The sequence below is a fragment of the Nelumbo nucifera genome, chromosome 5 (genome assembly GCF_055504915.1).
Source record: "Nelumbo nucifera cultivar China Antique chromosome 5, China Antique-T2T, whole genome shotgun sequence".
Lineage (NCBI taxonomy): Eukaryota > Viridiplantae > Streptophyta > Magnoliopsida > Proteales > Nelumbonaceae > Nelumbo > Nelumbo nucifera.
Window position 1 is genome coordinate 33,196,109 of NC_142653.1, and position 140,800 is coordinate 33,336,908.

At 37.2% G+C, this 140,800-nt stretch overlaps 6 protein-coding genes, 5 non-coding genes and 1 pseudogene across 22 annotated transcripts; 1 reads left to right on the plus strand and 11 right to left on the minus strand.

The window, feature by feature from the left end:
* Positions 1-9,335: 9,335 nt before the first annotated feature.
* TRNAY-GUA (transfer RNA tyrosine (anticodon GUA)) lies at positions 9,336-9,428 on the minus strand. The gene is made up of 2 exons: positions 9,392-9,428; positions 9,336-9,371 (listed from the first exon to the last, which is right to left on the minus strand). It is a non-coding gene; the product is annotated as a tRNA-Tyr (tRNA).
* A 2-nt stretch (positions 9,429-9,430) lies between these two features.
* TRNAH-GUG (transfer RNA histidin (anticodon GUG)) lies at positions 9,431-9,502 on the minus strand. The gene has a single exon. It is a non-coding gene; the product is annotated as a tRNA-His (tRNA).
* A 1,956-nt stretch (positions 9,503-11,458) lies between these two features.
* On the minus strand, positions 11,459-11,557 carry TRNAY-GUA (transfer RNA tyrosine (anticodon GUA)). The gene is made up of 2 exons: positions 11,521-11,557; positions 11,459-11,494 (listed from the first exon to the last, which is right to left on the minus strand). It is a non-coding gene; the product is annotated as a tRNA-Tyr (tRNA).
* Positions 11,558-17,028: 5,471 nt separating this feature from the next.
* Positions 17,029-17,120, minus strand: TRNAY-GUA (transfer RNA tyrosine (anticodon GUA)). The gene is given in 2 exon segments: positions 17,029-17,064; positions 17,084-17,120. It is a non-coding gene; the product is annotated as a tRNA-Tyr (tRNA).
* Positions 17,121-17,122: 2 nt separating this feature from the next.
* On the minus strand, positions 17,123-17,194 carry TRNAH-GUG (transfer RNA histidin (anticodon GUG)). Its single transcript has one exon. It is a non-coding gene; the product is annotated as a tRNA-His (tRNA).
* Positions 17,195-20,068: 2,874 nt separating this feature from the next.
* On the minus strand, positions 20,069-37,109 carry LOC104599926 (Transducin/WD40 repeat-like superfamily protein). Of its 2 annotated transcripts, XM_088887678.1 has the most exons (11): positions 36,966-37,109; positions 30,803-30,975; positions 30,206-30,512; positions 26,277-26,379; positions 24,017-24,124; positions 23,811-23,920; positions 23,520-23,627; positions 23,392-23,437; positions 23,107-23,238; positions 22,009-22,065; positions 20,069-20,615 (listed from the first exon to the last, which is right to left on the minus strand). In XM_088887678.1, exons 3-10 carry the CDS (start codon positions 30,412-30,414, stop codon positions 22,054-22,056), a joined length of 828 nt encoding a protein of 275 aa, XP_088743804.1. In that variant the 5' UTR covers positions 30,415-30,512; positions 30,803-30,975; positions 36,966-37,109; the 3' UTR covers positions 20,069-20,615; positions 22,009-22,053. The 2 variants fall into 2 exon arrangements, with proteins under 2 accessions (XP_088743804.1, XP_010260983.1); XM_010262681.3 differs by lacking the exon at positions 22,009-22,065.
* Positions 37,110-37,224: 115 nt separating this feature from the next.
* Positions 37,225-39,833, minus strand: LOC104599925 (uncharacterized). Its single transcript, XM_010262680.3, has one exon. The coding sequence runs from the start codon at positions 39,518-39,520 to the stop codon at positions 38,675-38,677; it is 846 nt and encodes a 281-aa protein (XP_010260982.1). The 5' UTR covers positions 39,521-39,833; the 3' UTR covers positions 37,225-38,674.
* An 843-nt stretch (positions 39,834-40,676) lies between these two features.
* Positions 40,677-51,015, plus strand: LOC104600154 (large ribosomal subunit protein eL18y-like; annotated as a pseudogene). Its single transcript, XR_016076227.1, has 3 exons — positions 40,677-41,666; positions 46,578-49,415; positions 50,737-51,015. The product of XR_016076227.1 is annotated as a large ribosomal subunit protein eL18y-like (transcript).
* Positions 51,016-54,075: 3,060 nt separating this feature from the next.
* On the minus strand, positions 54,076-55,083 carry LOC104599924 (abscisic stress-ripening protein 5-like). Its single transcript, XM_010262679.3, has 2 exons — positions 54,748-55,083; positions 54,076-54,471 (listed from the first exon to the last, which is right to left on the minus strand). The coding sequence occupies exons 1-2, from the start codon at positions 54,979-54,981 to the stop codon at positions 54,289-54,291; spliced, it is 417 nt and encodes a 138-aa protein (XP_010260981.1). The 5' UTR covers positions 54,982-55,083; the 3' UTR covers positions 54,076-54,288.
* A 7,665-nt stretch (positions 55,084-62,748) lies between these two features.
* Positions 62,749-82,612, minus strand: LOC104599923 (SET domain-containing protein). 3 transcript variants are annotated; one of them, XM_088888801.1, is made up of 6 exons: positions 80,659-82,612; positions 80,525-80,558; positions 80,320-80,420; positions 79,477-79,575; positions 73,361-73,453; positions 62,749-64,012 (listed from the first exon to the last, which is right to left on the minus strand). In XM_088888801.1, exons 1-6 carry the CDS (start codon positions 81,466-81,468, stop codon positions 62,972-62,974), a joined length of 2,178 nt encoding a protein of 725 aa, XP_088744927.1. In that variant the 5' UTR covers positions 81,469-82,612; the 3' UTR covers positions 62,749-62,971. The 3 variants fall into 3 exon arrangements, with proteins under 3 accessions (XP_088744927.1, XP_010260978.1, XP_010260979.1); XM_010262676.3 differs by lacking the exon at positions 73,361-73,453 and having other exon boundaries at positions 80,659-82,606; XM_010262677.3 differs by lacking the exons at positions 73,361-73,453; positions 79,477-79,575 and having other exon boundaries at positions 80,659-82,608.
* Positions 82,613-88,977: 6,365 nt separating this feature from the next.
* Positions 88,978-96,097, minus strand: LOC104599922 (thioredoxin Y1, chloroplastic). 7 transcript variants are annotated; one of them, XR_016076136.1, is made up of 5 exons: positions 95,565-96,097; positions 90,313-90,401; positions 89,848-90,029; positions 89,320-89,431; positions 88,978-89,229 (listed from the first exon to the last, which is right to left on the minus strand). XR_016076136.1 is itself a non-coding variant. In XM_019198233.2 (5 exons), exons 1-4 carry the CDS (start codon positions 95,886-95,888, stop codon positions 89,366-89,368), a joined length of 657 nt encoding a protein of 218 aa, XP_019053778.1. In that variant the 5' UTR covers positions 95,889-96,097; the 3' UTR covers positions 88,978-89,229; positions 89,358-89,365. The 7 variants fall into 7 exon arrangements, 6 of the variants coding, with proteins under 6 accessions (XP_019053778.1, XP_010260975.1, XP_010260976.1 ...); XM_019198233.2 differs by having other exon boundaries at positions 89,358-89,431; positions 89,852-90,029; XM_010262673.3 differs by having other exon boundaries at positions 88,978-89,234; positions 89,358-89,431; positions 89,852-90,029.
* A 147-nt stretch (positions 96,098-96,244) lies between these two features.
* On the minus strand, positions 96,245-121,291 carry LOC104599921 (Sphingomyelin synthetase family protein). Of its 2 annotated transcripts, XM_088887402.1 has the most exons (5): positions 120,817-121,291; positions 98,312-98,503; positions 98,109-98,236; positions 96,931-97,121; positions 96,245-96,819 (listed from the first exon to the last, which is right to left on the minus strand). In XM_088887402.1, the coding sequence occupies exons 1-5, from the start codon at positions 121,119-121,121 to the stop codon at positions 96,424-96,426; spliced, it is 1,212 nt and encodes a 403-aa protein (XP_088743528.1). In that variant the 5' UTR covers positions 121,122-121,291; the 3' UTR covers positions 96,245-96,423. The 2 variants fall into 2 exon arrangements, with proteins under 2 accessions (XP_088743528.1, XP_010260974.1); XM_010262672.3 differs by having other exon boundaries at positions 98,109-98,503.
* Positions 121,292-140,800: the final 19,509 nt, after the last annotated feature.

Here is a 140,800-nt window from a genome sequence, read left to right on the forward strand (position 1 = left end):
AACTGGATTTGGGACCTACCGTTCAGTGGACCCCATTTTAATATAATCTTGACGCCGTTGATTTCAAATCAAACGATAACAGACGAAGTCCTTGAGTTAGTGGAATGTGGGTAATTTCCAGATGTTTCCTTGTAGTAGATTAAGTTACCGCCTTTTTTTTTTCTAATTGAAATTTGGTAAGCCAGGGACATAGGATTTGTGTCCCGGTTTTAAAGTTATTTATTATTATTATTATTTTTTTTTTTGGTCGGTTTTAAAGTTGAGGGACAGTGACAGGCATTAATTGATTTGAGTTAGTGTTGATGTGCTGGGTATATGCTTTTTCATGGAGATGAGACGCAAAGACAGAGACCCAATTCGTTGAATTTTTTTATTTGATTACAGGGATTGGATGTTGACCGTCTCCTATTAAAGAAAAGTTAAAGCTTCAATTATTGCGCTACTCTATTCGTAGTCTCTTACCATGCACAAGCACAAACAACCATCCATCTACCCTTAAGATGGGTTGGACTGGTTGTTTTGGTGGATGGATCAACAGGAATCACGATGGTATTTTTCAATTTTTGTTAATTTTGGACAAAGTAAGTTTTTATTTCTATTAATATTTATTATTATTTTAATATTATATTCAATTTTTTTGAGAAAGCAATGGACTCAACTCAAATGAATATGTACATGAGTGCCTATATTTTGTGTTGTAAAAGTATTAAGAGTGGAAATGTTAGAATATCTTAAGTTGGAATTCTAATTTTGGGAATTTAAGTTCACCTAGTTCAATTCATGTGTCATGTGGGAAGTTGATCATAAATCCCTTTAAGTTTTTTTTTTTCTGCAAGTTCTATGTTTGTATGAATTGGGTATTAATGGACCAACCCAATGATGACAGAAGCCATACTCTCTCAAAAGTTTGATTAGTGTCATTATATAGTAATTAAAAATAAATAAAATAGATAACATAATATTAAATTATTTAAAATAAGCTTAATTTGCATTATTATCAAAAATAATTGGATATTTTTAGTTATATCATGATCAGCATCATATAACTCAACAAAAATATGAAAGAAAGATATATACAAAGAAAGAATGAATAATGGCTAAGGATGTAACTTGGTCATCCCACCCCGTAACTTTGCATGGATTGTGCTTGAATTTTCAGTCCTTTTATTGAGCTTGGGTCCAATACTTTGAGCTTTTTTTTTTTATTTTTAGGGTAGACCTGGGTGTAGCCCTTAGGTTGCTTGAACCTAATCCGAGCCCAGCTCGAGTTTATTCCAATCCAAATCCAGCCCGGTTGTATACATTCATAAATAATATATACACACATATTATATAAGTCTATTTGCATAAATGCATGCATACATGTGTATATGTATGCCAAATTTTAGAGTGCACTCATTGACCAACCTGAGATTGGCTTGGGCCCAAGCCCAACCTGAATGCATGAAATTTTAATGCAAGCTAAGCCCGGGTTGAGAAGATCCGGCACACACTTATGAATGACAATGAGGGCAAGGAAATATTGGAAAAGAAATGATTATATAATATATAAAGCCAATATTTAATACACAAGCAAATTTATCTATATTTATGAAAAATGTATAATAAAAATATGAAAATTTTCTGAACCAGATTTTAGTAATAACAGTAGAGTTTAAAGGTTGACTCAGATATCTTTACAAAACATTTATAAAAAAATTCAAATCAATTATTACCAAATACAGTACCTAACAAACATGTTAACCTAACTTGATCAAGTGAATCAATTCTCATGTGTCGTCCAAACAACAAACTTTTAATTCAAATGGATTTCAATGCATAAACATTCCAAATGATGTGAATTTAAAATTCACGGGAATTCTAACTTACACAAAATCTAAAAGCACCATAAGAGGAATTTAATTAGTGGGTTATTAATCTAGAACTCTATATGGAAAAGTTTTTAAAGTATGATATTAGTATGGAATTGAGGCCTACTTCCGACAAAATGAACTTGGTGACCCACAAACTAAATGAATTTGATGCATTTTGTTGGTAGTATTTCATGGTGTCTACAACTTGATATTGGTATGTCTCTCTTATTCTAATCACAGGTCACAAACCAAGGTGGCAAGGTAGTTGTAGAATAATTAGCACCATACAGTCTTTGTCGGTGAAGTGTTTGTGTATAGTCCCATTAGTTTAACAGTTGATTTCAATCACATCTGAGATGATGCGCATGAGATAGAGGGAGATGATGATTAATGTAATAGTACTAGTTACAATTACAGGGTCATTTCATGACCAATCTGTGATGAAATCTAACTGGGTGATTGGTTTTTCTTGGCCAACAGAACCAAACTAAATATCAAAAGAAAATGGGGTGACTTATTCTTTATTTTAAATTAGTGCAAACCTTGTATTGATGAACATCATCTCTGTCTCTCTCTTTTTCATACAGACAGTATTTACTTTCACTTTTTACAAGTACCCAGCAATTAAGCATTATAATTTGGATGCTCATTTGCCATAGAATAGGTCAAAGTAGAACTTGTGGCATATTTCAATATAATTACATGAGTAGATCGATACAGTCTGGCTAGTAGTTCTTTGTGATGTATTATTTTCTTCTTTTGTGGTCTTGGTTTTTCTAGACTTGTCCCCCTGAATAGAGGCCTTCCTTCGTAATTATCAGTCTTAGTGATGGATGCATTGATTGCCACAAAGAATTATATCGTTTCCATATTTCATTGATGATTTATATATCTTTTGCAATTTAAGACTTTTTATCTAATTACTGGAGGAAAAAAGCAAAAGAAATTGGTAGCTTCTGAATATGACTGGTGGGTTAAAAAGTTGCAACATGGAGTAGTTTTTGAGATCTCTTGAGCTCAACTCAACCCAATTTTCCAGAATTAATGGAGCCTGGCTTAATATTTGTTTCTAACCTCCTAAAGATAGAGGGCATTAATTTTGAGTGCACAAAGAGGCGTTATGCCCCTATAAATTATCATTTTTATTAGTGATCCCTTCTTTGACCAGACCGATTACTAAACCAGCTCTTTAACTAAGATGCCATGATTATAAACAGTCAATTCTGGTTCATAGTTAGTTCTATATATTTAGATCTATATTTCTTACCCAACCAAGGGACTTAAGAAATAATTGATGATTAAAGGGATAAACAAATCATAGTCAAACCTATCATTAGCTTTGGTCTAACCCTTCATACTATCGGTTCTATTCAATCACATAATAATTTTTTATTTTATTTATTTTTTAAATTACAAAAAAAAAAACACCCATTTGAATCAGATGGTTGACCATTAACCCAGAAACCGGTAACTTAAAGCAGTTCCAGTTCTAAATCTGTTTTTAAAACATTGGGTCTAACAACATTGAGGCAAACTAACTGAAACTTGAATCAGTCTGACCTCAATTCTAGGGGACGCTTTGTTGGAGGGAATTGATTTTCCAGTTCCAAGCTCAAAACGAACGGGAAAAACTTTGGTCGGGAGAATTTTGTTCCCGTCTGAGCCGCCTTGCTTACTGGCTGTTGACAGCTGACACCTTGACATATTAATTGATCTCAATTGTTGGTAATAATAAGTAATTAATTTGCTCGAGCAAATCATTGATACAAGGGAATTAGGGTTGTGCTTTGGCCCCTGGCCTTTGGGTACCAAAAAAAGGTTCACTAGGTTGTCATCATCATTGATTTTGAACCACAATAGTCCATGATGGATTTTCCCAGATGTTAGCCACGTGGCACGTATGAGTACGTGCTTTTACAACTACAACTGTCCACGTAATTTAACGGTTGAGTGCGATTGCGAACAACCTAATAACCTAATTAGTTATCAATTTTAGTTTTATTTTATAAATTCCCAAAACTCCATTTTTCTCAAAAGCGCCTCTAGCTTAACCACCTAGCAAAAAGGTCAAAAAGTGCAACCACGTGGCGTGATAAAGCGAGCCTTTGGACACGTGGATAGAAAATATCATTGATTGGACCACATTGATCCGTCTCATTGTGAGCCACGTGGCAAGTATAAATACATTCATTTACTCAACTGCCGACGTAAGGTGAAGATTCTCGAGTACGCACGACCCTATTTAAGTCTTATTTTATTCCCAAAACCTCATTTTCCTCAAAAAGCGCCGCTGGCTTTACCAACAAGCATCTGGCTCTATAATACGAAAAAAGTTAAGAAAAGTAAAACCACGTGGCGTGAGAGATCGACCATTCTGACACGTGGAAGTAAATCTCATTTCAACCTAACATGTTACAGTTCAGCCGTCGTAAAAAAGGCGTAGTTGTTCATGATTTCCTACAAATAGCGTATACTGTGCGTTCTATGCTTCACTCGTCGATGTGTGCCACGTACGTGGCATAATTTCCACAGTTGACAATCTGATCAATTTGGTGACACGTAGAGAGCAGTAGCGATCGTAGTGAGGTGGATAAATGAAAACTTTCATAGCCACGTGACGTGGCGGTGATACCCACTGTGGGTCCCATAATTTAGTGAACAGTAACTTTCACGCAGCAAGGAGACAGCTGCCTTTCTTCACTCTTTCTTGTGAGGGAAGCTAGGCGATTAGCTCGCTAAGCAACAAAAAGTGAGGAATATCCGGGCAGAGCGATGGGTGTGCCCGGATCTAGAATATACGCTTAGCGTACAGGGTACTGCAATAGGCCTTAAATAGGGGGGGTAAAAGTTTCGTACATGATCTCATCGCACGGACTAGATGAAGCCACGTTTCGTCATAGAAATCATGGGGACAACTTAGCAAGGACGATTCGGGAGGTTCCTTTGTCCAAGCTGTCGACCACTAAAATGTGGTCCGGAGGAGAGATGGAGTGAGAGAAATGACGTAATTATTAAATATTTTACTTTTGGATATTTTAGGTTTTGTCGGTGGCTTTTATTGTCCTTAACAGTTAACAGTTAACACTTGGTTCCATTATCGGAGTCGAAGGCGAAGGAGACAAGACGGTCTCACGGGCAGTGAGTGAGGTCGGAGGAAGTGGCGGGTAGGGCTGGGGGAAATTGAATTCAGCGAAAAAAGTTTTTTTTTTTTTTTTTTTTGAAGATGGCGCCAAAAACTGTAAACAGTCAAAAGTTTTCAGCACTGTAGTAAGCTGAAAACGGTAATAACTGCCATTTTAACGGCTGTGTCATGTCTTAAATCTTGACCGCTCTTATGCTCATGGGTCTGGGACAGCTTGGCTATGATCTGTCCATTCATTTTTTTTTTTTAATGATCCTATCAGAGGCTGGTTATTAGGGGTGCAACTTGAGCGAGCCCAGCCCGAGCCCAACCGGTCTAACTTGGAATTTTACACGAGCTCGGTTTAGATTTTTGATTATCGGGCTGGGCTTGGATTCAAAAAGTCAGGTTTTTCATTTTTTGGGCCAAGCTTGAGCTTAGCCTTTAGGTAATCTGAATCCAACCCAAACCCGACCCAATTATATACATTTATATATTTATATAGATATTTTGTTGTCTTTTACGATTAACATTTAACATTTGGTTTCATTATCAGTAGTAGACCTGTTCATGGGTTGGGTAGCCCGATGGCCCGACCCAGACCGGCCCGCGGGCCTGACCTTGGGCTTAACATAGTAAGCCCGACTGTGTTTTGGGCCGGGCTCGGGATTTGTCAAAAAAGCCCAGCCCGAGCCTGATTCAGCATTATATATTTTCATAAAATATATAATATGTATTTTATATATTATATAAAATATATAAATAATATAATATTTATTAAAATATATATTTATAATTTAATATATACGGTTTTTATTCTTTTCTTTATAATCTCTCTCTCTCTATATATATATTCAGCCGCTAACAATATGGGCTAAATTTCAGGCTCGTCTCAAGCCTGGACTTTAGGCTTTTTATGAGAGCCAGGCTCAGGCCTAAATTGTAGACCCGATGGTCGGATCAGACTCGAATTCAGGCCTCAGAAAATTCTGTTAATACGGAATGAAAGCCCGGCCCGAGCCCGCCCCGACCCCAACCGATGAACAAGTCTAATTATCAGAGTCGAAGGCGAAGGAGACAAGACGAGCTCACGGGCAGTGAGTGAGGTCAGAGGAAGTGGCGGGTAGGGTTGGGGCAAATTGAATTCAGCGACTTTTTTGTTTTTTTTTTTGAAGATAGCGCCAAAAACGGTAAACAGTCAAAAGTTTCCAGCACTGTAGTAAGCTGAAAACGGTAATAACTGCCATTTTAACGGCTGTGTCATGTCTTAAATCTTGACCGCTCTTATGCTCATGTGTCTGGGACCTTTATCAGCTTGGCTATGATCTGTCCATTCATTTTTTTTTTAAGGATCCTATCATAGGCTGGTTAAATGTTAGGGTGCAACTTGGGCGAGCCCAGCCCGAGCCCAACTCGCTCAATCCGGAATTTTATATTAGCTGGATTTTCGGTCATCGGGTTGGGCTTGGGTTCAAAAGTCAGGTTTTTTATTTTTTGGGCCAGGCTTGAGCTTTGTCCTTAGGTAGTCCAAAACCGATCTGAGCCTGGCCCAATTATATATATTTATACATATATGTGTATATATGTAAACATTGCATATATATATATATATATATATATATATATATATATATATATATATTTGTATAAATATATTTATATATGTATAATTTTAGAGTGGGTTTATTGACCAACTCGAGCCTGGCCTAGGCCCAACCCAACCCGAGTGCATCAAACTACAGGGTGGATTGGGCTCGGGTTGGGAAAATCGGGGCGAGCAAATGGTATGTTTTACTTAAAACCAAATCGGACCAGCCTTGAATTGATACTACCCAATTTGTTACTAGGTTGGGTCTAGTTCTAAACTTTTGAAAAGGTACCTCACCTAAGTTGGTTTAGGGTCTAGGTGTTTACTCCACGAATGACCCATAAAACCAGCTTTGGTTGGCCTTAGAAAAAAACTTGTCTTGAAAAAAATCCCAAAATGCTTTAAGAATGTGAATATTTGATTCTAAGCACCAATGGTTACTAAGACTATGGTCTCACTTGATCATTGAGTCAATGAAGTAATTTAGTAATTTTTCTTCAATTTAATACTTGTGCCTGGAATTGACCCTAGAATCACCAAGGCCAAAATTGACCTTAAAACTAGACATGTTTATGGGCTGGGCTTCGAGCCTAACTTTACATTTACACTATGTTAGGCTCGGGTCTTGTGCTAGATCTATTCAAATTTTGACAAAAGCCAAAAATAAACCCTACCCATGAATAGGTCTACTTGGAACAAATCTTGATAGAGTTGGTTCTGATTCCAAAAGCCTAGAACCAACCTCTACAAGGTAGGCTTCAAATTTTGCCTTAAAACCTAACCAAATTAACTAAAAAATCCATATTCAAAAAATGAAATTTTGGTCAATGGGAACAAATCTACATATTCCCAAGGCACCTTGTTCCTCCAAAGATTTTTGGTCATCATTAGTTTGCATTAGCAATAATCACATATAAATTGACCGAAATGTTCCATGGGGTGCATGATTTTGAAATGATGTGGCATTAATTGATGAAGCTAGAGTTAGATATATGTAAAATTAGTTCTATGGAAAGATTGTTTATTTAGAAAAGGTTTTAGATTAAATAGGACTACAATAAAATATAAGGATGCTGGTTTTCCTGGCATCATAGTGGATGATTGCGTTTTCCCATGTATCGCATGGACCCTCATACAAGAGAGTCTCTCCCTTAAACAAGTGGCATTTTTTATTTTCAAACAAAAGCTTCCTTCCTCAGACGTGTGTCTACACACTTACAATAAGTTTAAACTTCAAACAATAATTATCTTCATTAAAAAATAAAAAAATAAATAAATGCTCATTTCAAATAATGTAGGATCCATAAAGTGGGTTATTATTTAGAAATATGATTTTATTTAATCTTTTAAATTAAATGACAAATCTATATATCTAAAATATCAATTAATATAATAACCTAAATTTACAACATAAAATCGAACAAAATTTATCAAAAAACATTAATAAAAAATACCCAAATAATGGCCCTGTAATTACTATGGGGGGTCATTCTCTAGCTAGTTTTATAACAAGGGAGAGATCAACGAAGATGTCAGAAATATGATCAAGGTGAGATGCACGAAGTGGAGGCCAGGTGTATCCAACATGTTATGTAATAAGAGAATATTAAATAGGCTAAAAGAAAGATTTATAGGTCGATAATATTATCTATGAGCAAAGTTCTGAAAAATTAGGATGCGATTTATACAAACAGATATGTATAATGCAGTCATAAATATTGAGATGGATGAATAGAAAAAAAAATAGAACAAAAATCATTAGAAAAGAGTAAATTCATAAAAATGTAGGAATATCCCAGATTGAGAGAATGTAGACTAATTAGGCCATGTTTGATGATTAAGTACTTGTTAAAATAAGTACTTGGTAAAAGAAGTACTTGTTCAAATCACTTATTATGTTTTTAAGTACTTATTGGGGTGGGAATGTTTGGTAAGCTATTTTCCCCATAAGTGTTTATATTTATACAAATGACAATTTTAATCGTCATTTATATATATATATATATGACCCCACTTCATGACAAGTAAGAGTCCACATGGACCCCACTTCATGGTCAGCACTATTTCTACCATCAATGGCCCGGTATTAAGCTCGGTACACCGGCAGCCGGCCGATACACCGGCCATCGACGTCGTGTTGGCAGAGAGATAGATACAAGGAGATAGAGGGAGAGAAAAATAAGAGAATGAGAGTGGGGGTATTTTAGATATTACAAGAAAATATTAGGGACTAGTTTGTTCGGTACACCGGCAGCCGGCCGATACATCGGCCGTCGACGTCGTGTTGGCGGAGAGATAGAGACAAGGAGATAGAGGGAGAGAAAAATAAGAGAATGAGAGTGAGGGTATTTTAGATATTACAAGAAAATATTAAGGACTAGTTCATCCCATTTTTTTAGAGAAGTACTTCTTTAAAAACAAGTAATTATTACCCTCTTTTTTACGAAACACCTATAAGTACTTGAAAATTACTTAATGTGTAATTCCATATCTTAAAATAAATACTTCTTTTAAATATTCTCAAATAGGGCCTAAAATGATTTGGTCATGCATATAGAAGATAATGCATGATATTGATAAATTGTCTATTGTGAATTTGTGAGCTGAAGCATTGCAGAGTATAAAATAGCTGAGAGCAGGCGATAATATAATAATGGACATGAAATTGAACATAGTAGTTAGAAAACCAATTTAGATTTCATTACTTAATTGATTCTACAGTTAAGGTTCTATATTTGATTCATTCGAAAAACTGGTGAGAAGGAAAAAAAAATCCGACCTGCCGGATTCGAACCAGCGACCTAAGGATGACCAAGGGGGTAGGTCCCACTACAGTCCTCCGCTCTACCAACTGAGCTAAGGTCGGGATGTGGCTGCTGGGATTCGAGCCCAGGTCTCCACGGCCACAACGTGGAATTCTCACTACTAAACTACAGCCACAAGTTGATACTTTGTTATTACTAATTATATTAGTCCTAAATATCATAAATTCCATCACCCTTTGATGAGCATTATTGTGTTGGTGAATCGGATGGGACTTTATATGAAGTTGGGACACTCGGCATTCCTGAATATGGAAACCCCAACTTTGAATGAAAAATAAAATTCTTTGGATCCGTTCAGATCGCATGAATAATCCAAATTTTGTGGTTAGGTCCAAATTTGAATAATCCATATTTAAACCCGAATTGAATATCTAGTGGATTTCAATTGATTTCGGAATATAATGGGTATTTTATATTTATGTATATATGAATATATATATATATATATATATATATATATATATATATATATATGATGCTGCCAAATTTGGAGTTGAGGACAATGGAGTAATTTTCGAGGTCCAAGGGCTACGGGTTTCACCTGCTAAGAATGAAAAGACATCAAAGGCCTTGAGAGTGTTCCTAGAGGTAATGACTACGATGATCAAATTAGTCGAGAGTTCAAAGGAAACAAAGATCACCACTAGAGTGTAAGTGATAGCTTAAGTATGCATGTGTTCCTCTAGCTGTAGTGTCATTTTTATAGTACAAGTAGCCGAGGTGGGGAGTAATGCACGATGTGTAACCGTTCTATATATCGTGGTCACGTAGGGGGAATTAGAGATGCATCCGCCGCCCACAACCCCATATTAGTGGTTAAGGAGTAAATGTGCTCAGGATGTGTGCCCACATTGAGTGCTCCACAATCACTAAGGGCAAAATTACCCGATTGCCCTTAGGAAACTATCCTTTGTCGAGAATGCCCTTGGTTGATGCCACATGTCAAGATCTGGTAGGCTAACCAAATATACCTACATCAATATCCATATTTGATCCAATTATAAATGGATCAAATTCAGATCGCTCTTAATGAGATTGAATTTTAATTGAATTTGAATTTGAATAATCGGATATTGTATGCATCCTAAGGAATAGGGTTGTAGAATCGGAATGGAATGGCGTTCTCCCATTTGAGGGAATCGCCACCCTCTCCGTTTCTTATAAATGAGAATCCATTCAGCTAATTTTTAATTCTTGTTTATACCAATTGTAATTGGGAGGAATAGATCACTCTGATTTTGATTGTGAACCAAACGAACTCTTTATTTATTCCATTGAACTGGGAAAGGTTACGTGGACGTTCCAGGAAAATAAATTCCCCTACATGAATCAATACCATATCACATTGGTCGGGTCTCCTCTCTCACACTCCGTATGTATGTCGGATCAGCTCCACAGTAAAGATCTAATACAGTAATACGAATATTGAGTTTTTGGGTGGGTTCTATTGAATCGGGAAAGGTTACATGATGGACGTTTTTTGGGTGGGTCAATTTTGAAATGGTGATGAAGTTCTTTGTTTTTTTTCCCCTTTTTGTTGCTCTGTTAAAATTGGTGACACAAGGAAAAATGGAAAAAAAATGGTGACACAAGGAAAAATGAAAAAAAAAATGGTGACACAAGGAAAAATGAAAAAAAATCGGTGGCACAAGGAAAAATGAAAAAACTGGTGACACAAGGAAAAATGAAAAAAAAAAATGGTGACACAAGGAAAATGAAAAAAAAATGGTGACACAAGGAAAATGAAAAAAAAATCGGTGGCACAAGGAAAAATGAAAAACAAATGGTGACACAAAGAAAATGAAAAAAAAAATGGTGACAAGGAAAATGAAAAAAAAATCGGTGGCACAAGGAAAAATGGTGACACAAGGAAAAATGAAAAACAAATGGTGACACAAAGAAAATGAAAAAAAAAATGGTGACACAAGGAAAATGAAAAAAAAAACGGTAACACAAGGAAAAAGGAAAAAAAAATTGGTGACACAAGGAAAAATGAAAAAAAAAATGGTGATACAAGGAAAATGAAAAAAAAAAAGAAAATTGGTGACACGAGGAAAAATGAAAATTAAAATCCGACCTGCCGGATTCGAACCAGCGACCTAAGGATGGCCAAGGCCCAACGGGTAGGTACCACTACAGTCCTCCGCTCTACCAACTGAGCTAAGGTCGGAATGTGGCTGCTGGGAAACTACAACCACAGGTAGAACTTCATTCTTCTTATAACAATATAATCACTAAATCCCATCCCAACCACCCTGCGCACTGTTCTGATAGATTCTACTTAGAATTCCTGAAGATTGAAGGCCCCACTTGGAATAAACAATTCTTTAAATAAAAGGTTACATGGATGTTCAGTTGGATATAGCAAGAATCTAAGGTGACGTTTGATAAATCTGAAACCTAAAGTTTGAAAAGTTAAAAAAGATATTAAAAGTGTCTGAAATCTGAAAAGAGGGATAGATATTTTTCTACGTTTTAGAGGTTTCTGAATCCATAAGTTTGTTTGTGTTTGATCAACCCTTCACCATTTGAAATTCATTGATTTTACTATTTTACCCCTAAAACATACTATTTGGAAATGTTGAATTCAATTTGTATTATCTCATAAAAAATAATTTTCAACCTCAAAATAATACAAATAAAAAATAAAAAATTAAAAATTAAAAATTACTAATTATTAAATGAAACGATTAAAATTAAAAATAATTAATGATTATAAAAATATTAAAATAATTAATAATTAATAATTTACACAAATAAAAATTAAAATAATTTTTAAAAATGAATGAAATAATTAAAAATTACTAGTTAATAAAAATAATTAATAATTAATTATTAGTAAAAATAATTAATAAATAATACTAATAATAATAATAGTAATAGTAATAATAATAATAATAGTAATAATAATAATAATAATAATTATTATTATTATTATTATTATTATTATTATTATTATTATTACTACTACTACTCACCGAACTGCCGCTACAAGTTGCAGCGGCGGTGGCGAGAAGATAGGAGAGAGAGAGAAGGAACTACCTTGCAGCGGTGGTGTTGGGAAGACAAGGGGGAGAGAGCGAGAGAGAGAAGGAATCATCGCCATTGCAAGTTGCAATGGCGATGACGAGAAGGCAGGGGAGAGAGAGAGAAAGAGAGAAAGGACAAAAACATGTAATATTAAATTTTTTAGGGCATATATGTCTTTTATATACCTCTGATTTACGTCTGAACCATTAAGCAGCTGGTCTATCTCTTAGAAATTAAGATCTGAAATCCAATTTCTGATCTCTAATAAGAGGGCATACCAAACACTTGGTGGCGTATGAAAAGCAACTTTTTTCAGATTTAGACATCTGAAAAGTGCAATCAAACGCCACCTACGGTGGTGTTTAATAAATATGAAATCTGAAATATGAAAAATTAAAAAGATATTAAAAGTGTCTGAAGTCTAAAAAGAGCTATGATACTTTTCTACTTTTTAGAGGTTTTGAATAGATAAGGTTGTTTGTGTTGGATCAACCCTTCAGCATATAAAGTTCCTTGATTTTACTATTTTACCCTCAAAATAGACTATTTGATAATTTTGAGTTCAATTTGCACTATTTCATATAAAATAATTTATGAAATTCAAAATAATATGAATAATAAATAATACAATTAAAATTATCAAAAATAATTGATGACTAATAAAAAATATTAAAGTAATTAATACTTAATAAAATTAAAATAGTTAATAATTAAAAAATAATACAAAATGTCTTAATTTGATCTTGCAAGAAGATACAACACAAATTATAGAAACCCAGATGCTGTTATACTAAGATTATGATTGATTAAAAGAAAAAATATTTTCTTTTCCTTAATTTTACAAGACTAATGATGTAATGGATTGAGTTGGTCCATAACCACACTATTGGATGGGGACATGGGAAAAGAAGAGGAGGAGTCAAGACTAAGATTCAATAAACAAAGCATGGATGTTTTCTCAACAGTTAAGAGATTCAATAAACAAACAAGGCATTGTACAAAACAAAGCAAGAAGGGGAAAAAACAAAGCATGGATGTTTTCTCATCAATTAAGAGATTCAATAAACAAATCAAATAATCTACAGTTCGTATATGATTATTAACAAACTTAAAAGATTCAATAGTTAAACATAAACAAACCAAACAAATCAAACAACTATAAATAGGAAAGATACCTTCGCTAGGCGTTTGGCATGACTATAATCCCTGAAAAAATGAAGATTTATGGTGAGAAATCCAACGTTTGACAAAAAAGAAGAAGCAAAAATGAGAGAAAAGAGAGTCTTGTGGCTATACCTGGAGCAATCTTCACGAGCGAAGATTTCTTTCGCGTCTGAAATAAAAATGGGCTAGGATTGGTTTGGGGGTAATCAAGAGCATCAACGTGTCATTTCGAAAATGCTGGGGGTAGTTTTGACTTTTTACTATCTCTAAAACGCATCTGAGCACGTTAAGAGCTCGGCCGCGCACTTTGCGTTTTAGATCTGAAAATGAAATTCATATCATTTTTCAGATGCATCATCAAACAGGTCTGGTGTTTGAAAAACAAGTTTATCAGACACCAGACGTCTGAAAAGTGTTATCAAATGCGCCCTTAATTACCATATCACATGGTTGAATTTCCTCTCTCACTCTCTCTAGCACCATAAACAAATTAATTTGTAACCGCAAGATTGAGTTTTAGGTGGGCCTATTTTAAAATGGTGTTGAAGTTCTTTGTTTTTTTCTTGTTTTGTTTTGCTTTGTCAAGAAGAAATTATGAAATTTATTCTTTAATTTATTATTTTTGTATTTTTTATACAAAATAATATGTAACAGTGAAAACTTACTTACCAATCTTAAATATGATTAATTAAGCAAATGGAAGTGGCCTTGAACCAACCCTATTCAATATGTTATTGGGTAGGGTCTGATCCCAAATTGTTAGAATCGGTTCCCAATGCTTTTATAAAAACCTTTAAATAAGCATATTATTGACTCACCAATATGATACATATCGATACATAGTGAAATTTTGATCTTAGTTTCTCAAAAACAACTTAGTCGATGCAATGCAACTCAATCAATCACCGCATAAGCACTCCCAAACGGGGTTTAATTTTGACTAAAGACGGCCTATAAGGGTCCAAGTTGGGCTTGGCTTGATTTGGGGCCTATAGCTTTTATGTGTACAGTATAATATTTTAATCTCATATAATACATATTTTATAATATAAAAATATTATCAATGTTCAAACTTCAAAATATGGATACACCTCGATACACTAAAGGGGTGTGTTGGTATTTTGAACATAGCTTTGGGGAATAAGGTTATTCAACAATTAAAACTAATGTTGAAAAATACTTAAAATAAGCATATCGGTGACCCGGCTGATATCTTCCGATACATAATCAAATATATATATATATATATATATGCAATGTGAATTTATAAGGAGATTGAGAAGAACGTTACTCATATAATTAGAGTCCGATGGGCAATTGGAGGATAGGTAAACATGTTGGGTGACAATTGACAAGAGAATATTATTTAGGCAAAAAGAAAAGTTTTATAAAACAGTTTTAAGGTGAATTATATTGTATTGAGCAGAGTGCTGAAAAATTAAGACCCAACTCATACAAAGCAAATATTAGATTTCACATAAATGATAAAATGAGGAAATCTAGGCGAAAATAGTTTGAGCAAATCTTATATCTCTTCGGTGATGGGATCTCGTGGCATTATTTTTCGAGTCTGAAATTCATTCCTCCAAAACTGTAGATTTTTATTTGGAGGATTATGCATGATGTTCTTCATGTTAAAAGAAGACTAAAAGTGGTGCTGAAACATATAACCATCTTACTCTTTTTGTGATAATGAAGAAGAATCTCCTGAACACTTATTTCTCAAATGCCCTTTTCCTAAGCTAGTTTGGTTCGGTGCAGACATTATTATCCGTTCTAGTTTAAGCTCAGAAAGGAGTTTGGCAGATTGGATCACAACCTGGATAAAGCTCTTTAAATCAAGGTGCATCGCTGATGTTGATTTATTAAAAATCGTTTCTCTTCTTTAGCATATTTGGCTTGCAAGGAATGCGCTGATTTTCAATGACAGGCCATGGGCTCCTCATTTCATTGCTCGTCGTGCCACTAGTTTCGCTCATCATAGATTTTTTATCTTTTCTAATTATCATGATAACTTGATGGATCATGCAAGCAAACAGATTGGTGCAGGTAGTGCAATGGACAAAGCCCCCCAATGGCATTTTAAAAATCAACTTTGATGGTGCTAATTCCTCTCAGAAGTCCAGGGTGGGTTTTGTTGTGAGAGACCACACTAGTTCATTTTTGCACGAGTTATTCCTATCAATCTGTCACCTCCAGTTGTTTCTGAAGCCATTGCTCTTTTGGAAAGTATCAAATTTGTCATTTTCATGGGTTTCTCTCATACCATCTTTTAAGGTGATAATGAGTCAATTATCAAGCTCTTGTTAGAGGAAAACTAACATCCTCCTTAGAGTATTCTTACTCTCTTATCTAGTTGTAGGAGTCTCCTCAATCACCTTGATGGTTCCTCAGTTACTTTTACTCCAAGATCTAGTAACCAGGTAGTTCACCACATGACTAAATTTGCTCTTCTTGTCACTTTATTCAAACCTGGTCCTCTACTCTTGAGTTTATTTCTTCTGTATTGATCAAGGGTGTAACTGAGATTTAAAGTTGAATGAAGTTGCCTAAGGGCTTTCAAAAAAAAAAATTGAAGGAGTGTAAAAGAGCTAAGGACAAGCTACAAAGGCTTGGCTTGAAGTAGTTATAAATGATAAGGGCCCATGACATAACAATGGATATGGCATTGATGAACAAAGTAGAACAACGGGATAGGGTTTAACTGGCTGAGCCCGTATAGTTGCAACAATGCTTTGTTGAGTTGAGTGAAGTTTTGAAGATGAATTTTTTTGTCTAACCCATCTGCAAATGGTGTAGATGGGAATTGAGTTGGCTATGTGGATTGAACTCATTCGAATTCACAATCAATCAATTTAAATTTTGTTACTTTATTGATTGATTTGGTTCTACCTTTAGGTTATGTTTGGTTTGAAGGAAAAAGGTAAGAAAAGGAAGGGAAGGGAAGGTATATAGGTTTTCCTACCTTCACTTCCTTTCCCTACTTTTTCCTACCTTCCCTTCCTTTCCCTTCCTTTCCCTACTATTTTTGAAGGAAAAATCTGTGTTACCTTTATCAATCAAAAGCTCCATACGTTTTTCAAAAAAAAAAAAAAACCATGAATCTTCATATATGCCTCCTGATTGGTTACCATTATTGAATCCTCTAGAATTACATCACTAAATTTCATTTGAATCAGATAAATCTGATTTTATTGTATAGAAAAATACTGCAAGGTGAGTATCTTAAATTGGTGAATGAAGTAGTACTTGGAGAGGGGTTTCTTGGTCATTTTATCATAATGTAAAGTGCCTTTTCAATATTCGATTATCTTTTTCTTTATTTTTTTGGACGCCATTCAATATTGGGTGTCACTTTAAAAACCTTCACTCTACCCATATATTGCTTTAAAAAATTGGGACAAGGAAAAATATATATTAGATAAAAAAAAAATGGAAAAATAAAGATCCGACCTGCCGGATTCGAACCAGCGACCTAAGGATGGCCAAGGGGTAGGTCCCACTACAGTCCTCCGCTCTACCAACTGAGCTAAGGTCGGAATGTGGCTGCTGGGATTCGAGCCCAGGTCTCCACGGCCACAACGTGGAATTCTCACCACTAAACTACAGCCACAAGTTATATAGCATTATAACTATATTAATACCAAAGAAGAACATAAATCCCTTCCCAACCATCTAAACTGATGCGCACTGTTTTGACCAGGAGATCGAATAAAACTTTATATAAGGTGGGATGGCAGAGCAGGTTCTAACTTCTAACTAAGTAGATTCCCCAGCATCAATCGGTACCATATCACATTGGTCGAGTCTCCACTCTCTCTCTCTCTCTCTCTCTATCTGTATATCGTACCAGACTTCAAATAAACTTCTAATACCAAGATCGAGTTTTGGATGGGCCAATTTTGAAAGGTGATCAATTACTACTATCTTTGATTTTTCTTTGGCTTTGTCAATAAGAAACTATGGAACTTATTCTTTAATCTATTATGTTTGTGTTTTTTACACGGAACAATCCATAACAATGAACTATACCATCTATCAAACCTATGTTTTATTAGCAGTATTTGATACCCAGTCTCCACCCAAGTTTGTATTCTGTCTTGCACGTGTATGGCATTATATTAACTGTTCATGAACGTTTTACAAGATTATAAAATTATACCTGATAATCTCTGTGGTGCTTTGGCCTTTTTGATAAGGAGAAGTCTGAAGACTCTGAATTAATTTGTCTGAAATCTGTGCCTCTCAGTCTCAGGACACAGTTGTTGTCCTTGTTCATGAACTTCTAAAACTATTATTAGGCATGATACAGAACAGAACTCTGTAAAACCGAGTCTATGTATTAAATATACTCAATCCCTTGGAAATAAGTGGGCAACTGGGCTACGGTCAATTATTCCATTTCAACTTTCCACAGTCTCATCTGCACGTGATTACTCTTTCCCCTTAATCTCTGAAAAATGGGTACAAAGGAAACGCCAAGGGTGGCGTTTTGCATCTGCAGAATTTTGATCCTTGATAATCTACATTGGAGTAAAAACTTTGCATAACAGATTGGGATTCGGGTACAGGCTCTCACTTTCTTTCCCCAAGCCATGAATAAGGTAGGCATAATTTCATGTTTCATCTGATGCTCAAAGCCTGCCCTAGTACCATGTGTGCTCCAGCTAGGGGGTGTCCATTGCAATCTGATCTGATCTAATATGAGTCCATTACAAATGGGTCAGGGCCAATCCTATCCGATAGATACTTTGGACCATTTTGGACAGGTCCAATTCAATGTCCGGACTGTCCAATCTGTTCAAATTGGTTTTAATTTAGATTTGTTCTAATCGAAATCTGGTCCATTGACACCAGATAGTGGTTCAACCTGACTCAAACCAATATAAATCCATTATGGATGGACCAGGTTCAATCTAATCTAATAAATACTTTAAGTAACCCACAAGAATACTTCTCAATTAGAGTTTATCCATTTTTCCGTTGCAAGTCAGTTAAGCAGATTCATTAGGATGTAAATCATTGGCAATCAGATTGCAGGGCCATTCAGAGCCCCAAAAAGAAAGAAAAAAAAAAAGGGTCTACCCATCTCCCAGACAGCATGGGCCTTCCATGTAATCGTAGCCCATAACATGGATAAGTGCGACCACACCTCCTAAATGCAAAACAATCCTGCTAAATTTGGTGGCACAACCCAAAATAAAGGTCACTAACGACCAGTATCCCTATATAGAGGTGTCAATGGAGCAGTTTTGGATTGGATTCATCCAAACCAAAATCAATTTGAATGGATTGGACAGACCAACAAGATATATTGAATTGGACCAGTCCAAACTTAATAGTCCAAAATATTTTATTGGATTGGATTGACCTGATCCATCCGAAATGAATTTATATTGAATTGGGTTGGATTGAGCCAATATCTGATCCATTGATAGAAGATAAGAATATAGGTGTCAATGGATCAGGTTTGGGTTATAATTAATCTAAATTAAAACAAATTTAAACAGATTGGATGGTCCAGACATTGAATTAGACCAGTCCAAATTGTTCATTGGATTGGATTGGACCTGGTAATGGATTCCTCATTAAGATAGATGAGTGAGCTGTAACTTGGACAATCTTGATTCAATAGGGTCACAAGTTGGATACATCCCCAACAATTTTTCCCACGCGTGGAGTTATACTCGTGGGGCTATTCAGGCTTATTTTCTCAGCTATGACATGGCATCTGATGTGTACATTTGCAACTTAAGGCTGTGTTTGGTTTGGAGGAAAAAGTAGGGAAACCTTTACAAACCTTGTATAGGTTTTCCTACTGTTCCCTTCCTTTCCCTACCTTTTCCTTCAAACCAAACATAGCCTAAAATTTGGCAAAACAATATGCAACACTTTATTGGCTTGCCCACATCTCGGATTTGTTTTGATCATGTAATTCTAACCAATTGTCTTCCATAAATAGCCTACCTGTACACCATACTTACAAACAGCACAGCAGTGAACCAATGATCCAGCAACCAACAAGTCTACAAGTTTGAACTAGAAGATCTACATTATTTTTGAAGCCGAAAGAATATCTACATGCTACATTGCCAAGAGTAAAATCATAAGTGGTTTAGGACCCCAGATATCAAACGACTGCCATAATCCATCAAAATTCAAGTTTTTCACCTAAGAGGGCACGAGTGGGAATGGATGTGGATCCAATGACCTGCACGTTAATTCAACAAGTTGTTATCCCATTGCCATTTATAAATAGATGTGTCAGGAGACCGCCCCTCCTTGTTCTCAGTTTGGCCAAATCTCTCATTTGGATCAAATGCAAGGACTGGCCAGCATGGACCACAGGCAGGGATGATCTCCATGGTAATTCAAAAATTACCAATGGACCAGGTCCAATGTGAACACATTAGCACCACGGAAAGAATAGCGCCAACCCGCAGGAAAAGGAGCAGATTTGAACTAAGAAAAAAAGCAAAACCATGTGTTGATGTGTGACTCCTCAAAGAAATACCATTTATCATCCAACATTGCCTTCTTACTAAGAAAGTGTAGAAACAAAAACAGGATGGTACAAATATCATTACTATCAGGGGCAGAAGAGCGGAGATCAAAGCAAATAGTATTTGTGGTTCAGAGATAAAGAGAAAAGAAATAATTCAAAACTGTCTTCTTTCTTTCTTTAAGAGTTGGAAGCCTTAAGGCTTTCATCCTTGTGTCACCTATGACGTTCAATGATAGACGGCCAAAATGGATGATCTTCCTTCACCAAGCATATAGATTTTGGCATGTGCTTAGTGCTAAGAAAAATACACTTTTCTGTCTCTTGCTTGCATCCACAAGTATCAGCCATGATATTGATAGTCAAAATGGATCAGCTTCCTACACCAAACACATTCACTTTTCTGTTTCCTGGGAGAAAGGGAGGCAGAGAAGTTATTTGCTTCAGCTCATGTTTTCCACACTCGAATTGTGCCATCAACAGAAGATGTTATCATGCAGTTGTCCTTTGGGTGATAGCTTACACTTGTTACCTGCCAAGAATGACATCAAATCCTTATTTTTCTCTATTTTTCATCAAAGGAAAATCATAGACAATACATTGAAGCATCACAAATTTAAATTTAATTTCATTCTGTTTAAAACAAATGTCAATAGGAATATAGGATAAATGGAGATGTCAAAGAAACCACTTTCGCAAAAGAAAAAGTTGAGGGACTCAAATAATAGGTGCAACTATTAGATCCCTGTTTGGAAAGTGGACAATGGACTTTGTGATCTTCCAATTATCAAATAATATCAGTGTTGTCTGACAAGAGAGTACAAAAGAATGTGCCTACGGGCTTCAACACAAATGTGATGCAAGGACACATTATTTATTCCAGGGTTCCCATTGGCCTAAGGGCCCAAAATTGATATTGGGAAATCTATTATTAAACTTTCCAATATTAGTTTGGGGAGTATTACTACTTCCTCCTAAAATTCTGTGTGATAGGTATACGAGTCCCACATCATACTGTCTCCTCGTAGTACCTTGTAGATTAGATTTTAGTTTTAGTTGATTTAAGAGCACGTCCACAGAGCTGCTAGTTTTTTTTATAGCAAGAGGAAAAGAAAAATTTTATCAACTAGAAGAACAATTACAAACTACCCTTAGCTGAGAACTAACTTCCAACCTTAACACAGCAATTACATACATCAACAAGGATAACAATGTTAACATGATACAATCCCCTTCATCTCAAGTGGTGGTCAAAGATCCAACATAAAAGAAGTCCTTCAAATATATCTGAATTTGAATATGAACAAGTAACCAGTCCATCATTATTGACCTATCAGTCACCGGTCTTCTGGTATCCCTGCTCTTACCTTTAGACTGTTTGGTTTGGAGGAAAAGGTAGGGAAAGGAATGAAAACCTGTACAAACCTTGTTTGGGTTTCCATACCTTTCCCTACCTTTTCCTTCAAACTAAACACAGCCTTAAATATTCCTTGTTTCCTTTCTTTTCAAATGCCCCGACAAATTTCAAAAAGGAATTGAGGAGCAGAAAATCTTTAATTTTTCAAAAGTAACAGCTCCCTGTTTTGAAGCACTTGAAATTTTAAGTTTCCTGTAGCCTGAATTTTAGAGGCCAAAAAGTTATCAATATAACCTACTATGGGTGTCACTAGATTAGCTTCTAATTACCTATCTAGCAAGCCCAAGATCTTGAAAATTCAATCTGAATAGGAAAGCTCTGGCAAATTTGTTGGTGAAGTTTTAAGTTTATGATGGATTTGATGTTCTACAAGGTCTACTCTAATTAGGAAGTTTTTAGGTAATTTCAATGGTAACACAGTTTTTTGCAAGTAAGAAAATCATGTTTAGAATCCATGTAGATGAAGAAGAAAACAAAAAACAAATGTAGAAGTAGAAGCTAATGAGACCTGGAAGTGGAAAGTGATCAGAAGCATGCCTATCCAGATCCCAAATTACTGTGGTAGCTGCACATTGAATAAGGATCTGGGTAACAGACTCCCTATTTTATACATGTACTAAAAGTATGAAAATAATATATGCATCATAAAAGTATAGAAAGACATACTGTTATTTTATCTTCTTTAAGGAGCATTGCATGTCTTGGTTATGCAATGACAAACATCTCAGAGGCTCTGACATGGTAGGTGCCAATGGGACAGATACCTTAATAAGCACCCAGGTTATAGGCAATTGCTTTGAGAAAAAGTTAAGAAAGAGTACCACTAGGGTTAAGAGTCCATGTATATGGAAATTTTCCATTAGCTTATCAAGATGAGAAGAGTCACCACTCATGAACTGGCCTTTCTACAAATATTGAAAATCCATAAAGATCCATCGAAAGACAGGGTGAGGATATTGGAAACCAAGGAATCTAGCCAACAAAGGTCAAAATGGGATTTGAAACATAAGCAAATGGAGAATCCAATCACAACAAGCCATTCCAAGTTCAAATTCAACAGTCCTAAAGCCTCAATGTTACAGAAGACATCCCATGTTTCATGGAAAATGGTACAAGTGTCAGAACGTGATAAAGGTACAAGGTCTTGGACTCAACAAGCCTGTAAAAATAGGATTTGGGGGTTTGGCTGCTATATTTTCAAGTTGTATTGTTCAATGACATATCTTTTACGTTATATAAATAATGGGATTATTGTTGAGACAGAGAAAAAGATTGTATGTAGTAATTTAGATGCAGAAATCAGTGCAAACAACACTAAATAAATAAAGATTTTCTTGAAGGTGACTAAGTAAATAAAGATTAATTATATTAAATTATCAAGTGCTTAAAATTTACCATTGCATGTCCAAATTTTATCCTAAGAATTTGAGATCATTTAATCACATATTACAGATGTGGCAAAGAGAAGAGTCCCCTCAAGTGTTGTGTTGGTGTCAGTGTCCAACATGGGTATAGTGCTCATTTAGAAGTTTTGATGTTCACTGAAAACTATAAAGTGACATCCTCTTTAATAAATGCTGTAAAGTGCTAAAGTAGAAAACTTCACCACTGAGGAATGAGCCCGAAAGCTTGACACTACAGATGCATCCACAAGATCCCAAAAGAAAATGAAGCCATCCTCAGATCCACCAGTTACATGGGCATCAGTGTTGGTAAGGCAACAATCCAACTTGTAAGACTGTCATTTTAAGAGAAACCAAATGTCATACATAAGGGAATCCAAAATTCCATTTACCCCACATAGACACACCACCCAGAAGGATGGGATAAGTGGTGGGAAATGGTTTACATAATAGATGAATCAATTAAAACTAAAACTGTGGCATCAAACCTTGCAAATATGACCCTTATATTCTTGCAGTAGTTCCCCAGTAGTCCTGCCATAATCAACATCCATTTAAATTGACAAATGGAATATAAATGGCATCTATTTTAAGTAAAAGAACTGCAACAAACTACCTGTCCAAAAGACGTAGAGTAGAGTCTAGACAACTAGCCAATATGCAGTTACCATCATTTGACATTGAAATGCAATTGACAGGTTGCCCCAAGTCATCAGATATTTCTCTAATAAAATAGTGAAAAGGATATATTAGAAGTGTCATCAAATTCATTTAAAAATCAGAGAAGTATCAATCTTTTAGAAGGAATATATAACAGTACAAAACAACAGATAACAAGCTTCTGGAGAAAATAAGTGTGGCATTTCAACTCAACAGGGAAACTGAATTCACTGTTGGTCTTACATACCTACCAATACGAATGTCAAATGTTCGAACAGTTCCATCAACACTCCCAGCAAGTATTTCACTTTTTGTCAAACAAATAGACATTACACTGTCCAAGAATGTATCAATGATCTGTAAATGAACCATGGCAAAAGTCAGTTAATAGGAAAAATATGAGTGCTACCATCTCAAGTTCTGACCATCAAATTGCCAAAACATTAAATTAACCTGAATTGGTTCAGTGCTATGAGATCTACAGTCCCAAGTGCGTACAGAACGGTCATACCCAGCTGATACTACCACAGAAGCATACTCATTGAATTTCACAGCATTTACCTAAAATAAGTGAAAGAAAAAAAAAAGAAAAAGTCAAATTACTATTTTTCACTGATAATGCATAACTATAGCTATATGTGTATTTATGTGAGTGTGCCTACTTTTTTGAGTAAATAATTGAATTTTTTTTATTCAGTGGGAAGACGCTGCAGATATGAGCACAATAGTCAATAGAGCTTACTTTCTCATAGGACTAGACTTTGCAGTATAAGCTAAGCTGTTTAGCCCACACAAAGACATGCTAGTATCAACTTAAGACACCCATAATTGGGTTTGATGAACCCTATGTTTCGGATTAGTCATTAAAGTGCTTCTACAGCTTCTCAGTTTGGAAACCTTCTTCATGTTTCAATGGCACCTAGTAATTAAAAGGAAGTGCTTCATAGAACCAAGAACATTTTTTGTCCAGAAGCAGAAGATTAAAGAAATCTCCTTCTGGCTTTTGGTTCCTGAGAAGCAGAAATTTACGTCATCTTCATAAATTTTAACTTTGAAATCCTTCATAAGCCTGCCATTATCTTCTAATCCTTCTAATAATTTCCTTCAGAGTTCAGAGATTGATACATCTCCAAACCCTTTTTATATTCAAGTCTACATTTTACATAAATAACTGATAACACCCTCATTATGGTGAAAGTGCTACCCTATGTCAGTGTTCCCATGAGGTTCTTCACCAGAAGCATTTCCATTCTCAAGATCAATCCCAAACACCAAAAAATTTATACTTGGAATGGCTCTCTTTGAGCACCTCGAGTTGATTCTTAGTTGATTCAAGTTAGAGGTTGGCTGTTCAGATTCTAAGCCTGGTATTGTCTTAATTTGCTATGTACTTTGAAAATTAAACAATGATATAAAAGGAAAAGGGTAAAATACAAAAAACTCCCGAGTTTTCTGACAATCTTATAAATCTCCCCTGTGCTTTGATATGAACAAAATCCTCCCTTATAGTTTTGAAAAATGGTGCATATACCTCCCTGTTATTAGTTTTTCTGGCTGAAAACCCCAACGTAATATATTAATTTTCTTAAAATACCATATTTACCCTTGAAGTGGTAACTGAAGCAAACCACTCTCTTACCCCTGTTTTTTCCACTTCTCTGTCTCAATTGAGCTAACCAATCATCACTCTTTTTTTCTCCTTTTGCTCTGTTTTATTTATTTTTCACATTTTCTTAATTTCCCGTCTCTTTTATTCTTCTTCTTTCTTTTTCTTTCTTATTTTTTCTTTTCATTTTCTGTTTTTTTTCAGGTGACAGTCAAATAGGAACCACAGTCTAGAGACTTAGTGGAGATGCCTGTTAAATGGTTCTAAGCGATTCCTTTTACTATTTAAGTAATTTAACAGCCATTTCTCATAACTATTTAATCTACCCAAAAAGCTTCAACTGTACTGAACTCATCTTTATAATGCGTTCATATGATGTGCATGACAGTACTCCAAGTGTTCAAAGAAATTCCTAATGCGATCTCAAATCATAAAACAGAAAAAAAAAATTCAAAGTTCTATTAAGCGTTAAGCGCCAACCTATTTCTCTCAATCTTACCTGGATTGTTTTATTAAATTTAACATGAACAAAGTCAAAGACATTGCCTTCCACACAGATTGATCCCCAAGAGCAAAAATCTTGACAAACTAGAGAAACCAAACATGGAATCTAAATTAAGATTATCAACTGCCTGTTAAAATCTTACTGAAACCTACGGGAATGTTGCCAGTGAATTTGTGGAGATGTTTTTGTTTCAACAAGAAGCTTGCTCTGTTCTTGTTGAACTTGACATAGAAGTATACGTCCCATAAAGAGGAGGATGATACTTGCTAGTATTTAAGGGTATTTTAGTAAATTCCTCTTCTAAGTTAATGGAACTTTAATGGAAGGGAGGTATTTATAGCTTTTTTCAAAACTATAGGGGATGATTCTGTTAAAATCAAAACATAGGGAAGGTTTATAAGATTGTCAGAAAACTCAGGAGAGGTTTTTATATTTTACCCAAAGGAAATTTACTGAAGCAATCAATTTCAACTTTCAAGCAATTCCATTTTCTTCTTTTTTCTCCTTTTGGTCCGGAAATTGCATTTGACAGCACAAAATCAAGTTGAACCATTTGATGAAATGAAGGAAATTTTGTAGACAAGAAATTCCTGATGACCAACCTCACTATCATGGCCTCGGAATTTTCGAATCACACGACCAGTTGATACATCCCAGTAAAAGACCTGTCTGTCACCACCACAAGAACATAGCTTGGAGTTGTCCCTATAAAAAGTGTACATGTTAGTCATTGCCCAATGATTGAATCCTAAATGCACAAAAAGCAAAATTTTGATAACAAATAAAGTTATTCAGGTTCTTGTTATAAATTCGGAAGCCTGAATTAGCAAATACTCTTTACCATGTTTTAGTAAATGAAAAAGGGAAAGGAGGAAGTTCCAACATAACTCAACTCAACAAAGGCTTATCCAACTAGGCCAGCAGTATGGGTAATAACAATTTTAGCAGAGGCAAATAAGAAATCATACACTCTTTATATATCAAAACAGGTCTATGCAGAGGCAAATAAGAAATCATCCCCCTCCTCTTTATCAACCTCTGTTAATCATCCAATCCCTCTATATTAGATTTTCTTTTTAAAAGATTCTGATCTCATGATCTCAACCAGACCTTGTTCTCTTTTCTTAATCAAGGCTGCTGTTCTTGTGGTTTAATTATTTAATGACTTAATTTGCAGTTTAACTGTTTATAATTAATTGATAACTTCATAATAATTTGGAAACAGCCCCTCTGTATGTGCATGGGTAAGGCTGCATACATCTGTCCCTCCCTAGACCCCACATTGGCGGGAGGCTTGTGCACTGGGCAGCCCTTTAGACATGGTTTAAAGTAAGGTTCAAAGTATCGGAAATGCTAAAGTGTATCGGAAAGATCCCACATAAGGTTATTGTCTAATAAGGCTATAACTACAAAATATAGGCTTAACAATTATTTAATGAAACATTTTCTATAATTGTTTAAAGAATTATTTATTTCTTATTCAAACAATTATTTTATTTTTAATTACAAAAAATTATAACAAAAATTAAAAAATAAAATGTAACAAAAAATAATTTTATGGATGTGGTAGATCATCCATATATTTACAACATGTAAATATTATGGTTAGATCACACCAAAAATTAGAAAAAAATAAATATTACAAAAAATAAAAATAAATATTTTACAATAAATTTCAATAGATCTATGAATTAAAAATTGGAAAAATTATTTTAAAATTACAAAAATTTTAAAAATAAATATTTTAATTTTACAAAAAATAAATATTTGTTCATACTAAAATTGAAAATATAAATATTTTTATTCAAAAAATTACAAAAAATAAAAAATGAATATTATGGTTAGATCACACCAAAAATTAGAAAAAAATAAATATTACAAAAAATAAAAATAAATATTTTACAATAAATTTCAATAGATCTATGAATTAAAAATTGGAAAAATTATTTTAAAAATAAATATTTTTAATTTTACAAAAAATAAATATTTGTTCATACTAAAATTGAAAATATAAATATTTTTATTCAAAAAATTACAAAAAATATTAAAAAATGAATATTTTAGAAGTTTTAATAGATCTATGGATATGGTACATCACTCATACATCTATGACACAATTATTCTTCATGGGCAAATTACACAAAAAATAATATATATATATATATTTTAATTTTACAAAAAAAAATATTTTTTCATACTAAAATTGAAAAAAAAATAAATATTTTTATTCAAAAAATTACAAAAAATAAAAAATGGATATTTTAGAAGTTTTAATAGATCTATGGATATGGTACATCACTCATAGATCTATGACACAATTATTCTTCATGGGCAAATTAAACAAAAAATAATATATATATATAAGCATTTCCAAGCATTATAAAAAACACAAATATTGTAACATACCATTGAATAAATTGAAAAAAGTATTTATTTTTGTAAAAAGTTGAAAAAAACCTCAAAAATCTTGAGTTTTGGAGGTTGTTTGGGTTTTTTTTTAAGATTTTACACTCCAAAAATGTGTTGGGAAGATTTGGTGAGTTTGGGAGAGAGAGAGAGAAAGGTTTTTGGAGAGAGTTAAAAGCCTTTTTTCTCTAAAATTTTTAATTCGATTTCTGCATATAGGAAATCGTACTGTATCAGCTGATACACCCCGATACGGTTACGATATGGTCCTGATATGCCCCGATACAGTCACAATACGAGGTCAGCATGATGAAAAAACATGATACAAATAATTTTGTAGCATTTCCCGTGCTGACCCCTTAAAGATACAATACATATTGGCTGATACGGGCCGATATGTTGTGGAATTTTGAACCTTGGTTTAAAGTATCAATACACCTGATACACATGAGCATGCATATCGGGTGTTTCACTACTTTATAACTTTGTTAATTTAAGTGTTCTTTTTTTTCAAAATTGCATCAGGGGGTCGGTTTTAAGCATGCCTACCCCCTAAAAATAGTCAAAGTCCAAAACACCCCTTATTTGGGGTTTTGAACAGCTCCCGGTATGATACGATACACCTGATACAGGGTGTATCGTATCGAAATTTTGAACCTTGCCTTTAGATAACTTCATAATAGTTAGTTATGTTTAAATAATAAAACATATCTATTTTAATCAACTTGTCTTGCTAGGCACCTAGACCAAAATGCATTGGAAAAAAGGCAAAACCTAAGAGCCTCCAGTCATCTCTGTTTGGCAAACCTCATTTGGAGGTGCAATATTGGTCAATGGGGCATGAAACTTGGTGGTTGCACTAGCAGTGACCAAAAAGAAAAAACATCTCAGTTCCATGAAAGATTTATTGATTGCATTAGTGCTTTTGGTAGAAAATGTATCTTACATAGATGCATCATGCATCACAAAACAACAACTAAATGGTTGATTGGATGCTGAACATGTCAAACCTGTCAATATGCAACACTACAACCCTAGTATTAACGCCTCCAAAAGCAGGCTAAAACTATTAGTTTGATTACAACACAGACATATTCACAGTAAGGAGATTAATAAAAGAAGTCATTGTTTAGACCTTATGACCTTTCTACATATGCATGTTCTTGGTTTTAGAGAGTTTGTTGCATCCAAAGAGTGCTTCACAGAAATCCTTGGAGATAGGTATAAATAAAAATAGTTTTTCTTATGAGAATTTATATTCATCTGTCTGAATATGAGAAAGCATGGAACAGAATTTCAACACACAGATTGATAAAGGATGAATCATAATAGTATGATTTACAAGACATTTGCAGTGGATAACATACTTTTTCTTCATTGATATAAAAAGAGAGATTCTATTAGAGTTAGATGATGAGAGTAAAGGATATATACAAGAAACTAGTGGAAGATGACAGCAAATGCAGCCACACCACAAGGAAACAAAAAATAAGAAATAAGCAGGGATAGAACCAAAGAGAGACTATGGTGCAACCACATGGTAATAGGAGACCCACAATACAACTCTGCTCCAGTTGTGCGTGCCACCCCTCAAATAGAATGAACAATGGAATTAGCCAATATTTCCTTCCATTGGATCAAACTATTAAACCTGTAAGCGAATAATTCAAGCTTCCAAATGTCATGAAAAAAATCTACCTAAGAGATCCTCTTGCATCATTGCATGACAGATTCAAAAAATGACTAAATAAGAGTTGCCTTCCACAACAAACCTTTTAAATTCAGAGGTTGTAACCTCTGATAACCATAAAGGCTTAAGCCCTGACAATTGTTGTATATATGATAGACTATATAGTTCAGCCGCTATTATTGCACGCTTTTGCACTTAGAGCCAAGGCCAAAAAAAAAAAAACTGATGTTTCAGTAATATGAAATAGATTGCACATCATGAAGAGCAACGTCCATGAAAATGCATAGCACATTAGATTCTGCTACCTTGCACATTTAATTCAATCATTTCACTAAGAAAAAATTTAACCAATCAAATAAGTAATGATCGATGCTAGTTAAGAGAGTGAATCAAAGAGATAGATTTCTACAGTGAAGGAAGGAAAAGAGACATTACGGGGTGACATGGACATCCCGGACTTCTCTGCCATGGGACTTGTAGGTTTTAATGTGAATACCCCGGTGAGGATTCCAAAGGCGGATAGTGCGATCTTTGCCGCAGCTCAGGCAGTAATTACCGTCTCCGTTAAACCGAGCGGCTAGGACGGCCCCCTCATGCCCTCGTAGCACATTGGCTTCCTTCCTCGGAAGGTCACTTGCGCTCATCTCTTTCCTTCCTCCGTCAGATCCTTGCAGAGCCCAGCTACTTAGGCGGGGAAACTAGCACTCGCCATGGCAACTTTTCATTTCACTGGCAAGTCAATCTATATTGGAAGAAAAGGGAAACGATTAGCATAATTACGTCTAGCGAGTCCGTCCTTCTGGTACTTTATCTTCCAGTTTGTTCTTGGAATGCGAGATGATAAATCAAAGTTCATGAGAAAAATGGATAAATAAAAGAATCCGGCAAACTAGCGAGTTGGAGAAGATTGAAATGTTTTATTGAAATAAGAAGAAAATATAACATAGAATAAAATGCAAGAAACTTGACATGTTTAGAGTTTGATTTTTTCTAGGGTTTAACTGCCTGATGAATAGAAAAATGATTGTGTACCTTGGGAATTCGGATGGCTTCTGGCATTTGTGATTTATATTTGCTAGCATTCCTCAATTTGCTTTGCAGTCATTGTGCCGTGCTCGACTGCTTGCGAGAAAGTCGAACGGAAAAAATGGCCAATTCCAGATATCAAAGTGAGAGCTCGACTTTCGCGGTTCTCCATTTACAGCCTACAAAACCCCGATAAAGAGAAGAAAGGACGAGACACGAGAGATCAAAAGCGGAAGGCATCAAATGATATTAACCGTTCGATCTATTTAAATTTTTTCTGTGATCGAAATCATCCAATCAAATAGGATCCTTGAACAATTGACAAAATGACAAATGGACCAAGATTTCATTGGACATTTCGCTGCGCTCGTTGAACATTTAAATAGTGGTAAATTTCTTAAACTATCCCTACTGTTTGCTTAGTCGACAAACAGTCTCCTGTTTAATTATCTAAGTTTTCTGACAATTTACTTGTTTTACCCCTTCTGCTAGCATTCGTTAATTTTCCGTTAAAATCCGTATACACGTGATACTATGTAACTTTTAAAATTTTTAAAACCCAATATTACTCTCATCTCTTTCCTCTGGACCGGCAGCCTCAACCTCCTCTAACCTCTCTCTCTTCCCTCCATCATTCTCTTTCTTCATGTTCTCCTTCTTTAAATTTGCCATGTTATTTTAGGTTTTACAAACCTGTTCTTCATAGTCTCTCTCCTCACAATAATGTTGAGGACGATGTCTCTTTCACTTGTAGGTCCCAAATCTTCTACTGGAACACAAAACATAGTTGCGAGTTACAAATCTAGGAGGGGGATGGAGGAAGACACAAAACATAGTCCCATATCTTCTCCTTTTTTAAAGTCGTCTGACCGTCGGGGGAGGAGAGGAAGAGAGGAGAAATCTTGTCGACGAAAAAATTAGGGACTTACAGATCTGGGAGGGGAGCGGAGGAAGAAGAAAATAGAGAGAACGAAGAGGAGAAAGGGGTGTCAGTGCCCTCTTCGAATGCGAGTCAAGAAGCAATGGTGAGAGTTGTAGATCTGGGAGGGGGCGGAGGAAGAAGAAGAAAATAGGGAGAACAAAGAGGAGAGAGATAGAGAGAGGCGTTGTTGGAGAGGTCCGCCGTTGTTGGAGAGGGCCCCATGATGAAACAAGGGCGAGAGGGAGAGAGAATGAACGGAGAGAGAGAGAGAGAATGAATGGGACAGGGAGAGAGAGAATGAATGGAACTTGTTACCGCACTTGTCGTAGTTGCTGGCATTGTAGGCTACATTGGTGTAGCTCCCGTCGCAGCAAAGCTCTACAAATCCACACTTGTGCCTGCACCACCGCCCACAATTGTTCTGGTCTCCAAGATCATTGCGGAAATGTGTCTTGCAGCACTGAAGAAGCTTGGTCCATTGCTAACCAATACCCCATTACAGATGTTGTTCATAGAGACGTACAGTGTGCACCCTTCCTGATTCTGGCGAGGAACCGTTTTTCCAGCGAGGGTGTTGGTGAAGGGGTTGTCCACCACATAGTCTTCACCATCTTCTATGTCCTGGGAGAAAACGATGTGGGTGTGTAGGATCAGAACCAAAAACAAGGATTACAGTTATAGAGAGGATGGTGGGAAGGTTGAAGAAAGTGGTGGCCATTCTCTCTCAAGGGAAGGCGTCCATGAGAGTGAGGAGGGCAAGAGACGAACTGGGTATTCGAGAATGCGGCTATCTGATAAAATTAATATTCCATGATCAGAGATTAAGAGAAGTTTCCATTGATCAGCCTCCTTATTGCTTGACCATGAAGTTGCTAGATGATTGTCGCGATCTCCTTTTTCGGCACGAAACGCATAATTAGAGACTCGACTCATAGACTATAGAATCGGTAAGGGAAGGTTGAGCCTTGTGGACAAGTAAAGTTAAAAATAGGGATACAAATGTAATTTCACATAGGGGTATAAAAGGCAATTTACCTTTTCCATCAATGTTTAACGATTAAGGGTACACTTAGTCAATTATCAGAAAAAGTAAAGGTACACTTAGTCAATTTTCAAACAGAGGGTAGAGTTAGTCAATTAGCTAAACCATAAGGGTAGTTTAAGAAATTTACCTTTAAATATTTAAGGTAAATTCGACGACCCCCCCCCCCCCTTTCTGTGGGGTCAGTGGCAGATGGCACCTGAACTTTAATTTGCGACAAAAACCCCTCTAACTTTACGTTGCAACAAGATGTTGACGGAAGCAAACAGCATGTCGCGGTCTTAATTCGGTAATGCCGCAACAGTAGCGAGTCCATGGTGAGCCCTAGTTGCTACAACAACAACCTAACCAGTGCAGATTGTTAGACAGTTTTGTATGCCCTTAACTCCAATCAGTTTTGATGTATTTTTGATATTTAATGTAAATAAATAAAGTACATGTTTGATTCATGTTGTCTGGTATGCTTCTGTGTAAGACCTTAAAATTGGACACTTAATGAGACTCGTGTTAGTTTTAAATGTTCACAGCCGTTGGATAAGTCTGGGGAGATTTATCCTGCCAAGGCTGACGCTGGTGTGCTGCCAAATGTTGGGGTGGCTTGTCTCAGCCGCGAGGGTGAGACCCAAGGCACACGCAGTGTAGGATTACTTGAACCCTTGAACTGGACCAGATTTTCAGTATTGCCCTGGACCTTGGAGATTGATAGGAAAAACTGGAAAGTTACACCTGACCCCTTGAGCCGATTATGGTACTACACTAGGTGTCAGATTGGGTTGTCTTTGATATGTCAATCGGTGAGATCCTTAGCGGGGGTCAAAACCTGGGTATGTTGGGACAGTCTGAGAATTCATCTGAGTGGGTGATCATAGTGACGGGATCAGCCCCTTTGTCGGACAAAGGTAATGATCGGGGATGCACTATCTCTGATGGAAACTAAACTGCCGGCAGTTGATTTCAATCGTTGGAATTTTGTTTTGCAAAATTTATATATTTGATATATATGGTTTCAAAATGTTTGCAAATGGTTTTAATTCCCGGGATCCATGTGAGTAGAGAGTGCAGCACTGTTCCTTGCAACCGAGGGAGAGGTCCTTTCTTGTCAGGCAGTGCTTGATCATTATGGGCTGAGAGGTTGAGTGTAAGGCCATTTAGGATAATACCTGATGGGCTAATCTTGCATCTGCCCACAGTCCCTGGGTTTTTATAAGATGGCTTGCCCAGGGACCACTTAGTGTAAGTGTTGGGCCCATAAGGTCCATGTGATGGGCTCAAGGGGTTCATTGGGCTTTCCAATGAATTCGGCTAGGCCTTGTAACAGAGGTTGGGCCGAATCCATGTGGCTAATGTGTAGATCAATGCTTGGGTCCCACACCATACAAAGAAACCCAACTGGGCAGCAATTTGGAAGACTATTGAGCACTTAATACATATTGGGCCTAAAGCCCATTTCGATCTGGGCTGATTTGATCAGTCACTTAAAGGGGCGGATCTGAGATTAGGTTAAGCCCAAAAGCTTATCTAATCTGCAGATAGGATTAAAAGGAGTCCTAATCCAAATACAGATATGGATAAGGGCAACTCCTAATATGATTAGGAGGTTTCTTAATCACCAAGAAAGAGGAGGAAACCCTAATTTCGAATTACTTGAATTCGAATCCTATGGGTTTTAGCAGAATACACTCTGCATTCTTGAGATAGGATCTCAGATAACCTTAGAGAAGAAAATAGCAGTTCGCTACCTTCTTCTCTATCATTCTCCTCTAGCAGCCGCCGCCACCTTTTCTGCCAGTTCGAGTTCTCAGTTAGAGAAGATCAAGAAAGGTTCTTGATTGTTCGTGTGGTGCTCTTAGTCTTCCACCGAGTTCTTCAGAAGAACCTGGTTCGTAGGACGAACACTACTGGTTCGGCTCCATCATCACTGTGTCATCTTCAGTGGGAGCTGATATTGGGATCTTCTTTGGGCGTGAACACCAACGTTGGGAGATACTACTTCTCCGAATCTAGTATAATCCCTCCCTTCTCTTTTGCAAATCTGGTTTGGTTTGGTTCGAGTAGATCCTTGAATCTTGATTATAAATTTAGGGAATATGATTCCTAGTTGGAAGAAGGGTAGGAAATTTTTGAAATTCGCCCAGTCATTCCGCAACCTTTTTGACGTCCATACGATGGATCCTACCATTCTTTCACAGATAGCTCTCCCATGATCATGTCTCCATGGAATCAGGCTTCTCCTCTTGCCAAGTCCCCATGGCCCAGATCCTCTCCTGTTAGTCCCTTCGATGAGAATTTCCCTCCCAACGGTCTAATCGGATCCCTCGTCTGCGAAGGCCACACTCTTTGGTCGCTATCGATGACTTACTCTATATTGTATCAGACAGCAAGAACATCCGCGTCTGGAAAAGGCAGAAGGAACTCTTTTGCTTCATATCTACCAATGGATTAGTTAAATCCATTATAATCTCCGGCGATAAGATTTTTACTAGTCACCAGGACGGTAAGATTCGAGTTTGGGTGTTCCAGAGATGTCGTCGAGATAATGTAGAGGTTTCAGGTTGCCAATAGAAGTTGGCAACTCCACAATAACATTGTTGCTCAAATCCAACGCACGTAAGAATTGGAGTTTGTTAAACAGATTGGGTAGGACTTGCCTGATGTTTTTCGGTCCATGGCCATAACTAGGCAATAGAAGTGCCTCTAAATTTTCTGCTTTGTAGAAGACTTCAAAGATGGATAGATCAATTTTGTCATTGCGAGCCATCATCTTCACAAATCTCATACCTGTCGCTCGTATGTTCTATTGTTGATGATGAACGCATCGTAACTTATTGACCATCTAAGCCCGTTACTTCTAAAATGAAATGGGAACCTAGAAGATCCAAGTAATCTACTCAGAGATATGGAAGAAGCTATTATGTAGATAGCTTGATTCGAGTCGATACTGCTTTAGAGATAGGCAAGGATTCCTGTTAATACCTTCAACTATCGTGTCGTGTTCTGTATTTCTGCAGTGATGTTAAGCTACAAAATCAATGATTTATCCAAGAAATGGGAGTGGCTGCTTGATCCACAATGAGATGTTATCAGTGGCTAGTAGAACCAACTGCATCATCATTCGATCAAATTAAATGGACTTCAGCTCACTCAACCCCAACAACTCCAACAAAATTGTCGGGATATCGGTGAATTGTCTTGCTCCCATAAGCTTGTTCCTCATCTGCAGTCATACTATCATCTATATTTTTCTGTTTCTATCTGAAACTTTGTTGGGAAAGTGGCGGAAGCGAGTGGAGCTTCGGGGAACCTAGTTTTCTATAGGGCGGCATACTGGAGGTGCTGTCACCAGCATTGCTGGCATCGGTATCCCCATCGATCTCGTGGGAGTTAACAAGAGTACCCAAATACAGAGTTAGTTGCAGATACGTCGCTAACCTTTTGATGGGTATTGGTGGGAGCGACCGAAGATGGGCATCGATTGATCTGGATGTCTTGCCGTTAGATGAATTCGTCATTTTTGAGATACAAAAGGACAACGAAAGTATAAACGAAAACAAGGGCGAGGAGAGAGAGGACACCGGTGATGATGATGAGGAAGCAGAGAGAAGAAAGACGAATGGGAGGGGAGCGGAGGAAAGCCGATGGACAATGTAAAGTATAAAAAAATATTTCATAAATTAAAAATATATATAGTTGGGGCATTTAGAAAATTTTAAAGGGTAAATTACAAAGACCCCCTACTATGGGGTCAGTGACAAAGTTCCCCTTGTACTTTTTCTTGCGATAAAGACCCCCTGAAATTTAGCCGTTAGACAAAGACCCCCTTGGCCATTAAGTGAGATGATGAAAAGCATTAAATTAACAAAATACCCCACTAAACTTTTTCTATTTTCTTTTTCTTGTCATTTTTCTCTTAAAACATATTTAACCTAGGAAATGGATATCTAGTCTGCAGAGTTTGTTTGTTTTGATTACTGGTTATCTTCTCTTCCATGATCAAAATATGATGGCCATGTACAAGAAGATTTACAAGGGTGAGTTCTGGTGCCCTTGCTGGTTCACCCTGGAGCTTATTTAGCTCCTTTCTCGTCTTCTTGACACCAAACCCCTTAACCAAAATAACAATTCCAAAAATCATGGAGAATCACTAGCTCAAGAAGGAATTCAAGCACATTAGATTCTACAAAATTTAGTGGAAAAAGAGCGAGTACCTTGTTCTCAGGAATCACATAGGCTATGTTGCACGGGAAAGCCAATTGCGAGAGGAGTTTCGTATCAGACAATGGAACTCGAACTAACAACCTTGAAAAGGATTCTTGATCGAAAACGGTTCCCTCTTCCTCATCTTCACGGCCGTAATCAACCACACAACCACCTTCACCTTGTTATTTCCGTTGTCAATTCCTCCCATGACTTCGAAGCTCTAAAAGGCGCTCCACCCAATTCGCTCTCTTCTTCTTCTTCTTCTTCTCAGGTTCCTCCTCTCCTTCGTGGGTGTTGTCCGAGTAATTGACCACCCTCATTTGCTTGTCCATATCGGGATCAAAAAGAGGCGATCGGACCGAACCAGAGAGCTAGAAAGGGAAGATGCTAGTGGAACGACTTTTCTTTAGTTTGGGTTCGAGCGAAGCAGCACAGATGCAGTTTAGCGAGTAGCGGAGCTGAGGGTCGGACTTTGATCTTCGGAGACCAGATGGGTCGCAGAGGTCTTTGCCAGAATGGGACCGTCAAAGACTGTTATGTTCTCTGGGAATGTCTTTTGTCGTGCTGCCGATTGGAGAACCGGAAATGTTGACTGAATTGCACGCCATAGTTGGTCTCGGTTGGTTCGCTTTCGACTTTTGCTCCACTCTGTCAGCGCCTGAGAAACCGAGCTTGGACCTTTACCGAAGAAAGCTCTCTCTTTCTCTGGGAGTCATGGACTGGTTATTATTGAATGTCGGATCCATTGGACTTGGAGGAGTTCTTGGAACCAACACATCTGATGGTAAGTTGGTAACGACAATTTTGAAGTTAGTCCAATTTCTTCAAAGTTTTTAGAGTTGTAACTCCGCCATGGCCCACTCGATTGCCGTAAAGTCTTGTTGTCACTAGACATCACTTTATATTATATAAACAAAATTAATAACTTTCATAGAATCAGGTAAAATATATAAATCTGGTCTGGTCGGTCAGTAATTATTTTCCTTCTTTTTTTAATTTCACTTTACATACGCCTTGATGTTGTCTCTTGTTAAGTCTTCTAATTCATCTCTTTCCCATCTTCATCATAAAAGGAGTCCCCTTTATTCCGTTAATATTCTCCATCGAATATTTTAACTGTTGTTAAAAGTATAAGGGGATTTTGTCACTGACCCGATATTACAAGGGGGTCTTTGTAATTTATCCAATTTTAAATAGTCAAATGAGAATTTGGCTATGAACAATGCAAACTATAAAAAATCAGATGATTTCAAAGTCAACTGACGGAACGCCAAGTCTAACGCAAAGTTCAGAGGTCTTTATCGCAAATTAAAGTTCAAGGGTATCTATATCACTGACCCATATACCCAAATATTCAATACAAAAAGAATTTGGCGAAGCATATAGTTTGTTCAATTTTTATCTGACGGTCTAAAAGTGCTGTATATGATGAATCAGACGGTTAAACCATGAAATGAATACATGTTACACTATCGCCATCTCCCAAAAAAAGAATGCATGACCTATGTGTGGTAACAGTAATCGGCTCACAGAATCGGAGTTACAAAGAGTTTTTCACAGGAAAATGGTTGCCGTTTTCGCGTATGAACAACAACAACAAAGAATGGGAACACGATCATCTGCCTATATGAATTAAAGAGGAAATTCAGATGAAAAGAAACGATGAAATGCCACGTCGTCGGTGATTGTGATGATGCCAGTGACCGTGAGTTTTTTCTCAGGAGAAGAAAGAAGAAGACGATCTTTTCTCGTCGTCATGTTGATGATGACCGGGAGATTTTCTTCCGTATCGTTTCCGGCGACGGTGATTGTGGTGGTGCTTTCCCTTTCCGTGATCCTTGGAGGTTGAGTTGGCTGTGGTTTTCCAATCTGGAATGTTTTCCCTCGTGGGCGGACTAACCGGAGCATACAACCATGACACTGTCGTGGATGAAACAGGTGGAACAAATCCGTCGGGTGAAATTGCTGGAGAAATAGATCCTAGATTCTTAGAGAAGTATCTTCTTGCCGGAAACAAGACTGTAAGAATACCATCCAATCCATGCACGGCTATGCCAGATCCGTTATAAAGACCAGGAGCGGAGATGCTAACGCCGTCAACAGTAATGACAGAGGAAAAGATCGAGGTTGATGTCGTCTGGCGATTCTCGATCAAGAGAGCGTGGTCAGGGAGCAGCGTATCAAGATAGGGCCCGCTGGAGAGATCCTGTAGATCGGAGATCATGAGACGGCGGGGAACGACGTGGTACTGGAGTACGTTGACGTAATCTGTCGCTTCTGTCACCATGTCGAGTGAGAAAACACGGGAGTTGGTGGGAGCGAATAAAGTGAAAGAATCGCCGGCAATAAGCTTGTACCGGAGATCTGAAGTGGCGATGGCGTTGGCGAAGAGATTGTAACCATTGGACGTAAGAGCTCCAATGGCGTCGTCAAGTTCTTGATCTGTGATTTCAGCGACGGCAATTGAGAATAAAAGAAACAAGAGTGTGAGGAAAACAGAAGTCACCGTCAATCTGTCCGGAAATACATAGGCGATTATTCGTGATCGTGGACCTTTCCCCATTCTGAGCGTGTGAGCGAGTGAGCGAGCGGGGGGGAGAGAAAGAAACTGAGTTCGATTTCAAGCGTTTGCTTTTTTTCCCCCCGCTTGTTTGGGTTCTTAACAAACGAAGTGAGGCGAAGAGGTACGAATATCGGAAAGAAAATAAAAGGCTTTTGCCAATCAAAACCCTCCGTGAATTTTGATGAAAACCAGCATGTAATTGGGCTGCACGGCCCACTTTTGCGAGCCTCTCGACCTGTAGCGGGCATGCCGGTGCCAGGCACGAATCTCACAATATGGAAGCTGGTATGGCCCGAAGCCTAGATTTAGTGGGCTGAGTCGATATAAACTTTTTAGAAAAATTGAAAAAAAAGTAAATTAACAATATAGACAATAAATTAAAAAAATCCTTAACTTTTTATTTTATATGAATTTTGATATATATAGAGAGAGATAAGCTCTAGACTAATGACACAATAACTCCAATGATCCAATTGCTGAATCAATTGATGTCTGTGATAGTTTCTACAAGTAAAAGAGTGCTTTATAAAACATTATTTTTTTATTCACGCATTGGATCTCATAAAAGTAAAATGACCCAATTAATAAATTATTGTTTTTATTAAAATTTTCTATGTTTTTTTGAAATGCAATGACTAAAATAGCTATTGATAATAATGATCCATATAAAAAGGCTGCATAATTCAAAACCTTCATACTTATGTACATCCTCAAAAAAATCCTTAACTTTATATATATATATATATATATAAGTGATTGTTTTTATTATTTTTTTTATGTTTTTTCAAAATGTAATGACTAAAAGAACTATTGATAATAATGATCCACATAAAAGAGCTGCATAACTCAATACCTTCATGCCTACGTACATCTTTAAGAAAACCCTTAACTTAAGTTGGTCATAGCTAGGTGGTAATAGTACTTGTTATTAAAAAAGGTTCAAATCACATTACATGCATATTATTTTTATATAAGTGGTGAAACCATTTGCCCATATTTGATTTTAAGTTTGACCGAACCATTTAGATTTAAATTGGTTAAACCAACTTAAATTATCTAATTGAATTTATCTTTGAACTAATCACATCAAGAGTGATTGAACTGTTTGGATTTAGATTAATTTGATCAAATCATATCAGATTGGTTCAGTCAATGGCAATTTGAATCGGACCAACCCAAATACATAGATACTACAGAGGCTCTTGTGTAGAGGCGGTCATTAGAAAATGTCTCTATAACATATTAAAGACGACTGACTTTGTTCGGTTATCATAAAGGCATTTTCTGATGCCGCTGAATTGAAGTTTTTACTCCTCCGTATATTGGCAGAAATAAGAGTAGGCGCTTAGGTTTGGCGCCCAAAATTCATTTGCGCGACCATTCCCAAAACTCTTCGAAGAAAGTTCTTAGAGAAGAAAATCAAAATACTGAAACCCCCTCTCTCTATCTCATTTCGTTTTCCCTCTCTCTTTTTTGTTTTTTATGTTTCATTTTTTACCGAACCCTAATCAATACCTAGTAGGAGGTGGACCAAGAGAAGCAGAAGCAACAATGGATATCGACCTAGTTGTAGAGGAAAAAGCAAGAAGACCAAGTGAACTGTCCCAAAATCCAATGATATTTGCCATGCTCGTCAAGCTATATAGATTTCTGATATGGAGGACAGTAAGCAAATTCAATGTGGTGATTTTAAAGAGGCTGTTAATTATGAGCAGGGTCAAGACAGCTCCGTTGTGCCTTTCTCGATTAATTAGCTAAAGGGAAAGGAGGATAAAATCATGGTTCTTGTTGGAACAGTTACCGATGATACTCGGGTTTATGAGGTGATGACTTTAAGGTTTACAAAGATAACGAGAGCAAGAATTTCGAAGGCAGCAGGTGAATGCTTGACATTTGAGCAACTGGATCACAGGGATGCACTTGGGCAGAACATGGTTCTTCTCAGAGGTCCTAAGAATGTTCGTGAATTAGTGAAACATTTCAACAAACCATATGTACGGTCCAAGGGGAAGAAATTTGAGAGGGCTGTAGGGAGAAGAAACAGTAGGGGATTTAGGGTTTGTGTCATTTGTCAGTGCTATGGAGGTTTTTGTCGTGTACTATTCTGGCTCAAAAATTTTTGTTGGCATCGATCTTTTATATTTTGGTAAGCAATTTTTGTTGGACATCTAACCATCTAGACATCTATGCTTTATTTTTCCATTCTATCAGATGATTTGAGCCTTTATTATTCTAAATTGAATGGTAGTAATCATTACATGCATATGTTTGGTTATGCATTGTTCTTTCAAGGAATGTTACATAGATATAAGAGAGTTCAATTTAAGTTACTTATGATGCTGAAATAAGTAATCTAACGTGCTAGGGGGACAAAATGCTTGCAGAGGATTGTATAGGGAAGAAGAAATTAATTGAGTTGTTAGTCATACCTAGAAAGCTTTCAATTTAATCTCAGGCATCAGGTATGTTCTCTAAATTTTTATTGACTACTCAGGGATTTAATGAATTATGTCAAGATTCTCAATGAAAACAAGAAGACTTTATTGCTTTTTCGGCTGAAACAAAATATTGCTAAGATACAAGACAGAACAATTGATTAATTTATTCTATTTAGCTATTATCTAGACATGTTTGTTTACTCTTTTTTTTATTGATTTATTTTTCAATTTTGTTACTTTGGATCGTAAAATGTTATAACTTGTAAGTGGTATTAATTATTTATTTTCTTAACCATATCTGGTTACTCATATCTCTCTGTTAAAAATGCTCAAATTCAAAAATTTAGTAAACTTCCACCTTTCTTTGCCCTACCCTCTCTATATCTAGGACAACTAATAATCAACCTAAAAGGTTTTCTTGTTCAGTAGATCCAACATCTGAGATCTCAACTACCACAGGTATTTTCTAAGCATTGATATAAATCATAATTTTCTTGTCTATTGCTATTAAGCTAAAAGGGGTCTCACAAGAAAAAAGTGACATAGACAGTCCTGCGGGCAGGGAAAAAATCAATGTAGCAAGTAATGTATTTTTTCTACAACTACTGCATTGTAACTGGGATCCATTACCGGTTTGGTTTTGCTTTGTGTTTATGGTTTGGGATTAGAAGACAACTATTAGGACTTAGGTGATGCAATCTAACAAGTTTAGCATTAAAGGAGACACCTCCTTATGGTGATGCTTATAAATAATTTTTTTTTGATAGAAGTCAATGGTCTAGATCATTATAATAAAACCATGGAAAATGAATAATGGAATATTAGGAACCATAACTATAGATTCAAACGAAGCATCCTATCTTAAGCATATGTTCACTTACATTGGTTGGATTTTCGAGAGCATCTAACATGTGCAAGTTTTGTTTTGGTCCATCACTTGATGGCTTGGATCTTCAATGGGATGGTTATTAGTTTCTAATTAATTGTGTATCCTTAAGGTTTAGTTTAGGAAGAGTGCAAATTCAAATATGTACCATGCAAAGAGGATTTGGGAGGGAGGGGGTCGATAGGGTAAAGGTTTTAAAGGTATTAAGGGGTTTAGTTTGGTTTGGGCTATTACATATTTAGTAATTTTTTCCTATCTTATTTACCATTTCTCCAATTTGATAAGTGATGTTGAATTTTTAATTTTTGATTAAAAATTTTACCGACTTCCTTTGATTTTAATGCACTACTAGTTCAATAGAGAGATTTACCCACTTCTCTTTCAAGGAAAAGGGATTGAAGAGGTTTATGAGGAAAGTAGAGATTTAATGGGGAGAGTAAATGTTACTATTTACATTGGAAAGAAAGAGAAGTGGGTACATTATGGGCTCTTTTTGGTGAAAAAATTAAGGAAACACCATTAAGTTGACAAGCTATTAACTATGAGCATTAGCTTATTAAATTATTGGACAAATTTCCTATCATAGACGTTCCTTGTGAAATTTTCTAACTCATTTTCATCTTGGCCATCAATATAAACAGTTTTTCCTTAGAATTCTTAGCCTCAACAATTGGAACTCAAAGTATCACCACAAGTTTACAAAATCCCAATTCTACCAAAGTCTTCACCTCTATTAGGAGTTGAATCACCATAATAACTACTTTCAGCATCTTACAATTCAGCATCTCTTCCTCTAGTTTCAAGCAGTAGCAAAGGTTTTGGCCGGTCTGCATGTTCAGTGTGTTAGACAATTTTGTATTCCCTTAGCTTCAATCAGTATGATGTACTTTATGAGTTTATTGTAAATGAATAAAAGTGCATATTTGATTCATGTTCCCTTGGTATGTTTCTGTGTAATACCCTTAAACTGGACACTTAATGAGACTTGTGTTAGTTTAGAATGTTCACAGTCAGTGGGTCGGTCTGGGGAGACCTATCCTGATAAGGTTGACAGTGTGGTGCCACCAAGTCGGTTGGGGTGGCCTGTCTCAACTGCCAGGGTGAGACCCTAGGCACATACAGTGTAGGATTGATTGAATCTTTGAACTGGACCAGATTTCCAGTATTGCCCTGGACCTTGGAGATTGATGGGCAAAATAGAAAAATTACACCCGACCCCTAGACTCGATTATGATACTGTACTAGGTGTCGGATTGGGCTGTTTTTGATGTACCAATCAGTGAGATCCTTAGCGGGGGTCAAAACCTGGGTATGTTGGGATAGTCTGAGAATTCATCTGAGTGGGTGATCATAATGACATGATCAGCCCCTTTGTCGGACAAAGGTAATATTGGGGATGCACTCTCATTGATGGAAACCAAGACTACCGGCAGTTGATTTCAACCGTTGAGATTTGTTTTGCAAAGTATATTTTATATGAGATATAAAAGTATATATATTATGGTTTTTAAAATGTTTACAAGAAGGTTTTAATTCCTGGGATCCATATAAGTAGAGAGTGCAACACTGTTCCTTGCAGCTGAGGGAGAGGTCATCTCTTGTCGGGCAGTGTATGATCATTATAGGCTGAGAGGTTAAGTGTAAGACCATTGAGGATAATACCTGATGGGCTAATCTTGCATCTGCCCACAGTCCCTGTGTGTTACAAGGTGGCTTGGCCCAAGGACCACTTAGGGTAAGTGTTGGGCCCATAGAGCCCATTTGATGGGTTTCAGGGGGTGCACTGTCCATAATAGTGTATTCGGCCAGACCTTATAACAAAGGCTGGGCCGAACCCATGTGGCTGATGTGTAGATCAATGCTTGGGTCCCATGCCATACAAGGAAACCCAACTGGGTAGCAGTTAGGAAGGTTAAGTGAGCATATAAGCTTAATGGGCCTAAAGCCCATTTCAAACTAGGCTATTTAATTAGTTAATTATGGGGCGAATTCTGAGATGGATTAGCAGATAGGACAGGGTCTTGACTCTATCCACTCAGAGAGTCCAGATTTGAATGTGATTCAGATCTAGAAACCTCCTAATGAGATTAGGAGAAAGCTAATCTAATCTACAGATAAGATAAGGGTTTATTCTTATCACCTAAAGAGAGGGTTGATTCAAATATGATTTGGATAAACAACTCTTAATTGGATTAGGAGCTGATCCTTTGGGTTAACAAAAAGGAGGGGGTGGCAGCCTTAAACACACACATCCTCTTTAGTGCTGAGAAACACAGAAGAAAGAATTAAGCAACCTTGCAGAATTCTTTCTTAACGCCTCCCTGTTCTTGCCGCCCTGTTTGTTAGTTCGATCTCCAATTGTGGGAGAAGTCAAGATTCGATCTTGGCATCAGTTCTTGGAGGAAGAATTGATAGGAAGCTGTGCTCACGTGCCATCCTGTTGTTTCTTGCGAAGGACAGAGTTCTTGGAGAAGAACACTGCTGATTCTGCTCCATCTTGCACTGTACCATCTTCAGTGGGAGCAGTCTTTGGATCATTCCTTGGGCGTGAACACCTTCTTTGGGGGATACTGTTTCTTCGTATCAGGTATAATCCTCTCCTACTCCTTTTGGTTCAGATCTGGTTCAGTTTATGGTTCAAGGATGATCCTTGTAAATATGATTTTCTAAATAGGGAATGCGATTCCCAGCTGAAGGGAGAGAAAAATTTTTGAAATTCGCCCCCTTATTCCGCAATCTTTGGGCATCCATACGATGGAAATCTCATCCCTTCACAGTGTTGGATAATCACTTTGGCTTAGCTTCTTACAATTCAGTGTTGGATACTACCAAGGTGGGCCTTTTCTTTTAGAATCAAGGACCAACTCGTATGCAACATGAGGAGCTAGGTGTTCTTGAAGTTGAACAAGGCCTCTTAATTCAATTGGTATGCTATCTTATGTTTGCCTAGAACAAGGCCCAGTGGCCCACCCAACTCAAGTTCATCAAATGAAGTCTGGACTAGTGATAAAGGTACATGGATTTTCTTTAGGCTTGAAGGCTAAGAATAACAAGAAAAGCTTTGCATGTTTGCCATACCACAATATCCCTTGGACATGTTTGTTGAACCAGAGCAGTTATTAAAGACAAGAAATTAACCTATTCATTTTATACAAGCACACAAGTAATGTAAAATCCAAGTACCTATGATAACAACCGTAGACTTTTAACTGATACTTGATTAAGACAGGTTTACCCTTTGACCATCATCCTTTTGTTAGATATTCTTGGGTGTAGTAGTCACCTCACTTTTAAAACTGTGGTCTTTCTTTAGTGGGTTCTAATTGAAACCATGGAACTTACTTAAATCTTGCATATTCTGTAGCTAACTTTGATGGAGTACCCCCATCAGAGGTAATTACTAATACCTATATATAGCTTTGTATATAGACATTCTATCCAAATGAACTTTACCTTGTTATCTAATATTGGTGAGCTTAGTTCCCCATTGAACAGTCTAGTCTACAAATTGTGCTAGAGTAATTCAAGCAAGTTTATGACAACCCTCCTATTTATGTCCATGAAAATTGTAGATGATATCTTCCCTTTTCATTCAATTATCAAAGAAGGCTCGTATGGAACTTTCATTAACTAAAAATCGAAACAACTGCAAGCCCTAAACTTCTGAAAATTACAAACCATACTGGCCCTCGTGTGATTGATGACATGACATGTGGTCATTTTGTATTCCTAGGTCAAAGGATGTTTCATAATGCATCATTGAATAATACATCAAGGGTGAAATACTAGGATGGTTTCCTTGGCAGTTTGCTACAGGCTCTGAGGTATGTAGTCTAGCTTATTATTAGCTCAATATGATTTCAACTTTAACAAGGGTTTATTCTTTCTTTCTATCTCAACTTTTTGGTAGAAATGGATCAGATATGAGGGGATACTTTATGTGGTCTTTCTTGGACTTATTTGAACAGATTGACAGCTATATGGCCTCTATTATATGGATCTCAAAGACCAAGATTTGAAGAGACATCCTAAGCTTTATGCACATTGGTACTCCAACTTTCTCAATGGAAGAAGCATTACTCTCATTATGGAAGTTCTAATTGAATCATGTTAATGATATCAGTGTCTAGCCACTTACTCAAATTAACCTTCTCTTTGTTGGATAGAAACTAGTCAAATTCCCTTCTTAATTGTAAGCTCATCCTTTTTGTTGCTCTTTTATTTTTAATGGAAGAAGCATTACTCTCATTATGGGAGTTCTAATTGAATCATGTTAATGATATCAGCGTCTAGCCACTTACCCAAATTAACCTTCTCTTTGTTGGATAGAAACTAGTCAAATTCCCTTGTTAATTGTAAGCTCATCCTTTTTGTTGCTCTTTTATTTATTTTTTATTGTTCTCTATTTATTCTGAACAGGAAATATTTTGATACATTGGCTGTAATGTTGAGCATGTTTATTGATGTATTTTCTGAGATCATGAATGGATCATGCATATGATCATATTACTTAAATAGTTGATGTTTTTTATTTTTTTTTTATTTTTATGAATGTACTTAAATGGTTGATGTTACAAAACCTATTTAGACTGCATGATAAATATTATTTTCCTCTGGAACTAATTATTGATTGCCATTGAATCAGCAGGGAAGTCTAGAAGACTTAAAGCCTATACCCTTGGAATTTGGGAATCCTTCGTTTAATCAGGTTGGGCAGTTTATCCTTATGGATGTATTTCAGTTAGGATTAAAACTATAGTAGGATATTCTTAATATCTTTGATTGGTAGGAGGATATTCTTAATTGTTTAGAAGATGAGACAATAATCCTATGATAAATACATAAAAAGATCTGACTCCCATCGATAACAAGATAAATTTTATGAAGACAACGAGTGATGGTCTACCTAAGGAGATTCCCAATAGACCAATATAAAAAGATAACATACAGAAACATTGGACCTTGTGAGAAGTTAAAACAAGCCAGAAAAAAAATGTATAGAAATAACATCTAGTAAGTTTGAATCTAGGTTATGTATTGATATTTTGATTTATACATAAATGCACATGCTAGTGTAAGTTTGGTGGTTATTGGGTTTATCTTGAATAGTTTGTAGATCAGCTTCTCAGCTTGAAGTCATAAAGTGCAATTTGATGTAGGATATATATGATACATAAAGGACCAATTGGCCTTCAAATCATAAAGTGCAACCAAGGGGCCATGGTGAAACTAGTTTAAAACAAAAGCCAAGGTGGATTGTTATTTGTGATTGGTGAGTGCTAATTTAATGGTTTGGAACTTTGGATTTGGAGAGGGTAGGCAAGAAGCACATATTTTCTCTTTATCCTACCTATCCCCTACAATGTCTAAAGGAAGTCAAACCAATTCCGATGTGCTTTATTGGTGTTTATTTGTTTGAAGAATCTAGAATATACCAAGTAAAATTATGTAATATCTAAATGTTAGTGTAATCAGACCACTACCTTTAACCATCTGATATAAATAGGACCCATCTATGATTCTCTTAGGTTTCTCTGCATTTGCACGTACAAAAGAGAGAAGCATGCAATAACCATGCTGAACTGAAAAAAGCTTATACAATTTATACTTACCCATGTTATTGGCAGCCCCCTCTGTGACCATCTAATAATAACTTTAATTTCTCGAGTCAGCCACCTAATAAAAAATTATTGGATGATTGGATATAGTTCTCAACAAGTTTTAATTTGTTTATTATGTCAATTTAAGGTTTTCAATTTACATGTACATAGATGTCATCCAAATAGTTTATTTTTAATATGGTTCTTTGCTCTTTAAACCTGCTTATTTGTTTTTCAAATTAATTGTTATCATTATTGCTAAATTTTTAGTTCTTATTTCTCTTTTGAAATATTTTTGATTATGCATTATTTAATTAAGTCTAAGTTTGATTTGGAAGAAAAGGTAGGGAAACCTGGTACACTTCTATCTACCTTTCCCTTCCTTTCCCTACCTTTTCTTTTCAAACCAGACATGGCTCAAGTTATAGTAGATGCTTTAATATCTTATATTGCAATTCTGGAATACACTTATTTCTTTGTTTGAGAACACCCCACACCATACCACCACAGTACACAGAACATCAAATGGGGTGTGTCAAACATTACCTTGGTGGGGTCCAGGAGCCTGGAACACACCACACTTTTTGACACCACAGCATCAAATACACCCTAAGTTACATAAAGCAAAATATTGTTTTAGCTAAAACAATATCTCTGGGTATCATACCCATATCTCTGTCTACATGTCAGTACTTGGTCCTCTATTGATAAAATATCAAATGAAGTGTTTAGAATAACCAATTCAGCATGGAAGCAGTTCTAACAGTTTGCATTGTCAGATTATTTGCCTGACCTGATCTCTATGATCTTCAAGTTCAAGATATGCACAAAGGTGTAGCAAATCTTTATCTCTGGGGAGTAGTTTGCAAGTAGGGTCCCTGATGGATGGTCTGGATTAGCTGCATGATTCCTTCATCTCTGGCAGATATGGATGGCAAGAGGCCTGATTGGCCACAATTTTCCATGATGAAGTGAGCACAGTTACAGCAATAACTAAATTCATTCTTTATGAGATTTCAGTAAGACTAACTTCTACAATTACCTTTGCCTTAGATTCTATCAGAGTAACATCAAACCCAGAGAATATTTCACTATAGCCACACATACCAAACTCCTGTCATTCCTTAAAGTAAGATTCAAGAAAATTTGACTATTAGAGTATTTCTGAGAAGGTTCAACAGTTATTTGTTTCCAAAGTTGGTGCTAATTTAGCAATAGTGAGCCATAATAGTGCTGTCAATGGGCCAAGTCTTGTCTGGGTTCTAGTATGCCCTTGCATTGAATCAATAGGAAAATTCCCCTGACCTAGGTCCAACCAGGGTCTGGTATATATGTAGTGCTGTCAATCTACTTGAAACTTTTTTTCCTGTTCATTGCTTATCTCAAGTTCAAATTAATTAATTTTTCTCTTCTGATTATCCCTCTACATAGCCCCAAAAATTCCTGCTCCAAGTTCCAAATTGAGTACCGTTATAAGAAATTAAAGCTCCTTGTGTGAGAACTGGACCAAAGTAGCAGGTAATCATTCAAGGACATATGAGTAGAGAATCCCAAGCTCCATGTTTGCAGAACTATTAGAGAAATAGATCCACCGAGGCTCCATTCTTCTTTTTAATAAGCAGTGATCATAGGAATAGGATCACAAGTTACCTCAGGCCAAGGCATTACAACAAACATATCCTTACTGCACAGACTGCACAAAAGGAGGTGATTGAGGAAATGAATTACTGTTGCATTTGGCATTCCTTATTTTAAGGACTTATCTCCTTTTTTCAGTTAAAAACTCAATATTCAAAAGGGGATTTTAATTGCAAATGGAGATAATTCCTTAAAATAATGAATGAATGACAAATGTAGCCACATTCCATATGAAATCCAAATTAGGAGGTTGCATTCAGTATCTAGACATACAAAAAGAGGACCTATTTTAGTACAAGCTACAGTTTAATGGATTCTTATATAATAATTTCCTCAATATTACTATATCTATCTGCAAATGATTTTGTTGACGGAGCAAATCAGCAGTGCACAATAAGAACCCAAATCGATAGACTAGTTAGAGATGTCCATAAGCCTGTGTTTGGTTGTAGTGCAATTTTATTTGCACTATTACAAATGCATGGGAGTGCAAATGAAAAAAATGCAAATTCTCCTTTGATTTTGTTTTGGGTTTTACTTTATTCTGCTTTATATCTTAATTTACTTCATTTGTAATGCAATCAAACAAAAGAGAAGACATCTTGATAGGCATGAAATTTCAAGTGTTTTTCTTTTTGTTGCTTTTCTTTGCAGGTTGTAGAGGAAGAAAGGATTGGATGAAGACTACAAAGAGTTTTTTTTTTTTTTTTTTGAGATGTTAAAAGGAATTTCTTTTGGACTATTCTATATTTGATTTGTAGGTTGTTAAAAAAGAAGACATCTACTCAAAATGAAGAATGAATATAATGAGGGTTGAATGTTGTGGTTTTTTTTTTTTGTTAAAATGATGATGGAAGTCAATTGGAATTTTATGGATAATGTGTATCTTTTTGGATTTTATATATATTGTCATAGGTGTTTTATGCTTTGATTGAATATATTTTCATACAGGTGTATCAATTAGAATTTTTATGTAGCAATATTCACAATATATTGCATTTTTTTTAATTTGGAATCTTTTTAGAGGCAGTCAAAAGTGTCTAAATATTAAAGCATACAAAATTTTCCTTTTTTTAGATTTTTTTGGAGGCACATAAAATTGCCACAAAATCATTTAGAGGCGTTCAAATGAACTTCTAAATTGAACTTTTAGAGGCACTTTTAACTGCCTCTATACAGGACTTTTAGCGTCAGTGCAATAGAGATAGTCGTATGTGCTTCTAAAAGTCCAATTTATAATCCACCTTTAATGCTCAACCAAGTGCCTCTAAAACATTTAGTTATAGGGCTTTTAGTGGCATTTACCTGGTTATCTCCTGTAACTTTTAGAGGCATTTTTTAAGCTTTTAGAGGTAGTTATGGTTGCCTCTAAAGATGAATTTTCTAGTAATGGGGTTTGGGATTGAATCAAATAGTTTGAAGCGGGTCAAGGGAAACATATCAGACTTGTCCAAAAAATCAAGTTGGGATGTACAGATTCAGATTGGGCTGATCAATCCGAACCGGAGTCAAAGCAAGTGGGTCGGCTTGCTTCAGGTCGGACTGGATCTAGGTCAAACCGGTCCGTTCATAACCTTTTTGGATTTGGGTTGGTCTAAATCGCCCTAGTCTGGATCAGGATGGGTTGACCAACCCAAACGAATTGGATTGGGGTGATCGGGTCTATTCTCCGAGTAGAGGGTAGCCTAGAAAAGCCCGTGTCCTCTTCTTTCTCGCCTGCAACTGGTATGGCCTTGACTGAAGTGAATTCTTCAAATTCATACCAAATGAACTACATGAAGTGGTTGCCCACTGCATTTCCCTCTATATATTACCAGGAGCCACAAATGTCGCCCGCAACAACTCAGTGGTCTAATCCATCCTACCTCTTACTATGGGTATCCTCAATATTAGATGGGGGTGGATTCTATGGCTTTCGGATGAATCTACCTTCAAATGATCCTTACTACATACAGTCGGCCACAGATTCCTTTGGCTGCTCCTCCTGAACCTCCACTGCTGCTGGATGTTTCCACTTGGGACTTCCTCAATCCCTTTGGTTTGCTCGACGGTGGTTTCTAGGGTATTAGGCAAGATGTTGATGATGAAGATGGAAAAGAAGGGCAATATCATCATTTAACAGAACCGGAAATGGAGTCAGAAATAGAGTAGGAATCAGAGACAGAGATGAAGACGGAGATGCGGAGACAGAATTGGAAATTGGAGATGGAGTCGGAGACAGAGTCAGAATCGGAGATGGAGATGAAGACGGAGTTGGAATCAGAGACGAAGAATGGAGTGAAACCATAAAAGGGTATTTTAGAAATTTTAAAAAATATATCAGTCATATGATGTCAAATGTCAATGGAGTGTGATGGAGAGTTAACGATAAGGGAAGTTTTAGGCAATTATCAACAAACTTGAGAGTACTTTAAGACAATACATAAACAATAAAGATAGAGTTAGTCAATTAGTTAAACCATAAGTGTAATTTAAGATATCACATGCGGACAGAGTGTGATGGAAAGTTAATGACAAGGGAGGTTTTAAACAATTGTTAAAAAACTTGAAGGTACTTTTAAGACAATATGTAAACAATAAAGGTAGAGTTAGTCAATTAGCTAAACCATAAGAATAGAGGGTATTTTGAAATGAGTTCGGATCTCCTGCCCACGAGAACCCTGCCCACATTTATCGCAGCTGCACATGGAGAACATCTCATCCTCTGCATAGTATTATGCAGGGGGAGATGTTCCTAATTCACAGGGGATAGTGTATTGTAGGTAGGCATGGGCAGGAGATCCGAGTCACTTTGAAACACATGGAGGCCAAAAAGCACTCCAAACGTTGCTTACATTTGGATTAGAAACTGAATGAGATTGATAACGACAAGAAACGGGCAGTGGGCTTGAAGTGTAACATTTATTATCCATAACTAGCATGGATCTCTTCCCAACAGAAAACCTTCTAACATAATTTGTATATGCCATCTCATGCATATTGGGTCACCAATATTATTGTGGGTTCCAATCTTATGGTGAGATGTGTGAAAATGAATTCAGATTTAGTCCTTACACAAATCTATCTTCAGTTCTTCACTTCATCCTTACAGACTTTGCAGCCATGCAATGGGAACATCTCTGTCCTTCATATGTTTTTATTCATGGGATAGATGTTTCTAATGCATGGTTGCAAAAATTGAGGATGAATTTTGTGAGGACTAGAATAATTAAACACTGATGGAGGTTTTTAGGGTTCAATTGAGCAAGCTATCGGATGATTGTGAGAAATTAATCAAACTGGTGTTTGTGTGGTAGCTTGTTTTGGACCATGCTGCCTTCTTCCCTTCAAGCTGAAGCTATAGCAGTAAAGAATGCTCTTCTTCTTGCAAAGAAGCATGGATTTAACATATTAATTCTGGAATCTGATTGCAAGGTGTTAGTGAACAGCTTGAATGCGCCAAAGGTTTTTCTATCTCTCCTGAATGCTTCTTTGGGCTACGTTTGATTTCAAGGAAAAGCTATAAGGAAAGGAAAGAAAACCTATAAAAGCTTTGTAAAGTTTCCCTACCTTTCTCTACTTTTTTTTTCCTTCAAACCAAACACAACCTTAATTAAAGGAAACTCTAGACCTTGCAGATGGCCTCTCGGTTCCCTTCATCTTTGTCAACAGAAAGTGAAACTCAGTGGTCCATGCTCTTCCAAGATCAGGGTCTTTTTCCGGTTTTCTTTTCTTCTTTTTTTTTTTTTTTTTTTGACCTGGGTGGATTTACTGTCTAGTCACGTCTGATTATAATGTATGGAATTAGTATTCTTCTGTTCTGGGGATATTATAGCATACCTAAAGATTTATAGGGAAATAGATCATAAATTTTTTATTTTTTAATTGTTTATCTTAAAAAAAAACAAAACATTATCACAATAAAATGATCCTAATTTCACCTCACTGGGGCCTAATTGTGAGGATGACCCAATTAGGTGAAACCTAATCCATAACCATTTCGCATTAAAAGAATGGTTCAAAAGCCATAATACACATATATAAATACCAAAAGGAAAACATATACCCAATATATCCAAACTACTAGAGAGTCAACATAGGGCGAACCTAGCAAACACAGATTTCATCTCACCATTGGCACTTCAGCACTTATTATTATGGGAAACACAGTGAAAACTAAAAACATCACTAATTATATATATATATATATATATATATATAGTCTATTTAGAATAGATGGTGATGCTTCTTTCCATGGGCCTCTTCGGCGTGTTCCTTTGCTTCTTTCTTCTCATGGTGTTCATGGAAGGCGTATCCCCCACTCCCCACTGCAACCGCTGCCGCAACCTCTTCTTCAATTTTGTGCCTGTGTGCGTGCTCTGGGTCTTTCTCCGCCTTATGCTTCTCGTGCTAAAGCAATATTGTTAGAAAACAAAAACAAGTTTTTGATTAGTTTTATCGTACTTGTCACAACTTTCATCTATACATATACTAATGATAAAATAAATGTAACTATGCAAAGTATCAACTGATTGGTTGGTAAGGTCTCTATTGAGACTTGGGATCAAATAATCCCGTCCCGCATTTGGGTTAAAGGGGTTTATGGATTTTGGAGATGGGCTACCACGTCATGTAAGCCCTTTGGGGGAAAAAAAAACGTAACTATCAGTTGGTAACGTCTCTTACGAGAGCAAAAGCACCAGCTGCAGCTACACCAAGCTCACCAAAGTGTTCTAAATGCTTGTGTTGCTTCTCCTCTTTCTCATAATCAACAGCAGAGGAAGCAGCAAAGTTTGTCGTCTGAGAATAATTGCCGGTGCCGTCGGCAGCATAGGTGGTCTCGGAGTACACCACTTCAGACTCTGGCCTCTCATCCTTGTGATTGTGGAAGAGGTGGTGGTGGTGCTTTTCCTCAGCCATGGTGGTGGCAAGAAAGGTGTTTGACAAAGAAAAGGAAAAGGAGGAGGCTCTTAATCAGGAAGAATCAAAGGCAGATGGTATTGGTGGTTGATGGATGAATAGAGGGACTGAAGTAGTTCTATTTATAAGATTTCTTCTGAGGAGTTCTAACCTCCCCAGCTTAGTGCATACTGTGGAATAATTAATGTGACTGGGCCACGACTTTTGGAACTCACACGGACCAGATGAGTGCCTGAAAATGTGGTTGGTAAAAGCTCTCGGCTGAATCACAAGAATACGTCAACTGCTTCAAAGGAAATTACATGAATTCAAGATGTTAGTTTTTTCTTTATTCGGTAATTAGGTTTTTCAAGAATGTTTCTGCAATTCAATTATAACAACATTTACTTTATGTGATTGGTTGAACTTGATAGTAAGTATATCTTATTAAACATGAACAAATGAAAGAAAAAACAAATTTTAACTAATTGATTGAGACTGAGATTTAACATACAGAAAATATTAATGAATATATTAATCTTAAATTCTTCAATTATTTATAACTATTTATTAAATTTAGCCTTTTATGGATTTCCCTTTCGTGGTAATTGGTTGATATCGAGATTTAACATGCAACCAATATTGGTGAAATTCAGCCTTTGATGAGTTTTTTTTGATGGACAACACCAATGAAACCCCCCATCTTCACTAATTAAGCAAACATTTTAATTTATTATTTGTTTTATATTCTCTCACTCTCTGAACCGTTGTAAATATATCTTATTACACATAAACCAATGAAAAATAGATAAAATTAAAATCAAGAGTTAATATCATCCAATATCAATGAATATTAAATTCTTCAATTATTTATAACTTAATATAAAATTCAGCCTTTGATGGGTCTTCTTTTGGTGGCCCACTGATTTGATGGACAAAACCCATTGAAACCCCATCACTAATTAAGCAAATATTTTAATTTATTATTCGTTTATCCTCTATTCCTCTCTGAGCCATGTGGAGAGATGTGATAGACTAATTCAAGCAATGCATCAGATAAGAATCCAACGCCCGAGATTCATCTTGATTTCTTCTCAACCACTCTACTAAAGGAAGAATAAACCAAGTATATCCAACGAAAATGGCGATCAATATTAAAGAAGAAATAAATAAAAGAAGATATTTCGAATAGGATGATATTGATGATATGTCCATATATGGCTCATGAAATAAATGGTCGGTTACATAAGGGCCCACCTGTGGAGAACTCGGGCTGTCGGCAAAAGGATAGTGGCCCAAATGTAAAGAGGGCCCCACTCGTAGACCTTTTTTCAGAACATACACCTATGATCCATTCAATAATAAGCAGCAGAGCCAGAGTTCTTCCGTGGGGCGTAGGAAACTAATCTCTCTCTCTCTGGCCTCAAACTCAACTTCGAAGTGTCCCGAAGTGGTAGGGGGAAGAGACCTTGTGTGGTGATAACGGGCCAACAGGTCATCTTGGGTCACATGTTTATGCGTCAAAGCATTAAAAGCTTGTTGACGATCAACAATTACACCCCGATCCGGCATAAACACATCCGAATCCTAAGTACGTGTTAATTTGGTCCAATCCGATCCAGTTCAGTGTGAGTCCATTATAAATGGATCAGGTTCAATCCAGTCTAATGAATTTTTAGATCAATTTGGATCGGTCCAATTTAATGTCTGAATCATTCAATTTGTTCAAATTTATTTTGATTTAGATTGGTTTCAATCCAAACCTGGTTTCTTGACACATATATTCTTGGAAGAATGATCGATAACCCCAGGGTTAGAATCTGTAGGTTCAAAGTGTATTTGGGGTAGGTGTCAGCTCGGAATTGATGCCAGTTCACAGGTGGGTACGGGTACATAGAGTGTGGTTTTTGGACCTTCTGAATGTTTATAGTTTTGCAGTGAAAATCAGAAATCTGCATTAGGCTTGTCCGTCCTTTTTCGTATATTTTTATCTTATATCAATAGACTAGATATTGGCTTAATCCAACCAAATCTAATATGAATTTATTACGGGCAGACCAGGTCCAATCCAATCTAATACAGACATTGATTTTGAGTTTTAGAACCCATCTACCAATCTACAGCTTTGTACCATTTGGTGCGTGAGGTGACTGGGTGAATTATAGGTAGGGGTGGGACATGAATCAGACTATTCGTGAGCCATTTGAGTTCAGCTTGTGAAAATCTTGATTTAGTTTGTTCCAATTTAAGCTTCAAGGTCGAGTTTGAATTTAATATATAGGATGATGGATTGGTAATTGAGTCATGCTCAAATAGTATGATACTCGATTTGCCAAGCTTGTAATTTTAATTAATTGAGCTTATATATAATATTTTTAACAAGAATTATTTTTTTAAACATATAAATTTTATTTTTTATATGAAGCTTGGCTTAAATAGCTTATTCTTTAATTCAAGCCCAACTAAACTTGAATATATGAGCTTTTGAGTTGGATCAAATTCAAGTTAATATTTGAAGCTTGAATTGAGCTCAAACCTTAACTTGAGCCTTATGCTTCTCTACCAAGTAGAGCTTGATAAATCAATATTGGGCTCAGCCAAACTCTTATCCACCCCTAATTATAGGTGAACCCTGGGAGAGGTATTATCATTATATGACCAAATCACCAAAACCCCATGCTAAGTTATATGTTTTTGGGTCATTAACTAGTTAAAACATCTCTTATAATTTCATGGATTTACTTAAACCTACTCTATAGTTTTTATTTTACTAAAACATCATCTATAATTTGCAACATATTTATTTAATCAATATTTCATTAAGAAGTGTTTGTTTTGCCATTTGAAAATAGTAATGTAATCACCTGAGTTGAGTGAAAAATGTTCAAGGGCATGGGATCATGATTGTTTATTTTCAAAATTACTCCTAACACGTCTTCAAACAAAAAACAAAATTAACAAAGCTGTTCTCGTGTCTTACTAGGAGCAAAAAATGATATTTTTATTTTTTTCTTTTGATTAAATTTATCCAAATGAATGTTTGGGTTAAAACTATTATTTTCAACTGTCATTTAATGGAAGATTAATTAAATAAATTGATTGCAAACTATAGGGGATGTTTTAGTAAAACTCAAACTATAGGATAGGTTTTAGTAAATTCTTGAAACTATAGGGGTGTTCTATTAAATGACCCTATATTCTTTTTAGGCTACACTGTAGAGCCTACCATAATACACCACCCCCGTGAATTGGGAACATCTCTCCCTCATAATACTATGCAGAGGATGAGATGTTATCCATGTATGGCTGTAATAAACGTGGGCAGGATTCTAGTAGGCAGGAGATCTGGAGTCTACACTGTATGCAAACAATTAGCCATGTATCAAACTGAAAGTAAATATATAACTGCTTAAAGAGAGAGGTAGTGTATATGTATATATATTGATCGCAAAATACTAATTCAAGAAGGCTTTCCTTATTTAGCTCAGAAACAACATAACTGTGTCACGGTTCCATTAAAGGACCAGCCAATGGTTGAGTTTGAGGTGAGAAGAAGAAGAAGAAGAGATCGATAACAAAGGCTTATGCCAGTGCATCGATGAGGGCTGAGGGTGAAGCAACTGGTGCTTGCCTTTCCAATAAAACGCAACGATTCCAGGTCCGTGAACCCAGAAAGCGTAGGATAAAAACATGCTTTTTGGTGGGAAAGCTAGAGGCGATCGCATCGATGATTTGGACCCAGCAATGTCCGCCCATCTCTAGGAGCTTTGGGCAACAACTGTTGCCCATCATGTAATCCTTATCAATTAATGAACCAAATGCCGACACCAAACAGCTATCACCCAACACCTCTAAGCAATGCTCCAGGTGGTCATCAAAAGAACTGGGCAGCGGCCCTTCAGCCCCCTGTGGTGCCATTGACGCCGACGGTCTCTCTCCCTCCTCTTCCTCCTGCAATCGCATTGCGAGTCCCTGTGCAACCAACACACTCGTGCAGGCTAACAAAGACATCAGCATTATAGCGTTGCCATGGAACTTCTCCATGTGATCTTTCCTTTCTTTCAAACTCTGTTATATGAATTGCCTACGTCTGTTTCTTCTAGTTTTGCTGGTGGAGGATATAGGTCGAGGTCCTAAGATTTATATGTATATATATATGTTGAGAGATCCATAACCTTCGTTTGGGTCATAAAGACTCTCAGCTTGCAATGTTAATGGAATTTACTTGAACAGTAAGTAACCGCTTTGGACATCAAGTGTGTCAAGTCTTTAACATTTAGCCCTGAATTAACCTGATAAACCAATACGAATATAACTGATTCCATAGATCAGTATAGCCACTTAATAATGAAATTATATCCTGAATTTTCATATAGGTTTATATCAAACATTGACATTGCGCTAGCAGGATTTTAGTCTTTCAAGGGTTGGGTTCGGGCCAAGCCCAGAAAAACTAGTATCAGATTATCCCAACTTTTTTCTGGGTCGAAATTATATATATATATATATATATATACGTACGTAGAGTGAGAAAGGGAGCAAAATATATAATAACGAGATGGAGATTGAACTCTCAAACTCCAAGCAAACACTACTTCAGATGACAGATAGAAGCAACAAGCAGAGATACCAACAACCCATTACCCAAAATCCAACTCTGTTGCATAAGGCATTAAGCATTTATAACCAAACCCAGTCCCAAACACTTGAAGAAAGCCACGTAGAAGACTAGAAGCATAAACAACCTAACACACTACTAACATCCCTGCGATTCATTTCTTCTCTAACCCACAACCATCACACCGGCTGGTGTTGGGCTCAAAGGTGTCTGAGTGGGAGACAGCACTGGTGGTTCAACGGGTGGAACTGGCCCAATGTATGGAGGAGGTGGAGATGCCAGAGTTCCCATTGATGCATCACAGTAGCCTCGGAGTATGTCGCCTTGCTCAGCTGTAAAGCCGATAGAAGTAAACATAGATGGCCAGCACTGTCGAGTGATGATTCGAATGGCTCGGCAGCAATCAAGGCCCAGATAAGTCTCACCCTCGAGGAAGAAAAGAATAATCTCATTGGTGCATGCTCGAAGCTCCAGAAGCGCATTCCCACATTCCACCAAGCCCCCTCCCTCACTCTCAAGCCGTGCTGCAAGGTCATGACCCCATGTCAGTGGCAGCTCTCGTGCTGCCACAGTAGCAGTAGTCCCCATGACCCATGCGACGATTACTAACAGGAGAGCCAACTTTCTGACAGCCATGTCTTCTATGAATCTATCAACTCAGAGAAATGTAGCACACTTCACAGTCGATATTTGGTGCAAGTTGAGTCAAGTTGAGTCTTCAGGCCCTGCACAAACAAACATATATATATAGGAAATAGGGAAGGAAAAGGAGCTAGACAGGTCATTTGATAATCGTGGGTACGTAACTGTTCATACTCCAAAACGTATTTGGGCAACTGAAAAGATAAGCCAATCGACTGTGCTTAATACATTATGAGACGAAGTTGATGGTTGACGTGCTTACTTACAGAGGCAGGCTTGTTTTCCATGGCGATGCTCATTATGAATTGATAATGGCTGCATTATTAAATGATGGGGTTACGCTTACTCTTGAATAAGATGGACACGAGAGGTTTGATCGTATTAATGGGTGCTTCCTGGATATTTAACATGATAATTAGGTGGATAATATTTCTAGCTAGAGCTAAACTCGTCACATAGGCTAGAGACGTCAAACACGCGATGACTCGGTTTACAGGAGGAAACTCGTTCGGTGACTGTGTGTTGCTCACCAAGGATTCCAACAGCCAGTTTCAGTTTCAATTAGCAGGTTCATATTCATTCTGAAGTGCCATCTTAACTAAGAGTTCTCAAGTCATACAAAGTAATTAATATGGGATATGGGTACGTTACGTTGAAGGGACTTATAGGGAATTTACAGCAATATTATATTGATGGCAGTACGTTGTTCCTTGTTTGTGCAGTTGGGACTGTTGGTAGTACCAGGAATGGCACAGACCCAGATTATGTAGAACCTGCCCAGAAGAATGGAAGAGATGCCAAGGATTCCCATGAATTCATAAATTGCTCTCATGGAGTGAAGGAGGAATGATACGGGAGAATGATGGTTCAGCTCAGGGTTAGAATTTTTAGGCCCAAATTACAGGTAAGTGCTAGCTCGGAATTGATGTCAATTCACTGTGGGTATTAATGTATAGAGTGGGAGTTTTTGACATTTTGAATGTTTATAGGTGTACAGTGGGGACCTGTCCATACTTTTCCATAACAAGCAGGCTGATGTCATATGAATGTGTAAAAAGCCCAGTACCTTTGGTCTGTTTGGTGTGTGACGTGGGCTGTTAATTTTTTAGAAGTCCAGTTGCCCAATTTTTTGTCTTTTCCTGTTTGGTTGGGAAAAGATTTAAACGCAGTTCAAGAATCCTGTTGAAAATCTCCAAATGAAATTTTTTGCCTCCTTTACATGCGGAAAGATGCACCTCCACCAAATGGTCTGTGGATTGTCAAAATCTTTACGCAAAATCTCACATTGTCTTTACTGTCTAATCTTCCAGAAGATCTTTGAAAACATACTTGCCAATCGGCACTACTCATCTTTCAAGTGGGCAGAGGCAGATCTCTCCCAAATCCGAATTAACCTTGTGAGTTTTCCAATCTACAACCTTTTCTACTTATCTCATCATGAGTTGATAGCTGGCTCTAATTCCTTAGTGTAATATACAGAAGTTTGCATTTCCAGATTTTCAGCCTATTGGAAACGAACTTAAGGAGAGAAAAAGAATGTGCTTCCCAAAACCTACTAAAAATTGGAGGAACAGAGGCAGTGATCAGTGAGAGTTGAAGATGGAGCAAAGGTTTCTATAGTGATAACTCTCCTGACTTCTATACTACCAAGATAAGACCTGATATTCGGAGATAAGAAGAGAGATATTGCTTAAAAGTCAACGCTAGGATTGAAATAATATTGGAATCCAAATACTTGCTTTCAAATAGCTTCGTTAAACTTGTTATCAACCCATTGTTTTTATCAAGTCTGCAGTTGAAAAAGCATCATATCGACAGCATGGTTAAGTCCGCTGGTAAATCCTCCGGAATACCGCCTGAGAAAAGATTTCCCGTCTCAACCACCTTGTCCAACGGAGGTGCCCTACTGATCCCGTTTGTATCAAGCATTGGGGAATTCAAATGCACACTGCGACCCTCTCCACAAATTTCAAGCGAAGCCCCATTTACCGAGCAAACAGAAGAGAAACATCTAGTTGACAAATGCCACAAGCTTTAAAAAAAAAAAGTCAATCTCTAAGCCCCTTCTGTCCAGACCCTCAAGGTGGCAGTTATGAAAGTTCATAGCAGAAATGTATGATGTTATCAAATAAAACTACCCTTGAGAATGCTGGCCAATTTGGAAAGAGCACATTAGGATTTAGAACTTGCACATCCCTTAAGTAAATACACTGGAATGATAACGTAGCTACTAAGTTGCATTCAACCATAAAAAGTAGTATAAAATAACATGACAAGGCGTAGCCAATTTAGACATAGTCCAAACCTGTTCCATATACATTATTGAGACAAACATTGCTTACATAGATAGCTTCAGCGGTGCCCCCAAGACGAGATGGTAATTTACTAAAGATATTTTCTTCTTTCTTTTGGCACCAAAATGTTTCTGTAGCTCAATTACGTGCACATTATTATTGCTAGACTTGTACCCAAAAAAATAATTGCTAAACACACTTAATGGTGTTAAATCTTGAAATTCTGCTCCGGTGTTAAAGTGAGTCAATATCCAATGGTCTTCTGAAGAATAAGAGATGGCTATAGGATTTAGTCATCTATATAAACATTGTCCCCGAGACAGGTAAAACACATAAAAAATGAATTAATGAAGAATAGAATTGGAACCTGCTCAAGTGTAATAAAAAGCCAAAAGAGGAAGCAGGGATGGAACATTTTTTATGCTACAACTCAATGCAATTTGCTGGAGAAAATCAATCAGCTACATTTTTCAGCATTATAGAGCAGATTCTTAGAGTAAGAAGTCAAAAGGCTGCAACAACCATAACAAATAGTTGATAAATATCCTCCATAGAGCAAGCAATGAGAACCCAACTGAAACAGGGTTGTCCTTTCCCTGTTGGTGCATCTGCCTGCTTCACATGCACAACTAACACAACCTTTTCCATCTATACAAGAAGAACCAACATCAGTACAGTCAACATGAAGCTGAGAATGTTCTGAGCTAAAAGCCTCTGTTCTAAGCCATCTGAAATCCACAGGATCACAAATATCCTTGAGGTAATTATGGCCACTGATCAAGGAAGGCCATACTTCAGGCAAAATCATTGAAATGCAATCAAGGAACTTCTTGGATATCTCATTAAATGCATCTTGCCCCAATATGCTATTAGCCTTTGGACATATCAAATTTGCTTCTAATTTGTCCATCAAAGAGCACCTGCCACATCCATAACTGGAGAGAGAAATAAGATTTGAATGGGGCTTACCCTGTTCAACAGTCAAATTCCATGTCAAACTCCTAGAAAGACTCAGCAAGGACTCCCCAACACTGATCCAGAAGTTGGCAGCTGGAACAATCAAAGAAGTTTCAGGGACAAACAAGTGATGAACTGCCCCTGCAAGCAATAAGGAATATGCTGTACTGGTCCTGTGCATATTGAAAGCTTCCAGCTTATAGTCCACTTCTGAATGAATTGCCAGTAAGTTAATAGCCCGGATCTTATAAGCAGAAGCTAGTATAATGTAAGCATTCAGAGAGAGATGATGCAGGGGTTGCAAATTCGAACTAGGTCTCTCCTGTGGTTTTAGCCGATCATCTTGGAGACACTCAGAAAGGATATTCTCAAGCTTCTGACAGGAAGTTTCTGGATCCCCAATTGATAAGTACTCATCTATAGCTTCACCTAGGCAATGAGCTGAATCTTTGCACGTCTCTTCTTCAATGAATCCATGATTTGAAAATGAGTCAGTAACATTGAAGGTGATGGTGGCATTTCCCTTGAGAGCAACATGACCCTAATTGCATAATCCTTTCTCAGAAAAAACTCATGAAATTATGGAACTAACAACATATCCAAGGTGTAAAACAAAAGAGCACAAGTCTGGCAGAGCACACCAAATGCAGGAATTAATGTTGATGCCGAATAAAATGCCTGTAGTGTTGTATTTATTCTAATTTGGGATACAGATATCTTCTCGTGGTCTGATTCTATTATAGGTGAGGTGACTCTGTGCATCATATGTAAAAATATATTATATGTGAAGGAATGGACATGCAAAGCTATGTAGGTCCAAGGGTTAGCAATTTGAGGAGGAACTGTTGGGTGGAGATTGAATCATTTTCTCAAAGGCAGGGCTTCCCAGTGTGTATAGAAGGTTATTTTAACATAATAAGATTTTCCACAAAAGGAAAGGGGGGCTAGGCTATACAGAGACATGGTAGAGTTTGGAAAGTTTGTGGATAGGACTACAGTTAATGGATTTGCCATCACAAGGCACTTTTTTACTTGGAGCAGCTTCAGGGGAGATCCATCATTGACTAGGCTGGACAGATTTCTCATTAATAGTAGGTAGGATGACATGTTTCCAGATTCTGTGCAAGTGGCAATGATTCAGCCAACTTCTGACCATTATTTTCTTCTATTGAGGGTGGGTACTATAGACAAAACCTGGGCCATTCAAATTGGAGCTAATGCTATTTCAGATTCCAGAATTCAAGAGGCATGCTTGAGCAGTGGAATGAAATCCAACTATTAGGGTCATCATGTATGAGATTCTGGAAGAAGATGAAGTGTTTAAAGGAAAAATAAATCAAGGTATGGTGCAAAGAGGTGGGGGTTTGTGCTCTCTTCGAGGCTAAAAGGTCAGGAAAACAACTTAGCATGATTTTTGCAGACTTGCATTGATGGAGGAAATATCATGGAGGCAAAAATCAAGAATACAGCCATTCAAATTCATCAAAAAAGAACACAGTCACTCAAGGAGGGTGGCAAGAATACAAACTTCTTCCCTAAGGTGGCTAGTGCAAGAAGGATCAACACAATCTCAACTATCAAGGTCAAAGAGAGAGGATATGAAGGGGAAGAGGAGACAACAGAGGCAATTGTGAATTACTGTAAGGACTTGTTTTCAGCTTATGGTATGGTGAGACCTAATTTGGATGGGGTTCAATTTGATTCTATTTCAGCAACAGAAAGGGATGGATCGGAGCATAAGTTTGAGTAGCAAGCAATTAATGATTTAAATGGGAAGGGACCAGATAGCTTCCCCTTTGGGTTCTACTAGAGGTATTATTGGTCATTTCTCAAACAGGAGCTGATGGAAGTTTTGCAAGAATTTCATGAGAGACCTACAATTCCAAGTGCTAAATTCCACTTTATCTCATTAATTCGAAAGTCTCTTGGAGCAACAGAATTGAAAGAGCATAGACCAATCAGTTTATTGAGAAGCATATAAAAAATTGTTTCAAAGGTGTTGGCCAACTAGGGATGCAACTTGGGCAGGATGAAACCGAACCCGACCAGACCCAACCCAAGATTTTGTATGGGTTAGGCCTGAGTTTTCAGACAAGCTGGACCTTAGCTAGAAAAGTCAAGTCTGACCTAAACTTGGGTTGGGCTTGGGTTTAGGCCTCAGGGAGCCTGAGCCCGACCAAATCCTGGTTGGATCCAACCCAGGCCCAACCAAACCTGAGCCCACCCAAACAAATACATACATAAAAATATTTTTTCTAATTATATAAAAATATGTATACATGCATTTTATTTATATAAAAATATTTTTTCTAATTATATATACATAAAATTGAAAGAATGGTAGGATCCATCTAATGGACGCCAATAAGGTTGCGGAATGGGAGGGCGAATTTCAAAAATTTTCTTACCTTCTTCCAATTGGGAATCATATTCCCTAAATTTAGAATACCATATTCAAGGATCTTACTTGAACCATAATCGAACCAGATCTGAACCAAAAAGTAAAAGGGAGGAATATACCTGATCCGGAAAAGCAGTATCTCCCAAAGTTGGTGTTCACGCCCAAAGAATGCACCAAGATCCGTTCCTGCTGAAGATGACACAGCTGTGGGTGGAACAGAACCAGCAGGGTGTGTCCTACACATTGGATCCTTCGCAAGAACCCTGTGGAAACACTGAGTCTTTTCAGTCTTTCTTGCAAGACTGATGTCAAAAACTGATTTCTTGACTTCCTTTTGCTTCAAAGATCGAATCTTGCAAGAGGGAATGGTGGCGACTGGAGGAGAACTCCTGGGACGAAGATGGCTGAACTTGCTTCTCTTCTCTTTGGAGTACAATTGAGATCTGATCTCAATTCGCAGGAGGTATCCCTTGTGTACCAAAAAGTGGTTTGAAATCTGATATGATTCCACACACTTGTTTTTCCTCTTTTCTTCTTGATTAAGAAAACTCCTAATTAAGAGTTATCCCAATCCAAATCAGTATTTGGATAGGAGATAATCTTAATCCTATCTGCAGATTAAGTTAGTTTACTCCTGATCTTATCAGAAGGTTACCAGATTCAAATCTAATTTGAATTTGGTCTCCTAGAGTGGATAAGGTTAAAGGCCCTATTCTTTTGTTAACATTAATCTTAGATTCGCCCCATATGGGTGATCATATCAACCCACCTCGAAATGGGCTTTTGGCCCATTAAGTGATCAGTGTTTAATTACTTTCCAATCTGCTGCCCAGTTGGGCTTCTTTGTATGGTGTGGGACCCAAGCATTGATCTACACACCAGCCACATGGGTTCGGCCCAGCCTTTAATACAAGGCCCAGCCGAATTCACTGAAAAACTCAGTAAACCCCTGAGCCCATCATATGGACCCTATGGGCCCAACACTTACATTAAGTGGTCCCTGGGCCAAGCCATCTTATAAAAACCCAGAGACTGTGGGCAGGTGCAAGATTAGCCCATCAGGTACTATCCTAAATGGTCTTACACTCAACCTCTCAGCCCTTAATGATCAAGCACTGCCCGACAAGAGAGGACCTCTCCCTCGGCTGCAAGGAACAGTGCCGCACTCTCCACTCACATGGATCCCGGAAATTAAAACCATTTGTAAACATTTTGAAACCGTACATATATATATAAATATATTAATTTTGCAAAACAAAATTCCAACGATTGAAATCAACTGCCGGCAGTTTGGTTTCCATCAGAGAGAGTGCCTTTCCCGATCATTACCCTTTGTCCGACAAAGGGGCTGATCCCGTCACTATGATCACCCACTCAGATGAATTCTCAGACTGTCCCAACATACCCAGGTTTTGACCCCCATCTAAGGATCTCATTGATTGGCATATCAAAGACAGCCCGATCCGACACCTAGTGAAATGTCATAATCGAGTCTAGGGGTCAGGTGTAACTTTCCTGTTTTGCCCATCTGTCTCCAAGGTCCAGGGCAATACTGGAAATCTGGTCCGGTTCAAGGATTCAAGTAATCCCATACTGCATGTGCCTTGGGTCTTACCCTGGTGGCTGAGACAAGCCATCCCAACACTTGGTGGCACACCAGTATCAGCCTTGGCAGGATAAATCTCCCCAGACTTATCCAATGGCTGTGAACATTTAAAACTAACACGAGTCTCTATAAGTGTCCAGTTTTAGGGTCTTACATGAATCAAACATGCACTTTATTTATTTCCACTAAATAACAAAAATACATCAAATCGGATTGAAGCTAAGGGCATACAAAACTGTCTAACAAAAATATGTATATGTATATTTATAAATGAAATTTGTACATATTTTCAATTAGTTCTGCTCCTAAAAAGGGCCATAAAGCTCAATAAAAGATGACTAGTATATTCATAAATTCCTTCAAACCTTGGGTGAGGAGATTGGCTAATGGAATGGCGGACACATTAGCGAAGCAAGGGGTGAATAGAAACTCATTGTATTGGGCTCAGTTATAATATGTAACTTTTTATTATGTTGGGAGAGGTAGCACCTTACTGCTCTCTAAGAGATGCTTGTATTGCCTACTTTTATTTTTTTTAAAGTAAAAGATCATTAAACTTCATTGAACACCATAATGATAGACATTGTTATAAGCATCCTAAAGGGAGGCACAAGATGCAGCCTCACTGTTAGAACAGAGCTAGTACAGAATTACAATTGCACCCAATACAACCGATCCCTAATTACCCCTTGCTTAGCTAATGAATCAGCCAATGCATTAACCTCCCTCCCCACCCACTGTATACTTAGATTCATCTGCTGCATTAACCACTGAAACTTCTTCATTTCATTTCTAACACCAAATCACTGAGTCCAGATCTCTTAGCGAACCTACCACCACCTTGGAGTCCCCTTCAATTACCAGGTTCTCCAAGTTCAAGTCTTTTGCAATCAGAACACCTTGTAAGACTGCAAACAGTTGAACCTTTAAAGGGTCTCCAATCACCACCCGTCCTGAATAAAGTGCTAGTATGATCCCTTCTTTATTTCTTATGACTCCTCCAATTCCCTTCTTTATTTCTTCTGTATTGCCTACTTTTATTGATTAATAAAGTTTTCTTTTACTTATAAAAAAATCTTTCAAACCCCTAAACCTGCCTAAGCCTGACTTTACCCAACCAAAGCCTGAACCTGGCCTGCATTGAGTGGGTTGGGCATGGATTGATAAACTCAAGCTTAACCTTAGGTTGGGCTAGGCCTGAGCCTGAGGTCTGCACTCTTAGGGTTGGGCCTGGATTGACCTTGAACTGGACCCAACCCGCCTGAGTTGCACTCCCCATGGCCAATAGAATAACGGGAGTTTTAGGCAAAATTATATTTCCACAGCAATGTGCCTTTGTGGATGGTCATCATTTCTCCGATGGATCTCTTATAGCAAATGAATGTATTGATTCAAGAACTAGATCTGCGGAATGAGGGATGATTTGCAAGCTGGACATGGAAAAATCTCATGACCATGTCCAGTGGAACTTCCTACAATATTTGTTAGGAAAGGGTTTGGCTTGAAATGGAGGGAGTGGATAAGGGCCTGTTTATCCTATGCTAGCTTCTCTATTATGATAAATGGATCACCAAGAGCATAGTTTGAGTATAAGAGAGGTCTAAGGCAAGGAGGCCCCTTTTCACCCTTCCTATTCATGATTACAGTGGAGGCTTTGTGAAGGTTAGTTAAAAGAGATGAGGAAGGGGGTTAAATAGGTTTCAAGGTGAGTCTAGATGGCCCCTACATTGCTTTGCTTCAATTTGCAAATGACTCTATTGTCTTTTTAAGAGCCAAATCTGAGGATTTGTTGTTTTTATGATGTTTGTTGATTTGTTCGAGGCAGCAGTAGGACTGAAAATCAATATCAAGAAGAGAGCTGATCCTTGTGGGTGAAATTCTAAGTGCAAGGGAGGGAGCGGAGTACTGTCTTCTAAATTCTTGGGATTTCCACTTGGAGCAAACTACAAATCTAAGAAGCTATAGACTCCAGTAAGTGAAAGATTTAGAAGTAAATTGGCAGGATGGGGGAGTTATCCTATCCAGATTGCCCTATTAAATTTGTCAATTTATTTTTTCTATCTCTTCACTGCCCTAGGATTGGTGTCAAGCTCTCTGCAAAAAGTATGAAAAGGTTTCTCGTGAAAGGGATAAATACAGAAAAGAAGTTCCATCTTGTGTCTTGGAGCCAGGTTTGTCTAACAAAGAAGAAAAGAAGAAAGGGGATTTGAGTATTAAACCACTCCACTCTATGAATAAGGCCCTGTTGGGCAAGTGGTCATGGTGATATGTTGTGGAGAAGGTTAAGAAGTAGATATGGAAGTGGTGAGTTTGACTGGTCCACAATAACTTCCTCAAACTCATATGGCACAAGCATGTGAAGGGGTGTGATGAAGATTTAGGAAGAGTTCTCTCAGTTAATAACTTCCAAAGTTGGCAATAGGGAGCACATATCTTTTTGGGTGATATTTGGTTTAGCTCAAGACCGTTAAGGCTATCCTTTCCTAACATATATAGTCTGGCTCTCAAAAAAGAAGATTCTATCATAGAGTGTTATGAAATGATTGCTGGGGAGGTGGTTTGGACTTTGGACCCCAGGTATCAAGAGAGGTTACCATGATTGGGAGATTGAAGTGATCATGATACTAAAATAATCCACCAAATCAAAATTGACCCAAATGATGAAGATCAGGTCAGGTGGAATGCAATAAATATAGGGTCCTCTGTGAAGTCTTTTTTTTTTTGAAATTAAATATGATAACCTTGAAGTGGCTTGGAGTTGGATCTGGAATTATAAGGCTCCACCCAAATCCCTTTTTGTTTCATTGGTCTGCTGTTCTGAACAGAATTCTAACTATAAACCAATTCCAAAGGAATGAACTTAGTTTATATCTGAAGCTTATGCAATGATGAAGAAGAATCAGTGGCTCATTTGCTTATCCACTGCAAATTCACTTATAGCATGTAGATGCATTTTATTCAACTATTTAGAGTTCAGTTCGCTGTTCCAAATGATCTTAGAACACTAATTGCACAATGGCCATCCCGAGCCTTTAGAGGAGTATTATCTTCCTGAACTTGGTTGTAGTAGTAATTTTCTGGCAGACTTGGTTAGAGAGAAACTGGAGAGTCTTTAATGAATTAGAGCAATGTTTTGAAGGATGGAGAAATGCCTTCTTAAATGGGTTGTTTTGTACAAATTCTTAGGCTTGAGTTTTTCTGCTTGCAGCTCTCATTGGCAAAAGGTTATATGAGATAATCATTTTGTAGTTTGAAATCTGTTCTCTGTTTTGTTTGTATTGTATCTTAGTGGGTGGAAATCTCTCCTTTACTCCCTTTTCTCTTTATATTTTTTTTCCTTATCAATTCCCTTTTCTCTTTATATGTTAATGAAATATTTTACACCTTTCAAAAAAAAAAAAAAAAAGCAGGGGAGAAGAACAATCCATGTAAAATACAACGGAAAGAGTGAGGATACCCACAAAAATTTTGACTAAGAATGAAAAGAAAATTCATATTTATGAAGCTTACAGAGGATAACAAACATATCTGCATTAATGAAAAAAACGTACCTGGAAAAAAAAGAAGGAAAATGAGAATACACTAAAAAATGTGACAAACATATGCTGGCTAAAACTATGCATGACATAGACCTAAACCGCAATTTAATGTATGACAATAAAAAATGGAAAAAAAACCTTCAATTTATCAAAGGAAACACCTTGCCCAGAAAGACAAGAAAAATTTCCCCCATCATGCCACAAGTGTAGAGCCTACATAGTTAGGATCCAATTCATCATCATCATCTAAACCTAAGCCTTATCCAACTATATGGGCTCAGCTACATGAATCCTGTTTGTCCATTCCATTCTGTTTAAATCATTTCTTACTACAACCCATGCTCTTTTGGCCTGCCCCTAGTGTTCTAGCCCCTTCAACTTGCAACAGATCGCTTCTTCTTATAGATGCTACAGTGGGTCTTCTATGCACATGATCTTGTCTTACACTGCCACTCCCAAGCCCGAAGAAAGGAAGAGAGGGGTGCTAAGTTGGCATCCAGAATTAACACTTTTACCAAACTCTTACGGTCACGATCCTGAACAATGAGGATCCAAATCCAAGATCAATTTCCCCTCACAAGATGATTTAGGCCAAAAAGGCTATTACATCTTCTACAACAGCATTTGCAAGGAAAATCGTTAAAAAGAAAAGGTGGCACAGTAATCATAAGAACTTCTTTTAAGAAAGGTATAGTATAATGTGTTAATATCAAAAGTATGGTCCTCTGTAAAATGAGAGACAGAGGACCTAAAAAAGGTAGCAACATGAAATCCACCCCTAAAAAAGCAGCAGAGAATATATCATCCTTAAATACAATGTTTACAGACAGCCAGCTGGCCCAGCTCTTTAACATCTCTACTTCCAGGTTAATCATCCCTAACTCAGAAATTGATTTCTGCTAAAAAATTCTATTATATCTTTCATACCAGATGGTCCACATAACTGCTGCTGGAACAGCTGACCAGCAGACCTTCCCTTTCCTGCAATACCTGCATCTTGCCATTTTTCTAACGTCTGTCTCACTGACCTGGGAAAGCACCACTGTAAGTCTAGTGTCCTTATAAAATGGTGCGAAACAGAGGCACTAAAACAACACAACAGAAACAGGTGATTTGAGGACTCTTCTCTTCTGCACAGCACACATAGGATGTCTGAAGTGACGAAACCTCTCTTTAGCATGCCTTTTGGAGACACTTCTCCCAAGTTTCCACCAACACGAAGAACTTCACTTTTGAAGGGGCAGCAGTTCCCCATATGACTTTGCCTGGAAAATCCTCACCTGTACCCCCCTCAAATGCCTTTATAGAAAGATTTCACTGAGAACTCCCCTGAGCATGTCCACTTCCAGTATCTAGAGTCTTGGACTTGCAGATTTATCATTTATGTGCTGGTTTTGGAGGATAGTCAGGAGCTCAACCACTGAATCCAACTCCCAATCATTGAAGCTCCTTCTAAAGGAAGGAAGCCAAATGATCCTGTCATCATCCACATAGGATTCTGCAACCGAAGCCAACTTGTTTTCAGCTATATTAAACAGAGCCAGGTGCCTGTTCTTCAAAGTGCTCTCCCCACACCATGAATCCAACCAGAAAAAAACAGTCTTCTACCATCTCCTACCTTGAACCTTATTCCTTCACAAAGTTTGTAGAAAACTTTTGAGATGGCCTTGCATACACCACACCTGCAAGACGTGAGAGTTCTCTTCCATGTCCTACCTTGAACCTTAGTCCTTCACAAAGTTTGTTGAAAACTTTTGAGATGACCTTCCATACACCACACCTGCAAGACATGTGAGAGTTCTCTGCATCCCAACCATTACTTCTTAAGCCATACTTAATCTTCCTCCATAGGCTACCAGGTTCTGTTGAGAATCTCCAAAGCCATTTACCCAATAAGGCTGTATTGAAGTGCTTAACCTTCCTGATTCCCAGCCCGCCATGTGAAATTGGTTTACAAACCAATTAAAGGAAAAAAAGCGGTTTACTTATCTGATGATGAACCAAACTAGCCATGGAGCTAAGTACAAGATACAGTTGGATCACTAGGTCAGACAACATTTTGATTGGTGGCTAGTGGGTCTGGCCAAAAATGGGTGCTTAGCACTTTTACTGTACATAACATTCCTTCTCCATCATCTGATAAAAGCTTTGACTATTACCAATTGAAAAAAGAAAATTCAGATGATGAATCACCCCATCTAATAAAAGCTTTGACTATTACCAATTAAAAAAAAAAAGAAAATTCAGATGATGAATCATCCAAGTTAATTACTTTTGTCCAACAAAATCATTGTGAAACTTTGTTACAGATTAGTTCATATGTACAATTTGAACTGTGAAAACCTGAGGAGAGGGCAGTTTTGTGTTTCCCTTTCTTTGATCAGCAACAATAATGATAAAACAAAAGATTTTATTGACATAAAGAGGACAAATACCCTGCAAGAGAGCAACAATACAAGTTGTAGAGAACACTGATGTGGGCCCCACGGCTGTGGTCCCCACTGTGTTCGTATGACAGCATGTGTAACCTTTGTTAGTCATGTCAGTGTTAGTTGGTAGTTATCTTAGACAGCTTGTTATTTCAGTTTGTTATTTATTTCAGTCTTTTATTTGTTTTATTTGCCATGTAAGTATTAAGGGAAGTTCTGTCCTTTCCTACATTTAGTGAACATAACCTATAAATATTAAGAGAGTGGCGGCAGCAGACTCATTCAATCTGTCCCTCCTTTCAAAACCCTTGTGGACTACTGCTTCTTCTCCTTTCTTCTTCCTCTTCTATTTTTCTCAATCTGAAATCAGTTGGGATTCAAGACTGATTGTAGTCTTGATCGACTACTTGGTATCAGAGCCTATCTAGGGTTTCTCATGTGAGTCTAGTCCAGCCGACCACATGAGAACTATCTAGGGCTGGAAGCTTACAAAGGACTGTTCGTTGGCTGATTCTTGGAGGTTACCAGAAAAGTTTAGCAGCTGTTCGAAGACTTGTCGCGGCTTACAGAGTGTTTTGGTAATCAGGAAGAATCAGAAGAGGTTAGGGTTCAGGCCACGATTGAAGGTAGCAATCAGAATTCTCTAGGTAAGTCTTTATTTTTCCCTTGAGATTGCTGTCAGTCAAGATAGGTTGGACCTATCTAGGAGGAGCGGCTGAACCCTCCTATTTTCTCTCAGAGGTGATCAGTTTTTTTTTTAGGGTTTGTCGTTAACCCTATGGCTAGACTTGACTGTGAATTCTCTTGGAAAGTGCGGCTGAGCACTGTTTATGTTCTCGCAAGGGTCTTCCTAACCCTACGATTGAAACCCTAATTCTGCTTCAGCTCTACAGAGTGCTTTCTAAGTGAGTTTCAGACCTGGTTTTGGCTTCCGAGCCTGTTTTGAGAGTGAGAACTGTTATCAAACTGCATATATTCTGACTGCTGATTGGTTTCAGATCAGATCTGAACTGATTTCATACAGTTTTCTGATTGTGATCGATTGCTTCAGTGCTGTTTTCTAGTGTGGAAACCCTAATAGTTCTTAACTACTGATTCTTGACCAAGAATGGAGTTCAAAAATCAGGGAGGTGTGTTTGGGAACAGCAGTTCTGGTAGTATGTCTGAGACTGCGTTTCAGATTACAACTGTGAGATTTGATGGATCCAATTTTTGGAATGGGCCCAATCAGCCATGGTGGCCATTGGGGGAAGGGGAAAACTTAGCTATCTATTGGGAGATGTGAAGGAGCCTTCCAAGGAGGACCCAATGTATACCAAGTGGGTTCAGGATAACTTCTTGGTTATGACATGGCTGTGCAACTCGATGCAACCACATATCAACCAAAATTACTTGTGGGCAAAGACAGCCAAGGAGATATGGGATGTCATGAAAGAGACCTACTCCCAACCCCTTAATGTTGCTAGGGCCTATGAACTAAAGTGTGAAGTGAATAACCTTAAACAAGGAGAGAAACCAGTCTCCATGTATTTCTCTACACTGAAATCACTGTGGCATGAAATTGACCATCTGGAGACTCTTGAGTGGGAAAGTCCAAAAGATGCACATACCCATAGAAAGCAAGTCGAGACCAATAGGGTGTTTGAATTTCTGGCTGGCCTGAATTCAGATTATGACATTGTGAGACAGCAGATACTGACAAGAGACAGTGTGACCCTTTCTCAAGCATACTCCCTGGTGCATAGTGAAGAGACCAGGAGGAAGGTTATGATGCAACATCAGCCCTTTCCCCCAGCTCTAGCAGCAGTTAAACCTAAGTCTGGGGGTGATACAGAAAGAGACATGAAGAAGGAAGACAAACGGGATCTGGTATGTGAACATTGCAAGAAACCCAAGCATACGAAAGATACATGTTGGAAGCTCCACCCTCATTTAGTCCTAGCAAAACTGAGGAATAAAAGGGGTAATGCTCATATGGCTGTGAATACTGATTCTGCATCCTCGTCAGGCACAAAAGGCACACCCCTAGATACCTTAGCTGCTGTTCGGGCTGCCCTGATACAGTTGGAAAAGGAGGTTGGGAATTCGGCCCAGTCATCTTAGTCACCATCAGCCTTTGCCACATCTGCATTTGCTCATTCAGGTACCCGGGCCTCAGCCTACCATGCTTCAGCTCCAGGTAATACTGAACACTATTGGGTAATAGACTCAGGAGCATCTGACCATATGACTAGCTTGCCATCATTGTTCACTACTTATCACTTGTCTTCTGGTAGAGATAAAGTATCCATTGCTGATGGCTCTCTTGTTCCCATTTCTGGCAAGGGTGACATCAAGTTATTTGATACTATCTCTTTATCCTCTATCTTGCATGTTCCTAAACTTGATACTAATTTGCTTTCAGTCAGTAGTATTACCAAACAAACGAAATTGTTCAGTAACCTTTTTCCCTGACCGATGTGTTTTTTAGGACTTGGAGACGAGGAAGGTGATTGGGACTGGCCGTGAGACGAATGGGATCTACCTGCTTGGAGAGAGTCCTCATTGGAAAGAGCCAGTGGATAAGAAGTCTTTTGTTTCTCAGTGTGTGAGTCTGGTTATGCTTTGGCATAATCAATTAGGTCATTTATCTTTTCGGTCTTTGAAGAGTCTGTTTCCTACTTTATTTTAGTCTGTTGAGATGTCAAATTTGAGATGTGAGAGTTGTGAGCTTGCCAAACATTGTAGAACATCTTATTCCTTGAGTAATAAAAGAAGTAATAATTCATTTGATATTGTGCATACCGATGTTTGGGGGCCATATCACCTCCCTTCTATGGGTGGGTATAGGTATTTTTTGTTGTTTGTTGATGACCATATCTGTTTTTCTTGGGTCTACCTTATGCGTTCTCGAGATGAGGTTCCCGCTCTGACCCAAAACTTTCATCAGATGATTTTAACCCAGTTTGGGGTCAAAATCAAAGTCCTCAGATCTGATAATGCAAAAGAATACTTTGCTAAGCCACTGGCATCTTATCTACTTGATCATGGGGTTATTCACCAGAGCACTTGCCCTCATACACCACAGCAGAATGGGGTTGCCAAGAGGAAGAATAGGCACATTTTGGAGGTGGCCAGAAGCATTATGTTTACCTCCAACGTGCCTATCCGTTTCTAGGGTGATGCTATCCTCACGGCAGTGTATCTCATTAATCGGGTTCCTTCACGGGTTCTTGATATGAAGCCTCTGTTTACCCTTCTATACCCAGACGAGGAGTTGTTTACTGTTCCTCTTAAAACCTTTGGGTGCACATGTTTTGTTTAGCTTCTTGGACCTCATCATTCCAAATTTGACCCTAGGGCCTCCAAATGCATTTTTTTGGGTTATGCACAAACTCAAAAGGGTTATTGCTACTATGATCCTGTTTCAGGGAGGAGATTTGTCTCAATGGATGTCACCTTCTTTGAGGAGGCACCCTATTATCCTAAGGTTTCTCCTCAGGGGGAGAGCAGTGAGAGTGGGGGTCTTTTTCCTCAGGGGGAGTGCAGTGAGAGTGGGGTTAACTCATCTGAGGTTGTTCCTTTACCCATTCCATTGAGTGATGAAGGCTGTACTGGTGAGGGGTGTCAGAGGGATCAGGAGTTGAAAGTCTATCACAGGCGATGTAGGCAGGTTGATCTTGGTCATCAGCAGTCCAGGCCAGCCCCAGCTCCTTCTGCGGATCCAGATCCAGGTACTACAGTCCCAGGGCCCATTAAGATACCTTCCACTGTTTCTACTTCCCCTCCTTTTTCGGATGACCTTGACCTCCCTATTGCGGTCCGTAAAGGGAAACAGCGCTGCACCACATCCACAGCTCACTGCATTTCCCAATTTCTATCCTATGACCGCCTGTCTCCCTCTTACAGGTCCTATCTCACTTCCATTGCTGATATCCCTATCCCCAGAACAATGTAAGAAGCTTTATCAGTTCCAGAGTGGAAAGATGCAATGAAAGTTGAAATGGATGCCCTTTTGAAAAATAATACTTGGGAACTAGTTGACCTACCCAAAGGAAAGAAACCAATTGGATGTAGATGGGTATTCACTGTGAAAGATACAAAGCCCGATTAGTTGCAAAAGGGTTCACTCAGACTTATGGTATAGACTACTTGGAGACCTTTGCCCCAATAGCCAAGATGACCACTATTCGAGTTCTATTAACCCTTGTAGTAAGTTATTCTTGGCCCTTGTTCCAGATGGACGTTAAAAATGCTTTTCTAAATGGAGACTTACAGGAAGAGGTCTACATGCAATTGCCCCCTGGATTCTATGATACAGAGATAGGTAAGAAGGTTTTCCGACTGAATAAGGCATTGTATGGATTAAAGCAGTCCCTAGAGCTTGGTTTGATAGATTCAGACTAACCCTTGGAAAATTCGGTTATGTATAGGCCCAGTTAGATCATACACTGTTCATTAAAAGGGTGGACTCTTCTTTGACCCTGCTTGCTGTATATGTGGATGATATTGTAGTGACAGGGAATAACAGTAGTGAGATTGAGTCCCTCAAACAGCTCCTTCATCAAGAGTTTGAGGTGAAAGATCTTGGTGCACTGCTATATTTTTTGGGTATTGAGGTTGCTAGATCTAAATAGGGGATCTTTATCTCTCAAAGGAAATATGTTCTAGATCTGTTGGCAGAACTTGAAAGTTAGGTGTCAAGCCTGCTGATACACCCATTGAACAAAATCACAAGATCAGTGCAGAGGGTGAGGAGCCTCTTGAAGACAAAGTTATGTTTCAACGGTTGGTTGGAAAGCTCCTATATCTCTGCCTCACTCGGCCAGATATCAGTTATGCAGTCAGTGTTGTTAGCTAGTACATGCATTCCCCTAGAACTACTCATCTTCTTGCAGCAGAGAGAATATTAGCATACTTGAAGAGATGCCCAGGTAGAGGTATACTGTTCAAGAACAATAATCACATGAAGGTGGAGGTCTATACAGATGCGGATTGGGCTGGGAGTGCTGATGATAGGAGATCTACCTCTGGATATTGGGCCCTTGTGGGAGGTAACCTTGTCTCTTGGAGGAGTAAGAAACAAAGTGTTGTTTCCCGCTCTAGTGCCGAAGCTGAATACAGGTCAATGGCTAACAGAGTGGCTGAAATCACTACTTGAAGAGTTGAGTATTGATTATGAGAAGCCCTTGATGCTGTATTGTGATAATTAGGCGGCTATTAATATAGCTCACAATCCGGTGCAGCATGACAGAATTAAGCATATCGAAGTTGATCGACATTTTGTCAGAGAGAGGGTCTCATCACAGGAAGTGTGTCTCCCGTATATCACCTCCAACATGCAGCTCGCAGATCTTCTCACCAAGGCTGTACCAAGGAAGAAGTTAGAGGCAGACCTATTCAAGTTGGGAATGACAAATATCTATTCCCAACTTGAGGGGGAGTGTAGAGAACACTGATGTGGGCCCCACGACTGTGGCACTGTGTTCGTATGATAGCATGTGTAACCTTTGTTAGTCATGTCAGTGTTAGTTGGTAGTTATCTTAGACAGCTTGTTATTTCAGTTTGTTATTTATTTCAATATTTTATTTGTTTTATTTGCCATGTAAGTATTAAGGGTAGTTCTGTCCTTTCCTACATTTAGTGAACATAACCTATAAATATTAAGAGAGTGGCGGCTGCAGACTCATTCAATCTGTCCCTCCTTTCAAAACCCTTGTGTACTACTGCTTCTTCTCCTTTCTTCTTCCTCTTCCTTCTATTTTTCTCAATCTGAAATCAGTTGGGATTCAAGACTGATTGTAGTCTTGATCGACTACTCAAGTAATACAGAACAAGAAAATTTTGACATACAACCTGAGTTATACTTGGTGAAAATGGACTTAGGACATTGTTATATTGGTACCAACCCTCAAAACGTTGCACTAAGAAGTTAATATAAACAGAAAAGATATGGTAAAAAAATTGAAACCATAAAGTAGTATAGACACATTTGATTACAGTATAGTTGATTTGACTACAAACATTGTTTATTCTCTGTAACTTCTTACCAGCAAAACACAATCCACATATGTCTGTGGGAACACACTACATCGGCTGCATTTACAAATAAATCGATAGGTTTCCCACAATTCTGAGTGCCTCATATCCTAGAGAGTGAATAAGAACATGTGGAGAAGATAAGTCATTAAAGAAATTGAATTAGATACATGATGAAAGCTGAAAATTCAGTACAAAAATTTAAACAAAAAAGAACACTCATATAACTAATGATATAGGAATAATTAAGATTTTGCTTAGCTCAGAGCGAACACCAAGTTGACACTGCATTGAACTTGGATGTTGCATACAATGGATAATAAATAATTTAGCACCATATTCATACTTTTGCTAAAGAAATGGACTAGGAGGCTTATATCATCAAAGAAGGGTATTGTTGTCAATGTTGCCCATTTTGTTTTATTGTACTTTGATCACTCTATTGAATAGAGATTGTGTTTAATTTTCCACAAATGAGAACATATTGAGTTTGATCACTCTAAGTCTCCTCAAATATTTTTTCTTTTACTAAATTCACAACCTATTGCATACCATTATTTCCTTCTCCCAGCATTATATAGAGTTTATGAGATACTAGCACAGAATGATCAAGTTCTCAAAATACGCAAGATGAACTATGAAGTGTGTACTGACTTAGCGAAGTGAGAAATCCCAGCAGGATAATTTCTTCTAGAAACACCAAAAACAAACAGTAAATCAAACGTAGATAAAAAGATAAACGAACCAGATTAAACAATCCATGCCTATAAGGGTCCCTTGTAATAATAATATTTACCATTTCTCAAAAAAAAAAAAAAAAAAAAGATGGCAAAGTAGGCAACATTGAGATATACCTTCGGCTGCAACAAATCCGTGTATGTCACACAGACCTCCTCTCCTTTCTTGATTGCCTTGATACTTCGTACAATAATTCTCGGACCGTATCCACACAACCCTACAGCAAGAAAAACAAAAACAATTTTTTAATTAAAAACAAAAATGTCAAATTTTCATCAATGGAATCATAGAAATTCAAAACAACTAAAATCTGGTAATCACCATTGTCTAATTTGCTTTCCTCACAAGCCCATGTCTTCAAATGCATTCAACTGTCAGCCTATAACTCTCATTCCGCGCCTGACAAAAGAAAAGAAAAAAGAGAAATGGGAACTTGATGCAGAGTTATTTCTTACTCGAGTTACTTCACCACTCGCGACAATCCGAAACCTCGACTCAACAGACGAGCACTGCGTCGTCCCGGACCCATGACATGAAAACCTATAACAAGCATTTGGTGAGCAGCTATGATTGATCCAGGAAAAACTCGGACCGTACACGGCGATACCGAGTGGGCGGCCTTCGTTAACCTGCACCTCAATGGAGTTTGTTATCACCTGGCACAGAACAATCTCTTCTAGTAAGGTATCTCCCTTCTCTTCTTCTACTGCAAAATCTCCGTCTCGCCACCTTCTAGCGAGGGACATTAGCCTCCCGCCTTCCAGAATTCTCGAGAAAGTTTCGTCGAATTCATCAGCACCAATCAATTTCTCCCGATTACTAATCAACCCGCCAATTCTGCACGAGATGTTGGGGAGAAGGTCGTTTTGCCGGGGGAGAAGGCCGAGTTTCTCAAAGCAGAGGAGGAGACGGAGGGAGGCGCGGAGGTCGGAGGTGTCACCCTGCCAGGTGGTGAACTCTGATTGGAGAATCAGGAAAAGGTGGTGCTCGCCGCTGGACATGTGGCGGTCGGAGTCGGCCTTGGAGCATTCAGGAGAGCAATAGAGAACAGAGGGGGAGGAGGAGGAAGAGGTGGAAGTAGCAGGGAAAGGGTGGACAATGGAGGGATCGATGGGGAGAAAAGGGGGGATTCGTGGATTAAGAGGGAGAAAGCAAGCAGAGCAGTGAGAGCGGAGAAAGGAGTCGGAGAGAGAAAAGGCGAGGGGAGGGATTGGGGGAGTGACGTCGTGTCCCATGTCAATGTCTTCCTTCGCTCTCATTTCCATCTTTCCCAACCTCGCTTTCGATGTTCGAGTTCTATCTGTAACTTAGCTCTAGCATTCTGTATGTATAGTCAGCGCACCTTGGTGGTAGCTTTTAGTACTTGAAGTGACTGCAAGTTTACAACCAACCATCAACGCCAACGGACGAGAAACTTGACAACATCAAAGTTGGGTTGCCCACAGAGAATTATTGTCAAGTAATACCGATACTGGTGGAATTCCAGTTGCAAATCAGCTCATGTCCAACTTGAATAAAATGGAGAAGAAACCAAAGGCAAAATCTTATATTGATCTATTGTGAAATGGAAGAATGAATCGTATTATTTCATGTCTTTACACCAATTTTATATTTGGTCAGCGCTTAAGGCTTTGGAGAGCGAGATCGGCAGGCTGAGAAGACGTGGATATGTGATGAAGCTGAAGTGCCTTGCATATAACATGCTATCGGGCAAAATGACAAAATCAATGTGAATGTACTTCGTCCGTTGATGAAAAACGGGGTTTGTGGCGATGTGGATAGCAGCTTGGCTGTGGCAATAGAGTGGCACTAGAGTAGAAATGGGTAGACCAAGGTCCTGAATAACACGTCGAAATCCATAGAATTTCACTAGCTGCGGTGGCCAGAGTGCAGTATTTAGCTTCAGTAGAACATCGTACGATACTTCTCTGCTTTTTTGTTTTTTCACGACAAACGAGCACCTCCGAGCATCGTGCTGTTACCTGCTGTAGATTTTCGGGTGTCAAGACATGAGGCCCAATCTAAGTCATAATAAACCCACAAAGATAACTGGATGCTGGAAAGAGGATACCTTGACTTGGTTTAGCGGCGATACAAGGAATAACTCGCTTATCAGCACGTAAATGTTCTTCTCATGGAGCACTGAGATGTTGGGTAAGAACATGAATTGGGAAATTCAATTTTGGTCGGGTGATGGTCAAATAGAATAATCAGCCCACAAGTCGCCTATAGGTGGTAGAATCGATGAGCAGTGGACGGGTTTCATCATTGAAATGATGATTTTTGCTTCATAAGATGAGAGACAAATTTGCATGACAGTATACCTGACTCTACAATAATATCCATGACAAACTTATATTGGCAAACAAAGATATTAGATGAAGATCTAGTTATTTCAAGACGAAGAAAACAACGCAAGGGTCTAAGATCCTTGAGACGAAAACACCCGTCAAGGTAGGATTTGAGGGCCTGAATGCATAGAGGAGCATTACCAATTATTAATAGGTTGTCGAGGTAAACCAATATGACAATATAAGACTCTCTTTGGGTGGAGGTGAATAGAAAATAATCGATAATCTGTTGCTGAAAACCAATGCTTTTGAGGGCAAAAGATAACTTCTTAAACCATATAAGGATTTATGTAGTCGATAAACTTATTTTTGTCTTGTTTTGGAAAGCTAGGAAGAATGCTGGTATAAATTTATTCAACTAAGTCTCCATGTAAAAAGGCATTATTAACGTCGAGTTGATGTAGTTCCCAATCCTGAATGACTGTCAAAGAAAGAATACAACATAGCGTAACCAATTTTGCAATGAGAGCATATGTGTTATGATAATAATACCCTTCAATTTGGATGTACCCTTTTGCCACAAGACGTGCCTTATATTACTCAATTGTGCCATTGGCCTTATGCTTGAGTTTGTAGACCCATTTGAAACCTATGGGTCTTTTACCTGGTAAAAGATCAACAATGGACCAAGTGTGACTGCGCTCTAAAGCGGCAATTTCATCTTGCATGGCTTGACATTAATTTGAGTCCCATAATGCTTCAGAGTAGGATTTTGGTTTTATGGGCCCACAAATCTGATTTGTAGATGGACCGATGGGCTAATGGGTCCATGGAAAATGTAGTCATGAAGATGAACTGATGACCTTTTAAGGGCCGTATGAGGGCATGAGATTCAGTAGTTGTGTGTTCATTGAGAATGTGCTCGGTATGGAGTGGGATAATGGGCCTATTAGTAATAGGATTTGGTGATTCAATGACATTGGGTTCAGTGACAACCGAGCTATTGGGTTGTGTTACGATATCAAGCCCATCATTAGGTTGCGATAATGGAATAACAACATTGTTGGGCTAAGGCCTTTCATCATTTTAGGTCTTAGATGGGATATATAAGAAAGGGAACACATCTTCATAAAAGGTTATATCCCAGGATGTGAACACCTCCTTGGTGTCTAGGCTGTAGATGTGATATCCCTTTTGAGCATGTAGATATCAAATGAACAAGCAATGATCAGCTCAAACAGCAAATTTATCACCTAAAAGCAGTCGATGTTGGGCATGACATAAACATCCAAATGTGTGAAAATGCTCTTATGTAGGGGGTTTTCCAAAAAGCATTTCATATGGTGTTTATCCTTGCAAAGGAGTAGAGGGAAGATAATTAATTGTATATGCAGTAGTAAGCACACACTCTCCCTAGAAACTTGTAGGTAGGCTTGCATGAAACCATAGAACTTGAGACCTCAAGGAGATGTCGGTTCTTTCTCTCAGCGATTCCATTCTGTTGAGGGGAGTCAACACAAGATGTTTGGTGAATTATTTCATGTTTTGAGAAGAAAATCTACATGGGTCCAGACATAAATTCTTTTCCATTGTCTGAACGAACCGCCTTAATCTCTCCATTAAATTGTGTTCGAGCCATGTGATAAAAGGATACAAGCAACTGTTAAAGTCTCAAATTTATTTTTCATGAGATAAAGCCAAGTACAATGGCTGAAGTCATCTACAATGGTCAAGAAATATCTTGCACCGGATAGAGACGAACCATGGTATGTGCCCCAAATGTTACAATGGATGAGGGCAAAAGGAGCTATTACCCAGGATGAGCTAGTGGGAATGGAATATGGCAATGCTTAGCATACTCACATGCATCACATGCATACTTTATTAGAGTCAAAAAACCATCACCAAGACTGAGAGAAAGCTGTTGTGGAGAGGTGTGGCCTAATCTGTTATGCTACATTTGATAAGAACCTTTAGCACTGGATGCGAGAGCAAAGGATGGCAATTGGGGTTGAAGACAATAAACCATCACAAAGCATTCCTTAACCAAACAGAGTGTGAGAGGCTTGGCCCTGAATAATACAATCAATATCAAAGAAAACCACAAAACAATGCAACTGGGTTGTGAGTTTACTTATTGATAAAAGATTGTGGTGAAACCAGGGAACATATAAGACATCGGTAATGATTAAACTAGGTGCAACATTGGTTGACCCTTTGTGACTCGCAGATAAGACAGAGCCATCTAGTAAATGAACCAAGGGCTCAAGAGGCAATTATTCAAAATGCATAAGCGAAGTCATGTCGAAGGTCATATGTTCGAACACTCCACTGTCCAATATCCAACAAACAGAAGTAGATACATGGGTAGTGGTCTTACCAGTCATATTGACACTAGCATCTTGAGAAACTTCAGTGTTTAGGAGGTGTAAGAGTTGGCAATATTGTTCTGATGTAAGATCGGAAATGGGGGATCCGAGCAGATATGATTGAACAAATGTAGTAGTGGAGTTGGGCCTTGTGTTCTTGTTAGTACAATTGTTCTTGCCTTTCTCCCATCCTTCAGGGTAGCCAACGAGCTCATAACATTGATCTTTGGTATAGCATTGCCGTTTATACTTATAGTGATCACACTTGTACTTGGGACGAGAATTTCCATTATGAGAATAACTGTTACCAGACTTTGAGATGGAGGTGTGAAATGCTACAACATCTAGTACTGAGATATTCTTTTGACTAACCATGGCTTGGTGTTTCTCTTCTTGGATCATTAATGCATAGACATGGTTAATGTTCAAAGGTGGGTCAGTTGCTAAAATACTGGATCAAACATAGTTGAAGGTCTCATTTAAACCTGTCAAGAACTAGTGTGAATCTATCCCTCTTGTGTTCGGAATGCATTTCCTTTGTTGCACCACATGAACAATTAGGAATGGAAGAAAGATTTGCTAATTTGTCCCAGATACCTTTGAGTCTAGTGAAATACGAGACTATAGACAAATCACCTTGATGAATGAGAGAAAGGTCCCATTTCAGTTGATAGACCCAAGGACCATTGCCTTGGGAGAATTATTCTTCAAGATCACACCAAATTTCTTGGGTAGAGTCTGCATAAGATACATTTTCATGTAACTCACAAGCAAAAGAGTTGAAAATCCAAGGTACAACCATAGAATTGCATTCCGTCCATGATTGTTCTTCAATAGAACCTGGAATTGATTGTTGAAGAGAGCCATCAACGAATCCATACTTGTTCTTGGCTCTCAAGGCATTTTGCATAGCTTGTTCCCAAGTGGAATAGTTTTCTCCTGTAAGGGAACATGACACCAATATGGCTCATGGATTGTCAGAAGGATGAAGAAAATAGGGTGAGGTTGGATCTTGGTTTGCCATGGCAAAATACAAGGAGTGGATCGTTACTTTGTTCTTGTGTTCTTGAATAAGGTTCAAGAAAACAGAGATCCATTTTTCTGTTCTTGAACAAATGATCACTAGAACTAAGTAGATTTCAAGAAGGATCAGTGATCAGGGAACGAGAAAGAATAAGCCGAAGGAAAACAATGATCGACACACCAGAAAAAGCGTAGTTTGTCATGGCTCTGATACCATGACAAATGAAGCTAAGGTGGAAATGAAAGAATGAATCGTATTATTTTATTAGTCTTGACACCTATTTATAAATACAGAATTTGTTATCCACATCAGCAAGGTCGGTTATAACTGTATTGTTAGACAGTGTATGCCCTTAGTTCCAATCAGAGTGATGTACATTATGACATTTAATGTAAATGAATAAAATACATATTTGATTCATGTTATTATGGTGTGCTTCTCTGTAATACCCTTAAACTGGACACATATGAGACTCGTGTTAGTTTAGAATTTTCACAACCGTTGGATAAATCTGGGGAGATTTATCTTTCCAAGGCTTACACTGATGTGCCGCCAAGTTGGTTGGGGTTTGTCTCAATTGTCAGGGTGAGACCTGAGGTACATGTAGTGTGGGTTTTCTTGAAACCCTGAACCGGACTAGAATTCCAATGTTGCCCTGGACCTTGGAGATTGATGGGAAAAATTGAAATATTACACCTGACCCCTAGACTCGATTATGATACTGCACTAGGTGTCGGATTGGGCTGTCTTTGATATGCCAATCAGTGAGATCCTTAGAGGGGGTCAAAACCTGTGTATGTTGGGACAATTTGAGAATTCATTTGAGTGGGTGATCATAGTGACAGGATTAGCCCATTTGTTGGACAAAGTGAATGATCAGGGATGCACTCTCTCTGATGGAAACCAAAGTTGCCGGCAACCGATTTCAATCGTTGAAATTTGTTTTGCAAAATATATTTATATATAAATATATACATATATATTACTGTTTCAAAATGTTTGCAAAATGTTTTAATTCCCGGGATCCATGTGAATAGAGAGTGCAGCACTGTTCCTTACAGCCGAGGGAGAGGTCATTTCTTGTCGGGCAGTGTTTGATCATTATGGGCTGAGAGGTTAAGTGTAAGACCATTGAGGGTAATACCTGATGGGATAATCTTGCGTCTGCCCACAGTCCTTGGGTTTTTATAAGGTGGCTTGACCCAGTGACCACTTAGTGTAAGTGTTGGGCCCATTAAGAGCCCATGGTGATGGGCTCGAGGGTTCACTGTCTTTTACAGTGAATTCGGCCAGACCTTATAACAGAGGCTAGACTGAACCCATGTAGCTGATGTGTAGATCAATGTTTGGGTCCCACGCCATACAAGAATACCCAACTGGGCAGTAGTTTGGAGGCTGAATGAGCACATGGACTTAATGGGCCTAAAGCCCAAATTGAACTGGTTTAATTTGATTAATTAAAGAGGGGCGGTTCTAGGATTTAGATCAGCAGATAAGATAGGGAGTTATCCCTATCCACTCAGAAAGTCCATATCCAAATAAAGATTTGGATTAGGAAACTTCTAATAAGATTAGGAGGGCTGATCTTTATCTGCAGATAAGATAAGGGTCTATCCTTATCTCTTAAAGAGAGTCCAGATCCAAATAAGATTTGGATTAGGAAACTCATAATAGGATTAGGAGGAGCTATCTTTTAAGGCTATAAATAGAGGAGGAGGGCGAACCCCAATTCACCCAAGCTGATTACAGATTCAAGAGAGAAGACAACTCCATTGAGACTAACGCCATCTTCTGCTCTTGCCTCCCTCTATTGCTGCCGCCGTTGCTAGTTCGTTCTCCACCAGTAGAAGTGATCAAGAAGCATTCTTGATATCAGTTTTTGGTGAAAAACTGATCTGAAGTCGTGCTCACTCACCCTCCATCGAATTCTTGTTGAAGAGTTCGATTCTTACTGAAGAACCACTTGCTAATTCTACTCCACCTTATGTTGTGTCATCTTCAGTGGGAGCAGTCTTTGGCGTTTTCCTTTGGCGTGAACACCTTTGTTGGGAGTTACTGTTACTTCGTATCAAGTATATCCATCTCCTACCTTTTAGTTTCAGATCTGGTCCGGTTTAGGGTTCAAGATTGTTTTTTGAAAATGCAGTTTTCTAAAACAATGAATGTGATTCCCACATGGGAGAGAGAAATTTTTGAAATTTCACCCTACCTACCTATAGGGTTCGACTATCCATATGATGGATCTCTCATACCTTCACATAAGTCATAGATTAATATATTAGTTAACAATCTGGAATTGTAGGAAGATGGAAATCACAAGTCATCTGAACTCATTGTAGCCTGGACTCGGTGGGTGGGACTTGCAGGACTCAAAATCCATTACTTAAGTTCAAAATTTCGATATGTATCGAACCATATTGGGGGCTTCCAGGGGTGTATCAGGGTTTAACCTAGTTTAGGGGTAAGCAGGTCTTAAACCAACCCTTCTGAATCAGGTTTTAAAAAAAACTGAAAAAAAAAGAGAAATGAGCTTCGATATAGGCTGACACACCCCTACCAATATAGCAGTTTGTGGGGTCGACCCAGTTTGGGATTTCTCGTATAAATTACCTTGTATCTTACACAAAAAGTAATATCTTGAGAGTGGAGAAAAAAGAGGGGGGGAGTGTGAGATGCAGAGGGAACTTGAGATGTATGGGGAGCTAGGATTTTGGTGAAAAGGCTGCAAACACTATAGTTGTAATTCCTACAGTTAGTGGATTTCTTCTCCACTGACACCATGGGCGTAGGCTATAAGCCAAATCACATAAACCTCGTGTGCTTGTGTTGCTTTGTTTTACGTTTTCTTACTATTTTTTCTGTTTGTCAATTGTTTCCTTGTTCGTGGGTTTGTTAGAATCTTACCAATTTTCTCAACCTAGATAGTGGTCTACATTTTGGTTCATCCCCAGGTCAATAATTTTGTGGGTGACATTTGAATTTTTAGTAGGAACTATCGAAGCACAACCATATTAGATTGATTGTTCAACATTCATGCACGTTCACGGTACCATTCTTTGGTAACCAAATCCTGTAAATGGATGAAAAGAATGCAACAATGAGTATCATAATACATAAAAGGAGAATAATAGTTTGGTTAAATTTTGATAGGAAGTACAATGGCTCTGTACATTCTTATCGTCATCTAGAGCCATGCCAAACTTCTTATGTCCTTGATTAAATGCATTCAAAACATATGACCACGATTAGATTCATACGAGTTTGTGAGGTTTAGTATGCAGAGGATCAGCTCCAAGACTCAGAATTCCTAATGCCCATTTCCATTCAAGTTCTCCATTTAACCTGGACTAGCAAATCAAAGCCTTAATTATGGTAAATGAAAAGAGAAATTTGTCATACTAAAAAATATGTTGTTTACAGAAAAGTCTTAACCTGAATCAAACGTAGAACACATTTTCAAGAAGGCTCACCATGTCAATTATTGCTTTACTTTCAGTGCATTCTCAATACGTTGGACAAGCTGATCTGGAGTCAAGGCACCTTCCTGAAAGTACAAAAACAGAAATATTGCCAAGAACTTAGAAGAAAATATAAAAAACAACACAGCAGAAGTCCGTAATTAAATGTGCACAACCAGTTGGCTATTAGCCATACACACAGATCCACAAGGAGGAAACTCACAAGTTGATGGATAACAGCAACAAGAGCTTCAATACCAAAATGGTGAACCTTGGATGTATGATACAAAAATGTAACCTATTGTATTCTCATTGGCCCCTACATTGGTTTCACCAAATGGGGACACATCACAGTGAATATATGACTGATTAAGGTATGGATTGCTTCTTTTTTGTACTAAGCTACCTGATTAAGCCTCAGATTCCACCTCAAAACTTTAAGTGCATGCACATAAAGCTTCTGGAAAACTAGGTCTTCATTGCAGGAAAAAGAAAAGCTTACTTACAAAACGATCACAAGGTTTCCCATCCCTAAAAATGATGAATGTAGGTAGTGCCTCAATTTCGTATTGATCAGCAATGCTTGGGTACTTTTCTGTGTCAATTTTCACAACTTGGATCTTGTCTTTCAGAATTTCACTAACTTGATTGAGAACAGGAACCATGTACTGACAAGGGCCACACCTGTAAATGACAGACCGGGTTAATTTAACATCTATACCTAGAACATGAGACACCCAAACAAACCAATAGAATTTCACCCAAAAAAAACAATAGAAAATTTGCAACATCACATAGCTCAAGGATCATCTACAAGAAAGCAAGAACTTGAGACATTAACTTCACAAAAAAAAAAGGAAACTGAACAGTTTTAATATGATTTCAACTAGGATAGTCAGTAACATGTTTTCATCCCAAGTGGAGCATGTGCATGATATTGAATGCTTCAATAAACTGAAAGGCTTACCAAGTTGCATAGAAGTCAACCAATACAGGTTTGTCACAATTTGAGAGCAAGTCATCCAAGGAGGAAAATGTTTGTTTCCTTGCTTCAACCTACAGAAATTTGCAAAAGAAAGAACTCCAACTTTTCAGCTTGACAGCTTAGCTATATTTTTAGACCAAATGTAAAAGGTAGAAAGGAAGATTTTGTAAAAGGAAATGTATCCGACTATAATCTTGCATTTATTTTGCCCCATGTCTGCACATTTATCAGACTCAGATATACATTGGATAGTTGGACCATCCAGACTGTGAAATGGAAGCCAAAACAGTTCTTTGGATGCATCATTCCTAGATATATTAACTTGGCCAATGGGTTCTCTAACTAAATGTTTAGGTTGGTGTTATAATTTATATAATATATACTACTTTAAGCTTATTCTGATGTAAAATAGATTTAAAAGATAATCTGGAACCCTTTACTTTTTTTTTATAATTTTTCATTCTTCACAATTTTTTTTTTTTTTGTTTTAGACAGTTAAGTGGTTGAACTGGAGGTCAGATCATTTGACCTGTGACCCAGTGGCCAAATGTTTTTCTGTCCAGGCTGAGTCTGACAATATTACATATATGTGAATGATGAAAATTTTCAACTCTTTTCTGAAATGTATGATGTTCGCAAAAGAAACTAGGAAGAAAATTATGAAGATTTCCAACAGGAAGAGCACTCAAAGAAAGATACTTACAACAAACAGGTCATTCATTCAAAATGGACCCTACAATTCATAAAATACAAGTGGATTACCGCCCACCAGCTCAGCAACATAGTCAACAGTTGCCAAAACTTGGTAAGTGCTAATTGAAGTTGGTGTCTAAGGTGTTGGTTTTGCTCCATATTGTACAGGTGGCCAGTGGTGTGGTGGCTGGCTGCTAATGGAAGTTTGCATGAAACATTTCAAGTCTCATGATTTTACTCCTTGACAAGGACAAAAATGCTGCAATTGGATGTGTGATTGTCTTATTTGGGAGGTTAGGTTATTGTAGAAGCTTTCAGGGTTCTTTATGCCATGGTTGATTCACTTGTGTTCCTCTATATGTTGTCATTCTCCTTGTTTCCCTAACCATAAAAATCCTACTTATTTGCTGGCATCTTTGTACAAAGAAAACAAGGCAAACCCAACTACTTAGATTCTCAACAATGATATCTATATATGGCCTTCCCAGTATCAGAGATCCTAAAATTCAAATCAGGATGAAAGATGGACAAATAAAACAATTAAAATTAAGAAAAGTCATAATTACTGACCAAAGGCCAATATGACCATGTCAGAGTGGTAACTGCTAATCATCTTTGAATATGGGTTTATAACATTTGATATGCTAAATTACCATATACCATGATATCACGCCTAACACCATATACATTTTTCATCATCAAGGACTTCTTCAAAACATTATCTTTTTTCACCCACATCTTCCTTTTGACTCATATTATGAGGCTGATGATTGTAAATAAATTAATATTAATCCTTTTTATTCCTTACAAGCTAAGTTGGAAAAACTTTCATTCATTAAAAATTAGCAAAGTTGGAATTCTATTGTTACCATATAATCTCTTAATATTTTCTAATTCAATGTATTATTCTGTCTCCTCCCCTCCATGTCATTTTTTTATCAGTAACAAAAAACTTTATTAATGACGTGAATATTTGTGAAACTTTAGATACAATAGGGGGAGGTAAAATGTCTTAACTCCCCTTCAACAGAATACAATGAAAGAAAGTTAAAAATTAGCCCAAAAGATAAACTCCCTATTCACCCCTTGCTTGGCCAGCCCATCTGCAAATGAGTTAGCAGTCCTCTTCACCCAAATGTATTGTATCTCAATGTCCCTACACAGCCAAATGATTTTTTTCTTTTCATTGTTATAGCTCCATAAACCACTGTCCTCTTCCTTCAGCCAACTAATCACCACCTTCGAGTCACCTTCTAGGACCAAACGTCTAATATTTAGTTCCCTTGCTCTTTGGATTCCTTCCAGAGCTACAAGGATCTCAGCCCTAAGAGAGTCTCCTTCTCCAATAGGGCCTGAGAACAAAGCAATAACAATCCCTTCCTCATTCCTAAATACTCCCCAATCCCAGAAGGCCGATTCCTTAAACTACTGCCATCAGAATTCAGTTTTATAAATCCAAAGGGATGAGGGGACCAAGAGGGACTAAGAGTCCTCTTACACTGAACAAAGGTAGCTATCTCTTTCCAATTTCTTAACAAGTTAGCCACAGGAAAATCTGAGAACAACTCCATAGATTTTACCCAGTGGACAACCCTTAAAAGTATTAGACCTAATAGGTCTTCTAGGGCTCTTTCCTTGTCTGAAAAAATTCGTGAGTTTCTTTCTTCCTACAAGGACCAACACACAGCTGCCCTAATGCTCCTCCACATAATCTTCCCTCTCTTCTTAGGCCATTTGAAAAACAAAGGAGAGAACAGACTTTGGACACTCTCGGAGGGATTCCAAGAACACCCAAAGAGGGAGAGAGCCCACTCCCACACAGTTTTAGTAACCTTACAAGAAACCATAAGGTGGTAACTAGTTTCCCCATCAGCTTTACAGAGAGTACACCTATTAGGAAGTAAACAAGAATTGGGTTTCTTCTTCTAAAGTAAGTCATTTGTGTTAATTCTTTCCAAGAAAATTTCCCAACAAAAACTACCAACCCAAGGAGGAATGGGCTTGCTCCAAATTTCTTTAACCGAAAAGGATAACCCGATAGGGGCAAGAGGCTAAGTTAAGGTTTCAAAAAACGAAGTACAAGAGAAAGTACCTGAGGTGGAAGGGGTCCAAAATCTAAATCTGTGTCCTCCTTATTAGGATCCAAGAAAACATTCTCAAGGATGGCTAACAAAGATAAAATGTTGTCCAAGTCTGTATCCTTAATTGCCCTTCTTAGGCCTAGGTTCCACCCAAAACCAGAAGTGGAGTCTGAAGGACCTAAGAAAGAAGAAATAGGTTATTTTTCAAGTCTAACAGAGCATACAAGGAGGGAAACTGGTCTTTCAGAGGTGAATCCCCTATCCAAAGTTGTTCCCATAATTTTATTCGATTACCAGAGTTAAGACCATACCTTATCCAAGGGGAGAAAGCTGGAAGCAAATCATGAATGGATTTCCAAGGAGAAGCAGTTGTAGCCCTTGCCACAATTCCAAGATCCCAACCGTTGTCTTCTAGCCCATGTATGCTAGCCACAATCTTTGTACACAATTTATCTCTTTCCACTATAAACCTCAACAACCATTTCCCCAACAAAGCCATATTCCTTTTCTTAATGTTTCCAATCCCAAGGCCTCCTAGCTTTTTACATCTAATTACCACCTCCCAACTCACCCTATGATCTCTCTTCTCCTTTCTAGGCTCCTATAGAAAATCCCTCATTAATTGTTCAAAAAAGTTGGAAACCTTAGTGGGGATCTTAAACACTGACAGAAAGTAAATAGGTAGGTTATCTAGGGTAGACCTAATTAGAGTGACTCTCCCCCCTAAGGAAAGATAAATTTTTCCTCCAGGACACAAGCCTCTTCTCAAATCTCTCCACTACCGGGTTCCAGAAGCTTCCATTCTTAGGATTATCTCCTAAGGGGAGGCCCAAGTACGTCAAAGGCCAATCCGAGATTGCACAACCTAAAACACCTGCATATTCACTTAGTTCCCTCTCCTTCCCTTCATGTCATTGTGGTTCTCACCTTCCTTTACATAGTTTCTTACATTTTTTTGGCAGTTTTTGACCACAATGTCTATACAAATATAACTGTTGTTTCACATAAGATCATGATTTTGTAATGATGCATTTCCTACACCAAGCTAGAAATTATGTAATATTTTTTCTTAAGAGTTAGGTGGATCCATTAAGCTTCCAAAATGTACAGTAATAATTTTTTTCAGGGAAAGAACACAATATGGTGATGATATTCTTTTCTTGAAAAGTAAACCATGCAATTGATTATGAATTGAAGGGAATAGTAAAGGCCCTAGTTGTGGTCATCCACTTGCCATATATTGAAGAAGAGACTTACAGAAAAAGTATTTAAAGAAGTTACACACTAATCAGATATAGTGTTTTAATATACTCCATTTTGGCTACAATTATGCTTGATGAATTGCCAAAGAAGGATATATAATTAACGGGTTCAACTATGATACCGGAAAAACTTTTTTTTGGCTTCATGGGGCTCCACAACAGGGGGTAGCCCCCCCATCCCCCATCCCCCATCTCCCATCCCCTTAACCCCCGAACCCCAGTGGCAATGGGATTTGATCCCAGGTCTCTGCTATAACAAGCCAGAGATCCTACCAACTAAGCCACCATCAGTTGGTAACCAATCAGGTGGTATTTATCAAAATTCACAGGAGGGTTTTGATTGTCAAATTTCTTCCGGTATCATGTCATTCCAACAGCATAGTTTTTCTCATAATTAACTCTTTTAATGTTTAACAAGAGAACATTATTAGAATTTTATTCAAGCTTCCTTTGGTAAAGTCAAGAATGAAACTGCAGTTCTCACTAAGAGCTTATGTAAAATTAACACTAACATGATCAATGATAAGTAATTTTCTCTAAAGGCCGTCTACATGGGAGGTGATGTAAATTTAATTCTTTCAGTTATCTGGTCTGTCCTTTATGAATTGTACATTAAGAAATCCTAATGATTAGGGTTCTCAAATCAAGTCATGTATTTAGCCCCTATTCCTTCTAGTGGCCAGGAATGCAACAATGTCATAAATAAAACACGAATTACTCTAAAGTTTATCATTTTCAACCTACATGCATGTTGCTTGAAATTTAATTATATTAAACACCTTGGAATTTCTGCAACCAAATTTTTGAACCAAGAAGTCAGTAACTTTGAGAGAACATACCCTCCAAACTGGAAACTACCATCTTGTTTAATCCTCAAAGTTGCAAATGAAATATCACAAATATATGACAGTGTTTAAGCATTAAACCATACACAAAATTATCCCCAATTTGACATTCATAATTTAGTGAGCAAAATAGTTAAATAGATAGTAGAGTGAAAACAAAGCATAATACTAACTCCATCCCATAACTGAAGAATTAATTACCCTGATAAATGGATAAAGAATAGCACAATTAGAGAAAGAAATACTAAATGAAACAATAGTACAATCTAAGATCAATGCTTGTAAAACATGTCTGCTCCCTAGACCCTACTCACGCAAAATAAGAAGCACAGAAAAAGAGATAATACACACACCCGAGGAAAGATTTGACGCTGAAGAGGAGAAAATATCCTCCTCCTTCCCGTTTGAAGATGCCGAAACTGCGGTGGAAATCCAAGAGAGGTTGAAGCTGAAAGCTTCGAAGGAACGAAACGGATCGAAGACTCCAATTTCAACGAAGCAACAGTAGCAGTTGATACTGAAATAGCCATTGGGCTTTTCTCGAGCTCCTCCGATATTCCCAACAATAAACAGAAAAATCTGATATTCCCAACGCAAAGAAATAACGAGGTCCCGCGTGAAGAACAGAAGAAGCGAAGAAAACGACTATCCGCAAGTTCTCTATAAAAAGTTTTCATTCGTGGATGCTGATACGAAGAGCCATGTTCGTGGAAGCTTTGCGTAAGGCCAAGTTATTGCTAACTTACGCACCATGTGTAGGTCAAGATTACAAAGCAAATATCCCCATAGTGACAAAAAACTCAAAAGAAGGAAGAAAATATCTGGGTCAGAGGCCAGCCCGATCTTCTGTTGTGGGTTCTCTTTCCAGGGACAGAAAGAAAGTTAAGCAACCAAATGAACCAATGGATCTTCAGTTGTGGGCCCCTTCATATTCAGATAATGCTTTGGAGTTTGGACTAGACTACTAGAGGACTAAAACAAAGAATCCCAAGAGTAGAAATCCCTCCCATTTCTTCAAGCCACGAATTCATGATTGTACCAAGCAAACTACATTAAAATGGAACAACCCCAAGAGAAAAAAAAAAAAAAAAAAAATCTGTTTTAACATACAATGATACGTGGTTAATTCTACAAAAAATCAATCATTGCTTATCCATGTGAAATCTACATTGTTAAATCTTCATAGACGTGGCAGATGCAGATGGTCATTGATCAACCATCGCTTGTCCATGTGAAGGCCAGGATTACAACAGTAAGGGCAAAAGCAATGGTGACACAGGCAAACACCCACATTGCCTGGTCAGTAAAGGCTTGTGACTCTTGACCAGCCAAATCAACCTCTTTGAGAAGCTCCCTCACTTCATCCATGTCTGAGTCTTTTGCAGCCTGGATTAATCGGCTTTGTATCTTCTCAAGCTGGGCGAGTCTATTCCTTGTGGACCTATCCTTGGCTGACCAGATAAAACCTGTCATCTTCCATAGAAGGATGCCAACATAGATGGCCACAACACAGTCCACGCTGTAATGATGTCTTTCCCGTATCTCCCTCTGGGCACTATGCATAACCAGAAGCCATATCAGAGCTGAAGCCCAACCTCCATAGGCTTCCTGTTTAGATTTTGAACATGGTCTAATCAGAAAATTGCAGAAAAATAAGCTTCAACAACATTTAAGCAATAAAATAATGAAAAAAGAGGGCTAAAAACATTTTGAACACACTGTCCAAGCCATAGCAGTAAGCACTGCAACAAGCATGTGGCCGCTGTATAATAAATCGTTGCATCCACCACCAGCCTTCTTTAGCAAACTGTACCAGGATCCATCAGAAGCAGTAGGTCGCAAGAAATCAATTAGGAAACTCATCGACCCCCAATCTGGCCTGTAATCACCAATGTAGTCTTCAACGGTGGCTGAAAATAGAAAAAGACAAGGGTCAAATCCACATTGCCGTATCAAACGAAATTTGCCTGTATGCATTAAGTTTCAACAGCATTTTGGTGATCCTGCCCAAATATCCTATACTGTATAACAGCATCTTCTTGAAAGGAATTTCCCTACAAAGAGAGCGAAGATGCTGAGGTGACAACATAATCTGTGTGTGTGTGTGAATATAGGTCATAGGTGAATAGGTGATAACATAATCACATAAATAGGATTGACCATGGGTTGATCATTTCTGCCCCCTGGCCCACATTGCCTGGCAGATGATTTTCCATCAGCCCTTGCCTGGCACTGACTAGCATCAAATCAGACCTGCATCTAATGCAGGCCAGTCTCAGGTGAAGCAAATCCCCAGCCCACTCAGCACGGCTTGTCCCGGAAGTTATGATATATGTGTGTACCAAATATAACACACACACACATACACACGATCATCCCTAATAGACGATGATCTTCTCTCTGTGTGTGTATATATATATTCTGTAAATTTTATTGTAAAATTAAATTGAAATTTTAAAATTTTAAAGAATATAATTTTATTAAGTTATACAGGTAATCCTGGATGCCCAACCCATGACCATCCCTAATTGACCATGATCTTCCCATGGTCATTTGGTGGCTGAGAAAATGCCATATGCCATATAGCCATGGTATTGATAGTACTTATCTTTCCCGGTCTGAACTAGTAGCTGAGTTTTTCCCCTCTTTTATAGAATCCCACTAAAAAAATAAACATTCCAGAGTTACCAGCTGTGTCCACTATCCAACATGAACCCTTTTAAATAATAGGATAGAACTAGACATCCTATAATCTCATGTCTAACACAAATGCCCCTGTTTATACTTTTTCCTTTTCTGATTTAAATGTCCATGACAGCATGTTTCCATGACACTAGCATTTCTCTTCTAACGAATTTGAAAAGAACAAGACAACTGGAATTAAATATAAAACAAACCGTAGGCTATGTCCTGTTGAATTAACTGGCGAATGGCATTGGTATTTGAAGCATATGGAACATAATATTTCTGTGCCCAGTAATGAGGATGTGATGGGACCCTAAATCGAGCTGAAGCACACCAAGGCCTGGCAGATGGCAAAATTGTTGAGGCAAATGATATGGCTCGAAGGAGACGACCAATGGCCATGGTAAACATGTACCTTGCACCTAGCCCAAGGCCAGGAGCTTTAACAGAGTCGAACAACACGGAAAAACCCAGCATCATAAACAACATCAGATAATGGTGTAACCCAATAATATGGGCTCTCAATATCTCAACCACTGCATGAGGAAGCTTCTCATTCAATGCTAAGAGCAGCCACTGGCCTGTGTCAGGAAGAGGAGGTGCTTTGCTGTCAAAATGAACAAGACCCATTCATTATTTCCACTTCTCAACTATCTAGTTAATCTACGAGCTGAACAGTCAAGTAAATTTATGAAAAGAGGGAAAAACAAGATTCAAAGTTTCAAGTGATGGCAAACAGGTAGGGGGTCCCACAACTTTCATATCTTGTGATGGGCTTTGTAGGGTAAAGATAAGATATTTTGGGTGATTAATACTGAAGAACATAGATAGAAAAGCAGGTAGAAAGTTGTCTTGCAAGGAATGATTATGAAGTTAGTTAGCAACAATGAAGTAATTTAAAGAAGAAATTCTGCTATTGTAACATACAGCAGAGAGAGAGAGAGAGAGAGAGAGAGTGCTGGATACAACTAGAATTCACTAAACTAAATCAACTCATCTAAGTTTCAATTTTCAAATACCATGTTTCAGCCAGAAAAAAACTATCAATTGCCATAATTCCATATATAAACTCACCAGAAGTGTTCAGATCTCCCTTCATTGACTCCAAATCCAACAAAAATTGGCCAGCATTGACTTCCAATTGCATCAATGTTAAGGTAAATGCATATATATAACCATAGTAAAAACTCAAATATGGGCTCTAACTTCAAAGGCAACTCTCATAATTCATTACTAATTCCACCGAATCTAAAAATAAAAATAAAAGGACAGATCCAAGATAGACTCAAAAATAGAAAGAAAAATAACTTATCTAATGACATGTCAATATGTCATATGATTATTTTAAGCCAGTGTCATAATTCATTACTAATTCCACTGAATCTAAAAGAAAAAAAAAGACAGTTCCAAGATAGACCCAAAAGTAGAAAGAAAAATAATGTATCTAATGACATGTCATATGCTTTTGTTTTCTTTTTTTGAAGCCAGACATATTATTTGGTTTGGATGTCACATAAAGGAAGATTAATCCCCACATACAAACATCTGCAAACATAAAAATTTCCCACCTAAACCACATCTACAATCTCAAAATACAGATACTGATATGGACATGGATATGGATATGGGAAACTAGGATAAACTCTTTATTGCCTAAGATTCCTGACAAAGATACGGATCTGAATACTCATGTAGGAGATGCAGGAGATGCAGGAGAAAGTCCTACTAATTAGCAATGATAGACTAGAAACATGAGAAAGAAAGAATTCACATCTGATAAGTGTGAATGAAATGAAAAAAAAAAGAGAAGAATTTCAGATCTGAAATTTAGAAGAAAATAGTTAAGAGAGAGAAGAAAGAAGATATCACCCCTTCAAAAGAGAAAAAGAGGTAGAAGAAATACTTGGAGAAAGCTCCAGCAACCACAATTCACTAAAATATAACTTCTATTCACAAAATCAATTCTAATATCTTAGTTACAATGACATCATTTATAGACTCAACAATAAGTACTTGGATCTAAAAGAAAGCTATTACCAAAGATTGGTCCCAGCTATCCGGGGACTAGGGAAGAGTGGACATGGGGGTACTCAAATGGGGACACCTAAAATAATTCCAAGTAACTATTAATAGTCCTACAATTTAATAGACAAAAATAACTCCAAGATAGACAAGGGAATGCAAAGACTATCCTAAATACCTATTGTTAACCGAAAAGAAGTTATTGCTTAGTGTAATGGTAACAACTCAGGCTGACAAGTATGAAAATTTTGGTTCAACTCTGAGAGACCACTTTGTGCAAATAAGTTCCAAAGTTTAGGTCCATATCTGGTAAAGCTCTCCCAATACCAGATAGCTGGATCAACATTGGGTAATAGCCTTATATTATAAACCTGTCATTTTTCCCTAAAAAATGAATATACACTAATCTTTCAAGTCTCACCACCACCATATTAGGGATCCAGTGACACTACAACAGCATAAAAAATGATACTACCAAAGGATAGATGCCTCAAGTATGGATATTTCCACTACCACCGTGAACCATATAAAAAAGGTGGTAATCAAAACTACTATTGCTTTATTGAATAATCAGATTAAAAAGAAAATCAAAATGATGCTGACCCATTTAGAGGAAATTGACACAGACAAGTGAATCAGTGATAATAGGAACTGCAAATGATAGAATTACTTTCCAGGCTTGTTTTAAAATATAGACAAAATTCAAAGGATATTACAAAGTACTATACAAATCAATAGGAATTAAGTATGCAAATTCCTATATAGAGAGTAGCTAGACTTGTGAACAAACCTAGGTTAACTCATGGTTTAAAATGTCTCTGACATATTTCCATTTCCATGGGTAGCAAAATGAAATTTTACCAAAATCGACATTTCCCCAATAAACACTACCAGCACTATGTGGAGTACAAGAGAGTTTCCACAACATATTTCCATTTCCACTTCCATGGGTGGAGACATGAAATTTTACTATAATCGACATATTCCCCGGTAAACACTGCCAATACTATGTGGAGTCCAAGAGAGAGTATTATAACAAAAGTTGGTAACAATATTGTAGATATGTGAAGTAACAATGTTATTGTCCACCTAACTTGCATGATTACCACTTTGAGCTAGCTCAACATTCATTTCAAACATGAAGTTAAATATTAGTTTTTTGTTTGTGTAGTAGATTATTTGATTGATCTAATACAACCATTTACATTTTCTATGAGTTTAAATTTTGCTTTAACTCATTCTATCATGAAACTCTGAATCTGAAGGTTTACAAAGCAACTTCAGATGTATTTTTTTGTCTACAACCTTAGTTTCTTAGCTTTATTTAATGATTTAGTACAAGATAATAATTTAAAAAGGTGTGCCTATGCTTCTTTTATCATTTCATAAAATATCATTCTATATTTTGCATAGTTTACAATGTTTCCACCATGTCTACAATTTTTACAATATTTCCATACGATATTTCTGACATGTTTCTTATATTTGGATGACAAACATTTCCACCGACATCGACATTTTAAAACTTGGGTTAACTGGGCCTTTTATTAAACCTAGTTGATGTAGTACTTGAATCATTGGAGGGACAGCTGATGAGGAAAAAGGCCAACCATAGTATTATGGCAGTTTGACAATAACTATGTTTTTTTTATTCTACCTTTTTCTTACCAAGGCAATGCTGTCATTATGAGCCATGATCTTAGATCCAACTGAACCAAACCATCCTATTTTTGGTTCACTTATCCAGTCCAGGTATTAAAATATTGGTATTACCACGTGAAAACTGGTACAATTAGTCATGTCTTGACAAAAACTAAAATAAATAAGTCCCCAATCCTCCTGTAGAGAAGATGGGAATGGCCCATAGGTGTTGTTTATTCTTTCTTGTTATTTATGTTTTTTCTATAATGGGCCTTATTCTGGGCCCATCCTGTCAATATTAAGTTCTTTGTAAATTCTTGCCCAACTAAGGGCCTCCTTGTAATTATTCAAATATATCTAAATAAAATAGTGTTAGGGTGCTGAGAGAGTGTATGTTCGAAACTCTCATTCTCAGACCCTCATTGCCGAACTCTCAGCTCTCCTCTCTTCAGTTTTCTTCATGGTATCAGAGCATACCTGAACTTCAATATCCTAGGGCTGGAAGCTTAACTCGTGTTGCCTGATTCTCGGAGGTCATTGGAAGTGCCCAAGACTCGAATCTCTTGGAGAAGTGGTTCGGTGGCCGGGAAGAATCAGAGAAAAGAAAAAAGGGGAAGGGGAACAGTTCGGTTCTGGTTTGAAGCTCGAAACTGTAAGTTGTGCTCAGATTTCTGGGTTCAGTTTTATTCTGGTTATTTTGTATTGCTTTCGATTGTTTTTGGACTGTTGAAGTGTCCGAAAACCCTGGCTGTTCTGTACCACCTTCGGCTGCCATTGAATCTGGTTTAACCCAGAAATTTCTGGGCTGTTTTTTCACTCCTTCTTGGACTGTCGAAACATCCTTGTAACAAGGCTGTGGATTGTTATTTATTCTTGGTTGTTTTTGGGGGGCTGTACGAACTGTTCTTGGAGCTTTTTTTTTTTTGAAAAGTGGGGTTGTCTCTATTGCCCACACTGTGTTTGTAAAAAGGGCTATTTCAGCAATACCAAGTGAGATTTTTTCTTTAAGTCCAGATTTGAAAAGGTACTTCGGCTGAGTGCCTAGAAGTTTCTGTTTACTTCTTGAAGGCTGAACTCAGTGTATTGCCTTCTTGTGGTCGGCTGAACTCTGTTATTGCTTGTCCTTACTCAGTATACTTGTAGAAGTTATCTGAAATCATATTTGGAGTGTTTACATGATGTACTCCTCAGAGTTTGAAAACAAAAGTGATGCTGAATATGGACTGGTTCAGGGGACTCCAAGTGATTCCTTATTGACTGTTGTAGAGAACACTGATGTGGGCCCCACAGCTACGGTCCCACTGTACTTGTAGGGTAGGTGTTCTAGTCTTCCTAGGGTTAGCTATTGGTTATTTAGTTGTTTCAGTTGTTATTTGTTACTCATTATTTCAGTCTTATTTTGATTTGTTTGTTATGTAAAGACTAAGGGCAGATATGTCCTTTCCATGTAATGAGCATAACCTATAAATATTAATTAAAGTGGCGGCAGCAAAACATTAAGCTTCTGCTCCTCCTTTCAACTCTTGTGTTCTACTGCTTCTCCTCCCTCTTCCTCTTCTTTCCTCTTACCTTTCTTCTTATTTTCGATCTTGAAATCCATTAGGGTTCAAGACTGATAACAGTCCTGAACTCTGTTATTGCTTGTCCTTACTCAGTATACTTGTAGAAGTTATCTAAAATCATATTTGGAGTGTTTACATGATGTACTCCTCAAAGTTTGAAAACAAAAGTGGTGCTGAATATGGACTGGTTCAGAGAACTCCAAGTGATTCCTTATTGATTGTGACCACAGTTAAACTTGATGGAACTTGTGAATAAACCCTAGTTGCTTCTAGGTCAAAGTAGAGAAGAAGAAAGAAGAAAGAAAGGAGAAAGAAGAAGAAGAGGAGAAGAGTGTTCGGCCAGACTAGAAGAGAGGATGTTCAAAAGTCACTCTCCTAGCCGACCCACTTGACTTTTATTCATAAAACTTAAGTTACAAGAAAAACAATTTTGTCCCTCATAGAAGATGGGACACATAACTTAAACTCAGATACAATAGACATTTCACTTTCAATAAGATACACCAGAATGACCAAAATACCCCTGACTTGAGCATTCTAACACTCCCCCTCAAGCTAGAGAGTATATATCATATAGTCCCAGCTTGTTACAAATGTAATATATTCTTCCTCGAGACAATCCTTTTGTGAAGAGATTTGCCCACTGATTTCCTGAGCTCACATGAGATGTAGTTATTACCCCACTTATCACTTTCTCTCTCACAAAGTGACAATCCACCTCAATATGTTTAGTTCTTTCATGGAAGACAGGATTGGATGAGATGTGAACAGCAGCTTGGTTATCACAATATAGTTTCATGGGTTTGTCAATTGAGAAACCCATCTCCTGTAGTAGGTTCTTCAGCCATACTAGTTCACATGTGGTATGGGCCATAGCCCTGTACTTTGCTTCCGCACTACTTCTTGCCACCATTGTTTTCTTCTTGCTCTTCCAAGTTACAAGATTGCCACCCAGGAAAGTACAATACCCTGTGGTTGACCTCCTGTCTGATATAGAGCCAGCCCAATCAGCATCTGTGTACCCTACTATCTCAAGAGTTCCTCCCTTTTGGTATAACTAACCACGACCTGGAGCACCCGTTAGGTACCTAACAATTCTCAAAACAGCTTCCCAGTGAGGAACCCAGGGATGTTGCATAAACGGACTCACCACACTCACAGCAAATGATAATATCTGGTCGGGTAATGGTCAGGTAGTTCAACTTTCCCACCAACCTTCTATATCTTCCAGGATCATCAAACTCTTCACCCGCATCCACACTTAACTTGGCATTGAGTTCCATATGAGTCTCTGCTGGTTTAGCACCTAACAACCCTGTTTCTTCAAGTAGATCAAGAACATATTTCCTCTGACATAAGTTGATCCCCTGTTTTGACCTCGCAACTTCTATTCCTAAGAAATACTTTAACTTCCCCAGATCTTTCGTATTGAAGTGGTCCTGTAAGAATTCTTTCAGCCTGTCAATTCCATTGTTGTCACTTCCAGTTATGACAATATCATCCACATACACGATTAGCAAGATTTTCCCATCTTTTGAGTTATAGCTAAAGACAGAATAATCAACCTGACACTGTTTCATCCCAAAGGCCTTCACCACTTCACTGAACCTGCCGAACCATGCACGAGGAGATTGTTTCAGTCCATAGATTGCCTTTTTGAGCCTGCACACCTTACCAGCCTCCCCCTGAGCAACAAACCCTGGTGGTTGCTCCATATACACCTCCTCAACAAGATCACCATGTAGGAAGGCATTTTTTATGTCAAGTTGTAGGAGAGGCCAATCATACATAGTAGCCAATGAGATCAACACCCGAACTAAACCAATTTTAGTCACAGGAGAGAATGTCTCCATATAGTCCACACCATATAACTGAGAATAGCCCTTGGTCACTAACTGTGCCTTCAATCGTTCCACACTGCCATCAGGAAGATGCTTCACTGTATAGACCCATTTACACCCAACAGTGTGTTTACCAGGAGGAAGGGTGGTGAGTTCCCGCGTATGATTATGTTGTAGAGCAGAGAGTTCTTCTTTCATGGCTTGCCGCCACCCTAGAGAGGTAAGGGCTTCCTGTACAGTCTTGGGAATGGGAACCGATGAGAGTAATGATATAAACTTGCAATGAGAAGCAAAAAGGTGAGCAGTGGAAACATAGTCTGAAATGGGATGAGAAGTACAAGTACGTTTACCTTTCCGCAAAGCAATAGGGAGATGAAGATCTGAGGGAGGAGCAGTAGCAGGATCTGTCGACGGGTGCTGAAGTGGAGGAGGAGCCAAAGCACTTCTGCGGGTATACACTTGAGTAATCGGCGACCTCTCTGTAGTAACAAGCATATGATGTGCATCTGCAGTAGGAGTGGGAGCTACGGGAAGGGGGTCCACAACCGGAACAGGAAGAGGAACCACAGAGGGAGAAGAAGAGACCCCGGCATCAGAGAAAAAATGAACTGATTCAAAGAAGGTGACATCAAGGCACACAAACGATTTATGAAAGTTAGGGTTATAACACTTGTACCCTTTCTGAGTCCTTGAGTAGCCAAGAAAAATACACTTCGTAGCTCGAGCATCTAGCTTGTTTACTCCAGGCCCCAAGTGTTGAATAAAACAAACACAGCCAAAGACTCTTGGGGTGAGAGGAAAGGGAGACAAAGTGAGGAACAACACGGAGAAAGGGGACCGACTTCCAAGGATTGACATGGGCATTCGATTTATCAAAAAACAGGATGTAAGAACAACATCACTCCAAAAGTGCTTTGGGACATGCATATTGATCATCAAGGACTGAGTAGTTTCAAGAAGATGTCTATTTTTCCGTTCAGCTACACCATTTTGTTGCGGGGTGTAGGCACAAGAAGTTTGATGAATTATTCCATGATGTTCTAGGTATTGCTGAAATGATGAGATGTATTCTTTGGCATTATCGGAGCGAAGTATTTTCATATGAACACCAAATTGAGTGCGTATTTCAGCACGAAATTTTTGAAAAATAGAGAACAATTCACTACGGTCTTTCATAAGATAGATCCATGTCATCCTTGAAAAGTCATCAACAAAGATTACAAAATACTTAAACCCATTGTATGACACCACTTTAACTGGACCCCATACATCAGAATGAACTAAAACAAAAGGACTTGAGACACGACTATCAATTCTTGGACTAAATGAGACTCGATGATGTTTTCCCAACTGACATGACTCACAATCTAATGATGAAAGATGACTCAAGGAAGGAACTAGCAGCTTCAAAGCCTTGAGAGAGGGATGACCAAGTCTGCAATGCCATTGGAGAAGAGTAAGAGACGACTGAAAAGCCACTGGAGGACCACCACCATCAAGGTAATACAAACCACCGGTTTCATGCCCTCCACCAATCTTCGTCCCCGTCTTGAGATCCTGAAACACACAAGAAGGATAGAAGGTTACAGAACAATTAAGGGACTTGGTTAATCTACTAACAGACATAAGGTTAAAAGGGAACTTAGGAACATATAAAACAGATGCTAAAGACAATGAGGAGAGATCAACATCACCAACACCACAAATAGGAGATGTAGAACCATTAGCAAGTGTAACTGTCTGAGATGTGGAGGTGCGAGAAAGGGAAGAAAATACATCAAGAGTCCCAGACATATGGTTGGAGGCTCCAGAATCAATGATCCAGGGTGAGGCTTTGGAAGCTAAACAAGTCATACCTGAATGGGCAAGTGTAGCTGTGTTTTGCTGAGATGTTTGAAGGAACTGCTCATATATTGCCCGTGGTACACTCACAATTTCCTGCCCGGAAGCACAAGTGGGTGTGGAGGGGGTTGGTGCAGTTTGCTGGCTTTCAGTAATTGTGCTACTACTCTTAGATGTAACATGGTTAGCCCAAGTGTTGGGTGGACCACGCAAATCATAGCAGAAATTAACTGTGTGCCCCTCTAAGCCACAATGTGTACATTTTCTCTGAGCATTACCCCTTCCTTTTCCACGGCCTCCCCCTGACTCACAGCCTCCAGTGGCCCGGTTAAACATGTGTCCACCACGGTTGCTTGGAGGGCCACTGCTGCCACCACCACTTCTACTTCCACGACTACTCCCTTTAGTCACTATCAAACCAGATCTATCAGAGAAGGAAGAATGTTCCACTGGCTCAATGGATGTCCTCTTAAGATGGGCAAAAACTTCTTCAAGTGAGGGGAGAGCTGATCCCCCCAATATCTGTGCTCTGACAGGCTCATACTTAGCCTTCAAGCCCACAAGAAACCTAGTCACATCAAGCTGTTCACGTTGCTGTTGTTGGATCTGGACATCTGATGTTAGAGGGTGATACACATTTAGCTCATTGCGGATGTTCCTCAAACTTGCATAATACTCTTCTAAGCTTTGACTTCCTTGCTTCAAATTGAAGTACTCTTGGTATAACTAATATACCCTAGTTGTGTTGTCTTGTCCAGAGTACAACTTTTTAGCATGACCCCAGATCTCTTTGGCTGTATCTAGGAACATGAAGTTCACACTAATCTTTGGTTCCATGCTGTTCCAAAGCCATGTCATTATCTGTGCATCATTTTGTTCCCAATCACTGAACCCAGGAGAATCAGAGGAAGGTTTCTCCTCCCTCACATGTTTTACTTTCCTCTTGGCTTTCAAGAACACCTCCACAAATTTTACCCATGGTACATAGTTCTCACCATTCAACTTGATGGATGTCATTTGAACACTTAGATAATCTAAAGAAAGCATGATGCTTGTTTTGTTGTCATTCCCAACTACAATTGAAGCCATCTCAATTATTTCTCCTTTGAATATACACCACAATCTCACACTTGTCACAAGACTTATCTCACTTATGATACCACCAACCCACTTTCTTCAACTGCACATTACACACTACATTCTAAAGCTGAAATCATTCAGTCAACACATCAAACACTTGGACTGCACACTGCAGGACCATTTACCACCAACACACCACTACTGAAATTACTCGGTCATTTCATCGAACACTTGTTCTTCATACTGCAGAACTGATTACACACAAGGTCTAGGGGTTCACTTTTAAGCATTTAGAATCATAGATATGTTAGCCACCACAACACAATCAACACCACACCACTGTTGTCGTGGACATCTGCACACTGCAGGACCATTTACCACCAACACACCACTACTGAAATTACTCAATCATTTCATCGAACACTTGTTCTTCATACTGCAGAACTGATTACACACAAGGTCTAGGGGTTCACTTTTAAGCATTTAGAATCATAGATATGTCAGCCACCACAACACAATCAACACCACACCACTGTTGTCGTGGACATCAGCAGTCTACTACTCTTCTTTCAGCACACATGCGAGCAAGAGAACACAAAAAAAACATGACTGATATGTGTATCAGTTTCACCCAGCACCACAGCAACTAACTTTTGAAGCACACAAAAAAAAAATCAGCATTCACAGTCCATTTCTGAACACACGACAGCAGTGTCCATACCTGTATATGTCCAGCCCTCTTCGTACACTGAATAGAGGGTCTAGTATACCACTTCAACGACCACCACAACACCGGCCAGAGGCATTCTCACCTCCAGGCCCTCAAAACGGCAACTCCTTTTCAGCCCTTTATCGAGTCTTCAATCAGATCAGCTGTAGGATGATGAAACCTACTATGAAGCTGGCGGCGAACCCAGGAAGAAGACAACAGCAAGAAAAAAAACACGAGACCTTGATGCTCTGATACCATGTGAATAAACCCTAGTTGCTTCTAGGTCAAAGTAGAGAAGAAGAAAGAAGAAAGAAGAAAGAAAAGAGAAAGAAGAAGAAGAGGAGAAGAGTGTTCGGCCAGACTAGAAGAGAGGATGTTCAAAAGTCACTCTCCTAGCCGACCCACTTGACTTTTATTCATAAAACTTACGTTACAAGAAAGACAATTTTGTCCCTCATAGAAGATGGGACACAACTTAAACTCAGATACAATAGACATTTCACTTTCAATAAGATACACCAGAATGACCAAAATACCCCTGACACGAGCATTCTAACAGAACTAATTATCTGGCGTGGTCACAATCAATAAAGATTCATGTATGTAGTAGAGGAAAGTAGGGGTTCATTTCAGGGAGTAAGAAGGCTCCCCCAGAAGATGATCCATCCTACGAGAAGTGGATGCAAGAAAATTACACTATCATTGGGTGGCTTGTAAACTCAATGCAGCCACAAATCAGTCAACACTACCTATGGATGAATTCAACAAAAGAAATTTGGGACAGTGTTGCAGAAACCTATTCCCAAAAACTCAATGTGGCCCGAGCATACATATTGAGAAGTGATGTAAAGAATTTAAGGCAAGGGGAGAAACCTCTTGCTGTATATTTCTCAACCCTGAAGTCCCTATGGCAAGAGATTGGCCTAATAGAAGTTGTAACTTAGGACACCACCAATGATGCAGAGACCTACAGAAAGTTGGTTGAAAAGAACAGGGTATTTGAGTTCTTAACTGAACTAAACCTAGAATATGATATCACAAAACATAATATTATTTCCAAGGAGTGTGTCTCTTGTCACAAGCTTATGCATTGGTGAGTAGTGAAGAGAGCAGAAGGGTTGTCCAGGTTCAAGGGGCTGATATTAATGATCATTTTGCCAATATGGGGATTAAACCTAAAGGTAATGCTGGAACTTCTGGTGGCACAGGAAAGAAAGAAGTTATATGTGAGTACTGCAAGAAGCCAAAGCACACCAAAGACAAGTGCTGGAAATTACATCCTAATCTTGTTCCCATTCGGTTTCAGAAAAAACATGATTGTAAAAGATCAGGAAGTGCAAATGTTGTTGCCGGGCCAGATAGTGAAGAGATGTCTGCTTCTGCACAGTTGGCAGCCATGAGAGCAGAATATGAAAAGTTTGGGAAGATGATCAGTCAGTTGAGTGATGTGACCTCTCCTTCCAACCCTTCAGGAAATTCTACTGCTTCAGCATTTGCTCATTCAGGTATAAGGGCTTCTGCCAATCATGCTACCACTTCAGGTAATCTCAAGATCCCTTGGATTATTGACTCAGGTGCTTCTGACCATATGACCAATCTGTCTACCTTGTTTGTTTCATATGACTTACTTCCTGGACGTGATAAAATCACTTTAGTTGATGGTTCACTTGCCCCTATCTCTGGTAAGGGAACCATCAAGGCTACAGATTCCTTGTTCCTACCTTCTGCCCTCCATGTACCTAAACTAAATACAAATTTATTGTCTGTGAGTAGTTTAACCAAGTCACTAAACTGTTGTGTAACCTTTTTTCCTTCTTACTGTGTTTTTCAGGATCTAGAGTCTCAAAAGGTGATTGGGAGTGCCCATGAGGCGAACAGAATATACCTGCTTGATACTCCGGGACAATGCACTGATCATCTTGGGAATGTTGCTCTTGGATTTGTCTTCAGAGTCTGTTAATCGGATTATGTTGTGTCATTGTCGTTTTGGTCATCTGTCTTTTTCTGCCTTGAGTCATCTATTCCCTGAACTGTTTAAGGGAATTAGTTTGTCCAGTCTTCATTGTGAGTCTTGTGAATTGCCAAAGCATTGTAGAAACATTTATCCTTTGAGCAATAAAAGATCTTCTGTTCCTTTTAATATTGTGCATTCTAATGTGTGGGGACCTTACCACTTACCCTCCATGGGTGGCTACAAATATTTTATCCTGTTTATTGATGACTTTTCTCGGTTCACTTGGATATTCCTGATGAAATCCCGTGATGAAGTACCAAGACTTGTAAAACAATTCCATGAGTTTGTTTTAACCCAATTTGATACCAGGATTAAAATCTTCAAATCAGACAATGCAAAAGAATACTTTGAGAAAAACCTATCCTGTTATCTTTCTAACATGGGGGTTATTCATCAAAGCTCATGTGCTAGGACCCCAGAACAGAATGGGGTTGTTGAGAGGAAAAATAGGCATATTGTTGAAGTTGCAAGAAGTATCTTATTTGCCTCACATGTTCCTACCAGGTTTTGGGGTGATGTTGTTCTTACTGCTACTTACCTTATAAACCGTATGCCATCCAGGGTTTTGGGGTTTAAGTCTCCCTTCACTCTTCTTCATCCGGACAATGACCTTTTTCCTGTTCCTATTCGTGTCTTTGTTTGCACCTGTTATGTACATGTTCCAAGTGTCCAAAGGCATAAATTTGAACCCAAAGCTCAAAAGTGTATTTTCGTTGGTTATTCCCCCACACAGAAGGGTTATTGTTGTTTTGATCCAAAGTCTGGCAATCAGTATGTCTCAATGGATGTCACCTTTGATGAGCTTTCCCCCTTTTATGGTTCATCTCCAGAAGGACATTGTCCACAGGGGGAGGATTTGTCACAGGTGTTTGCTCTTCCTCTTCCTGTCCCTGTTGAGTCTCTTGATGTGTCTGCTTCTCCTTCAAATGTATCAAGGGTGGATCAGTCGTTCCATTCTCCTTGTCCCAGTACTCTACCTCCTCGTCCTATCCTCAATCCCAAGGTGTATCAAAGGCAAAGATCCAGAAATGTGCATGTTGTTTCTCCTACAACACATGAGCCTCATACACTTCCAGTCAAAGAAGAGACAACAGGTACTATTTCAGCACCTTTGAATTCATCCTTCCCTGACCTTGATATTCCCATTGCTGTTAGAAAAGGAAAACGGAAGTGCACTGCACACTGTATTTCCAAGCACCTTTCTTATAGTTTGCTTTCACCTTCATACTTTGCCTATTTCTCTCCTGTTGCTTCTCATCCTATTCACAAGTCTGTGTCAGAAGCTATTAAGATTCCAAAATGGAGGGATGCTATGAGATCTGAAATCGATGCCCTACACAAGAATGACACATGGGAAGTGGTGGATTTGCTTGAAGGGAAGGATCCAGTTGGTTGCAAGTAGGTCTTTACTATCAAATACCAAGCTGATGGCACCATTGAAAGGTACAAGGCCAAGCTGGTTGCAAAAGGCTATACACAGACATATGGAATTGATTATTTAGAGACCTTTGCACATGTTGCCAAGATGACATCTGTGAGGGTTCTTCTATCTTTAGCTGCTCATTTTGACTGGCCCCTTTATCAATTGGATGTGAAGAATGCATTTCTGAATGGTGAATTACATGAGGAGGTTTACATGTCTCTTCCTCCAGGGAGGTATGGAACTGATATGAAAGGGAAGGTATGCAGGCTGAAGAAATCTCTTTATGGACTAAAACAGTCCCCTAGAGCATGGTTTGAGAGATTTAGAACAGCACTTGTTAACTTTGGTTATGTGCAGACACAGTCCGATCATACTCTTTTTGTGAAGAGGAGTGGACATCTGGCAATATACCTCATTGTGTATGTAGATGATATTGTAGTGACTGGTAATGATGTTTCAGGAATTCATGATCTAAAATATTTTCTCCATACAAGTTTGAGATTAAAGATTTGGGGGAATTGAGATACTTTCTTGGCATAGAAGTGGCTCGATCCAAAGATGGGATTCTTATCTCCCAAAAGAAGTATGTTCTTGACTTGCTCTCTGAAACTGGAAAGATGGGTGCTAGACCAGTTGCTACTCCTATTGATACGAGTCATAAACTCTAAGCCTCAAAAGGGACATTGTTAGAAGACAAAGGAATCTTTCAGAGACTTCTTGGGAAACTTTTGTACCTATGCATGACTCGGCCAGATATTGCATATGCAGTCAGTTGCATTAGCCAATTCATGCATGCTCCCCGAGACACTCGTATGACTGCTGCAGAGAGAATCCTATGTTATTTGAAGGGCTCCCCAAGAAAGGGTATTATGTTTGCCAAGCATGGTCATATGAAACTTGAAGCCTACACCGATGCTGACTGGGCCGGGAACATTGATGACAGAAGATCTACTTCTGGGTATTGCAGCTTGGTAGCTAGTAATGTTGTTTCTTGGAGAAGCAAGAAACAATCGGTTGTTGCTCGGTCTTCTGCTGAAGCAAAATACAGGGCCATGGCACATGGAGTTCTTGAATTATTATGGCTAAAATCTTTGATGGAAGAACTTGAAATTGAATATGACAAGCCAATGATGTTGTACTGTGATAATCAAGCTGTCATCAACATTGCTCACAACCCAGTGCAACATGATAGAACCAAGCATATTGAAGTTGATCGACACTTCATTAGGGAAAGGGTCTCTTCGAGTGAAGTGTGTCTTCCTTTCATCACATCTGAAGGACAGTTGGCAAATTTTCTCACCAAAGGCATTCCCAAGGCAAAACTTCAGCATGATACCAACAAGCTTGGCATGATTGACATCTATGCTCAGCTTGAGGGGGAGTGTAGAGAAGATGGGCCGAATGGCCCATAGGTTGTTTATTATTTCTTGTTATTTATGTTTTTTCTGTAATGGGCCTTATTCGGGGCCCATCCTGTCAATATTAAGTTCTTTGTAAACTCTTGCCCAACTAAGGGCCTCCTTGTAATTATTCAAATATATCTAAATAAAATAGTGTTAGGGTGTTGAGAGAGTGTATGTTCGAAACTCTCATTCTTAGACCCTCATTGCCGAACTCTCAGCTCTCCTCTCTTCAGTTTTCTTCACCTCCAAATGGCTAGGCTATTACATTTAATTAAGGAATTTTCCGTTGTCTAATTGGGTAATTCTTATTTTTGCATAATGATCTTAGATTTAATAAGGTATTTAATAGTTAATGAGGAAGTTAATAGTCTTTAGCTGAACACGTTTCGAACTCTGGGGGTGGAAACTCTAACTCACCATCAGAAGCTACATCTCAAAATCTCCTTGCCAAACAGGTTTTTTGTAAGGGATCCCTCGAGACTTCTCAAAAGAAATACGGGGACATAGTGGGGAGGCATAAACAGGTGGGTAAGAGTTGTGATCTATGTTTAACAGAGGTGACGGAAAGGCTAACTAATCAGAACCGAGCCTTGGAACCAGATGGAACCCACATTCCTTATCAGGGCCAGACTGTTTCTGTATCCAACTCCAGCACTCCCAATCTTCCCCACCACAACCCAGGTAACCGTGTCCTTTCGTTTTGTGATACTAACTGTTGCTTTTTGACTTCCGTGCCAAATACAGATCCCAACCCAGAGGCTGCAGCCCTTGAAGGAGGGGATGGGGTGAGAGAAAATAGAAGCGACAAGGAGGGTCAGGAGAGAGAAGTAGGGAATGAAGGAGAAATAGAGAAAAAAAGGAAAGAATCCTAGAAATCCTAGAGTGTCTGTTAAATGAAGCAATGGTGGAAAACAGTCAAAAGGAAGGGTCAGAGGGAGTTAGAGTAGAGGGTTCTGAGGAAGGAGATAGAAGGGGGGAGACAACAACAGGGGAGGGAAGTAGAAATTCAAGTGTAAGAGATTAATTAGTGAGGATTCTGTGGCGGGTTTTGTACAGAAACAGGGGTGCAAATTGAAAGATCCAAATGCTCTCAATGTATTTTTGAAAACAAAGAAAGAAGAAGCAAAATCTAAAAGGAGAAGAGTGAGTGAGGTTGAAAGGCTACTAAAGGAGGTGGGAGGGGATAGAAGTTTGAAGGTTAAAGGAGAAAGAAGGAAGAGGAATAACTGAGGGCAGGAAGGTCTAAGGGGAAAGAAGATAGTTAGATGAGGATCTTAAGCTGGAATGTCAGAGGTTTGGGAAGTGCTAGGAAGAGAGCAGTAATAAAAGAGGCCATCAAGAAAACAGACCCAGATGTGGTACTTTTGCAGGAGACCAAGAGAGCAGATTTTGACATTAGGTGGGCAAGGAGTGTCTGGAGAGGCAGGGGAATTAGGTGGGCGGCTCTGCCTTCTTGGGGGTCTGCGGAGGGTGTTGCCACAATGTGGAAGAATGAAGTACTCATAGGTCAAGAAGAGTTAATAGGCCAATTTTCAATTTCCTTGAAGTTTAAACAAGTGGAGGATGGGTTTGAATGAGTGCTTACCAATGTATATGGTCCAAATGATTACAGAGAGAGAAGGAAGTTGTGGGAAGAACTGGCCGATATAAGGGGACTATGGGAAGGACCTTGGTGTCTTGGAGGTGACTTTGATGTTATAAGATTCCTGGAAGAGACAAATAGTCCGAGGCGGAGATCGACCTTGAGCATGAGGAAATTCAATCAATTTGTGGATGTTTACGAGCTTAAAGATATCTCACTATCACACAGCTGTTTTACTTGGTCCAATCTCCAAGTGAACCGATTTGCTCTAAGCTGGATAGATTTCTCTTCTCAAATGATTGGGAAGAACATTGGGGGAATCTAAACTCTAGAGCATATCCAAGGGTGACTTCAGACCATTGGCCTATTGTAATTTGTAGAGAGGAAGTGAGAAGTGTTGGTCCTGCTCCCTTTAGGTTTGAAAACATGTGGCTAGGACACTCGGGGTTCATAAAGAAAGTCAAAGAGTGGTGGCTAGTTGTGGAGAGGTGAGTTTTGGGTTCTAGTTGGGGAGAGGTTTGAAAAGAAATTAGCAACTTGGAAGAAAAACCTTTTTGTCTCTTGGAGGGAGAACCACTCTAATCAGGTCTACTTTAGCTAACCATCCTGTTTACTTTTTGTCAATCTTCAAGATTCCGACAAAGGTGGCTAGTAGATTAGAGAAACTAATGAGAGACTTTCTCTAGGAGCCGGGGGAGGAGAAGGACCATAGGGTGGGGTGGGAGATGGTTTGTAGGAGTAAGAGGGAGGGAGGTTTGGGTATCAGGAATTTAAGGAATAGGAACTTGGCTCTTCTGGGGAAATGGCTTTGGAGGTTCTCATTGGATAAGGACAAACTTTGGGTGAAGATAGTGGAAAGTATTCATGGGGTTGCAACAAATGGATGGGACTCTAGGATTCTGGCAAGGAGTATAAGAGCATCTCCTTGGAAAGCTATTCAAGCTATTCTACCTTTGTTCTCTCCATGGATCAAGTATGACTTGCACTCAGGCAATCTCATTAATTTTTGGGAACATGTTTGGATTGGGGACTCCTCCCTAAAAGACCAATTCCCAAGCCTTTTTGCCCTTTCCACTTTTAAAAATAAACTGATGTCTTCATTCATTATTCCTTCTAATTCTATTTCTGGGGTCGGCTGGAACTTGGGCCTGCGAAGAGATATCAGGGACATAGAGTTTGATGGTATCTCATCACTGTTATCCATTCTTGAAGGGGTGTTCCTAGAGCCAACAAAGGCAGATAGTAGAATTTGGACTCTCACACCCTCTGGTTCTTTCACTTGTGCCTCTTTCTTTAGCACTCTCACACATTCTTCTTCTACGGGCTTGTCTTTCCCTGTTAAAGAGGTGTGGTGTCATCCTATACCTCCTAAGGTTGGGAGTTTCTGTTGGGAAGCCTTTCTAGAAAGAGTTAACATAGCAGATTTACTTCAAAGAAAAAGACCCAATAGTTGTTTTTGTCCTCACTGGTGTGTCCTCTGTAAAGCTGATGGTGAGTCTAGATATCACTTACTAATCTCCTGTCAGTTCACTAACATCATTTGGGAGTGGTGTACTTCTTTGTTTGAGTGCAGGTGGACCCCCCCCCCTTCGAATGTGCAAAGCCTATTCACATGTATGTCGTTTCGGCCAACAAAAAGGGCCAAGTTTATGTGGAGGTGTATGAGGGCTGCAGTCTGTTGGACTATTTGGGAGGAGAGAAATTCACGAATATTTACAGATAAGGAGAGAAGTTTGGAAGCAATGCTGGAGGTCATCCACATTAGGGTTATACACTAGCTGAAAACCTTGGCTCTGTTCGCAGAATTCTCAATTGATGAACTGCAAAGAAAGTGAAAGGTGATAGCAGAACTTGTTCCAATGAGGAAGGCCTCAAATGTTTGTTGGACCCCCCCACCCCATGACTTTGTTAAACTGAACTTTGACGGCAGCAGCTTGGGCAATCCAGGGCCATCCGAAATAGGAGTAATAAGAGATGAACAAGGAAGCTATTAGCTATGTATTCTGGACCAGTTGGGGTGGGAGATTCTTTGAGAGCTGAGATTCTTGCAGCTCTTGAAGGGGTACAAAGAATCAAAGATATGCATATTAACAAGTTGACCATAGAAGGAGATTCTGAAGTGGTGGTAAACTGGCTGAAAAAGGATAGTCTTAGACTTTGGAATTACAGTAATGAAAAGAGGAAATTCAAGTGGCTGACTAAGGACATGGAAATCCAATACAAATGGGTAAAAAGAAGTGCGAACTCTTTGGCAGATGGTCTAGCTAGACAAGGGGTGAACAAACATTCTATTTTTTGGGCTGTCTTGTAATTTTTGTTCTTTTGATGCTTAATGGTTGTTCTTGGGAGCTAAGATTGTTTAGCCCCTTGCCCTGTAATTTTCTCATATTTTTAATATTAATTCAATCCACAGTTATTGATCAAAAAATAAATAAATAAGGAAGGTGATTTCCTCAAAGAACTAGAAGTTGATGGGAAAATTTTTGCCTTGGTTGTTTTTCCTATTTCTTTTGGATAACAACTTTTAAAGAAAATGTTATTAATGAGGTCTGATCAGATAGATTCCTTCCCTTGTAAATCTGTTTGAGGGATTGCCCCCTCGAAAATCAAATTTTTCTCGTGGGTTGCTGCAGGAGAAAAATGCCCAAGGAAATGCTGATTAGAAAAGGCATGATCCTACCTGATATCCACAGTCCTTATGCAACAGGAAAATTGAGACATCCAATCATTTGTTTCTCTATTGCAGGTTTTCTTTCAGAATCTGGTCACATTTCTTCAAAGTGTTCTCATATCAAAGCTGCATGCTCAGATCATTTAAATCTCTTTCCAGAAAGCTGGCATGTAGGAGAAATGAGAAAGAAGGATCAAATTCTATGGTCTACCAAACCACTGGCTGTATTGTGGTCTTTATGGGGTAAAAGAAATAGGAGATTTATTTATCAAAAACAACTTCAGGAAGATAAGTGGATAAATCATAATCAAATAGTTGAGGATCTTAGAGGATGGCTGAGCACTAACATACACTTCAAAGAGAACTTTTTTTTGGGTCTTCTTCTTTTTGGCTGAGAAATTTTTTTTCGGGGCTTTTAAGGATGTTCATACATACAAAAACCATTTGTACAGTGAACCCAATACACTTGTATATCTTTTCTTCTATAAATACATTTTATATTACCTTTTCAAAAAGATAATGTTATTAATGTGCAAGACAAAATAGAGTCCCTAATTCAAGTGGCTAGAATAGAAAAGGCAATGAAACAACAGAAGTTAAAGAATACAGCTGAGAAAACCCAAAAACAAAGTATATAGACCTCCCCGCACTACCCCTAGCTAGAGAATCAGCAAGGTCATTAATTGATCTACAATGTACATAACAAGCTGTTCAGCATGCAAGACAAAGCATTTGCTTCTCTTAAGATATGTCTTGGCAACATCCCACTAACGATCACTTGATATCCTCCTGAAATCAAGTCATTCCATCCTGAAATTTTTAAATCTTGTAGTGGAATGAACTATAGATGATATTGCCCAGGGAATTACTGAAAGCACCCTTACCTGAAGGATTGCAAATTTCCAAGAGCACAATTATCAAAGTTGAATTTTACTTTTCCTTCAGCTGGTGCTGTCCAAGATTGCAATACCAGCCTTACATGGGAAGCATTACTAGCCACAACATGCCAACTGAAATTTCCCTGGTTGACTTTCAACTTCTTCTCTCTTCTTCCCTCTACCAGCCTCATCCATCTTCCAATGCCTCAAATTCTTCTTCCCTGAAATTTCCCTGGTTGAGACTACTCTTGCTTCTTTTTCAATGCACCTTCCACAGATTGTGAACCTTCATGCATGATCTACAATTTGGTTACTCCTGTTGAAGGGAGAAAAGAGAAGGATATGAAAGCTAACCTACTGCAAGGAATTCTTGAATTCTGAATCTCAACCTGGAACCAAACTATTGTGCTCTCTAAACAAGTCTAAGCTCTAAAGAAAGAGAAAAGGAACCCAATCAAATAACTGACAATGCCCCAGACCTTTCTTCTATATCATTATTTCCAGTTGGAATATCACTTTTTTTGTATGAGTTAAGCATCTCTACTTTTCAGCAATGTATGTCCACTCAACCTCTTAACTTCACTCTGGGAAATCATGGAAACCAGTATATGACTTATCTGATATTCTAAGTTCAGTTTATTTGGGTGGTTTCACCATCAACTTAGTCAACAGCTTGCATACTCATTGGCATCTCCTCCTACCAAAAGTAGCTCCTTTGCTCCTGTAGATTAACATCCTATACTTTTTTAGTATTTTTATGTTTTATGCTAAAATAACATGTCAATGAAAACCTGAGGGTGTTAATATATGGCTTGCAATTTGGCCAACACAATATAGTTGATGTATACCACAATATAATATGAATTCATCACACCAAAGTATTGTGTATAACAGAGTTTTCATTTGTAAAACTAGAGTTCCTTTTCTTTGGTAGATCTTCAACCTTCAGAAGTCAATGGAACCCTAGTTTTACAGCTTGTTATTGCTGAAGTAAACTCCAATCAAGACCCACAATAACCAAAGTTGGTCCGTTAGTAGTTGGGAATGGCAGGATAGTTCCAACAAAAAGGGCAAGAATCTGAAAATAAATGTTGAAAAGTTTGCAAACCATTTCCTTCTGTATTTAATTAACCTGGACCTAATTAAAAATCAAACAATGATAATACTACAGTTTCAGCTTATTATTATTATTTGATCAAACAGTTTCCGTTTATTATTCTCCCATGTTTTTCTCATAAGCACAACCAGAAATATGTTCTGATAGCCAGAGGATGGTAAGGAAGTTTTCGAAATACCAGAATCTGATTTCTCTTTAGTGCAAAAATAAAGAATATTAATGCCAGATATTTTCAATAAAGGTAGACCAAATTAATATACTAGAGCTTTTGACAACAAAGTTATCACCAAAAAAGGAATGACTTCCTCTTACGAAAGGGTACATTATCAATGGTTTTGTATTTTTTTTTCCTTTTATAACAAATTCCAACCAAAATGAATTATTTGCATATTTGAATATCAAGTTCCACAGGATGTTAGGTGGGAACAATCTGAACTGTGGTAAGCATAACTGCACAAGTATTCTCAAAAAGATCACTCAGCCTCATTCCACAATGGCCACTTGGAAATTGACCATCCGCATCCTTATTCATCAATTGTTATAGGACATCTACATTTATAAGGATACAATTTCCAAATATGCAAACTATTAAGATACTTTCTCAAATAAGTTCACCCAAACCTACTAAGATGCACAATAATAAAAACAAAAGGTAAAAAAGCCCCATAATTACGATGAGATCTAGGGACGTATCAGGTCTTCTACCAAAGATCTGATGCATTTCACATAAACCATAGATCATCCTTTAGTGCAAGGGCTACTTCAACTACAACTTCTAGTAGTTACGACCTAATCCGATCCAAGTCAATACCAAGCAGGAAAAAAAAAAGAAATAAAAATGATTTTTTGGGAAAATAAATAAAAAAAGAATAAAATGACTAACGAGTGCAATAGCTAAACACAAAAAAGAAGGCTACCAAAAAGAAATTTTGAACCCTCTTTTCAAATTGTTGGTACCACTCTCAGATCCAAGCGCAACCCCGTCCATTTATATAAAACATACAAAATCAACAAGAACCCAGATCATTAAAATGGGTTCTAACAGTTTTTTACCTAGATGATTTCATGTTCAGCTCAAAAAATATATATAAAAAAAAGAACAAGACAAAAATGGGTTCTAACAGTTTTTTACCTATGCCAATCGAGACCCAGAACGGCAGTGACAGACCGAACAGAAAGGGCTTCCACAAGAAGAGCACCAAGCATGAAGACCATGGAAGCAATAAAAGGGATAACGGCGCGGAACTCAGAAGACCAGTGCCTGTAAAAAGGAACACGAGTCACAGCGGCCAAGGCGAGCACAACCCAGAGCGTTGGCTGCAAGCGAGAGTGCCACGATGGGGACAAGTGTCTCAGGTAGTCCACACCAACGTAAGAGATGGCGGCCAAGCCCAGGCCACCTTTCTTCACCATTGCTGCCGCCCATGGTAGAAGCATCCTGGGACTAGCTCCCTCTCCCAGCTGTGCTGCAACGAGCTAATCTCCCTTAACTAATTCCAGACTCCAATAGTGTGTAAGTTGCAGTACAATTAAAGGGAGAGATCGGCTTCAGTCTGTGCAATTAAGGGAAATCAACCAAAATCGAGTAAAACATGCGACAGAGGACCTGTTTAGACTTCGGACTTCAGAGCTTGTCATTAATTCATTTGGGCCATTACTTGACACGCGTCATAGATCCAAAGTGTTCCAGTTCACCATTTTGATGGGATTGGCATGATCATATCATTAACCGTATATGGCACGTTAGTTTGGGTAAATTGAAGATTAGTACCGGATCTAGTGTGCTTTGGTACCCGAATTTCAAAATATATCAATCTATATCTGAATTTCCAAAACTTTTCAATTTAATTCCTGCAATTAGGAGTCTGTAAATTATATTTATCACGTGATGATATTTTTAATTTAAATTTTTTGAAAATGTCAAAATTATCATTCGAAATAAAACATTATTCATCTTACTGAAGAATCAAAATTGAATCAACGTAATGATGAAAAACTCGAATGACATTTGGATTTGAATATTTGGATGATTATAAATGACACTCAAATACATTTGTATCCTTTCACGTAACATTCAACCACAATTAACCAGTTTATACTAAACTGGAATATTTATCAAAATGAAATATTTTATATAAATATAAAATATTAAATTTATTGAGATGAAAGAGTAAAAATGAGAATTTTTGTAAAGTACGACAGCTAGTAAATATGTGATTCCGGCTTCAGTTCAGGCAGCTTCGGTCAGGGCCGATTGGAGGACGCGCCTCCACTCGTGTAAACGTTTGAAGCATGCGGGGAGGTTGTTTGAAACGTTTGACGCCATTAGCTTTTAAAACCCATTTTTCGAGCCCCTTCCTTTCGCTCGAGTGTCACAAATTCTCTTCTCCCTCTCTCTCCCTCTCTCTCCCTCTCTCTCCCTCTTCCATCCGATGGCGACTTAACAATTATTACCGCTGGCAACAAACAACCATCACCAGTGGTGGAATCACGAATTCTGATCGGAAAGTCTACGTCGACTATCAATCGTTCACCTTCCACAATAATGTCTATGTATTCGTATTCTCCTGCATCACAAAGGGAAAATAATAATTGAGTTTCACCGAAAATGTAGAGCAGAAGAATAAAGATATTTTTTTCTATTTTTCTGCTTTAAGAACTCCTGTAGAAACGCAATCTTTAATGCATATGGATGGAATTTGAACAAAAAAGAAGGCCATCAGTGACAATGGAATTCAGACAAAAAAAGAGAAAGTACCAACAGGATAAAATGGAGATTTTTCCCAACGCGATTTGCAGATAGATGCACCATAGCCAAGACTAATAAGACCATCAGTGACGATCTTTTTTGCAAGCATCCTTAAGTTTGCAGCTCTTGTTCTTCTCTATGATCTTCGCAGTGTCCACTAAGAGGTTTCTCTCGACAACGCTCGCACAAGGAACCAAGCTCTGTTCAAGAAAAGGGGAATTTTTTCATTTAAAAATAAGACATGCTAAAATCCTTGCCTTTAGTAACTGAGTATATTAAATATATTAAAGATATAGAAATAAAAGCAAATTAAAAGAATTAAAAGAGATCTAGAAAATCAGTATACCTTGAGAAATTCGCAGACATCGCCACAGGAAGCCACCGGCATCGGTTCACCGAAACAATTGCGCAAGTCGAATTCATCTCGTAGCTATCTTTGCAATTTCCATTGAAGCAATTGCATCGATTTTGTCTGCATTTGGCAGTTGAGGAGTGCTTTTCATTGTTCTCTTCAATGAAGTTCTAAACCATCTTGACCAAACACACAGAACTCGGCTCCCAATCGTTGTTGTTGTTAGTAGCATCTTTGTTATACTGTTGTTCACCAAGGATGGGCTTCTCAGTCGATGAAAACCTCAGAACACTCAGGAACTTTTGCCGCTCTAAGAGCCTCTTGAGACGCGATTTCACGACAGACTCTTCAAGCAAATGGCCATCTAATGGCTGGATAGTCAAAGGAGGCATGTTCTTTAGCGAGACTAAAACCAGAGAAATCTATTCTCTTCTACCTTCAACTGCTGCTCTCCATTTTTAGGAACGCTTAAAGCAAGGTTCGTGAAAGACGTGACGGCGAAGAACGGAAATACGGACATTCAGCGACGTATAGAAGGATCAATCACCGGAGTTTTCATTTCTCCGGCGACGAACGGAGGTTTTAGGCAAAGTACTCAGCGTCACTGTAGAAGCAAAAGAGTTGGTGTGGCCGCGTGGGTTTTGAAAGCTAACGGCGTCAAACGTTTCAAACAACCTCCCCGCATGCTTCAAACGTTAGGACGTTTGGCACATCCTCCAATCGCGTAAACAGTGCCCTGACTGAAGCAGCCTGCACTGAAGCCGGACTCTAAATATGTGATTTCACATTTATAATCGGCGGAGACAACGCTTATTCCCATAAGCCCTAACTGTAGAAGTGCTAGTGTTCCTTCTTGGATTCCTCCTTTTGGTGCTATGAAGTAAAATAGTGATAGAAAGATTTTGTGTAATGCAAATTGATGGAGCTATAATTCAAGATAAAGCTGATAACTTTCTTGCAGCTTGCTTGGTCTGTGGAAAGTCTCTTATCCCTTTTAGGTCGAGGTTATGGAGAACTCTTAGCCCCTCTTCATTTTAGCAATCCTTGCTATCTCGTAAAGTCATTTCATTACTCTCTCTCTCATTTTGACATTTCAGCATGCACAATCCATTCTTCTTTCCTTTATGTTTATTCTCTTCGATATCCCTTCTTAAAACTATTCCTAAAATCTCTTCCTACCAAAATCTAATCTAACTTATCCAAGTGACATTACTATCCTCCACTTTCTCATAAATTATCTATAATTCCTATTTATCTCTTAAATTATATATAATTCATAACTATCTCTAATTTAGTAGGGAGTTTCTCTCCTAAATTATCTCTAAGGTTTGAATTAAAAAATTTAAGAATTATTTAAATATTATAATAAAATTATGTAAAAACTTCAAAATATTTATTAAAAACACAAAAAAAATTATCACATATTTAAAAATATTCATATTACTAATAATGTTATACTTTTATGAAATTATGTACTAACAATATAAATTATAAATTTGCAAATTATTCGATTTAAATATTATTTAAATTTAAAATTTTTCAATAACTAAATATTCTAAATGACAAAATAATAAAAATAGATAAATATTATATAACAAAATTTTTGATATTATGTAATCAATTTAAAATAAATAAAATTTAAATAATTTACATTTTATTTAAATAACAAAATATTTAACATAAATAAATTTTAAATATTTCAAATAATGAAATTATGTAATAAACTTAAAAAATTTATTAAAAGTATAAAATCATTATAATAGATTTCATAATATTTAAATTAATAATAATTTTATATTTTACAAAATTAATAATGAAATTATGTAATAATAGTATAACTTATAATTTTGTGGATTATGGAATTCAATAAATAAGTAATATTAAATATTGATATTACTTAAATAGATAAATAATATTGTAAATAACTAATTTTAAACATTAAAAAATTTAATAACTAAATCATATTTTAAATATTATTTAAAAACAAAAAAATAGATTATATAAAGAAATTATGTAATAACCTTAAAAACTTTATAAAAAACACAAAAATAATTAGAATAAATTTAATAATATTTGATAACAAGAATATAAAATATAAATAATTGAAAATTTTTTAAATATTATTGAAATAATGAAAAATATATTAAATAATTTAGAGGTATTGAAGCTTTAAAATAACAAAAACAGGTAACAACTTTCAAAGAAAATGTTTTTAAAGATATTAAATAATATAATAATAATTATAATTATTAATGTAATAATAATTAAAACATTATTTCACATATATCAGTTAATAATTCTAGAAAATAACTTTGAGAAATTTGATATTTATTAATAATAATTTTAAAATTTTAATTTATATTTATTATATATTTATATATACTAAAATTATATTTATTGTATTTTTGTGATAAATACATTTTCAATAATTATGTATAAATATATATTTTTTTATTTATAAGAAAATTTTCAATAATTATTGGAGATTAAACTATTGTTATTTATTAGAGATTAAACTATTAGTTTAGCTAAAATTAGGAGTGTTCACGGGTTGGTTCGGATCAATTGTGTGTTGTTTGGCCAACCAAATTGACCTAGCCAAGTTGGGGAGTTGGTCACTCGAAACTAAGCAACCATTAGTGAAAACATTTCAATAACTTTGGTTATATTGGTTTGGGTCAATTTTCTATTTGGTTGGTTGGTTCAAAAGATTTAAACATAAAAATTAAATTTAAAAACCACAGTGGTATTATTAAAAAATAATTTTAAATTTTAAATTAATAATATAAAATATATTTTAGACTAAGGAATATGGAAATTTCCACTTTTCCATATTACAAATTATATCTAATATATATCGCTAGGTTGGTTTGGTTTTTGTTGATTTACAAATGGCCAAACCGAAATTGACCCGACCTAGTTAGGTTGGAAAATTGTTGAACCGAAACCCACCAGAAATACTAGAAAACCGACCAACTCGAGTCAAGTTGGGTCGTGTTGGTTGGTTTCACCGGTTTGATGAACAACCTAGCTAAAATTAATTATTGTTATTTTTGTATTGTAAAAAATTATTAAAAGTAGTATATAAAATATAACTATTTATTAATTGTTTAAAAGGTTAAAATATAAAGCAATTGTCTACTCTTATGTGCTTTTATTGTTTAACTTTCGCTTAACAAAGCCCATGCATCACGCGTGTCCCTACTATGTGCAATTTGAGTGGGTTGGGTTTGGTTGAGGGACAATCCAATATCACAAAATATTTAATATTATGTAATAGCTTTAAGTAAATAAAATTTAAATAACAAAGAATTAAATATTTTACAATATTAATTAAATATTTAAATAACTAAATATTTTAAATAATGAAATATTTAACATAGCTAGATTTTAAATAGTCAAAATAAAAAAATTATGTAATAAATTTAAAATAAAAATATTAAAAGTAGACAAATAATTGTAACATAAAATTGAAATTAATAATAATTTAATATTTTACAAACTTAATAACCAAATTATGTAATAATAGTGTAAATTGAAAATTATTAAATTCAACAAATAATTAATATTTTAAAATTTAAATAATGATATTTTTCTAGATAACTAAACAATATTGTAAATAACTAATTTCACTTTTATCAATTAATAATTCAAGAAAATAACTTTCAAAAAAATTAATGTTTTTTGATAATAATTTTAAACCCTTAATCTATATTTATTATATAATTATATATACTAAAATTAATATTTATTGCATTTCAGTAATTAGTTATTGTTTTTTGTGATAAATATATATTCAATAATTATGTATAAATTTATTTTTCTTTTGTTATTTAACAGAATTTTCTTAATAATTATTGGAGATTAAACTACTATTATTGAACTTTTTAAATTTAATTTATTGCACATATTGTATTTATTGTACTTTTTTTATAATTTATTGATTAATATTTATTAGAGATTAAACTATTATTTGAGACTATACTATTTATTTACTAATTTAATATATTTTTTTAGTATTTATTGTATTTTTATTAGTTATTTATTGTATTTTATTATCAATATGTTTTCAATAATTGTGTATTTTATATAAATTTTCAATAATTATTGGAGATTAAACTATTGTTATGGGTTGGTTCGACTCGGTTGTAGGTTGTTTGGCCAACCAAATAGACCTGGTTAGGTTGGGGAGTTAGTCACCTAAAACCGATTGACCATTAGTGAAAACCGACCAACTTGGGTTGTATTGGTTTGGGATAATTTTTCGGTTTGGTTGGTCGGTTCAAGATATTTAAACTTAAAAGATATATTTAAATTCAAAAAAATATATAATGGTGTTATTAAAAAGTAAATTTATGATATGAAATATTTTAGACTAAGAAATATGATAATTTTCTCACTTTCTCGAAATAAAAAATTATATTAAAAATAATATATATGTGTGTGTGTGTGTGTTTGTTTGTTTAGGTCATTCAATCTTGGTCGATTTACAAATGGCTAAAGCGAAATTGACCCAACTTAGTTGGATAGGGAAATTGTTGAACTAAAGCCGACCAGAAATACTAAAAAACTGACCAACTCGAGCAAGTTGGTTGGGTTGGTCGGTTTCATCGATTTGATGAACAACCCTATCTAAAATTAATTATTGTTATTTGTATTGTAAAAAATTAGTAAAAATATTAATAATTATTAATTATTAAAAAAATTAAAAATATAAAATAACTATATACTTTTATGTGTTTCTATTGTTTAACAAATCCCGTGCATCGCACGGGTCCCCGCTAGTTCTCTGTTATAGAAGTGGAGTTGGATTGCTTTAGTTTGATCAAAGATCTCAAAAGCTAGAAAAATTGATGTTACTGCTGAAGCTTTCTTTCCTTTTAGAGATAATGACACTGGAATGGTGAAGAACTTCAAGTGTCCTTTTACATTAAAATACTAAACAATGCTGTTGCCCATGCCTTGGCTCCAAGTGGGGGTCTTTCCGATCAGGGTGTTTTTGTCAATGCCTGCCCTGACTGGTTGGTTAGATCCACGGGTGCAAGCTGATATGTCTTAGGGCCTGTTTGGTTCATGGGAATAGGGGCTTGGAATCAGAATTAGATTGGCTTATTCTAATTGCAAATGTTTGGTTGTGCAGAATTAGAATTTGATTCCCATTCCTAGTGGAATGGCTTTCTTCCATTTGAGGGAATAACCATTCCCTCCCCTCCTTCCCTTGGGATTCCAATTATGATTTTGATTCCCGTAAACAAGCTATAAGAATAAACCATTCGGGTTCCAACTATAAGCCAAATGGACCCTCAGTTTTTTATGGTTTAATTGCTTTCTGGTCCCTATTTTAGGTTCTGTTGTTTTGTTGACCTTTGTTGAAGTCCTGTTATCCCTTTAATTTAATGGAAAGTCTATTTGAATTAAAAAAAAAGGATATATAAAATGATGCTTTTTATTGGATTCAGATTTTAATATCTAAATGCGGAATAATCAAATCCGGAATGGACATCCAACTTTTGCCTTTTGAATGGCATGTTAAGAGTGGCTTGTTTGAACCGAATGACTTTTATCTGTGTTGTATGAAAAAGAACTGACTTTTATCTCTTAGTGCATAAAATAAATTGTTGAAACCTCCCTTGCCACAGTAGCTGAAACCTTGCCTGAAGTCTGATAATTGTAATTACTTCTCACAACTGCAAATAAACTCCCTATATTAGAATCTTCTAACAGAAATCACTAAAATATCCCAAATACCTATACAATTTATATTGAGGCTAGTTTCTATAAAAAATAATACAAACTTTATAAATAACAAAGAATAGAGAATTTAAAAATGCAGCTTTACTTTTGAGTGACTGATATGTATGAAGTTAAATTTGAAAAAAAGACTGGAAGAATTTGAACTAATAATTCATATGAAGAGAATTTGAAAAACAAACATTTTGGTTAAAAATAACTGCATTGATATTTTGAATATTTTCATGCCGCTTTTTAGATTATTTTAACAAATGGGTCTAATTGCAACTGTTGAAGTACTTGAGTGAACCACCGTAGACCATCAACATCAATGTTGGGAAGCCAACGCTTGAACCAAAAGCCTGAAAAATGGAAACTGCGCTTGTGCCGCTTGGCACATAAATGTGATTTAAATCTTCACCATTATTACCACTAAGGTATGACCAACTTATTTATCAAAAGAGAGTTAGTTTTTTGTTTTAAGTACATTAATATAAGATCACTGGGTTTGGACAAGTTGGATTGGGTTAAAGCGGGTTTGGGTTGAACCCAACGTATTTAATTTTATATAAATGGATCATTATATGGGTTGACGGGTTAGATGGGTTGGGTTGAAGCCCAACCCAATCCGTCCAATTGCCTAGTAATTTTTCTGTACCTCTGGGAATAGCTGGTAAGCTTCTGAGATTATTGCTTGTCAAATGAAGTAATTCCAATGAAGAGAGGTTATGTAGTAGGCACCACGGTAGCTGTCCTCCTTTTTAATCACCGAGATCATGGTTTTTAAAATCGACCCGGCGAGTAAATCGGTCAGGGATCTGGTTACCGAGTCAAACTGTTCAACTGTTCGACCCAAATAGTTGGCCCGTTCTAATAAAAAAAATTTTCAAAAATTGAAAAATGGTCAAAACCGTTCGAACAGTTTGAACAATTAACTGACCGGTTCAGCGGTTTATTGACCAAAATCAATGGTTTTGAAGGAAAAAAGCGATTTAGGGATAAACAAAACTGGTCAAATGACCGGTCAAATGACTGATTCTCGGTTTTTCTGATCCGACCATCCAGTCCAATCCGATTTTAAATACCATGACCCAGATTGTTGTATCCAAGGTCCAATTCTCTAAGATTGCTGATACCATATATGTACATATGCAAATAGCGCGCAATAATTAGTTTAAATTAATTTATATTAATTAGCTAGTGTGCATGTGAATTTATTTGTAATTCAAATCGAATATAAAGATGGTATATGTATTGATTGTTCATGTGTTATACCCTTAACAAATGCTGACGACCCTTTAAGATTGTTGTCTGAAACATGAAGCCTTTCCCATGAAGTCAAATTACGTAGACACGGTAATGCGGCTCCACTACTTCCATTATCATCATCACCCAAATTGTTGTAAGACAGGTCCAATTCTTTGAGATTAGTTGCTTGGCATAATGGTTCTGCAATATAAGGCAAATTGTGTTATATATCCCAATAAAGCTCAAGCCCAATGCATGAATCCATCGACATTATAAATAAATAAATAAATAATTTTTTGGTTAAATAAATTATAAAGATATAGATTTAGATGAAGATTAATGAATATCCCTTTTAAATAATTAATAATATTTTCATACCTTTTAAGGCATTTGATGAACCATTGATACTATTGTGTGATAAATCAAATGATTCCAGATTACGGAATAATGGGCACCCCGCTGGTAATAGAGTACTTCCACTATTATGACCAAGATGGGGTCCAAATGTTTGAGATTGGTGGCTTTGCAAAGAGCTGCATGCATATATACATTATAATTAACAATGTTAATTATAAACAAATTAAGATGAATGATAAATAATTAAGAGATGATTTAATTTAACAGTTAATTGGCAATTAAGTAATAATAAAAATGCATGGAAAAACAATTACTGTCATCAATCATCAATGATTTTTTCATGTTTTAATCCCCTTGATTAATTTCTGCATGTACATACCATGTAGGACACCTGGCAAGCCTAGGAGATTGGTGGCTTCGAGTCTAATTTGATTTATTAAAGAAGAGCTAGTATTTTTGTCCAAAAGGCACGGCGGTAGGCTGTCATCCGTTAAGAGTATTTAAACTTAGATCCAGCGTGAGATTCTTGGTTCCACAGATTGCTATTTGCTAATTAGACAGCACCATATAAAAACAGAGAGCAAATTCCACATCACTCTGCCGTGTAGTAGGAATATCTCTCGACGATGATAATATCATCATTGAGGAATATTCCCAATATATGGTCGGGAATGTGTTGTGGGGGAAATATTGTGGGGCTGATTTGAACTCGTAAAAATAAACCCATTAAAATCCGAGAACGAGAATGATTGTCAATAATTACTCTCTCTCTCATTGCGTAATCATTAAGTATGTTACTTTTTCTTTTTCAATGGCAACTGGCAAGAGACGAGTAGTTGGACAACAAACAAATTCAACAATTGCTTACTTGTTAACAGTGAGGAGGAAATATTACGTTGATTGAATGATAAGTCCAATACTTGCAAGGAGAGGAGAGCACTCCCTAGACACCCAGGGAGTCCATCATCGCCAAAATTGTTTCAACTCAGGTCCAATGTTTAAGGTTGCGCAATTGACATAATGCTGTGCAAGTCAATAAAAAAAAAAATATATATATATATATATATATATTTAATACTAATTAATTTAAGCATTGTCTTCATGTATACATAAGCATTAATGTTTGAAATTAATTTGAAGTAGCTAGAAAGAATATGGAATGGGCCGAATGATTGTGATCCATGCAAGTAGCATTATTTCAAAGAATAAGGAATTGAAAACATTTAGGCTATGTTTGCTTTGAAGGAAAAGCTAGGGAAAGGAACGAAAATATAAAGAAACCTTTATAAATTTTGTATAAATTTCCCTATCTTTTCCTTTAAACCAAACACAGCTTTAAAGACATACAAATTAAGTAGGATTAATTGCAGGATGTAAAGCAAAGTACCATACCATGTGGCATAATCCAACCTTGGGTCAAAGGGTATAAATCCAAGATGACCACATACATACTGTAATGCTCATACCCGGTCCACAGTTATCCAGTTTGCTTGCTGAATCATGTTGCTAATTAAATGACTTCCGGCAACCAAACCAACAATTAAATGTCTTCAACTACATGCCAATTAGTCTTCAATCAAATCAACTACATGCCAATAAGGTGTGAAAATATCAGATTTTTCTCATTGTTTCTTGGAAATTTCTCAGTCCTGATGATATTTAATGTACATTCTTCATTGTTTATCCACGAGGGAGATTTCTCCTTTCGCATCATCAATTGGCACCATTACAATGTAGGAAAAGAATGACCTTGTTTTCGTTTTTTCATATGTCAAAGATTTAATGAAACGGAAATTAAAATGAGTAATCTAATGAAACCGGTTCTTTGAAATCTGGTAAAATTCAGAAGAAACAACTGTGAAATAGGGCTATAATCAGGTCTCATCATTTGGATCTATTCTAATCGAAATCCAATCCAATTACTAGGTTTCTTCAAATCCAAATCCCATCCGAATTCTAAGTTCGTTTTATAATGTTAAAAACAAACGAGATTCAAAAGGTTTGAAAAAATTAAACAGAAAGCCATCTGATTTGAGCATAAGCCAAACGCTACAGCTTCATTGATAGAGTGCACAAGTTTTACCAACCTCAGGTTGGCTCAGTTGGTACATTAGCCGTCTAGTCCTAGCAGATATGTGGAATCAAGTCCCGCTATATATTAATGTGTTGCATTAAATGCTAAAAAAAAGTTCACAAATTTTGGGTGTTTTCCACCGAATACGTTCAGCCAAGGCAGTGGAAAAGGGCCTCCTATTGAGATACCCATCCTCGTAAGCAATTCAAAAATATAATCATGATGAGATGTAAAACCTGTTCATGAGTTGGGCTGGGCTTGAGTTTAACTTTTGCCAAAGTTTAAATGAACCCGTTCTGAAATAGTGTAAAATGTTATGGACCAAGTCCAAAGCCCGGCCTGTGAACATGTCCTGTAAAGGAATATCGGATAAAATCATGTGTGGTGTTCGTGGAATCTATTCACTATGTGATAGCACATGATGATAGCACATTATATATATATATATAAGTATAGATGCATGGATACAACAAACATACATATATTTTTTATATAGAAAATACAAAGATATATCAGATTCCGGTTTGATTGGTTGCTCAGGGCATCAACACTAACCCAACGAAGATGCATTTACATCTACTCATATCGGAATGAGGTATAGGAACACCGTACACTTTCCAGTGGGGAAATCCAGAAATAATGTCTTTTCTTTCCAAAAAATCTCAGTCTTCAGTATTCATCCAAAATGACGTCTGCGCCTAGGGGTGGCAATTTGGCGAATTGGGTTGGGTTGGATTTGGGTTTAGCTTTAACCCAATTCAACCTGCCCAAACCTATTAATCTTATATTTATGGACTTAAAAAACAAAATAACTCTCTTTTAACAAATAAGTTGATCATAGCTTGGTGGTAATTATAGTTATTATATACATAAGTGGTAAAAGTTCAAATCATATTACATGCATGATATTTTTACACAAATGGCAAAGCCATTTGACTATTGTTCGGATTTTGGGTTTGACGAATCATTTAGGTTCAAATCGGTCAGACCAACTTGAACTATTTAATTGGATTATCTTCAAGCTAATCACATCAAGGGTGGTTGACCCGTTTAGATCTGGATTAGTCCGATCGGATCGGACCCGACCGTTTCAATCAATGGTAGATTGACTTGGACCAGACCATATCAGGTTTGTGCACGAGTTTGGGACCAAACCGATAGACCCGAAGCTGATCAACATAAGTAAATCGGGTCGATTTGGATTTGGGTCAGGTTGTATGGATATTGGACGAACAAACAGTCCAGACCGAGCAAAGCATGCAGACACCGAACTATCTCGCCCAAAATCATTTCGAATTCGGGATGGCCTAGGCTAGGTTGTACTAGGTCAGGTCAGGTTGTGCGAATAGTAGTTGGACCGGACGACCCGAACCGGGCAGAGCAAGCGATACCAAACCATCCCGTTGGGGGTCTATTTCGTACTCAGGTCAACTCGGATCAATATATGTTGGATCAGATCGACCCGCATTGAACTGGTCCAAACTCGGGTCAAATTGATTTGGATTTATATTGGGCGAAGTGTGTTGATTCAAGACAAAACTAAATTTAGTCAATAATTAAAAGAAAATTAATGCATTAATTATAAATTATTTAATTCAAATGAAGAAAATAAAAAAAAAAAAACGCTAAGAAATTAATACTTATGTTTATAATAGTTAACCTAATGGTTATCCATAACCCAACCCAACCCATTTAAATGGGTAGATTGGGTGATGGGTTGATCACACAACCTGCCAAGTAAATGGGCAGGTTGGGTGGATTAGATACTGGGTGGATTGGGTAAAAAATTGCCACCCTTATCTGCGTCTAACCTAACTAGCTAGTCTTAAAGATTTCTCACATGCAAGGTTCCTAGAATTTGATAATGTAAAACGAAGTTTTCTCACAACTTTGAAGTAAAAAATTAGAAATCCGGTGTTGTTTGGATGCTTAATTTGTTTCTTTCTACCAAAAATACAACAATTAATGAATCTCCTGTATATCAGGTTCCAAAATACATATTTATAAACACACTGTCTTCCTTATAAGTAATTAAAAACAATGCCATACATAATATATAAATCCCAACAGCCACTTGCCCACATACAGCACTTATCAATACACCCATCAATGACAATGAAGTACTTCTAACACCAAGAAACAATGGAATATTGAAAACAGTCCAAAAGCCCAACGCATAACAAATAGCTACATATGAATAGAAAAACATGTCTCCATCCATATCAGTGGCTGACAAATTATTCCAACCTATGAGATAATTATGGAAAATGTTCAATGAATGGAGTTCTCCCAGGTCTCCAATCTCAGTTGGAATATTGGCTCATTAATTGACAAATCAATCCTAGCCAGATAGTACGGAGGACCACCCTGTTAAGTGTACATGCTACCCTACCCCTTGTGGCAAAATTGATTTGGCATCATAAAAAATGTAGAAATCATCTTTGTTAGAATAAGAAGACCCTTCTATTTGTTAGAATAACCAATCTATAATTCTCATAGATTGGTTTTGAATGATTTATTGCATATTCCTCAGCTTCGCAAGAATCTTCTCTCTATTGCAAAATTTACAATAGAAAATCATTGTTTTTTTGAATTTCATCCGAGTTTTTGGTGGAGGATGCATAGACAAAGGAGGTGATTCTATAAGGAATGAATAACAATGGCTTATATCAATTTGCTTCTTAAAACATTGCACCACCAGCTTCATTGTATGTTGGATATCAATCTGATTATCTTGGTAGAAGGACTTCTATCAATAAATGGCATGAACATTTAGGACATCCAGCTCTAAAAATTGTTCGTCCATTTGTTGGTTCTACCAATTTACTTTTATCTACAAGCAAATATCTTGATTTTTGAGAAAATCCCATCAATTGCCTTTTCATGATAGAAATAGTGTATATAGCAACGTTTTCGAACCGTCATTGACCTGGATGGTTGGACCGTTTAGCCCAGGAACCGTCTATGCAACCGGTTCCATAAATTGGCATCAATTCTGAGCTATCACCTACTCTAACTGTACTTTAAACCTATGAATTCTAACCCTGGACTGAACGATTATTCTTCTAAGATTTAATGCAACGGAAATTAAAATAAATAATCTGATAAACTTGGTCTTTGTAATATGGTAAAATTCAGAAGAAACAACTGTCAAATAGGGCTATTTTAGATCCATTCTATTCCGAATCCAATCAATCACTAGGTATTCATATCCAAATCTTATCCAAGTCTGAGTTCGCTTTATAATAATTAAAACAAACAAGATTCAAAAAGTTCCTATAAAAAATTAAACAGATGGCTGATTTGAGGGTAAGCCGAACGCCACAGCTTCATTGATAGAGTCCACAAGTTTTAGGTGTTTTTTCACAGGAAACGTTCAGGCAGTGCAACAACGCCACGGATCAGATTTAGCAAAATCTGACTGAATTTAATCAAATTTCAAAATTCGATCATATTTAGGATTTGAATTTAATCTGACTCTTTAAAATTTAATTATTTTTTAATTTTTATATATAATAAATTAATGTAAAGATATATATATATATATAAAATTAATAAATTAATTAAAGATATCTATTTTTTATGATATATATATATATTAAAATAAAGCCGTTAAGAAAGTTTCTCCTTTCTTGAATTTTTTATTTTTTTTCTCCATGTCATTTTTTTAAACAACCAATGAGATGCACTTTCCCAATAACCAAAATAATCTCTTCTCCTAAAATTTCTCCTAAACTACCTCTCCAACTATCTCCCACTTTCTCCAAAATTATCTCTAATTCCTATTTATCTTCTAAATTATCTCTAATTCCTATTTATCTCCAAAATTATCTCTAATTTAGTAGAGAGTTTCTCTCCTAAATTATCTGTAATTCCTATTTATCCTCTCCCCTACTTTTTATCTATATCTATCCAAAGAAAGTTTAACTCAATTTAACATATTATTTAAGTATTTAAATAACTAAATATTTTAAAAAACAAAATATTTAACATAACTAGATTTTAAATAGTTAAAATAAAGAAATTATGTAATAAATTAAAAAAATCTAAAAAGTAGAAAAATAGTTATAACATAATATTGAAATTAATAATAATTTAATATTTTTACATAATATTGTAAACAATTAATTTCACTTATATCAAGTAATAATTTAAGAAAATAACTTTCAAAAAAATTAATATTTATTAATAATAATTTTAAACTCTTAATCTATATTTATTATATAATTATATATATACTAAAATTAATATTTATTGTTTTTTGTGACAAGTGCACTTTCAATGATTATGTATAATTTTTTTGTTTTGTTATTTAACATAAAACTTTTAATAACTATTGGAAATTAAATTACTATTATTGAAATTTTTAAATTTAATTTATTGTATTTTTGTTATAGGTTATTGATTAATATTTATTAGAGATTAAACTATTATTTAAGATTATACTATTTATTGACTAAGTTAATATATTTTTAGTACTTATTGTATTTTTGTAATTTCTATAATTATTATCTTTTCATTATCAATATATTTTCAATAATTGTGTATTTTCACTATAAATTTTCAATAATTATTAGAGATTAAACTATTGTTATTTATCAAAGATGGGACTACTAACTTAGCTGAAATTATGAGTGTTCATGAGTTGGTTCGGTTCGGTCGTAGACTATTTGGCCAACCAAATCGACCTGATCAGGTTAGGGAGTTGATCAACTGAAACCAACTAACCTTTTGTGAAAACCGACCCACTCAAGTTGTATCCATTTGGGTCAATTTTTTTGTTTGGTCAATCGGTTCAAAAGATTTAAACTTGAAAATTTAATTTAATTTTAAAAATTATAATGCAATTATTAAAAATTAGATTTATGATATAAAACATTTTAGACTAAGAAATATGGGAAATTTCCCACTTTTTCATATTAAAAATTATATTTAAAATATAAAATATTAATATATATCCATGGTTAGGTCATTTGGTTTTGGTCAGTTTCCAAATGGCCAAAGTGAAATTGATCCAACTTGGTCGAATTGGGAAATTTTTTAACCAAAACCAACCTAAAATACTAAAAAACCGACCAACTCGGGTCGAGTTAATCGGGTTGGTTGGGTTCATTAGTTTGATAAATAAACCTAATTGAAATTAATTATTGTTATTTTTGTAGTATAAAAAATTTATTAAAAGTAGTATATAAAATATGAATAATTATTAATTATTTACAAAGTTGAAAATATAAAACAATTGTATACTCTTATGTGTTTCTATTAGGGTTATTTACTAGAACGCACCTTTAGCGATGGCAATTTTCCCCATCCTCAACGGGGACCCGACTTCCCCGACCCGATGAGGTCGAGGGTAGTGATTGTTTTGGCGAGGCAGGGGTGGGGACAAGGATTAATAGAAATCCCCAGTCGGGGTCGGGGTCGGGGTTGGGGATAGGGATTGTGGTCTCCACCCCGCCCCGACCCCGATTATATCTATCTATCTATCTATCTATCTGTCTATCTATTATATATATATATATATATATATATATATATATATATATATATATATATATATATATTAAATGTTTTTTATATTAAATATACTATTATATTATATAATACATATCAAAACATTATTTATAATTTAAATTTTTTATTTACTTTAAATAAATTTAATTAAAAAAATACCATTACCTGAAAACATTTTGGGGATTTGGGTCCCCACGGGGAACCCATCCCTATCGGGGATCGAGGATAGGGGTTAATTTCAGAATTGGAATTGGGGACGGGGAATATGATCCATGCCCTATTGCCATTCCTACATACCTTGTAGTTTTACATATTTACTTAAACCTACCTTATAGTTTTCATTTTATTAATTAAAACATCCCATATATTTTACAACTTATTTACTTGATCAACCATTTTATTAAGGAGTGATTGTTTTGTCATTAGACCCATGATTTTTTATTCCAAAAATACCCTTAACACACTTTTTTGTATAAAAAACAAAATTGACCAAATATAACCAACAAAATGGTTGCCCGTGTCTTATTAAGGGCAAAAATGGTACTTTTATTTTTATTTTCTTTTGATTAAATTTATTTAAATAAACATTAAGGTCAACACTGTCATTTCCCACTACCATCTAATGGAAGATTGATCAAATCCGTTGTAAATTATAAGTGGCATTTTAGTAAGATGCTAAATATAGGATAGATTTTAATAAATCCATAAAATTATAAGGAATATTTTAATAAATGACTCTTTCTATTATTTTGCTTTGTCTTAATAAATTCTATGCATAGAGAAGTTTTGACTCCGAGAGTCCGAGACTCCTCAAATAAACACGTCAATTACGAATCTTCTACGTAAGGAGAAGTTTTGACTCCGCGCTTGATCGGGTAGTACTGAAGATGATCATGACTGAAGTGAATGCACGTGTGAAAAACTTGTTATTTCGTCCAAAATTTTCAAGAATAGAAATGTTTTTTTTTTCCTTTTTCTTTCCTCGTGATATTATCCGTCAAAGATTTAATGCATATGCAAGGGAGAAAGAACTTGGGACATCGAGGGCTTTCACTAGTGGTTTTAGACTTGCAAGGCAAGGTTTTTAAAGCCGAATCGGACAAAGAACCATTCATGGGTTTAATTTCGGGATTTAAGGGTCCGACCACTCAAACCGAGTACTGGATGGTCTATTCTGACAAAATTAAAAATTAAAAAAATGGCCAAACACCATTGTTCAGATTAATGGTTTGAACGATTCATTGATTAAATTAATGATTTTTTACCAAAAGACAGTTTTAAGGTGAAATGGAACTAGTCTAGTGACTGATTCTCAATCTTTCCACTACAATCATCCAATTCAATCCGGTTTTAAAAACACTGTTGCAAGGTGGGCAAGTATGGTAAGTCTAGAAGTTATTTGTGATGAAAACCCTGACAAGCTGAGGTATATGCCTTATTTCAGCTACGAAATCTATTTCCGGCCGCGAGCCTAATTTATTAAGGCAGCTCAATCAAAGTTGAAGCCCTCCCATTACGATTTCAGTTATCTGATTGATATTGGCCCTTGTAATCCAATAAAATCCTAGAAAAAAGAAATGTGAAATAGGATTACAATTGGATCGAATTTGGATCCGATCCAGCCACTTGAATCCGTTCCAATATGAAATCTTCAAATCCAAATCCAATCCAAAATCAGAGTCCGCTTTATTGTTTCCAAAATAAAGAAACTTTAAAATGTTTTAAAAAACTTATTCCTTTTTAAGTTATATATAAGAATTTATACAAATATAAAATATTAAATTTGTTAATAAGGATGCCAGTGGGTCGCATTCAATACGGGTTTGGTCCAACCAAAATATTAAAAAAAAAAAAAACGATTTCTCTGAACCAAATTCCACTCATTTCTTATATAATAGTGTATATGTACTCAATAAAACTTAAGCTCAGTTTAAAAAGAGTGTCAATATAAATATTTACGGTACAAATACATATAAAATAATATAAAATACAAGATTTTATATTCTATATATTTATATGTGTACACTTTCCAAACTGAACTTTAATTGTAATGAACACACAACACTGGAAAGAGTTTGTAGATAAGAGATCCGGAGGCATTTTAATAGGGTGGGGGATAGGTTGGTTTTTAACTGTTTTTGAGATGATTAACTATTCATATATTCCAGCAAAACACATCTTGGTTTTTGCATCTTGACATGGATTAAGCTAATTTACTGGTCTGTTAGCTGATAGAGCATGAGGTTGATTTAGACTGTTGAAGTCAATTGACATATTATGGTTAGGGTGCAAATTGGGCTGGAATGGATCGGGTTGAATCAATCCTAACCCAACCTGATTTGTTCAAACCCCAACATAATGATTTGGGATTGGGTTGTATCATGTTTGGTTAAGGTTAGCGCAATTTCTTCTTTTTTGTTTCAAAAGATGTTTTCATTACTTAAATCTATGATTTGAAAATTAGGATTAATATGTACGGTGGTTAGGTTGTGGGGCTTTAATTACAAGTATCATACTTATTTTTTATTAAAAAGTTTTTGCATTCAATGTAAAATTATTAAAACATATAGGTAAGATATACAAATATATGAGACCGGATCTGTTCCTCACACCTGACACCTCATCTCATTAGTGTTTTACACGCATATTATAATATGCATTGAAAACATTTCCCATACTTATTAGTTATTATTCGTGAGAGATGTTCTTAATGCACTGTGGATGTCCACAATTTACATGTGATGCTTTATGCTGGCTGCGTTTTCGTACTTCCTTAATTTATATACAAAAATGAAGGAGGAGGAAAGGACTTAGTTAGGCTGCTACGCCATGTTTGGTTTTACAGAAATAGAGAAACTGATAGTTGATGGGGAAGTTCTAAAAGATTTTTTGTTAAATTTCTTTGAGAACTTTTTTTTGTTTCACTCTTATTTTGTGTGAAACCAAACATAGAAGGGGTGTAGTCCGTGTGGGTAGATAAGATTATAAGAATCATAAGATCTATAATTCCAAATGTTTGACAAAATCGCTCGCTCCCCATGATTAGTCAATAGCAATCCGTGTTCACACATCATTACGCCTTGGTAGTTACT

Bases quoted from the DNA above. Each gene is read 5' to 3' on its own strand.
- LOC104599924 (XM_010262679.3), bottom strand. From the start codon at position 54,981: ATGGCTGAGGAAAAGCACCACCACCACCTCTTCCACAATCACAAGGAT. The intron at 54,472-54,747 runs GTAAGAGACGTT...ATATTGCTTTAG, and splicing joins CAGCTGGTGCTTTTGCTCTC to CACGAGAAGCATAAGGCGGA.
- LOC104599925 (XM_010262680.3), bottom strand. From the start codon at position 39,520: ATGGGGAAAGGTCCACGATCACGAATAATCGCCTATGTATTTCCGGAC.
- LOC104599922 (XM_019198233.2), bottom strand. From the start codon at position 95,888: ATGAAAACTTTTTATAGAGAACTTGCGGATAGTCGTTTTCTTCGCTTC. The intron at 90,030-90,312 runs GTAAGCCTTTCA...TGTCATTTACAG, and splicing joins GTTGACTTCTATGCAACTTG to GTGTGGCCCTTGTCAGTACA. The intron at 89,432-89,851 runs GTAAGTAAGCTT...TTGTACTTTCAG, and splicing joins GGAAACCTTGTGATCGTTTT to GAAGGTGCCTTGACTCCAGA.
- LOC104599926 (XM_010262681.3), bottom strand. From the start codon at position 30,414: ATGAGCGCAAGTGACCTTCCGAGGAAGGAAGCCAATGTGCTACGAGGG. The intron at 24,125-26,276 runs GTTGGTCATCAG...CACTTATTTTAG, and splicing joins TCCGAGGCCATGATAGTGAG to GTAAATGCTGTGAAATTCAA. The intron at 23,628-23,810 runs GTATGTAAGACC...CTATTTTATTAG, and splicing joins TTTGACATTCGTATTGGTAG to AGAAATATCTGATGACTTGG.
- LOC104599921 (XM_010262672.3), bottom strand. From the start codon at position 121,121: ATGCTTCTACCATGGGCGGCAGCAATGGTGAAGAAAGGTGGCCTGGGC. The intron at 98,504-120,816 runs GTAAAAAACTGT...TCATTTTGACAG, and splicing joins CTGGGTCTCGATTGGCATAG to CAAAGCACCTCCTCTTCCTG. The intron at 96,820-96,930 runs GTGTGTTCAAAA...AAATCTAAACAG, and splicing joins TTACTGCTATGGCTTGGACA to GAAGCCTATGGAGGTTGGGC.
- LOC104599923 (XM_088888801.1), bottom strand. From the start codon at position 81,468: ATGGAAATGAGAGCGAAGGAAGACATTGACATGGGACACGACGTCACT. The intron at 80,559-80,658 runs GTAAGAAATAAC...ATGCATTTGAAG, and splicing joins CGAGTGGTGAAGTAACTCGA to ACATGGGCTTGTGAGGAAAG. The intron at 79,576-80,319 runs GTATATCTCAAT...TTCACTCTCTAG, and splicing joins CGGATTTGTTGCAGCCGAAG to GATATGAGGCACTCAGAATT.